This window comes from Dendrobates tinctorius, unplaced genomic scaffold, assembly GCF_039654945.1.
Source record: "Dendrobates tinctorius isolate UK_male_01 unplaced genomic scaffold, ASM3965494v1 ptg000025l, whole genome shotgun sequence".
Lineage (NCBI taxonomy): Eukaryota > Metazoa > Chordata > Amphibia > Anura > Dendrobatidae > Dendrobates > Dendrobates tinctorius.
The window spans coordinates 5842755-5986933 of record NW_027361693.1 but is presented as its reverse complement, the minus strand read 5'-3'; the positions used below and the strand labels follow the sequence as shown (position 1 = coordinate 5986933).

Below are 144179 nucleotides of genomic sequence, written 5' to 3'. Positions count from 1 at the left end.
CTAGCTGATGGGATGATGTGGGATATTAGGGGTAGTAGTCCGGTGGCTCTGACGGGATGATGTGGGATATTAGTGGTAGTAGTCTGGTGGCTCTGGCTGACGGGATGATGTGGGATATTAGGGGTTGTGGTCCGGTGGCCCTGATGGGATGATGTGGGATATGAGTGAATGTGGCTATGTTGAGTGGGCGGGCTATACACTCAGCTTTATATATATATATACAGTATATATATAATCATTATAATTTGTTATAACTAGAGTTGAGCGACTTTTGGTTTTTTAGGGTCGCGTTTCGTTTCGTGAAACCCGACTTTTCCAAAAGTCGGGTCGAGCAAGATCGTCCGATTATAGGGAAAAGTCGGGGTCGTCCCGAAACACGAAACCCAATGTAAGTCAATGGGGAATAAAAGTCGGCAGTGAGAGGAGGACAGGAAACACACCAACAGTGCCCATTTGAATGCCAAAAGCATCAATTCTTCTTACTTAAGCTTGTCAACCTTAATTAACTTCATAATATAAGTTACGCACTGAAAAATGGGTGTTATTTGGCTAAAGTTGTGGGGGGGGAGGGCTGGCTGCAGGTTTTCAGGTGCCCTGGGCGAAAGAGCGCCCCTTTAACACATACCACAACTCATCATGCTCCGATACGGCAGATAAATAAATACCTCACTTTTTACATCTCATGACGAGGCCCATCTATTTCTCCATACAGAATCATTGGTCCCATATAATGTTTGAAACAGTATATGATGAGCTCCACATAATGCTACAGTATATGTTGGTCCCCATGGATGAAGCTCCACTGTCTTATGGGCCCAAATAATGCTCCAAACATAATGGGCCCCATTTCTAATGCTCTAGTGTATAATGGGCCCTGTAAATGCTGCTCCAGTGTCTGATGTCCACCTTTGGAATGTTCCAGTGTATGGTGGGCCCCATCTATCATTCTCCAGAGTATAGTGCTCCCCAAAAATTGCTGTCCCAACATTGAAAACAATTAAATAAGTCTCCTCGCTAGGGAATCCCTGTACTTGTCTGGACAGGTGCTGTAGCTTGCTTAACAGCTCGCCAGCTGTTCTCACGCCCAGTATGGATTGCACGTGATTGCACAAAGGTTAGAAAGGGTACCGTATCCCTGGATAACATGTATGGATAGCGTACACATTCAAAATATATGTCTATACAGCATGAGGCAGGCTCAGACGGTGTTAGGCCCAGTATGGATTGCACGTGATTGCACAAAGGTTAGAAAGGGTACCGTATCCCCGGATAACATGTATGGATAGCATACACATTCAAAATATATGTCTATACAGCATGAGGCAGGCTCAGACGGTGTTAGGCCCAGTATGGATTGCACGTCATTGCACAAAGGTTAGAAAGGGTACCGTATCCCCGGATAACATGTATGGATAGCGTACACATTCAAAATATATGTCTATACAGCATGAGGCAGGCTCAGATGGTGTTAGGCCCAGTATGGATTTCACGTCATTGCACCAAGGTTAGAAAGGGTACCGTATCCCCGGATAACATGTATGGATAGCGTACACATTCAAAATATATGTCTATACAGCATGAGGCAGGCTCAGACGGTGTTAGGCCCAGTATGGATTGCACGTCATTGCACAAAGGTTAGAAAGGGTACCGTATCCCCGGATAACATGTATGGATAGCGTACACATTCAAAATATATGTCTATACAGCATGAGGCAGGCTCAGACTGTGTTAGGCCCAGTATGGATTGCACGTCATTGCACAAAGGTTAGAAAGGGTACCGTATCCCCGGATAACATGTATGGATAGCGTACACATTCAAAATATATGTCTATACAGCATGAGGCAGGCTCAGACGGTGTTAGGGCCAGTATGGATTGCACGTCATTGCACAAAGGTTAGAAAGGGTACCCTATCCCCGGATAACATGTATGGATAGCGTACACATTCAAAATATATGTCTATACAGCATGAGGCAGGCTCAGACGGTGTCAGGCACAGTATGGATTTGACGGCCCAGATTACACAGCGGAGGAGCAGGGAGAGGTAAAGATTGCAAATGCTGGGGCCCTGCCCAAGCAAGGGGGGCCCACTCGTGGGCGTCGGTACTGGCACTGGGCCCCTCATAGTACAGCGGTGTGTCTGACGGCGGGTGTGCACCACCGCCGTCAGAGACACTTGATTGCACTATGAGGGACCCTGTGCCAGTGCCCGCGCCCAAGAGTCGGCCTACCCACCTGTCCAGGGCAACGGCACTCGCACGGTGTCGTGCGGTAGGTGGTGACCCCGGCCATGGGGGGGGAGGCAGCACAGTTAGGGAGTTTTAGAAAGTGGCATATGTTGATGTTGGACATTCAGCTGATGCAAAAGGCGAAATAGGTGAAGTACCAGGAAGAGGTGGACCAAAGCAAGCCATTTTTCTGTCACCCTATGTGTCATCAGGGGAAGGTGGGACAAAATCCTTGGAAACCCATGCGTGGTTCATTTTAATGAAGGTTAGATCATCCACATTTTGGGTTGACAGACGGGTCCTTTTTTCTGTAAGGATTGATCCAGCTGCACTGAAGACTCTTTCCGATAGCACACTTGCAGCTGGGCAAGCGAGCTCCTGTAAGGCATATTGGGCCAATTCAGGCCAGGTGTCCAGTTTAGCGGCCCAATAGTCAAAGGGGAATGACCTGTGTGGGAGAACATCGATATGGGAGGAAAAGTAGTTTGTAACCATAGTTGACAACTGCTGTCTCCTGTCACTTTCCATCGATGCAGTATTACCAGTTGTGTGAGCGGTATTTGAAAAATCAGTCCACAACATTGTCATGAAACCCCTGTCTCCAACGCCACTTCTGCTGTGTGCACCACGAACACCTCTGCCAAGCTGCCCCCGGCCCGTACGGCTCGTGTGAGAACCATCACCGCTGCTGTGTGCTGGGAATGCCTCAAGCAACCGATTTACCAGAGTTGCTTGTTTATTAGCCAATATTAGGTCAAGGTTCTCCTGTGGCATGATGTTTTGTAATTTGCCTTTATAGCGTGGATCCAGGATGCTGGCCAACCAGTAGTCGTCATCGTTCATCATTTTGGCAATGCGGGGGGTCCCTTTTTAGGATCCGCAAGGCATAATCTGACATGTGGGCCAATGTTCCCGGTGTCAATGATGCACTGCGAGTGCTGGGTGGAGGAGCACTTTCTGGCAAATCCATATCCCTCCAGTCACGCACAAACCCTGTACCAGACCTTGCCACGCCAACATTTTCACTTGCCCCACGAGATGCATCCTCCTCCCCTAAGTAATCATCCCCATCATCCTCCTCCTCCTCCTCCTCTTCTTCCTCCACTTCGTCCAGGAGAGGTCCCTGAGCAGACAATGGCTGAATCAAGGATTCCCTCCTCCTCTTCCTCCTCATCAACATTGGCTGCAGACGCCTGCTCCTTAAGGTGCGTCAAAGTTTGCATGAGCAGACGCATAAGTGGGATGCTCATGCTTAGGATGGCGTCGTCTGCGCTTACCAGCCGTGTGCATTCCTCAAAACACTGAAGGACTTTACAAAGGTCTTTCAGCTTCGACCACTGCACGCCTGTCAACTCCATGTCTGCTCTCAAAGTGCCTGGCCGTGTATCCTCCCACAAATGCATTATGGCCTGCCTCTGCTCGCACAGCCGCTCCACCATGTGCAGGGTGGAGTTCCACCTTGTTGCAATGTCGATAATGAGGCGGTGGTTGGGAAGGTGGAGCAATCGCTGCAGCTTCTGCATACGAACGGAGTGTACAGGCGACCGGCGGATGTGCGCGCACAGTCTTCGCACCTTCTGGAGCAGGGCTGTTAACTCCGGATAATTTTTGAGGAAGCACTGCACCACCAGGTTCAAGGTGTGAGCCAAGCAAGGTATGTGGCTGAGTTTTGAAAGGGCTATGGCTGCCACAAAATTACGGCCGTTATCACTAACGACCTTGCCTGCCTCAAGATGTACACTGCCCAGCCATGACTCAGTTTGTCGCTTCAAGTACTCGGCCAGCACCTCGGCGGTGTGTCTGTCGCCAAAACACATCATCTGCAACACAGCCTGCTGACGCTTTCCACTAGCTGCTCGATAGGGGGACACATCGTGTGCAACAGTGGCAGCTGCAGATGGAGTGCTCGTACGACTGCGCTCTGTGGACGAGCTTTTGCTTATGGAGGAGGAGGAGGGTCGAACGCCTACAGCCAACTGTTTCCTATACCGTGGGCTAGGCAGCACTGTCCCACCACCGCTGTCCCCTGTGGACCCTGCATCCACCACATTAACCCAGTGCGCAGTGATGGACACGTAACGGCCCTGGCCATGCCGACTGGACCATGCATCAGTTGTGAGGTGCACCTTTCCGCTCACTGACTGCTTGAGTGCATGGACAATGCGGTCTTTCACATGATGGTGGAGGGCTGGGATGGCTTTGCGAGAGAAGAAGTGGTGACTGGGTAGGTCATAGCGTGGTACTGCATAGGCCATGAGTTCGCGGAAAGCTGCGCTTTCCACCAACCGAAAGGGCATCATCTCAAACGAGATTAGTTTGGCAATGTGGGCGTTCAAACCCAGTGTACGCGGATGAGAGACTGAGTACTTTCTTGACCTACTCATAGTGTCTGGGAGGGTGAGCTGGACTTGAGAGCTGCATATGGTGGAAGCAGCGGTGGACAGGGCGGACTGAGAGAGGGTTGATGATGGTGATGGAGTTGGTGTTCTTTCTGATGGCCTAGAATCAGTCTTTCGTTGATATAACAGTGGGATTCCCTGACTGCTGTGGCCTTGCAACGACACCTCAACATTTGCTGCTGTGCTAACCGGTGGGCTTACAGTGGGGGAAACAATGTAGCGTTGCTGACTACCTTCGTTGTGATCAGTTGCACATGTGGCACTTGAGGTTTGGTGTTGTGTCCACGCTTGCAAGTGCATGCTGGTTAAATGCCTAAGCATGCAACTGGTATTCAAATTTTTCAGATTTTTCCCTTGGCTAAAGGTCTTTGCGCACTTCTTACAGATAACCTTGGCCTGATCATGAGGATTTTGTTCAAAAAAGTGCCACACTGCACTCTTCCTACTTTGGCAGACATTTTGCGGCCTAGCACGCTGTGATCTTTTGACCCTCTGGACAAGCTGTCCAGCAACTCTTTTGATGTTTGGAACCTGTCTTTGGAGTGCTCCGGGCCTGCCAGATAACAGCTGTTGCGATGTCGAGGTCTGCTGTGGATGCTCCTCATCTGAGCTATTGGAAGCAGCACCCTCTTCCCCCAATGGATGCCAATCTGGGTCAACAACTGGGTCATCCATCACCTCCTTTTCATGTCATGTGCACCTTTCTCTGTGTCACCGTGTATGGTGGTATAGTGTGCGGGAAGGGGCACCTGAGTCTCATCAGGGTCAAAATCTGGCTCTGTACACTGCGAGGACAATGTAGTGCTCTGAGTGAATGTACCAGCAGAATCATCCATCAGCGGCTGTGCATCAGTGCACTCCATGTCAGATTCATCTTGGCCTGGGTAATTCACCATTTGACTTGATAATCCAGGCATGGTATGTGAAAACAGCTCCATGGAGTAATCAGTAGTATGGCCTGCGTCTTCCTTCAATCTTGGTTGGGGTGAAGGACACAAGGAAAGGTGTGGTTCATGAACATGAGCCTCCAATGACGACTCAGTGCTTTTACTTTTTACAACTGAAGAAGAGGAGGCGATAGAGCTGGAGGCTGAGTCAGCAATGTAAGACAAAACTTTTTCCTGATGCTCTGCCTTTAAAAGCGGTTTGCCAACTCCTAGAAAACTAAGCGTTCGAGGCCTTATGTAGCCAGACGATGACTCAGGGTCAGCACCTCCTGCATTCGGTCCTATTTTGCTCTTGCCACTACCATCAGATCCACCACCAACACCATCATTACCAGCTGCCAACCCCCGCCCAATTCCACGGCCTCTTCCACCAGCCTTCCTCATTTTTGGTAGAAATGTAGACAAAATCCAACAAACTATATAGTAATGTAAAACAAGGTAAAAGGTGTCTATAGGACAGGGGAGATTTAGAATTTCTGCACACACTTGTGGACAGTGGACACTTTTGGATTGTGTGAGGCCCACTGATATCTGAGCGCTATGTGACACGCTCGATGGCACAGCTGCCTGTGACCAAAGTGACGAGAGGATAATGGAGATTTTGATTCTCTGCGTACACTTTTGGACACTGGACACTTGTAGATTGTGTGAGGCCCACTGATATCTGAGCGCTATGTGACACGCTCGATGGCACAGCTGCCTGTGATCAAAGTGACGAGAGGATAATGGAGATTTTGATTCTCTGCGTACACTTTTGGACACTGGACACTTGTAGATTGTGTGAGGCCCGCTGATATCTGAGCGCTATGTCACACGCTCGATGGCACAGCTGCCTGTGACCAAAGTGACGAGAGGATAATGGAGATTTTGATTCTCTGCGTACACTTTTGGACACTGGACACTTGTAGATTGTGTGAGGCCCACTGATATCTGAGCGCTATGTGACACGCTCGATGGCACAGCTGCCTGTGACCAAAGTGACGAGAGGATAATGGAGATTTTGATTCTCTGCGTACACTTTTGGACACTGGACACTTGTAGATTGTGTGAGGCCCACTGATATCTGAGCGCTATGTGACACGCTCGATGGCACAGCTGCCTGTGACCAAAGTGACGAGAGGATAATGGAGATTTTGATTCTCTGCGTACACTTTTGGACACTGGACACTTGTAGATTGTGTGAGGCCCACTGATATCTGAGCGCTATGTGACACGCTCGATGGCACAGCTGCCTGTGAACAAAGTGACGAGAGGATAATGGAGATTTTGATTCTCTGCGTACACTTTTGGACACTGGACACTTGTAGATTGTGTGAGGCCCACTGATATCTGAGCGCTATGTGACACGCTCGATGGCACAGCTGCCTGTGACCAAAGTGACGAGAGGATAATGGAGATTTTGAATCTCTGCGTACACTTTTGGACACTGGACACTTGTAGATTGTGTGAGGCCCACTGATATCTGAGCGCTATGTGACACGCTCGATGGCACAGCTGCCTGTGACCAAAGTGACGAGAGGATAATGGAGATTTTGAATCTCTGCGTACACTTTTGGACACTGGACACTTGTGGATTGTGTGAGGCCCACTGATATATGAGCGCTATGTGACACGCTCGATGGCACAGCTGTGACAAAAGTGACTAGAGGATAAGGGAGATTGGATTGCTTTTAAAAAAGCAGTTTGCGGAGCAGTGGATAAACAGCAATGCCAGCGTGTCAGGAAGCCTTAGAAGGCAGCCCAACAACCAACACCACTGATACACCACAATATAGCCTCCCCTTGCACTGCACACACAGTGACTTGTGTGTTGTGCAGGCCAAATCGCTAGCAGCAGAAGCAGTTCTTTTGTCTTCTTCCCTGCCTAACGCTCTCCCTACAGAATCAGCAGCAACCTCTCCCTATACTAAGATCGGCAGAAGTAAGATGGCGGTCGGCGTGCACGCCCTTTTATACCCCCTGTGACGCCCACCAAAGCAAGCCAATCACTTGCATGCCCTTCTGAAAGATGGTGGTGACCCGTGCCTAGGTCATCACGTTGCCCACAGTGTCCGTGGATCCTGATTGGCTGAAAAAGAGCGCAAAACAAACTTTTGAAACGCGACTTTGGCGCGTAAGTCGCCGACCTCGTGGCCGACCTCATCCTAGGGTCGGGTTTCGTTTCATGAAACCCGACTTTGCCAAAAGTCGGCGACTTTTGAATTTTTTCGACCCGTTTCGCTCAACTCTAGTTATAACTATTAGTTACTATGTGGGATAAGTTAATTCATTTTCAGAGAAATACCGACATATCGATTTTTTTCATTTAGACCCAGTGCTCCTGTCGCATTTGTCCATAATAACCATCTAGCTTCTCTTTTCTAGTCTATATTGTATATTGCCCGTGTGGCTTCTTCTATATCGGAAAAACAATCCAGCCCCTACATGTCAGGTTCAGGGAACACTTCGACTCAATTACAACGGGCAAGGGAGTACCCCGTCTTATTAATTACATAAGGGAATACCATGGCGGTAATGCAGAGACTCTTCGATTTGCATGTTTTGAAAGAGTTAATCTCCCCAGACAGGGAGGAAATTGCCGCAGGCTCCTATTGAAAAGAGAAGTTAGATGGATATTACGGACAAATGCGACAGGAGCGCTGGGTCTAAATGAAAAAATCTATATGTTGGTATTTCTCAGAAATTGAATTAACTTCTACTCTCATCTTGTTATGTTTTTATTTTAATATGATGTGTTTTTATACTAGTAACTTGCTCACTCTGTTAGGTGGGTGTGTATTGGTGACAGATGTCAGAGGGCGGTACTTCACCTACGTGTGTTCATAGGCGCCTGCTCTCTGTCATCCAGTATCAGAACCCGCAGAAGCGCGAAACAGCCGTAGTCCGCACCTAGCGCATTGCTCCCGTGCCGATGATTTTTATCATTTAATAAAGTCTTCAATATTTGAACGGTGAGTGCCATCCTTTTGATCTTAGGCTTCCAAGCTTCTCCCTTTTTCATCCAAACGTAACAATGGTCATTATGCCAAAAAAGTGTAATTTTGGTTTTATCAGACCACAGGACATGTCTCCAAAACTTAACGTAATTGTTCCTGTGTGCATTTGCAAACATTAATCTGGCTTTTTTATGTTTCTTTTGGAGTAATAGCTTCTTCCTCGCAGAGTGGCCTTTCAGGTCATGTTGATACAGTACTTGTTTTACTGTGGATATTGAGACAATCTTACCACCTTCCACTATCATCTTCATGAGGTCATTTGCTTTTGTCCTTTGGTTGATATGCAAATGTCGGACCATAGCGTGTTCACCTCTGGGACGCAGAACCCATCTACTTCCTGAGCAGTATGATGACTGGACAGTCCTATCTTGTTTGTACTTGCGTATAATTGTTTGTTCAGATGAACGAGGCATCTGCAGATCTCTTTAAATTGTACCCGAGGATGAGCCAGACTTGTGGAAGTCCAGAATTCTCTTCCAGATATCTTGACTGATTTCTTGAGCCTTTCCCTTGATGTTACACAAAGAAGCAGTGTGTTTCAGGTGTGTATGAAAATACATCAGAAGCTTCCAAACACATGACATCATCATATGGGCAGTCCATAATTGTTTAACAGCATAGTAATCTTAGTGCATGTAAACTTTTGACTTTGTAATAAGTAATAAAAATGCCTTAAAACAGTCTCTCTCTCATTATTCTGGCATTTGGCAAGTATTAATTATAATGGTAATCCTAATTGACCTAAAATGGGAAAGGATTATTCTGATTTCATGTCAGATTTTGAGAAAAACATGTATATGTGTCTTTTATATAGTGTATGTAAACTTCTAGTTTCAACTGTATGTAACATTTAGGCATAGGTTACAGATCTGGAGCACTAAAAGGAACAAATAGGGGTGGCCCTAACAAAAGAACCCTCTTAACACCAGTGGGCTGGTGGCCATTAAAATATATGTCCATGTGCCCCAATATGAAAAATAAGGGTGAGCCCAGGAATTTATATGCCATAAGTGCATAAAGGTGTGGGACCTAGAGAACAGGGGTCCCATTACCATTATTTTTCGAATTCTGTGAAAAATCCAGAGGAATCAGAGTCCTTGACTTCAGTGCGGACGCATACAAGCATTAGTATATGATCTATAGAGACAGCGGCCATACAGGACAGTCACATGTGGGTTTTGGGCTCCCCTATACTCCAATCTTACATGACTCCAATCTTAGTAGGACATTGACAAATGGTTATTTTAGCCTATGGTCACATACTTTTCTGTTTCCTGCTGATGATGTGATATACTGTGCTGGAATATTTCATGTTGGCGTTGTGTATAACTATTGACTAGATTGTGATAGATTGTGATAGATTGTGATAGTAAATGTATTTTTACAGACTGAACCAAGAGCTTGAATGGTCCAATGTAAAACAATGTGGATCCCAAATAAACATTGTAAGGTATAAGGAATCATGGGCTGCTTATGCTCCATCTGCATTCACTTGTTCTGCCATAAACGCACTGGAAAAAGGCTAAAAAGGACTGGAGTTTTATCTTGTTGTGGAAGAAGAAAAAATACACCTGCTGACGGGATGGTGTGTGATGCATTTCAATTGGGACCGCCATTAGAAGAGGCTAACTGCGGGAGGTATGTAGTTTTTCTATTAATGATGTGATTTTTGCACATAATTACTTATTCACCCTTGGACTTGTAACCAAGCCCAACATAAAAACCTTATAGCTCTGTTTGGTATTTTCTGGGACATTATTACGATGCAACACTACATCTCATGGGGACAAATGTATGGCAACTTCCGCACATTTACTCTATTACGTACACATGGGAGTAATAATGACATGATAAGAAATCCGGCACTCCCAAGTGCAGAGAAAATAGTTTTGTTTTATTCACAGCATAATAATCCACACGGTGTACATTCTATTTGTTACGTTTCGGTCACTATCTTGGACCTTCTTCAGACTGTATACAGTGTAAAAGAAAAACACAAAATAAATTGACATAAACATACATTATAACATACAACTGGTTTCAAAATGACATTTCATAATCCAGTAGAGTCATACTTGAGCTAGAGCTACACAGAAGCACACGATACACATGAATGAATCTTTATGTAAAATGGAATTTACTCCCAAAAATCGGATTAACTCCATCATATAGAGAAAAAAAAAACACATAAAATCCCTATCAAGACAGCAGACATGTTGTATCTTACAGATCAAACAGAAATATATTCAAAAAAATACCAAGAAGACTTGGATCAACCAATAGATGGGTTTGTGAAGAGAATATCATGAGTTTTATTATATATAATCATTCAATTTGCCTCAAAAAAGAGACAGTAGATTGTATACAAAATAAACCCTAAAGACCTGCAGCATTCGTTAGCAGGATAGTAAGGCCTCTTTCACACTTCAGTTTTTTACAATCAGTCACAATCCGCCAGGTTTTGAAAAAAACGGATCCGCAATTTTCTTTTGAGGATCCGTTTTTTTCCCCATTAACTTCCATTATTGGCGGATTGTGACGGATTGCCGTCCGTTGCATCCGTTTTTTTTGCGGATCCGCCGAAAGTTGCTGTCCGTCACCATCCTCAAAGATTTGAAAACGGAGCTTGCAACGTTTTTTTCTCTGGCGGATCCTCCAGACACTGATTTAACTCGAAATTCTTTCTGGGTGCCGGACAAAAAAAAATTCTCTCTCTCTCTCTCTCTCTCTCTCTCTCCTTTTGTCGGATCCGTCAAAAAAACGGACGGGTGACATCCGTTGTCATCAGTACTAAAACGGATCCGCCATCCGTCCTTTTGGCGGATTTTGACTGATGCAAAAAACTGAAGTGTGAAAGAGGCCTAAGGAAGGGGGAAATGAAAGGTAGGGAGCAGGGGTATGGAAATACTCAATTAGAAGTGGTTATGGATGCAATTTGAAAAAATGGAAAAAGAAAAAAGAGAAAATTATAATATAAAGGCATAAACCTTACCAATAACAAAATTTGTTAATGTTCAAAACTGACCCTGTGGGTTCAGAATGACATGGAGCAATGCATGCAAGCTGCTCTGTAGAAAAACAACGGACAAGAGAGCCCCATATGAGACATTCAGTGTAAATGAAGCTGCTAACTATCATAGACCATAATCAGTAATGCTTACCATGTGGAGCTGTGAGGAGAGCAGGAGGAGGAACAAAGCGCTATCAGAGATGTGCTATACCGCTATGGTGAAGTGCGCTAGTTGCGGCTGTGTCTGGTCGGGGTTAAATACGGTACCCTACATGAGTGCACGCTAAATCGAAAGTGGCCGGAAGTGAGGAATGGAACGCTCTCTGAAGCGCAAACCGGAAGTGCTTCTAGCAAGATGGCCGCGACCGGAAGTAGTCAGTGGAACGCAGAGTGAAGCACAGTTCAGCTGTGTTAGTAAAATCCACACTGTCTGAGCAGTTCAATGCGGTGTGACATAATATACTGTGGGAAGAGGGGAAGAGGGGCGTATACTGGGCTCTTTATTGGAGGTTATATATACAATACTTTGCCTAATACGAAAAACCCTCTTTTTCTGCTCATAGTTGGTACTATATGTACTTATAGGGGGTCTATAGCACGTCCTTTGTTATAGGTAGTCAACAATGGTTATGGGTCACCCCTCACACCCAGGGCTGTGGGGTACTCGGTACTGGGCCGGTGTCAGGGGGAATGTGTCACAGCAGCGGTGACCCGGTCCATGGCCCTGGGCGCCCAATATCAATGGCGGTGATGTTAATGGTGTTAAAGTTTATTAGAATAGTTCGAGACGCCACCCGTGGTGTTTGGCAAGTAAGATGTTGAGCCAACGCTGCATGCAGATCCGCTGGGACTGATGGTGTGGTGCAGCAAAGATGGTGTAGCTCCCCACAGGTGGAGCTGTAGTCCCAGGGCAGTGTAGGTGCAATGGATGAGGAGAGGCGCAGAATGGTATAGAGGCTGGTACCCAGGTGTAGCGGTGCTGGAATAACTGGAGGACACCAGAGTATGCGGTTCCAAAGCTTTACTTACAGTGTTGCAGTTCACACAAATGCCTGCCTCCGCACTGTGTTCTTCAGGTCAGGGCCCCAGCCAACCTCCAGGCAGAATAGGATTCTCCCCTCCACACTCCGCCAATATGTACCTTACTGAACGACTCCTCCAATGCGCCTTTAGGTGTGAAGCACTCCAGTACTGAGTTACCCTGGAATGCCTCTCTCTAGGTGTTCCTAGTCTCTACTTGTATGACAGACAGCTGTAGCCTGCTTCGGGGACTCCTCTCTGCATCCCGGCTCACTATCCAGTTGCTGTTGTGTCCCAAGTCTATGATGGGAGCAAGGCGTTAGTGGCTCACTACTCCTCCAGTGTCTGTTGCCGGACATAAAGATCCAATCAACCTCGGGGACCGGGCCCCGGCCTTTGCGCTCTGGACTGGAAGGGTGCTCTCTCTTTCTCAACCTGCTTCCCACCATCCTTCTATTCTCCTTCGTTCCAATCTGTTCTATCTCTCTTATGGAATCTGTAGTCTACCGTCTACATCTCTTTCTCCTTCTCTTCCTTCCCGTGCCAGCTGGCTCAGGTCACTGAGGCAGCTGCAGCACTCCTTCCTCCATCCCTCTTCCAGGGATCCCCACTGCTCACCGAGTGGCTCACTGACTGACTGACCTCCTTCTCTGGGACTCACCCCAGACTGACTGACTTGAAATCCTACACCTTCTCTCTCTTTATAGCTAACTCCACCCGCCTTCCCAGCACCTCCCGTGTTACGAAGCCAGTGACCACAAAAGGAACGCTATGACCTTTCCAGCATAAAGCATGGATGGGTCCCTGCTGAACTATCCTGTGTGTGGGTGCAGGTGTTGGAATGTGAAAGGGAGTTCCCACCCTACCTGGATGGTGGGGTACCACACCTTAGGAGAAGGTGCAGTACCTCTGTGGCGACTGAAGCCTCAGGGGCACCACATACCCCCCCGTTAAACAAAGCACATCCGTGGGCTGCAAGACAGCAAAAGTACAATACAGGAACACACAAAAATTTTAAATGCTGTTTAACAATACTTATCTAATCTTCCTAATGTAGGAGGCACATTTCTTAAACGTTACAAACAGGCTAACTTCCTATCTTAGTATCAAAAATTTTCTTTAAGTGCAATTCCTAGTTGAAAGTGCAATTATTCTTTCTCTCTCTACTGGATGCAAGACACTGACCATCTGTACTTGGCCTGTCACCTGTCACTTTCAATTCTTTACTCTTTATTCAATTCTGACATTCTATCTCAAAACTTTTCTAATTTTCTGTATCAAACATGCTATAAAAGGCATTTACTTTTCACAAGACACAACATTATCAAATACGTCATCATAAAACATTCAAAGATTCTTGCAAAGTGTTGAACACTGCTCCCAGCCGGGATTTCTTGCAGTGTCCCTTGAGGTAGACATCATTCTTCGAAAAGTGTCCATTCAAAAACACCATCTTCGTAAAGTGTCTCTATGTAACCATTATCTTCACAAAAGGGTCCTATATGTAAAACCAAGAAAGGGCACCTAAAGAGGTGCAACTATTTACAATAAAAGTTTTTGGATCACTCCAAGTTCATGATCGCTAGTTCAAATTGTGAAAACGCTGCCATTGCAAAAACTAGGCAGCAAAAGTGCTACCAGAAAAACAAAACATGATAGCAAAAAAAACAGAAAAAGGCACAACTGGTGCAAACAAACCCTCCTGGGTAACGAGATTTGAAAAGTGTAATTCTTAGTGCTGATCCCCTCCTGGGGTTCAGGAAACTGAACTGGAACTGTTCTCAGAGGTGGTATCTTCGTGATTCTGGCTTCTTGCCAAAGGGTCTTGAAGCCGTGGCAAATGGAACCCATGATGTATCTCAATGCCCGTCAACTGTTCTTCCTCAATAGGTGGTTCCACTGTTCTGGTGCGAGGTCTAGCTCCTTGGGCCTCTGCAGCTTGCCGGCTCTGACAGGCCACTACCTGGGGACTCGGCAGTGAAGGAATCCCGAAATCACCGTCCCAAAATGATCCAAACCCCCTTCTGGCCTGTAGACGTCGAATCGGGCATGCCGGCTCCAACCGTACCCCCACCAGCATGGTCCTCCTCATCAACCCATTAGGAAGGCCGGTGTATATACCTGGGAGTTCCCGGTGGTGTGGTCTCTGCTCCGGTGCAGGCGTGGTGGTAGCGGGTGCGGCCCGGTGAGATGTCGGGGATGGCGGTGGAGCCAATAGCAGCTCCGGTTCTGCGGGAGCGGCTGACGGAACCCGCGCAGCCGTGCCAGGTCCAAGCAGGAGCTCCTCTTCCTCCGCTTCAGCTCCCTGGGCTGTGTTCAACTCCTCCGGTATCAGCGGCAAAGAAGGGACAGAGTATGCTGCTGGTGGCATGGCAGCAGCTCCAAGCTCCGTGGGGTCTGCCAGGAAAAGATCCGGTGCAGCAGCAGCGTATACCAGTGTTGCGAGTACCGCAGGTGTAGGCCCCTCCTGGGCGCGCTGCCGGCTCAGTCTCCCCAAGGCCTCCTGCCTCAGCCGCAGCCGGGTGGTCAGCATGACTATTTCTTCCAAATGCCGGCAGTTCATCTCGCGGATCGGGTTGGAGCCGTCAGCCATAGCGCCAGGGAGATCCGTTTCCCTGTGCTCCGCAGGCCTCTTTCCCTCACTCTCCAAAATGGCGTTCTGGCGTTCTTCCTGCCTTGTCCCCTTTCCCGCCACTGGCTTCTTCTGCCCCTCCTTCCGGGGGCGGCGCTTCTTCCAGCGCCTCCATACCAAGCCAGGATGCGTACCCCTCGGGGGGGTGGGCCATGTATCTGTCACATAGTAATTCAGGCAGGGAAGGCCCAATACTCTTCGCGGTCTTTTCTTAGGACCTCCCATCTCTTCACGCCCTTCTTCTCCGCGCCAGCGGCCATCTTTGAGATTCATGTCACAGTCTATTAAATTTGGTCTTTTGCACATTTTCAAAAGTTGTAAATCCAAGGCACACAGAACCCGATGGTATCGGGTCTCGTCATCCTGTTTGTGACGTCAAAATTGGGTCGCCCCTCACACCCAGTGCTGTGGGGTACTCGGTACCGGGCCGGTGTCAGGGGGAATGTGTCACAGTAGCGGTGACCCGGCCCGTGGCCCTGGGTGCCCAATATCAATGGCGGTGATGTTAATGGTGTAATAGTTTATTTGGAAAGTTCGTGACGCCACCCGTGGTGTTTGGCAAGTAAGATGTTGAGCCAACGCTGCATGCAGATCCGCTGGGACTGATGGTGTGGTGCAGCAAAGATGGTGTAGCTCCCCACAGGTGGAGCTGTAGTCCCAGGGCAGTGTAGGTGCAATGGATGAGGAGAGGCGCAGAATGGTATAGAGGCTGGTACCCAGGTGTAGCGGTGCTGGAATAACTGGAGGACACCAGAGTATGCGGTTCCAAAGCTTTACTCACTGTTTGCAGTTCACACAAATGCCTGGCTCCGCACTGTGTTCTTCAGGTCAGGGCCCCAGCCAACCTCCAGGCAGGATAGGATTCTCCCCTCCACACTCCGCCAATATGTATCTTACTGAACGACTCCTCCAATGTGCCTATAGGTGCGAAGCACTCCAGTACTTAGTTACCCTGGGTTGCCTCTCTCTAGGTGTTCCTAGTCTCTACTTGTATGACAGACAGCTGTAGCCTGCTTCGGGGACTCCTCTCTTCGTCCCGGCTCACTATCCAGTTGCTGTTGTGTCCCAAGTCTATGATGGGAGCAAGGCGTTAGTGGCTCACTACTCCTCCGGTGTCTGTTGCCAGACATAAAGATCCAATCAACCTCGGGGACCGGGCCCCGGCCTTTGCGCTCTGGACTGGAAGGGTTCTCTCTCTTTTTCAACCTGCTTCCCACCGTCCTTCTATTCTCCTTCGTTCCGATCTGTTCTATCTCTCTTATGAAATCTGTAGTCTACCGTCTACGTCTCTCCTTCTCTTCCTTCCCGTGCCAGCTGGCTCAGGTCACTGAGGCAGCTGCAGCACTCCTTCCTCCATCCCTCTTCCAGGGATCCCCACTCCTCACCGAGTGGCTCACTGACTGACTGACCTCCTTCTCTGGGACTCACCCCTGACTGACTGACTTGAAATCCTACACCTTCTCTCTCTTTTATAGCTAATTCCACCCGCCTCCCCAGCACCTCCCGTGTTACGAAGCCAGTGACCACAAAAGGCACCCTATGACCTTTCCAGTATAAAGCATGGATGGGTCCCTGCTGAACTATCCTGTGTGTGTGTGGGGTGCAGGTGTTGGAATGTGAAAGGGAGTTCCCACCCTACCTGGATGGTGGGGTACCACACCTTAGGAGAAGGTGCAGTACCTCTGTGGCGACTGAAGCCTCAGGGGCACCACAATTACATTATTTTTTTCTATTCTGAGGTTCTTTTTCGCTCCATCTTCAGGTGCCAAAAAATTGCCATATACATGTATGACATCATTTGTATTCAGGTCTGAGGGGTGGTAACTCATCCCCCTTTGTTCCAACTGGGCATTATGGTTTAGATTGTTTTTAAATATTGTGTGTTTTGCATATTCCAATAAAATTTGCACTTTTGTATTAGATATAACTACTCTTTTTTGGTGATCGCCGTTGCAGCATGTTCTTTTCTTTTTTGGTACATCTCGTATCTTCACAGCATAGACAATTGCCTTCAGATGACCCCAAACATAAAAGTCTAAAGGGGTCAGATCGGGAGACCTTGGTGGCCATTCAACTGGCCCACGATGACAATCCACTTTCCAGGAAACTGTTCATGTAGGAATGCTCGGACCTGACACCTATAATTGATGGTATGGTGTGGTATATGGGGTACATAGATTGTGGGGCCATTCTTCATCAATGGTAACCTCAATGCCACTGGATATCTGAAATTGCTACATGGTGATGTCTTGCCCTCTTTAGGCACTGAAGATGGCACATTCCCTGAGTTTTTCTAGCAAGATGGTGCACCACCACATTATGGGGGTCAGGTCCAAGCATTCCTACAAGGAATCTGACCCCCTAAGAATAGCATTTCTTCTGCGGTGTTGCTATCAGTGTGTAAAGAGTGGGAGAAGAGGGTTTCATTGACAATCCAACACAATAGGCAGCACTTTGAACACATTTTATAGGTGGTGTGGCAGGGCTAAGGGTCGTGTAATCGATGGGAGATATGTGTCTCATAAATGGCTTGTCTTCATGATGTAAGGCATAACAATTATTGCCGTATTATTATTGTTTTGAAGGCGCTGTGGTGAGGTCACAGTCATGTGACCAGTCAGCTGCTGGGTTCGTGGATGTGGCTACACCCTTATAATGTGGCCTGCTCTTGAACCAGGCAGCTGTGTGTGAGGGGGTATACACCTCCTGTGTGCGCTGAGGCTCGCGGACTGAGTCTGAAACAACGGACATTTCTGTTTTTTTGGTGCCTAAGCTAAACGCTATTTCTTTGTGATGTGCTATTGTGGTTTGTGATGCAAATAAACCGCATGAACATTAAAGGAGCCTGCATCTTGACTGTCACCCGCTGCACCTGAGCGAGTCAAATCCCTACAATTGGTGCTAGACGTGCGGGCAGAGTTCCAGAGTTCCCAGCAGAGACGTGAGACCATTGCTGCATGTCCTGGGTAAAGTTTTCAGCGAGGCAGCAAGCTCTACCCGGAATAATGGAGGACCTGCTGAAACACCTGGTCCAGACCCAGACACAGCAACAGGAGGCCAACAGGCTGTTCTTACAGCAGCTCCAGCAGAGCCAGCAGGAGCAACGGCAGCTGATGCAGCTTCTGGCAACCTCCATCCAGGAGAGCAGGAAGAGCGCCCCAACCCCAGGTCCGGCTGATGCCACCCACGTCACGAAGGCGGTAAGACGCGCATTGCAAAACATGACCACTGAGGATGATGTGGAGGCCTTTCTGACGGTGTTTGAGAGGGTGGCTGAGAGGGAAAAACTTCAGCCAGAGCGGTGGGCAGAGGTACTGGCCCCATACCTAACGGGGGAGCCCCAGAAGGCGTACTTTGACCCGACTGTACAAGACGCCAGAGAGTATCCCAAATTAAAAGCGGAAATTCTCGTACGCTTGGGGGTAACAATGACTACCAGGGCACAGCGAGTTCATCGCTGGGCCTATCACCGGGACAAACCACCGCGCTCCCAAATGTTCGACCTGTTGCACCTGGTCCAGAGTCGTCTTCCCCGGCACAGATGGTAGAGCAAGTGGTCATGGATCGGTTTGTGCATTCTCTGCCGAGACCCCCACAGACTTGGGTGGCCCAGGGTGATCCCCAAAATGCAGATGAACTGGTTGGACTGGTCAAGAGATACCAGGGGATGGAAGGTTCCTTGGGGAAGCAGCCCATTCCGTATTGGGGGACCCAGCAGGGGGCGGAGTCCCAAAAAGGGGTGGTGTGTCCAAGGTCAAAAGGGGCCGGGGAGGCGGTGCCCAAGGTTCCCTCGGGTGATAATATTTGCTGGAAGTGTCACAGGCCAGGACATATAGCTGCCCATTGTTCCCAGACCACCTAGCAGATGGATTGCAGCATGGGACGCCGTAGTTCATACTACGTATATCCAGCTTGCAGTGTGAATTCGCCACCTAACGAGGGGCCACAAGTGTGTCCCGTGAAGGTGAACGGGCGAGCAGCAATGGCGCTTCTAGACTCCGGGAGCTTGGTGACCCTTGTGAGGGCCAGTTTTCCTCTCAACATACTCCCGGGTAAAAAGATTGGCATTCGGTGCATACATGGTGATGCAAAGGACTACCCTATGGCCAGAGTGAACATTGAAACGGCGCATGGCACCGAGTCCCATGAAGTTGGCGTTGTTCGAGATTTGTTGCATCCTATAATTATTGGCCGGGATTTCTGTCTGTTTTGGGATCTGTGGGGGAAGGGTTCTGCGTGTGCTAGCAAGAGCAGGGAACCAATCCACCCCAATGAGGTATCGCCACCACCAGAGGCAGACAGGTTTCCTTTATGTGTCCTTGTTGGGGATGAAGAGGAAGGGTCCCCTGTACCTGACATCCTGGAGTTAGGGGTGGCCGGGGAGAATTTTGGGACTGCCCAACATAGGGACCCCATGCTCAGTGTGACGTTTTAGGTAAGAGCTACGTCGGAGAGTGGACCCTCTGGATCGCGGATCCGGAGCCCCTGGGCCGAGCACTCCAGGTGAAGACCGACCCCTATACAGGGATCTTTGGGGCAGGACCACAGGGGACGGAAGCGCAACAGCCGGAACCAAGAGGGACGGCTCCACGGACAAATAAGGACTAGGGAGAAGGATGGCTTAGATACGGACCCGGGACTGACGGACAGAGGAATGAGACACAGGGCAAGGCAGTGAGACAGAGCATGGACAAGAGGAACTACAGAGGCATGTAACACAGGGCACGGCAGGGAGGCAGAGCATGGACAATAGGAACTGCAAAGGACTGTAACACAGGGCATGGCAGGGAGGCAGGGCATGGACAATAGGAACTGCAAAGGACTGTAACATAGGGCACGGCAGGGAGGCAGTGAGACAGAGCGAGGACAAGAGGAACTACAGAGGACTGTAGCGGCCAGAGGGTGCAGGAGACTACACGATCATCAGGCGTCCTCCTCACAGCGAGGACGCCTGAAGTATCCTAGCACCCGGAAGTGCGTCCCCCTGTCCTGCCCCTCAGCGCCGCCCACCGCTGGAGGGAGAGAGCGGGAGGGGGCGCGCGCGCGACAGGGAGCGGGTGCCAGGAGCAGCTGTGAGGAGGAACGCAGGACGGGCGCGCGCCTGGACGGGGGTGCGCAGGTAAGGGGACGCTGCGGCGTGCGCTGCTGCTGGAGGGGCATCAGCGGGCATAGCCGCCAATGTCACAGTACCCCCCTCCTTACGTCCTCCCCTACTGAGATTGGCCAAAAACTTTTTCAGAATCCGGGGGGCATTGATATTTTCTCAGGGCTCCCAGGACCTTTCCTTGGGGCCGAAACCCCTCCAATCGATAAGAAAAAGGGTCTTTCCCTTGACTCTTTTCATAGCCAAGATGTCTTTGACCTCAAAGATGTTGTCCGAGGCAACTGGTGAAGGAGGGGCGATGGAAACTGGTTGGAACCGATTCAGGACTACGGGTTTCAAGAGCGAGACATGGAAGGTGTTGGGAACCCGGAGCGAAGCAGGCAACCTCAGCTTATAAGCCACTTCATTAATGCGTCCGATCACTTCAAACGGCCCAATGTACCGAGGGCTCAACTTGTAAGAGGGAACTCTCTGACGGATATGTCGAGTTGAAAGCCAGACTTTGTCACCCGGATTGGTACGGAGGCACGTCCTTTCGTCTTTTGTCCGCATGTTTCTTGATTCAGCTATTGGCACTCTTGAGCGCTTCCCTGGTCTCCCTCCAAATTTGCGAGAATTCCATTGCGAGTGAATCTGCTGCGGGCACTCCCGTAGACGTGGAAAAGGGTAGCAGAATACCTGGATTTTGACCGGTTACCACAAAGAATGGTGACTTGGCGGTAGATTCGCTGGGATGGTTATTGTGCGAGAATTCAGCCCAAGGTAGGAGCGCGACCCAATTGTCCTGATGGGCGTTGGAGAAGTGACGTAAGTAGGTAGTTAACACCTGATTAATTCGCTCCACTTGCCCGTTGGTCTGAGGATGGTATGCAGAAGAGAAGTTGAGAGATGTACCCATAAGCCGGCAGAGAGCCCTCCAGAAGCGAGAGGTGAACTGGACCCCCCGATCCGACACAATCCGCTGAGGAAGACCATGCAGCCTGAAGATCTGGTGGATGAAGATCTCGGCCAACTTCGGGGCGGACGGCAGTCCCGGTAAGGGAACAAAGTGGGCCATCTTGGAAAAACGATCTGCTACGACTAAGATGGTGGTACATCCAGCTGAGCGGGGTAAATCAGTCACAAAATCCATAGCGATTTGCTGCCAGGGAGCCTCTGGAACTGGTAATGGGTGAAGAAGACCGGGGGGCAAAGCCCTAGCCACCTTGTTCTGGGCACAGGTTGTGCACGAGGCTACATAGTCCATCACATCCTGGCGAAGCGTGGGCCACCAGTAATACCGGGAAAGCAGCAAGAGATTCTTCTTAGTCCCAACGTGCCCAGCAACTTTGGAGGAATGCCCCCAGCGCAGCACCTCTGAGCGTCTGCCTTGAGGGACGAAAGGTTTACCTGGCGGAGGAGTGGAAAAATTCACAGGAGCCACGGTGATCATCTTAGTAGGCTCGATAATGTAGGATGGGTCTTCATCCCTCTCCGGTGACTGTAACGACCTGGAAAGAGCATCGGCCTTGATGTTCCTATTACCAGGTCGAAAGTGAAGTTGATAGTCAAAGTGGGAGAAATACAGGGCCCACCTGGCTTGCCGGGCATTGAGTCTTTGGGCAGACTGCAGGTAAGCCAGATTCTTGTGGTCCGTAAGGATGGTGAAGGGATGTACAGCCCCCTCGAGTAAATATCGCCATTCAGCCAAGGCCATCTTAATGGCAAGTAATTCCCGGTCTCCAATGAAGTAGTTGCACTCCGCAGGCGAAAAGGTTTTAGAAAAGAAACCGCAAGGGACCAGGCACCCGGATGAAGCCTGCTGGGACAGGACCGCCCCCGCTCCAGTGGAGGAGGCGTCCACCTCTAGGACGAAGGGCCTGCTGGTCACTGGCCGATGCAAGATGGGTGCAGATGCAAAAGAACGTTTCAGAGCCAGGAAGACGTCTTCAGCTTCGGGGGACCAGCTGTTGGGTTTTGTTCCCTTATGGGTCAAGGCCGTGATGGGTTTGGTAACCGTAGAAAAATGAGGCACGAATTGACGGTAATAGTTTGCGAACCCAAGGAACCGCTGGATGGCCTTTATCCCCACTGGACGGGGCCACTTGAGTACCGCACTGAGTTTTTCGGGATCCATCTTCAGACCGGAATCGGTGACGAATCCGATATATCCCAAGAAGGGCAATGACGTCTGCTCAAAAAGGCATTTCTCAATCTTGGCGTAGAGTCGATTCTCTCGAAGGTGATGCAAGACCAAGCGTACGCTCTTGCGATGGGAGGACAGATCGGGCGAGAAAACGAGAATGTCGTCTAAATACACCACCACACAGGAATAGAGCAGATCCCGGAACACCTCGTTGATAAATTCTTGAAATACAGCTGGTGCGTTGCAAAGACCAAATGGCATGACTAAGTATTCATAATGCCCGTCACGGGTATTGAAGGCCGTTTTCCACTCATCCCCTGCGCGGATCCGGATCAAATTATAAGCTCCCCGCAGATCTAACTTCGTGAAGATCCGAGCTCCTCTCAGCCAGTCAAAGAGCTCAGGAATCAACGGAAGGGGATATCGGTTTTTAACGGTGATATTGTTTAGGCCCCGGTAATCTATACAAGGCCGCAGTGATCCGTCCTTCTTCCGGACGAAGAAAAAACCCGCGCCCGCAGGAGAAGAGGACTTCCGGATAAAACCCTTGGTCAGGTTTTCCTGAATGTATTCCGTCATGGCAGAGGTCTCGGCTGGAGAAAGAGGGTACGTTCTTCCTCTGGGAGGGACAGCTCAGGGAATCAGGTCGATAGGGCAGTCATAGGACCGATATGGAGGCAGGGAATCCGCTTCCTTCTTGCAGAAAACATCAGCGTAGGCATGGTATGGAACAGGAAGGCCCGGGAGATCGGTTGGCCTAGGCAGAGAATGGGGACGAACAAGGGTCCGCAAACAGCATGCAAGGCAGGCGTGCCCCCAGCGCAAGATCTCCCCGAAGCGCCAGTCGACAACTGGCTCATGCCGCCTGAGCCAAGGTAACCCTAAGAGAATGGCGTGGAATAGTTGAGGCAGGACATAAAAGGCAATCTTCTCGAAGTGAAGTGCACCAATTTGTAGCTCAACTTCGGTGGTAACCGTGGTGATGAGTCCAGGCAGAGGTTTGCCATCGACGGAGGTGATTGCTCGCGGGTTTCTTAGGATGACCACGGGAATCTGGAGTTTGTCCACCTCTTCCTGGCGGATGAAGTTGCCCGCTGCGCCCGAGTCCACATACGCCTCCACGGAGCCACGCCCCCGACCTGTAATAAGCAGAGCTGAAAGAGTAAGTGGAAGAGAGGGGGTCTGATCACCTAGGGGGCCCTCTCCTACCTGGCCTAGGTGGATGCGTTTCCCGGTCTCTCAGGACAAGTGCGTACGAAGTGATTGGCCCCTCCACAATATAAACAGAGTCCATTAGTCATCCTCTCCTTGCGCTGTCGTTCGAACAGCTTGACGCGATCCACCTGCATAGGCTCAGGAGCAGAGTTACTAGAGGGAGCAACAGCGCACGGAATGGAGGCTTGGTATAACCTAAAGGGCCTTCTCTCCCTGGCTGACTCTCTGGCGCGTTCCTGAAAACGCAGATCAATACGAGTAGCCAGAGAGATGAGATCTTCCAGGGTGGTTGGAGAGTCACGCCCGGCCAGCTCATCCTTGATTTTACTAGAAAGACCTCTCCAAAAGGCACCTACAAGAGCTTCATTATTCTACCCCAGCTCCGAGGACAGGGTCCGGAAACGGATGGCGTATTGCCCTACCGTCAGGGATCCCTGGCGAAGGTTAAAGAGGGCCTCCGTAGTGGAAGCAAGGCGCCTGGGTTCATCAAATACCTTGCGAAATGTTTCCAAAAAACTCTGCATACTGGTGACCACCGGGTCATCCCTCTCCCATAAGGGATTCACCCAAGCCAGCGCCTCTCCCTCAAGATGGGACACTATAAAGGCCACCTTAGCGCGGTCCGTGGGATATTGTTGGGGCAGGAGCTCAAAGTGCAGTCTGCACTGGTTTAAAAATCCCCTACACAACTTCGGGTCCCCACTATACCAGGGCGGTTTTCCAAGGCGGGGAGGAGGAGCTGGGACAGCGTCCCGTGGTTGGGTAGAGGCGGCCGCGGAGGACTGTAGAGCAAGCAGTCGATCATCCACGGATGCCATGTACCCCAGAATGTGAGATTGAGCGTCGCGCTGCTGCGCGAGCTCCTGCTGGAGACTGACTAAGAGGGGGGCGTGCCCAGGGTCAGCAGCTTGCAGGGAGGAAAGTCGGGTGTCCATGGATTTCATGAAGGACATAATCTGGGTCTGATTTTCCCTTAAGAACAGCAGTTCCTTTTGAGTGGCAGCCACGGCACCGGCGGGGTCCATGGCCTGATGATACTGTGACGTTTTAGGTAAGAGCTATGTCGGAGAGTGGACCCTCTGGATCGCGGATCCGGAGCCCCTGGGCCGAGCACTCCAGGTGAAGACCGACCCCTATACAGGGATCGTTTGGGGCAGGACCACAGGGGACGGAAGCGCAACAGCCGGAACCAAGAGGGACGGCTCCACGGACAAATAAGGACTAGGGAGAAGGATGGCTTAGATACGGACCCAGGACTGACGGACAGAGGAATGAGACACAGGGCAAGGCAGTGAGACAGAACGTGGACAAGAGGAACTACAGAGGCATGTAACACAGGGCACGGCAGGGAGGCAGAGCATGGACAATAGGAACTGCAAAGGACTGTAACACAGGGCACGGCAGGGAGGCAGGGCATGGACAATAGGAACTGCAAAGGACTGTAACACAGGGCACGGCAGGGAGGCAGTGAGACAGAGCGAGGACAAGAGGAACTACAGAGGACTGTAGCGGCCAGAGGGTGCAGGAGACTACACGATCATCAGGCGTCCTCCTCACAGCGAGGACGCCTGAAGTATCCTAGCACCCGGAAGTGCGTCCCCCTGTCCTGCCCCTCAGCGACGCCCACCGCTGGAGGGAGAGAGCGGGAGGGGGCGCGCGCGCGACAGGGAGCGGGTGCCAGGAGCAGCTGTGAGGAGGAACGCAGGACGGGCGCGCGCCTGGACGGGGGCGCGCAGGTAAGGGGACGCTGCGGCGTGCGCTGCTGCTGGAGGGGCATCGGAGGGCATAGCTGCCGATGTCACACTGAGGGAAGCCTTTAACAATGTCACCATCATTAATAAGGGTTGCACAAGAGCCGGGAGCAGACACAAGGTTTCCCTATTTTATGTTGAGTGGGGAATTGTTGTACCGGGTCACAAAAATAAGGGAGGAGGTGGTAGAGCAGTTAATAGTACCAGGCCCCTATAGACGGAAAGTGTTGGACATGGCCCATTCACACATCTTGGGGGACACCTGGGGGTGGAAAAAACGCAGGAATGGATTGTACAGAGGTTCTATTGGCCTGGGTGTCACCGGGAAATAGCAAACTATTGCAGGTCCTGCCCGACATGTCAGTTAACTGCCCCCACATCTCATTTTCGGAACCCTCTTGTGCCCATTATTGAGGTGCCATTTGAGAGAATTGCCGTGGACTTCGTCGGTCCCTTAGTTAAATCAGCTCAGGGCCATCAGTATATATTAGTCATCCTGGACTATGCCACACGCTATCCTGAGGCCATTCCCCTGAGAAACTCCTCCGTGAAGAGTATAGCCTGCGAGCTGGTCCATGTGTTTTCCTGGACGGGTTTGCCGAAGGAGATCCTGACCGACCAGGGGACACCTTTTATGAGCAAGGTGATGAGGGAATTGTGCAGAGACTTGCAAATCTCCCAGTTGAGGACTTCAGTGTACCATCTGCAGTCAGATGGCCTTGTTGAGAGGTTTAACAAGACACTGAAGAGCATGCTGAGAAAAGTCATAGAGAAAGATGGTAGAGATTGGGATGGTCTCTAACCGTATTTACTGTTTTCTATCCATTTCCCCAGGCCTCCACAGGGTTCTCACCCTTCGAGCTTCTGTACAGCCGGCATCCGCGAGGTCTCCTAGATATAGCCAAGTAATCCTGGGAAGCCGAAGTCACGCCCCACAGAAGCGCCATTGAGCATGTGGCACTGATGCAGCAGAGGGTTGCGAAGGTGATGCCCTTTGTTAAAGAACATCTCCGCCAGGCACAAGAGGCTCAGGCCAGGGTCTACAACCGGTTAGTCAGAGTGAGGCAGTTCAATCCGGGAGACCGAGTTCTCGTGCTAATCCCGACGGTGGAGAGTAAGTTCTTGGCCAAGTGGCAAGGGCCATATGAGGTGGTGGAGAAGCTGGGAGACGTAAACTACAAGGTCCACCAACCCAGAAGACGGAAGCCATAACAGGTTTACCATGTCAACCTCATCAAGCCGTGGCAAGATAGAGAGCCAGCGGTAACTCCATGCTTGCTGGGCAACCTAGAAGGGGAGGTTGGAGCGGTTACCATAGCGGAGACGCTATCAAAGGCCCAGAAACAGCAGTGCCGGGAGTTACTCCAAAAAAACAGGGACCTGTTCTCAGAGTTGCCGGGGTGCATGAAGGTGGTGGAGCATGAAGTTTTGACCGAGCCACATGTGCGAGTGAACATGAAACCGTATCGTATTCCTGAGGCCCCGCGAGAGGTAATCTCCAAGGAGGTGCAGCGTATGTTGAAACTCGGGGTCATTGAGGAATCCAAGAGCGGCTGGACGAGCCCGATTGTCCCGGTCCCAAAACCTGATGGTGAATGGAGGTTCTGCAACGATTACCGGAAGCTGAATGAGGTCTCCAAGTTCGACGCTTATCCCATGCCACGCGTTGATGAGCTCATCGAGAGACTTGGACCTGCCAGGTACATAACCACTTTGGATCTGACCAAGGGATACTGGCAGATCCCCATGGCACAGGAAGTCAAGGAGAAGACGGCATTCTCCACACCAGAAGGGTGCTTCCAGTATGTCCGGATGCCGTTTGGCCTGCAGAGAGCTCCAGCAACCTTCCAGAGGGCTATGGATAGAATCCTTGCACCTCATAAGCTATACGCTGCCGCGTACCTGGATGATATCGTCATCTTTACCCCGGACTGGGAGTCTCACCTGGAAAAGGTCCAAGCAGTGTTTGACGCTCTAAGGGAGGCGAGGTTTACAATAAACCCGAAAAAGTGTGCCTTGGGTAAAGAAGAAGCCAAGTACCTCGGATATGTAGTGGGGCGTGGCGAGATCAAACCCCAAATCAATATATTGGAGGCAATTCAAACATGGCCGAGACCTCTGTCAAAGAAGCAAGTTAAAGCCTTCCTGGGGATTGTGGGATATTACAGGAGGTTCATCCCAAACTTCGCCACAATGGCTGCACCTCTAACTGATCTGCTTAAGGGGACAAAGTCAGTGATGGTCAGCTGGTCCAAAGAAGCAGAGTCAGCCTTCCAAGAAATGAAGGGAGCTCTTTGTAAGCAACCCGTTTTGGTGGCCCCAGACTTTAAACGTGAATTTGTCCTCCAGACAGATGCCTCAGATGTCGGGGTAGGAGCAGTCGTTTCCCAAGAGATATGTGGGGAGGAGCATCCTGTTCTCTACTTGAGTAGGAAGTTGACTTCTTGTGAAATTACTCAGTTGTAGAGGAGTGTTTGGCCATAAAATGGGCAGTGGATACATTACGGTACTACCTGGTGGGACGGAAGTTTAGATTAATATCCGACCATGCGCCACTCAGGGGGATGAGGGAAACAAAGGGTAAGAATGCTAGGGTCACCCGCTACAAGACTTCACCTTCCATGTAGAGCATAGGGCCGGGAAGCTACATGGGAATGCCAATGCCCTCTCCAGAATCCCTTGCCTGGTAGGTGAAAGTGCCAAGCCCCACGGCTTTAGGCAGAGGGGGAGGTATGTGGCAGGGCTAAGGGTCGTGTAATCGATGGGAGAGATGTGTCTCATAAATGGCTTGTCTCCATGATGTAAGGCATAACAAATATTGCCGTATTATTATTGTTTTGAAGGAGCTGTGGTGAGGTCACAGTCATGTGACCAGTCAGCTACTGGGTTCGTGGGTGTGGCCACACCCTTATAATGTGGCCTGCTCTTGAACCAGGCAGCTGTGTGGGAGGGGGTATACACTTCCTGTGTGCGCTGAGGCTCGCAGACAGAGTCTGAAGCAACGGCATTTCTGTTTTTTTGGTGCCTAAGCTAAAGGCTATTTCTTTGTGGCGTGCTATTGTGGTTTATGATGCAAATAAACCACATGAACTTTAAAGGAACCTGCCTCTTGACTGTCTCCCGCTGCACCTGAGTGAGTCGAATCCCTACAGTGGTCATAAACTTGTAAATAACTAATGAAAAAATAAAGTTATGTTAAAACCAAGCACACCATTGTTTTTCTTGTGAAATTCTCAAAAAGTTTGATGTGTCACATGACCCTTTTCCCATTGGAAAAAATAAAGTTGGATCCGAAATGGCCAACTTCAAAATGGCCGCCATGGTCACCACCCATCTTGAAAAGTTTCCCCCCTCCCATATACTAATGTGCCACAAACAGGAAGTTGGTATCACCAACCATTCCCATTTTATTTAGGTGTATCCATATAAATCGCTCACCCTGTATATGCTCGCCACTGAGATTTGGGAGTTGCCTGTGATAGTGGTTCTTATTACTGGTTTGGAGTTGAAGGAGAAGTCCAGAGTTTAGAGAAGGCGGTAGAAGAGATTTTCTGGAGATTGCTGTGCAGAGTAGGTTTGCAAGTTTATCCTTATGCTCTCCCATTTGGTTTGTGCTTCCTATTCCTCCAGTTTCTGTTGTTTTGTGAGTGCATTTGTATGACTGTAGTTTTCTTTTATCCCTGTCTTGTTGGTCTTTTCCAATATACTTTGGCCTCATACCTTCTTGGGTGTGGGAGGTAAAAAAAAATATGGTTTAAGATAGAAGCATAGCAAGGTACGAGACCCCAGGTTAATCTGGGAACAGGGATAGGCTAGGGTGCCCCTAGTTCAATCGGGTAGATGCCCAGTTGCCCACACACCCTTGTTGCTAAATGACAATTTGTTCCTGCCTGAATTAGTGCTCTTACTTTTTGTACTTTTAAAAATGGTTAAACTTATGTTTTAACACCTTTCTGACATCTGACGTACTATCCCGTCCACGGTACCCGGGCCCCTATGACCGGGGATGGGATAGTACGTCATCGCGATCAGCGGCGCTCCCGGGAGGGGAAGGCGTTGCTGATCGCGGCCCGGTGTCAGCTGATTATCACAGCTGACACCCGGCACTATGTGTCAGGGGCAGTCACGGACCGCCCCCGGCACGTTAACCCCTGGCACACTGCGATCAAACATGATTTTAGAGAAGCATCGGCAGGGATGTAATAAAGTTAAAAAAAATAAAAAAATATTCTCTAATAAATTCATTTTTTGGAAATAAAAAAAAAACACCAATAAAAGTACACATATTTAGTATCGCCGCGTCCGTAACGACCCGCCCTATAAAACTGTCCCATTAGTTAACCCCTTTAGCAAACCCATTAAAAATGAAAAATAAAAAGCAAAGCAAAAAGCAATGTGTCATGGTCCAGTCCGGAGTTTATCTTCTGCTGTCTTCACTCCGGACTGGTCATGCGGGGGTTAATCTCCCCAGCCTCGTTCTGGAGCTAGCTGGGCTATTTCAATCCCTCACAGCCTGCTGACCAGTGTTAGTGATAGCTCAAGCTTCCAGTTTAGAGCCGCTGACCCTTGTACCCTGGTGATCCTCCTGCCTTTGACTGATATTCTCATGTATGACCCGGACTGATTTCTGACCCCGTCTCTTGGTATTTGTCTCTGCTGTTACGTTCCCTCTCTGGCATCTGGCTTGCACCCCGACCACGTATTTTGTCTCACGTTTTGGACCCCTTGCTCATGTTCTGGCTTTGACTCTCGGCTTTGGTATTTTGACTACGTGTATTGCTGCTCCTTCTGGTACGTCTGCTCCTGTTAGTTTCTGACTCGGTTCGTCTGACTATTCTCTCTCGTTACCTGTGCTGTTGCTCAGGGTTGCTGCTCTTAGTGTATAACCTCTCTTCCCTCACCAGCTCCCCCTGGTGGAGGTTTCACTACATTATCACTAACCACACATTTAAACGGGATTTTGCATTTTTTTTTCTTTGGCCATGGATCTGCTGCATAACTTGGCAGATCAAGTGTCCAGTTTGACGCAGATGGCGCAGGACTTTTCTGTGAAACATCAGTCCCTTGTCATGTCTCAGACCCACTTACAGAAAGAACTGACTGAGACTATTAAGACCATGCAGGGAAACACCTCTCATATTGTTTGTCCACCAGGTGACTCTGTAGATGTTATTTTGCACTCTCCTGAACCCTCAGTTAAACTTCCTGACACATTTTCTGGAGAAAAAGATAAATTTCATATATTCAAGGAGAGTTGTAAATTATGGTTTTCTCTTAGACCCCGATCGTCTGGGGATGAGACTCAGCGGGTGGGGATTGTTATCTCCTTACTTAGGGAGGGTCCCCAATCCTGGGCTTTTTCGTTGCCCCCTACTGCCCCTGAACGGATGTCGGTAGATAGGTTCTTTGAGGCCCTAGGACTTATCTATGATGAACCGGACCGTGTTAGGGTGGCAGAGGACACTATTTTGGGTCTGGGGCAAGGGAAGCACTCAGCCGAATGGTACAGCTCCGAATTCCGTCGATGGTCCACTGAGGTGTCCTGGGACGACTCTGCACTGAGATGTCTGTTCAGGAAGGGACTGTCGGATTGCTTGAAGGACGCTCTGGCTCTCCATCCACCTCCCAGTTCGTTGGAGGAGGCTATGAGTCAGGCTATCCGTATGGATCGGAGACTGCGAGAGATAGGTGTTACTCAGAGAGGGGTTCCGTTTTTTCCCTGCTAACCCTGATGTTTTGCTTCCATCTGAACCTATGGAGGTGGGAGCCACCAACCCCCAGGAGAAAGAGAGGAGACGGCGACGTGATGGAAAATTGTGTTTTTACTGCGGAGATCCCGGACATTGGAGAAAAGACTGCCCCTCCTGTCCTCCGACTAACAAGCAGCTGAGTCTGGGTGATAATCGTGGAGGTCACCCAGACTCTCAGGTACCTTTTTCTTCCTTTTCAAGAGTACTGCTAAAGGTGGAACTTGGTGTTGAGAACGGCTTTTTCCATACTTCGGCTTTTGTAGACTGTGGGTCATCCCTGAACCTGTTTGACTCTAAGCTGGTGGCTCGCTGTAGATTAGGGACAGTTAGGTTGGGGACTCCCTTAAAAATTGTGGCTATTGATTCTACACCTCTCACTAAGGATGGTCTCCATTTCAGTTCTAAAGAATTTACCCTCAGGGTGGGGGCCCTACACCAGGAGCGCATGTCATGCTTTGTTTTGGATAACCTCCCTGCTGGCCTGGTGTTAGGGTTTCCCTGGTTGCAACGGCATAACCCAGTTATTGACTGGAGGTCCCGGGATATTGTTAAATGGGAACCTGGGTGTTCTGAAAATTGTCTTGCTACTGTGTCTATGTCATCCGTCAACCTGGATGGTATTCCGGAGTACCTAAAGGGTTTTAAGGATGTGTTCTCCGAAAAGAAGGCTGAGGTTCTACCACCACACCGCCCATTCGATTGTGCCGTGGATCTTGTTCCCGGTGCCAAATTGCCCAAAGCCCGGCTGTACAATCTCTCCGGTCCTGAGCGGGCTGCTATGAAGGAGTATATCTCTGAGAGCCTCCGTAAAGGGCATATACGGCCATCTGTCTCTCCCGTGGCAGCGGGGTTCTTTTTTGTAAAAAAAAAAGGATGGTGGTTTACGCCCATGCCTCGATTTTCGAGAGCTGAATAAAATAACCATAAGAAACGTCTACCCTCTCCCACTGATACCTGATTTGTACAATCAATTGTCGGGGGCCAGGTGGTTCTCTAAGTTGGACCTCAGGGGAGCATACAATCTCATCCGTATGCGGGAGGGGGATGAATGGAAAACTGCGTTTCTCACCTCTGAGGGTCTGTTTGAAAATTTGGTTATGCCCTTCGGTTTGACTACCGCACCAGCGGTATTCCAGAATTTCATTAACCATGTTTTTTCTGATTTTATTGGACGTTTTGTAGTTGTTTATCTTGACGATATACTTATATATTCTTCTGATAGACAAGGTCATATGGGTCATCTTCATGCGGTTCTCCAGAGGCTCAGGGAGAACTCACTCTTTGCCAAATTGGAGAAGTGTTCATTTTTAACTCAAGAAGTGTCCTTTCTAGGCGTCATCCTGTCCGCTGAGGGGTTTCGTATGGACCCTAGGAAGGTACAGGCCATTGTGGATTGGGTGCAACCCAGAGATCTCAAGGGTCTCCTGCGATTTCTGGGTTTCGCCAATTATTACAGAAAATTCATCAAGGGGTTCTCTCAAGTGGTCAAACCCCTCACTGATCTCACCCAAAAGGGAGCGGATCTTAAAAACTGGTCAGCTCCAGCTGTGGCTGCGTTTTCTTTGTTAAAAGAATGTTTCATGACTGCTCCGATACTGGTGCAACCTGACTTGTCTAAACCATTCATCGTAGAAGTGGATGCCTCTGAGGTGGGAGTGGGGGCTGTGTTGTCCCAGGGGCCCACCACATTAACTAACTTAAGACCCTGTGCCTTCTTTTCTAAAAATTTTTCCTCTGCTGAAAGAAATTATGATGTGGGTAACCGAGAGTTGTTGGCCATTAAATTGGCTTTTGAAGAATGGAGGCATTTTTTGGAGGGGGCTGTCCATCGTATCACTGTCATTACAGATCATAAGAATCTGTCTTACATCGAATCTGCCAAACGTCTGACTCCGAGACAGGCAAGGTGGTCACTTTTTTTTTCCCGATTTCAGTTTTCCATCACTTTCAGACCAGGTTCCAAGAATGTGAAGGCGGATGCCTTGTCTCGCAGCCTAGATCCGGTATCGCCTCTGGAGCCTCCTTCCTCCATTCTTCAGCGCGGGGTGGTGGTGGCTTTGGTGTCCCAGAGATTGGAGCAGGAGATTCGTGAGGCCCAATCTCTTGCTCCCCCGTCCATACCTGAAAATAAGCTCTTTGTGCCTGTCCAGTATCGGTTAAGGGTGCTTCGGGAGTTCCACGACTCAGCTCTGAGTGGACATCCTGGAATCTCGGCCACTCGTAAAGCCATCACTAGGCTGTTCTGGTGGCCCTCGTTGACTTCTGACATCACTGGTTTTGTGTCCTCCTGTGAAACTTGTGCCCGCACTAAAGCCTCCCACAACCAGCCGGCCGGGGAATTGATGCCACTGCCAATTCCGGATAGACCATGGACTCACCTGTCCATGGATTTTATCACCGATCTCCCACCCTCTAATGGTAAAACCGTGATCTGGGTAGTTGTGGATAGGTTCAGTAAACAAGCACATTTTGTACCCTTAACGGGCCTTCCTAATGCTGAGACTCTATCTAAGCTATTCATTGAGCATGTGATTCGGTTGCATGGTGTGCCTGTCAGTGTGGTGTCTGATAGAGGGGTGCAATTCGTGTCAAAATTCTGGAGAGCTTTTTGTAAAAGGCTGGGCATCAGTCTGACCTTTTCATCGGCCTACCATCCCGAGACCAATGGTCAGACTGAAAGGACCAATCAGTCTTTAGAGCAGATCCTGCGGTGTCTTGTCACATCCAGACAGGATGATTGGTGCTCCATGATACCTTTGGCGGAATTCGCCTTCAATAATCGTGTCAATCAGTCTACTGGTACTTCTCCTTTCTTCTGCAACTATGGGTTTCACCCTCATTTTGGTGAATTCTCCAGATTAGATTCGGAGTGTCCAGGGGCTGATTCAGCCTTTTTGCGGTTGGAGGAGGTTTGGAGGGAAGTTCAGAGAAACATTGGGGAGGCTCAGGGCAAATATAAGTTTTTTGCAGATAAACGATGCTCGGTGGGGCCGACTTATCAGGTGGGGGATAAGGTATGGTTATCCACCAAAAACATAAGGCTGAGAATTCCCTCTGCTAAGTTGGGTCCCAAGTTTATTGGTCCGTATGAGATTTTAGAGGTGATTAATCCTGTGGTCTTTCGCCTGCTGTTGCCTCCGTCATTACGGATTCCTAATGTGTTCCATAAAGCGCTTCTGAAGCCGTCGGTGCCTTCCTCTGACGAGTCTCCCTCGCACCCGCCACCTGTTATGGTAGATGGGCAGACCGAGTACGAGGTGGAACAGGTGGTGGATTCTCGTATGCTCCGTCGTTCACTTCAGTACTTGGTCCATTGGAAAGGATACGGTCCTGAGGATCGGTCATGGGTGCCGGCGCGTTCGGTCCATGCCGATCGGTTGGTCCGGGCCTTTCACGCTCTTCATCCAGGGAAGTCTGGGGGTCCAGTGGCCCCCCATTGAGAGGGGGGTACTGTCATGGTCCAGTCCGGAGTTTATCTTCTGCTGTCTTCACTCCGGACTGGTCATGCGGGGGTTAATCTCCCCAGCCTCGTTCTGGAGCTAGCTGGGCTATTTCAATCCCTCACAGCCTGCTGACCAGTGTTAGTGATAGCTCAAGCTTCCAGTTTAGAGCCGCTGACCCTTGTACCCTGGTGATCCTCCTGCCTTTGACTGATATTCTCGTGTATGACCCGGACTGATTTCTGACCCCGTCTCTTGGTATTCGTCTCTGCTGTTACGTTCCCTCTCTGGCATCTGACTCCCTGGCTTGTACCCCGACCACATATTTTGTCTCACGTTTTGGACCCCTTGCTCATGTTCTGGCTTTGACTCTCGGCTTTGGTATTTTGACTACGTGTATTGCTGCTCCTTCTGGTACGTCTGCTCCTGTTAGTTTCTGACTCGGTTCGTCTGACTATTCTCTCTCGTTACCTGTGGCACCTGTGCTGTTGCTCAGGGTTGCTGCTCTTAGTGTATAACCTCTCTTCCCTCACCAGCTCCCCCTGGTGGAGGTTTCACTACACAATGCTTTATTATCATACCGCCGAACAAAAAGTGCAATAACGCGCAATCAAAAAGATGGATATAAATAACCATGGTACCGCTGAAAACGTCATCTTGTCCCGCAAGAAATGAGCCACCATACAGTATCATCAGTGAAAAAATAAAAAAGTTATAGCTTGCAGAATAAAGCGATGCAAAAATAATTATTTTTTATATAAAATTGTTTTCATTGCATAAAAGTGCCAAAACATAAAAAAACATAAATGAGGTATCACTGTAATCGTACTGAACCGAAGAATAAAACTGCTTTATCAATTTTACCACACGCGGAACGGTGTAAACACACCCCCAAAAGAAATTCATGAAATGCTGGTTTTTGTTCATTCTGCGTCCCAAAAATCGGAATAAAAAGCGATCAAAAAATGTCACGTGCCCGAAAATGGTACCAATAAAAACGTCAACTCGTCCCGCAAAAAATAAGACCTCACATGACTCGGTGGGTCAAAATATGGAAAAATTATAGCTCTCAAAATGTGGTGATGCAAAAACTATTTTTATAATAAAAAGCGTCTTTTAGTGTATGACAGCTGCCAAACATAAAAACCCGCTATAATAGGAAATCAAACCCCCCGTTATCACCCCCTTAGTTAGGGAAAAATAATAAAATAAAAATATTTTTATTTCCATTTTCCCCATTAGGCTTAGGGCTAGGGTTAGAATTAGGGCTAGGGTTAAGGCTGAGATTAGGGTTAGGGGTGTGTTGGGGTTAGGATTGGAGTTAGAATTGGGGGTTTCCACTGTTTGGGCACATCAGGTGCTCTGCAAATGCAACATGGCATCTGATCTCAATTCCAGCCAATTCTGCGTTGAAAAAGTCAAATGGTGCTCCTTCCCTTCCAAGCTCTGCATTGTGCCCAAACAGTGTTTTACCCCCACATATGGGGTATCAGCCCACTCAGGACAAATTGCAAAACAACTTTTGGGATCCAATTTCTCCTATTACCATTAGGAAAATAAAAAATTGGGGGCAAAAATATCATTTTTTTGGGAAAAAAAATATGATTTTTTTATTTTCACGTCCGGGCGTTATAAACTTCTGTGAAGCACTTGGGGGTTCAAAGTGCTCACCACACATCTAGATAAGTTCCTTGGGGGGGTCTAGTTTCCAAAATAGGGTCACTTCTGGGGAGTTTCAACAGTTTAGGCACATCAGAGGCTCTCCAAACGCGACATGACACCCGCAGACCATTCCATCAAAATCTGCATTCCAAAACGTCACTACTTCCCTTCCGAGCCCCGACGTGTGTCCATACAGTAGCTTTCTCCCACATATGGGGTATCAGTGTACCCAGGACAAATTGGACAACAACTTTTGGGGTCCAATTTCTCCTGTTACCCTTGGCAAAATAAAAAAATTGGGGACTAAAAGATCATGTTTGTAGAAAAAATATGATTTTTTTTATTTTCACGCCCAGGCGTTATAAACTTCTGTGAAGCCCTGGGAGGTTCAAAGTTCTCACCACACATCTAGATAAGTTCCTTGGGGAGTCTAGTTTCCAAAATGGTGTCATTTGTCGGGGGTTTCCACTGTTTTGGCACATCAGGGGCTTTCCAAACGAGACATGGCGTCGGATCTCAATTCCAGCCATAAATCAAATGGCACTGCTTCCCTTCCCTAAAAAGCGCGCATGGCCGTTCCGCCATGCGCTAGTATAGACTATACTTGCTATGTGTGAATGGTGATGGATGTATGATTCTGGTGACTGACTCATTTGAAACCCCTTCCCTCTGATATTATGCATGGTGATAAGGAATTAGTTTAGCAGTCAGTGCCAGTCAGTGGCAAGCCTTAAGCCACTGTGCACACCGCACCGCTACGCTAGCGGCCGACATTGAGCTTGCTATCTGGCTTTGTCGTCGAGCGGCAGTGTCCTACGCCGTGCTGCAGTTGCAGCCCTTCTTGGCGTTCGCAGCAGCGACGCCGCACACACGGTAGGTCTAGAGGGACGCAGCTCCTCTGTCTTGGGTCCTGCTCCTGTGACCAGATACCGTGTGTGCATTTACCTGAAGTCTGTGTCACTAACAGGTTAAGTGTTTTGTATGTTTTTGTTGCGGCGCCTCTGTGTGTGAACAGAGCCCGCTCTGCAGACTCCGGGTGAAGTTGAACCCATGTGCATCATACCGCCATATTGCTCCTCTGTCATCACTCAGCAGCGGTTGTTACACCTACTGCACGGTGGACCCCAAGCGGCGAACGCACTTTATTATTTATGTTTATTTAGTGCGTTCCGCCGTTCCCAACACCCTTGGTAAAATAAAAAAAATGGACCTGAAATAATGTTTTGTGAAAAAAAGTTAAATGTTCATTTTTATTTTTTAACATTCAAAAAATTCCTGTGAAGCACCTGAAGGATTAATAAACTTCTTGAATGTGGTTTTGAGCACCTTGTTTTTAGAATGGTGTCACTTTGGGGTATTTTCTATCCTATAGACCCCTCAAAGTGACTTCAAATGTGATGTGGTCCGTAAAAATAAAATGGTGTTGTAAAAATGAGAAATCGCTGGTCAAATTTTAACCCTTATAACTTTCTAACAAAAAAAAATTTTGGTTCCAAAATTGTGCTGATGTAAAGTAAACATGTGGGAAATGTTACTTATTAAGCTTTTTGTGTGCCATATCTCTGTGATTTAAGGGCATAAAAATTCAAAGTTGGAAAATTGCGAAATTTTCTAAATTTTCGCCAAATTTCCATTTTTTTCACAAATAAACGCAAGTTATATCAATGAAATTTTACCACTTACATGAAGTACAATATGTCATGAGAAAACATTGTCAGAATCTCCGGGATCCATGGAAGCTTTTCAGAGATATTACCTCATAAAGGGACAGTGATCAGAATTGTAAAAATTGGCCCGGTCATGAACGTGCAAACCACCCTTGGGGGTAAAGGTGTTAAATCAACTAGTTCCCTTTTGATTTTTGGGAAACCCATGATATGACTGTTCAGTATCCTGTACTTGCCCTTCTCCTGGACCATCACGCAGCTGAAGAGACCCAGATTGCAGTTTTATTGTATTTTGCCATATCTCTGTGTGCCAAGTTTCCTACCATACCATACCATATCATACTATGGCTAAGAGCATGTAGTTTGAAACACGTCAGTCTGGTGCATTCCCAGGGATATGCAATTTTTACTAACTAACATGATAAAAAAATGAAAAAAATGTTTCTGTAAGTAAATACTTGTTTTTAACACTTACCTCTCTGGATCTGTCGCTGGACATCTTCGCTACCAAGGTGCCAAGCTTCCTAGTATCTTCAGCAGCCTCTTTGCCCATTTGCTGCTTGCTTTTAGGGATAGGAGATTGCTGGAATATTTTCTTTGGTTTATGGTTTGCCTGCAGCCTGCTCCTGGACCCGAGATCATGGCTAGTATTTCTATTAGTAGCGTAGCTACCGGGGGGGGGCAGAGGGGGCAGTGGCCCCGGGCCCCGCGCTCTCAGGGGGCCCACCCGGCGCTACGCTACAGATGCACATGGCAGAGCAGGGAGAGTCTGGCCGCTATGGGCCCGTGAGCAGGTGGGGGGCCCGGTGCCAGCAGTGGGCCCCCTGCCCATCATCGCAGGGTCAGCGGTGTCGGCTACATGCCAACACAGCTGACCGCATTGATGACAGAAGGAGCGAGCGCCCCTTCTCTCATCGACGCCGACACTGACAGGGGGCGCGATGACGTCAGTGCCCGGCGCCTGCAGTCGGAGATGAGCGGGATCAGCTGAGCGCAGGAACCAGGAGGAAGAGAGGTGAGTATTTAGTTTATGGGGGAGTGGTGCATTATCCTACAGAGGGTGGCTATGGGGGTGCATATGCATAGGGTAGCTATGGGGGTGCATATACAGAGAGGATGGCTATGGTGGTACAATACAGAGGGTGGTTATGGGGGTGCATATACAGAGGATCGCTATGGGGGTGCATATACAGAGGATCGCTATGGGGGGTGCATATACAGAGGATGGCTATGGGGGTGCATATGCATAGGGTAGCAATAGGGGTGCATATACAGAGGGTGGTTATGGGGGTGCATATACAGAGGATGGCTATGGGGGTGCATATACAGAGGATGGCTATGGGGGGTGCATATACAGAGGGTGGCTATGGGGATGCATATACAGAGGGTGGCTATGGGGGTGCATATACAGAGGGTGGCTATGGGGGTGCATATACAGAGGGTGACTATGAGGGTGCATATACAGAGGGTGGCTATAAGGCTGCATATACTACAGAGGATGGCTATGGGGTTGAATATTGTACAGAGGCTGTCTATGGGGAGTGCATTACACAATAGAGGCTGCCTATAGGGGTGCATTACACTACAGAGGCTGCCTATGTGGAATTCATTATACTAGAGTCTGCCTATGGGGAGTGCATTATACAATATAGAGTAAAAAAAAAAAAAAAGCATTATTACGTTCTACGGGACAAAATGTGGGCACTGTTTTCTAGGGCACTTGCACCCGGCCTTAGTATTTTCTAGAGGGTTGCTTTAAAATTTAGAGGTCACACAGGGCCACACAGCATGTGCATTAATAGGGTCACATACGACAGCAGCGGATCAGCATTGGGGCATCAGCAGGATGAGGAGTTTGTGCAGGTTGGGGATAGTCCCGTTTTGGACAGTGCTGAAAATGTGAGAAGTGAAACGTCTTTGTTGTATTCTCTGTAGCCGAGTCCTGGCTGGAGAAGTTGTCATGTCGGTCTGGGCCAGATGGAAAAGACGTGAAAAGTGAACGGTTCCTTCAGAAAGAACGTCAGCGGTAAGTTATTATCTGTAGCTGTGCTGTGATATCTTATACAGTATGTTCCGTAGGACGGGTATCTACCACTGACCATATGGCGGTAATATCAATGTTGGTCTTTATATAGCAATTATTTTCAGTAACAGCGCAGCCATCTGCTGAGGTTCTCCTACACTATTAAGGTGTGTCACACAGTTATAATCAAGGTTACCTGGTTAGGGGCCCACTCAGAAGTTTCACCCCCCCTGAACCAAAACCCTAGCTACGCCTCTAATTTCTATCTTATATATTTTATATACCACCCGTATATCATATCAGTATATCATACAGCTTTGTACAGAAATAGTCATCCATCACATCAGTGCCTTCCCCAATCCAATTTCCCTTGTACACAAGCACATAATAGGTAGCAAACAAAACCCAAACCATCATTCCCCTGTGATGTAGCAATGTTGGTGATACAACTGCTCCCAGTGCCTTTCCAGTTGTGAGTCAATAGGCACCACTCTATTAAATGCCCCGTTATTGCATCTGGTTCACAACTTAGCAGCCCACAGTACTTCTACAGTCAACATCACTGGAATTGTGGGCACAGTCCTAGGGCCCGGCAATCTGGGCATACACAGGGTTAGCAGATGGTTATTTTTTGGCTCTGGGTGCTTGGTACTAGTTTCTGCAGTGTAGGTGTAACATGTATCATTATAGCTGGACCTTCCTGTAGCACAATGGTGCAACACAGCTAAAAAGGCCTGCCACGCATAGTATGGGCAATTCTGGAAAGCAGGTAGTTTCTAAAAGACATCTCAGTGTTTTCTCCTTCACACATGGACTAGTTAGAAAACAAAAAATCACTTTGGAGCCACTAAGAAGTTCTAGTGGCATAAATAGAGTCCCATGGGCCCTGAAGCAAAATTTGGACCTGGCCCCCACCTCCATGTTGGTCAGATGTAAGGACATTTGTAGTGTTTCAAAACTAAAGAGAATAGGGTAGCAAAAAAACACCAAAACATGAATAAATACATTTTATTAAACAGTCACATGTACAATCAAACTTGACACAATACATGTACATATAAGGGAAAAGGAGGACACGACGGTAGGCATGGGAAAGGCTTTGGGTCTGAATAGGACTTGGAAAAATCACAGTGAGAGTGCACACAAAATGGCATAAACTGGCAAATGCTGTGGATGGTTGTAGGATATACCTATGTACCTACATAATGCAAAGTCATAAGGTAAAGTGCCTGCTTACCCATAGTAGGTCCAGACCATAAACAGCCTTCCCTGCAGCCCCTGACGCATGTTTCGCGTGCTTGCTTTAACAAAGGGGAGAAGGTAAGACAGGTGTAAATGTCCTCACCGTGGCACCTGCCTGTCATAATGTCCTGGTGTCTTTCTGTAATGATCTCCTCCCTCCCTGTCCCCTTCCCGTAATAATGACCATCATCCTGGGCCCCTTTCTGTTATACTATCCTTCGCCTTGTACCCTTCCTGTAATAATGTCCTTCATCCAGGGCCCCTTTCTGCATATATCAGGATATAGATTACAGCAAGTAGCGGAGAGTGGTTCTTATCTCTGCTGGCTAGCACATTTTTTAAGCCAAAGCCCTAGGACAACCGTAAGGCTGTGTGCCCACATAAGCGTTTTTTTTTTGCGTTTTTTTAAGCGTTTTTACTGGAAAAAACGCTTAAAAATCACTTAAAAGAAGCATCCCATTTATTTTAATGCATTTTGCACTTTTTGTGCATATTGATGCGTTTTTTCCGCGAAAAAAAACGCATCGTGGTAAACGCAGCATGCTCATTAATTTTGCGTAAAAATATGCGTTTTTACCTATTTTCTAGGAGACTGGGGACGCGTGGAAAAAACGCATGAAAAACGCGCGTTTTATGAGCAAAAAGCACGCGGAAAAAAAAAGTGCGGTTTCTGGGAAGGAGTCCAGTTTTGATGCAGAAATTTTCTGCATACGTGGGCACATAGCCTAAGAGCTATGCATGCTGGCAGGAGGTTCCCACACCTATAGTGCTGGCAGAATGCTGATGACAAATTACACAACATAAGGCATCCGCCTCTAATGGCATAGTGTAAATGTTTGCACTCCCTGGCAGCACATATTCTGGCGCCCATCATGTGACCCACATTTTCCCAAGCGCAGTGCAAAGACAAGCAGCAATACGGCTGCCATGGCCCATTTCCCAGCCATCATGGGGCTAGGCTTCATAGAACAGCATTGTCACCGTATACTGAGCTGCAATAGGTAAGGCTGGTTTCACACTAGCGTTTTATCGCGCAGCGCATCGTGCGCTATCGGTCGCACGCGCAATGGTCCCCTATCTTTAAAATGGAGGGCTCAGTGTCTAGCGATTGCACGCGTGCCTCAGTGTTTTCATGCGCTGCACATTTTCCAGGTGTGCGACCAGATGCACCGGACGCTACATGTTGCATTCTTTGTTCAGCCCAACATCGTTAAAAAATCGCATGCACACGCAATCTGGACACTTGTTTAATCCACCCCCTAAACAAGCAACATTGTTTTGGAGGAGTGTACATAAAAGAAGGGGTCTGTAGTGCCAGACCACTTACTCTACAGACAGTCTGCAAGAGATAAGAAGCCCTGGAAGAGACAATACACCCACCCAGCAAGAGACAAGACACAACTTTGGATAACAGCTTCAGCAGCTAAAATGTGAGTATTCTAAAATCTATCTATCTGTGCCCGTCCTTTAAAATTTATTATGTACTAATTTTTTTTTATTTTTTTTTTTGTTCCAGCGTGTCTTCTGGATCCGAATATTCGCCATCCCAAGAAGAACTGGCCCAAGCAGAGCGTGAGGTGAGGATCTTGCTGCCTTTGGGTAAGTATAGCTGCCTCTACAAATGGGTAATAATTTGTGTTCTTTTACAGACCTCAGCATCGGACCCGGCAAGTGAGGCGGAACAGCGGGAGCAGCCTAGCCAAGTCCTGGTGAGGAGATGCAATGTAAGTATCCAGTCTTTGAATGTCCCTTTTTTTTCACATTTTTTTTTCTCTTCCTTTTTTTCTGTCCTGTTTTTCATCTTCTATATCTATTTCATTCTCCACAATTTCCAAGATTATAATATTTTTTTTCTAGGTTCCACAATGGGATGAAGACATCTATCTCGACAACGAGCACCTGATCCGCCTTGTCCAGGACTGTGTCCCGTTGTGGGACAGCCGTGACCAGTAGTACAAAGACACAGTGGTGACCCGGCAGCTCTGGAATGAGGTGGCCGCAGCGTTGGTGGATGGCTGGGACAGCGCCTCTGCAGCTTCCAAAAAGGCGTTTAGTAAGTATTTCCCTGCTGTGTGATGCCACATTGACTCTTGTTCCTGAGGATACTGTTGTGTTTCCTGATAGATATATTCTATCAGGGAACATAAGTGTCCTCAGGATCACCAGTGACTGCTTTGTGTTTTTTACTGCTGTATTGATCATGCCTTGAATCTTGTTCATGAGGATACTGTTGTGTTTCTTGATAGATATATTCTATCAGGGAACATAAGTGTCCTCAGGATCACCAGTGACTGCTTTGTGTTTTTTACTGCTGTATTGATCATGCCTTGAATCTTGTTCATGAGGATACTGTTGTGTTTCTTGATAGATATATTCTATCAGGAAACATATCAGTGTCCTCAGGAACAACAGTGACTGCATTGTTTTTTTACTGCTGTATTGATCATGGCAAGAATCTTGTTTATGAAGATACTGTTGTGTTTTTTGATAGATATATTCTATCAGGAAACATATCAGAGTCCTCAGGAACAACAGTGACTGCATTGTGTATTGTAGTGCTGCATTGATCATGCTTTAACTCTTGCTGCTGATTATACTGGTGTTTCTTGCAAGATATATTCTTGCAGTAAACACACCAGTATCCTCAGGATCAACAGTGACTGCATTGTGTATTGTAATGCTGTATTGATCATGCTTTTACTCTTGCTGCGGATACTGGTGTGTTTCTTGCAAGATATATTCTTGCAGTAAACACACCAGTGTCCTCAGGATCAACAGTGACTGCATTGTGTATTGTAATGCTGTATTGATCATGCTTTTACTCTTGCTGCTGATGATACTGGTGTGTTTCTTGCAAGATATATTCTTGTAGGAAACACACCAGTGTCTTCAGGATCAACAGTGACTGCATTGTCTATTGAATTCTTTAGTGATGCCGCATTGACTGTTTGCCAAGTTAACTCAGGTGTGTGTGATGATACAGATGTTGCCATCAGTGCATTGTATGTTTTTTCTTTGTTTTTTCAACAGTGGACAAAGTCCGCACACGTTGGTGCTCAATGAAGGACCACTTCAACATTGATGTTCGTGCTGAGGGACAGGTTCGCAGTGGGTCAGCAGCAAGGACCAGAACAAAGTACCACTATCATCGCGAGTTGGCATTCCTAAGACCGGTCCTTGCCACCAGAGTGTAAGTTTTATATATATATTTTTTTTAATAACCTGTGCTTCTTGTAAATGCATGATAGTAATGTTTTACTTTTCTTTCCACAGCACCTGGAGCAGCACCCTGCAACCTGTCCCTGGAGCAGTCCTTCATCGATCGACCTCAGACCCGTCCCAGCCATCTGACAGCCAGGAATCAACTTGCAGGTCAGCAACGGGGACAGCTGGTGACCAGGAAGCTGGTCAATCAGATATTCCCCTGTCCCAGGTCTCTGCCACTGGTTACTCGGGCACTACCTGCCAGCGGCAGAGGGCCTCGGACAGGCCTGTCATGCCCGAGTTCATGCACTTGAGTGAGGCCTTTCATGCCAGCCTCGAGTCGCTGTCAGACAGAATGAAAAGCAGTTTTACCCACATGGAACACCGCTTCCACTCTGTTGACCAGCGCCTTGACCAGCTGGAGGCCGACCTCAAAAGACCAGCGCACCATTTCTTTAGTAAAATTGAACGGGGCATGGCGGAACACCTTAGTCCTGAGCAACAGCTGAATGTGTTACAGGCCTGCAACACTGCTTACTTACAAGCTATGCAGCAGGATCGGTACGTGCAGCAGTCAGTGGTGTCATTTCCAACAGTGCCACCACTGACTCGCTACACCTCACTACCAACTTCTGCTGCATACCACTGCATGGCCACCTGCATTCCTAGCCAAGCCAGACACCACTACACCACACCAATGCCGAGTGCTGCTGGACACTCCACCCCCGCCACCACCATGGCAAGCGCTGCTCCTGTCTGGAGCACCACTACCACCAACGTTCCACCATCTTGGCGCACCGCCACCGCACAACCTGCTTGGGCCACCGCAACCTATTCTCCTGTTCGGAGCACCGACACAACATCTCCGTCTAGGAGCACCGCCACCACTCAGCATCATTATGGGAGCACCGCCACCACTCCTCATCATTCAAGGAGCACCGCCACCACTCCTTATCATAGGAGCACCGCCACCACTTCTCCTCCTAGGAGCAACGCCACCACTCCTCATCATAGGAGCACCGCCACCACTTCTCCTCCTAGGAGCACCGCCACCACTCATCATAGGAGCACCGCCACCACTTCTCCTCCTAGGAGCAACGCCACCACTCCTCATCATAGGAGCACCGCCACCACTTCTCCTCCTAGGAGCACCGCCACCACTCATCATAGGAGCACCGCTACTTCACCTCCTAGAAGCACCGCCACCACTCCTCATCATAGGAGCACCGCCACCACTTCACCTCCCAGTAGCACCGCCACCACTCATCATGGGAGCACCGCCACCACTTCTCCCACAAGAAGCACCAACACTTCTCCTTCTAGGAGCACCAACACCACATATTCTCCTTCAAGGAGCACCGCCACCACCGAGGAACAGAGGGGTGACCCACATTCCCTCTTTTTCTCATCACGGACACGGTCCACCAGCTCCAGGCGATCGAGCAATGTAAAGCGGTCACACGGTGGTAGTCGGTCCAGGCAGGAGTCTCCTGCCCCAAACAAGCAAAAAAAAACAAAAGACTTTGTTTGTCACTCCCCCCTCTCCTTCTGTTTCTCAACCTGCCTCTATTTCCATCCCTGAGCTCCCTCCCCCCACTACTTTAGTCGCCCCTACACCTAGAACCCCTTCCTCAACTTCCAGCCGTTCCTCGTCTCTCCACACCCCCAAAGTATCCCACTCATCCCCCAAACGTCCTTCAAAATTTTTTTTTTTTTTTAAATAAATGTGCAATTCTGCTTTCACAAAATATGGTTTGATTAATGTGTCTTTCGCCACCTACACACACTGCGCTGTACGCACACTGTGCCGTACACTTTGCGTTTTTGCCACCACATAGCTCCATTACTGACACATGTTTCTTGTGTCAGTCTTGGAGATATGTGTAGTCCAAAACACAAATCTGTATGTCTTGTTTTTTCCCTCCAGTCTCTTCAGTCAGCTAATATTACAAAGACTGAATAGAGGATGGTGTTAAGTGCAAGGCGTATCTATTGTTACCTTGCCAGGTATCATAAAAAGGTAATTGACTATGGTGTTTTTACCATCATCATTTAACTTTTTGTGATACAAGGCAAGGTGATTCTAGATATACCTTGTAATTAACCACTTCCTCTATTAAGTGTGTGTTGATAAACTGAGGAGATGATGGGGAAAATACACGCCATATGTACAATACCCTGGCCTTGTATCATAACTATTACACCTGGGCAGGTGAATACACGAGTTTTAAACTGCAGCGTTCGCTTCAGTCTGCATATATTTCTATCAGACTGTGGCAATGCTGTAGTTTACCTCTTATGTGTATTCTCCTGCCCATGTGTGATAACCTTCTGAAGTCAGGATGCGTTACTTTTGGCGTCCTCACTTCAGCATGACACCAGGCCTGGGTATTGTAAAAGTTGTATAAACTTTATTATGTCTACAGTCTGCGTTCAAACTGAAGCCACAGTGATGATACTACAAATAATATTTATAGTCACAGCGTTAGGGGTCATAAAGAGTGAGTGATGCTACTGAATTCCCAAGTCACTATTTTTAACATCAGGCCAGGTGACACAAAAATTTGTTGTATTATCTCCACCGTCGCTGCAAATTGAACTCAGAGTGTAGAGATGATAAAGATCATACAACTTGTGTGTATGTATAGTCACCTGGTCAGGAGTACTAGTAAATTCATGATGCACAAAACACAGCATCGCGAATTCACTGGTTCACCTGGCCAGTTGATTATTGTATTGAAGTGTAAAAAGACAGAGTGCACTCGGTACAGGTATTAACACAGGTTTTTTATTAACATACACACAAGAAAACTTTTTTACACCATTTGATCTTGCCATTCCACCCATCCTACATCTGAGTTGAAGTAGGCCGCAAATTGGTCCCTCATTTGGCCAACTTCAACGGATGACCTGAGAGGGTGCTGAGTAAATTCAGGCAATGGGTTAGGAGCTGCATCATCGAGTTCAAAGTTCGGGTGCTTTCGAACCATCACAAAATTATGTAGAACCACACAGGCCTTTACCACCTCATCCACTGTTTCCAGTTTCAGATTAATGGCTGTGCTGAGAATGCGTCATCTAGAGACAAGTATACCAAAGGCACACTCAACAGTTCTTCTGGCCCTGGTCAGCCTGTAATTAAAAATTCTTTTGGTGTGGTTCAAGTCCCAGCTGGAGTAGGGTTTGAGCAGGTTTTGGCACATCTGGAATGCCTCATCCCCAACCATTACAAAGGGTTGTGGTGGACCTTCGGTGTTGGGAAGAGGCCGTGGCATGGGGAAATTGAACTGGTTGCCATACAACCTACGGCCCATGTCAGAGTCCTTAAAAGCCTGGGAGTCATTCCCACGGCCAAATGACCCAATGTCCACAGCAACAAACATACATCTGCATCCGAAATGGCCATGAGTACTGTCGAAAAGTACTTTTTATAGTTATAGTACTCTGAGCCTCTTTTTTTTGGTTTTATAATACGGATGTGTTTCCCATCAACCGTATCCATACAGTTTTGGAAATTGCAGACTGTCCAGAATCTTTCAGCAATTTCCATCCACTTTTCCGCGGTGGGCAGGGGCATAAATTCTGGACAGAGAACGTCCCACAAAGCCCGGCAGGTGTCCGCAACAATTCCAGACAAGGTTGATATTCCTATCCGGTACTGGAAGTGCAGTGAAGAGAGGCTCTCTCCAGTAGCCAGGAATCTGGGAAACCAAGAAAATACAAAAATTAATATTTGTGTATATGGATTTTTACAACACCAAAAAATACAATTTAAGAAAAAAAAAATGGCATAAAAATAATTCTGCAGCCTTTTCTTTACTACATGGCATAAAAATAATACTGCAGCCTTTGCTTAACTACATGGCAGAACAATAATTCTGCCAGCTTTGGAGTAGTACATGTGAGAACAAAGAAAATTATGCAGGCATTGGTTTTGCAATACTACGCACCGTAATGTGACCAGGAGCCGTTCCTCAGGAGGAATCGCATGACGGAGCTGTGTGTCCTGTCTCCGAATGGCATCTTGGACACAACCAAGGAAATCACTGAAGCTTTGTTGGGACATCTGGGTATAATCAGTAAATTTCTTCGGGTTTGCCTGGAGCTCGCTGTAGAGGGTGTGGTACGCTCCACGGCTCTCCCGGAGTTCAATAATTGGATGTATCCACACACGCCGCCGCTGCCGTCTTCACTGTCTCTCTCCCTTTGTTGATGGCAAGCAACTGCATAAGCCTGAGCCATCCTGATGTCCAGATCCAAGTTGAAGTGAAAACTCTTTCAGCGCAGATCCATGTTTTGCAAAGGCAAATGCAAGCAAATGTGAAGAATTCAGCTGTAAACTGGGTCTATATAAAGAATTCTCATAACACACGCCCACTGATGTCCCATTGGTGGAGTCTGTTGCAAGAATTTTTCACGGATTTTCCTCGTGTGATTGTGACACCATGCGCATAAAAACCGCAAATGCATGGAAAAACGCAAACGCTGCGTTTTGTCATAATGCGCACGATGGTGCGATGAAAAATCGCGTTTACAAGCGTTTGTAAGCGTTTTGTACATGCATATCATGTGCGCTCGAAACGCTGCGCAAAAAGGCGCAAGTGTGAAACTAGCCTAAGTACTAGGCCGGAGTCACACTGGCGAGGAATACGGGAGAGTGAGAGGCGCAAAAAGCACACATTAGACACGGACAAATGATTCTCTATGGGGTCACTCGCACCAGGCGTATATTTCTCCTCCGTATCCTCCGCTCCATGCCACTCGCAGCATGCTGCGATTGTCAGCGTACTACGCCCGTAGTACGCCAATGCAAGTCTATGGGTGCGCAAAAAATACGGATTACACACTGAACAAACGTGTGACCTGCGAGCAATACGCAGGTCTTTTGGCTGGTGACAGGAAATGGGCCAATCCATCATCAGGAAGCCTAGACATGCAAATGAGCTAAAAAAGCGCTCCAGACATCCAGGAAGTACGCCTCCACGGAGTACAGCAGCAGCATGGCGTCCACATATATTAATGTAGAGATGCTAATTGTGCTGGTGCAGGAGCGTCCAGAAATATGGGACCCACGCGACGCAAACTATGCGAACCGCACAAGAAAGGAGGCGTCATGGAGGCGCATCTGTCGCCAGATGTACCATGACTTTGGTGACAGACCACGTGATGAGCAGCAGAAAATTCGTAAGTGCAACCATAAAAATATAATTAACATTAGCGCGCGCTATAAAATGACTCTACAATCAGCCCCCCCCCCCTTCCTGTGCATGTACTTTTATTAGCCTCATGAGGCCGTTACATTAGGATGTGACACGTGGCTTCACACAGCCATAATTAGGGGTTAGGCCACAAGCTCCTCATCCTCCTAGCCACTAAAATTAGTTTCAGGGGAGCTAATGAGACCCTGGGTATCGGCCCAATTACATATGCCACCATGGGTAGAACGCACACCCCCATAAGGCCCCATGCCTAGACTACTGTTTGAAAATGTGACCTCTCAAATATGTTATTTTGACAATCTTTCCTGTCACATTGCAGTGGAAGATGTGATGAAACGGTGGAGAAGCATCCGGGACCAGTACCGCCGGGAACGCCAGCAGCGGTCCAGGAGTGGGGATGCTGGACATGTCAAGCGCAAATACATCTACTATGACCGGCTGAACTTCCTCGCCCCAATTCTGGCTCTGAGACCATAAGTACATACCTCACACCACATGACACAAAAACATTACACAAATACTTTACAGGGACAAAAATATTGATGTATTTTTGCCTCTGTTCTATTTCATAACAGAACTCAATCCAACCTTACGGATCGAGGAACGGCCTCAGAGGCAGAGCCCATTATTGATCCTGTAGGGGATGAGGTGGCTGGCCCATCTTCTCCCCCTACAAGAAGGATGGCTGAAGAGGAGGCATCACCAGAACACACAATGGCTGCCCGACACAACACACCACCAGGACGGTCTGCAGCTGCAACCTCACCCATCCTGGAAGAGATGGGCAACTTGAGCAGCAGCCCAACTGCCCAGATCAGGCCCTCCCCACAGGCTGCTCTTGCATCACGGCGAATAAGAAGAAGGCGCCAGGTTGCCATTCAAGAGAGCCGGACCCATGTGGACACTGGGGTGCTGAATTACTTGTCCAGAGTCACTACAGATGATGGTGAGGAGGCCTATGCACGTAGCCTCACCCTTTATCTCCGTGCCCTTACCCGTGAGGTCAGGCTCCGTATTAGGGGGTGTATTCAGATCCTGCTTGATGCAAGCACCCCCCCCAATAGCCCATATGAGGTGTTTGAATTTCTGGAGAGGTGGCAGCTCTCACCAAGAAATTTAATGCGCATGAGACCATCCACACAGATGCTTGCTCAAGCAGGGTCTGAACAGCCCCTAATACGTGGGCCAACACCTCAACCCCTTCCTCCCCCTACCCATCCTTCTGTTCCGCAGCCCCAAATGTCTTCATCAAGCCAACCCCACCAATATGGCCACTTGCATCCACCCAGTGTTGGAGGCTGGTCCCAACCTGGTTGGGGACGATCTGGCTATCTTGGTGGGTATGATCCACGGGCCTACCAGAGCCAACAAGAAGCCCCTCACCATCATCATTATTACTCTGGCCAGTATCACCAACAGGCCCAGGAGGCTGGACAACAACAGCATCATGGGCAACAGTATTGCCCCACACAGGGCGATGTTGCCCACAATGTCCAGCAGCACCCACAGGCTGTTCCTCCCCGTTCCCCTTCCCCTACATATGAGGATTTATGACTCTAAAATTTGGAGATGTCCAGTTACATGGAACTGGTGCTTCTAATCTAGACAAAAAAACAGGTGTTCTCCTTCACCAACATTTATAACATAATTTCACACTCACATTTTTAAACAATGTTTTCCAAACATATGAAACAATCCATCATGACAGGCAACGCTACCTCACGCCTTTCACACAGATATTACATGTGTGTATAAAAGAGAATATTTAAATGCGCTATACTGTGACATGAAAGGATGAAAATACACTAATCACTTGCTAATGCATAGGAAAGGCGTGCTTGACTTTAGTTAAGTAGTCAACTTTGTTATTAGCATTCTCTAGTAAAACAATTTGAGGCGACCAGCATACAGAATATAACGCTCTCTCTATGTCTTAACAAGTGAGTTTTGTATTTTCATCCTTTCCAGTATAGCATGCTTAAATATTGTCTGTTCTACAGACAGGTAATATCTGTGTGAAAGATGTGAGGTAGCCTTGCCTGTCATGGTGGAATCATTCTATGATTGGAAAACATTATGAGGAAATGTGAGTGTTATCTTATTGACTTTATTTTGGTGATGGAGCTCACCCTTTGTTGCCTAATCCAGGTTAATGTAGGCATGCAGCAATGTTGTTATTGCATAATGTTTGGTGCATTTTTTTCCCGTAATGTTAATGTTACACCAAGTTAAAGAAGGCCCAAAGGGTCATTTTGGCCATTGCCAAATTTGTGTTCTGGCAAAATTATGTTTGCCTTTAAGCAAAACAAAAAAAAAAAAGGCAAAACTAAAAATTTGTCTACTCTAGTTAACGTCTCTGTGTGATTTCTCAATATCCATCACAACATACTTACAGACACCAACCAATGCAAAGAAACACTCATAGAATCATAAAAAGGCTTGAGTAATATATATTTAGACACACTTTGAAAAAAAAAAATTATAACATAGACACAGCATTCTCTTGCCAAGAAGTTGCCCCCTCAGGTGAGATAAAGTAATTTGTGAATATATCACGCACTTTGAGGCCAGAGAGCGGTCTACGTTGAGGGATGATAGGTGGTCTCACCCTGCGCACATTGTCCGGCCTACGCACAACACCATCAGAGGAGGAACAATCATGTATCCTGGTGAAGTTATGCAGAACAACACAGGCTTTGACAACTTCATTCACATTTTGCTCACTCAACTGAATGGCAGACTGGAGTACCCACCATTTGGCAGAAAGAATCCCAAAGGAACACTCCACCAGTCGCCTAGCACGTGATAGGCGCAAGTTAAAAATTCTGTGCCTGTGGTCAAGGTTGCGCCGGGGATATGGCCTCATGACATTACGTGATAACTGAAAGGCCTCATCTGCCACAAGGACATAAGGGACTGATTGTTCGGGGGAGCCTGGTAGCTGGCGTGGTGGTGGTAGATCCAAATGGTTGGTGAGTAGCCGCCGACCCATTATGGAAGTATTGAAGACTCTAGAGTCTCCCGTTCTTCCATAGGCCCCAATGTCAACAATTATAAACTTGTATTGAGGGTCTACCAGAGCCAACAATACAACAGAAAAGTATTGCTTATAATTGAAGAATTGGGACCCTGAGTTCGGCGGCTTACGCACCCTGATATGTTTGCCATCCAGGGCCCCAATACAATTTGGAAACTGGCAGTCCTCCTCAAAGTCCCTTGAAATCCTTAACCAGTCTTCCATCCTGGGCTCGGGTAGGACCACCTGATGGAGTCTTGTCCAGATTTCTGCACATGTAGACCTCACTATGCCTGAAATGGTGGACTTTCCAATGAGAAACTCATGGTGGAGGGCGGCATAAGACAGGCCAGTGGACAGGAAGCTGTAGAACAACAGAAAGAGTACAGGTTAGAATGGCTAAAGTAAAAAAAAATCAGTTACATGCCGACCAAACTTGGTAGGAATTGAGAGAGAACAACACACACATATTTGGTGGCACAATGACTAAGTGATATGCAGTACATATTAGATCTAACATTCTGCTGTGTCAGGTGAAACATATTTTGAGTAAGATGAGGGTATTAAACATTGTCCAAGAAGGCCAAAAAACATAAATTAACACACACATTATGAACATAGAGAATGTGGTTGTGGAGTACATACCGTATTGTGAGTAGAAGTCGCTCCTCTGCAGATATAGCTTTGCGCATCCTAGTGTCCTGAAAGGTTATCTCAGGGCGCACTGTCTCCAAGAGGCGATCAAATGTGGAAATGCTCATGCGACAGTACTGGTAAAATTTCTCTGGATGCTCCCGCAGAGAATAGAGGCGGTGAAAATGACCTCTTGTGAGTCGTTGCCTCAAAAGTGGATGGACCCACATGCGTCTCCTCCTCCGCGGATCCACTATCACAGGATATGGTTGCCCAAAGCGCCGTGACAAAAGCCAGGTAAAGAGAACCTGCTCAGTTGTATTGAATGTCAGACCCTCTGCCATGCTGCACAAAGAACACCAACACACCTCGTGAAAGCAAGGTGAGAAATGTACAGAATGTAGGCAGCCACCTGTTTCTGAGTGTCTAAATAGGGTGCAGGCTAATGATTTAAGTTGTTTGCAGGCCTCAAAACCGTTAAATGTCCATTTTGCAAGGCTGCGAGAAAATCTCGCCATACGGATAGCATACGGATTACATACGGAGACACACATGCGCAAAATACGTGACCTCACCTTGCTTACGGATGACCTACGGACCACTATTTAGTGGTCATTGATCCGTATTACGCATGTAAAATACTGACTGTATTTTGCGCAGGTTAGTGTGACTCCAGCCTTAGGCTACGTTCACACGTACCGGAACTCCTGCGGAAGTTACAGCGAGAATTCTGGAATTCCATTCCGCGGGAAAATCGCATTTTAAATTCCTGCGATTTTCCCACCGAAAAACTAGCGATTTGCAAGTGTAATTAGCTTGCAGAATGCTAGCGTTTTCCAAGCCATCTGCAGCATCGCTTGGAAAACTGATTGACAGGTTGGTCACACTCGTCAAACATAGTGTTTGACGAGTGTGACCAACTTTTTACTACTGATGCTGCCTATGCAGCATCAGTAGTAAAAGATAGGATGTAAAAAATAATATAAAAAAACAAAAACTATTGTTAGGCTAAGTGCACACGTAGCAGAAAACTTCTGCTGGAAAACCTGACTCCCTTCCTAGAAACCGCGCGTTTTTTTCTGCTCGTTTTCCGAGCAAAAAATGTGCGTTTTTTATGCGAAATTAATGAGCATGCTGCGTTTTTTGCCGCAAAGCGTTTTTTCGCGGTAAAAAACGCATCAACATGCAAAAAAAGTGCAAAATGCATAGAAATGAATGGGAAGCTTATTTTTAGCGGTTTTATTGGGAAAACCAATAAAAAAAAAAACGCTAAAAAAATGCTGTGTGAACACAGCCTTATTCTCACCTTCCAGCGTCCCGCGCAGCCTTCCCGCCTCTCTCCACGCTCCCGGCATCTTCCGGTCCCAGTAATCCTTTGCGCAAATGACCGCGAGACGTCGTGCTCCCGCGAGACCGAGACGTCATCGCCATCGCGGTCATTCTCGCAAAGGATTACTGGGACCGGAAGATGCCGGAAGCGTGGAGAGAGGCGGGAAGGCTGCACGGGACGTCGGAGGGTGAGAATAACAATATTTTTTATTTTAATTCTATTTTTTACAGGGATATGGTACCCAAAGCCCGGAGGACAGTCTCCTCTCCTCCGGACCGTCCGCAAATGTTCTGCTTACTTTTCACATGGTGTGCACAGCCACATGCGGAAAGTAAGCAGAACAATGCCTTCCTATAGGTGCGGGATCGCCGCGATTCCGCTAAATTAATGAGCATGCTGCGTTTTTTTCCGAGAAGCGATTCCGCTGCGGAAAAAACGCAGCATTAGCACAGCACTGCGGAATCCGATAGGAATGCACGGGATGCTTATTTTTTGCTGCAAAACCGCGCGTTTAAAACCGCCATGAAAAAAACGCAACGTGTGAACGCAGCCGTAGGCTATGTGCACAGGTTGTGGATTAGTCTGCGGATTTGTATCAGCGGAACCGCAGGTAAAATGCCCTGCAGTTTATCACCTCTACAATGGAGGAGATGGTAACCCGCAGCAGAATCCGCAGAAAAGAATTGACATGTCATTTCTTTCTGCGGATTCAAAACCGCAGCTTTTCCGCAGTTAAAAATCCACAGCATGTGCACAGCAGATAACATGCTACTGTACACTGTCTGCAGAACTGCTGCGGCCAAAACCGCAGCGTGTGCACATAGCCTAATAGTGTACAGCACACAATCAGTTACCAGGGAGTCCTCTAGGGACAGATGTGTGCACGGAGCATGCGCAGTGAGAGTCTAGGCTCTGCCCGCAGTAGTGCGCCTGCGCGAGCGGGCTGTGTCCCCGGCGTGCACACTGCACAAACGGGAGATGTTGCAGGAAGCGTCATCCACATCAATCACTGCGGGAGGACGGCGCTTAGTAAGAGAGAGGAGGGAAAGACAGCGGCGGCCGGTGGACCGGACCCTCCGAATTTCCGTCTCTAGATCAGTTCAAAAGTTTTTTGGGGGGGCTATACAGGGGTGTCAGGACGTAATCCCCAACTCTGTGGCATGGTGCACATGAGGAAGGTGGAAGTGTGGGCTAACACAGGTCTATAGATGGGGAGGAAGCTGGACTGTCAGGATGGGGTTCAGGTGTGGCGTCGCCGGCCACCTGGGCGAAGGTCCTGCAGGTGGTGACTACCTGAGCCCTGTGCAGAGTCTGCGGACACTAGCGACGCGTCGCTGGAGAAGGATCGGGATCCTGTTGCCAGGCCCTCCTGTTATGTGCCGCACATGCGCGGTGGCCACTGTGGCAGGTGATGAGCTGTCCTCAGCAGGGTTATTTACACACATTCGTTTTACCTGGCACCGAGCTGTAACATAGTGTATTCCTAAAGAGGCGCCTGACGTATCCCTGTGCCCCAGCAGTGCACACAGCGTACACTCTGCTATACAGAGCCAGGCCAATCAGCTATCGCCTCTCACTCATGACGTCTGCCGTGCCTTGAGAGGAGAACCATACGTCAGACGTTCTCTAATTGGTGGATTAAACGTAGCACGCTGAGTGGACATCTGCTCGCAGCGCGGTGATTGGCTTACTGTGACAGAGTGGGCGGGGTGGATAAGGCAGGAAAGTGCAGCGCTGATGGACACGGTTTCCGGTAGTTCTCACGGTGATCGCTGCGCGGAGCTGTACGGCAGGTAGGTGTCAGTGTGTACGGGTGTGTCACTCCGCGGTGCCTGGCGGCAGGTGACAGCAGCAGGCGGCCCTCTGTAGCAGGGTGCTGTACACCGCCAGTGACCCTGGGCTGCCGGTGACCACAGGTCACGTGATGGTGTGTGACCACCCCTGTGGTTATAGATCCTGTGTGGGCTGGGAAACCTGTCTGTGTGTGGTGGGCGTAATAACCCCAAGAAGGAAGTGGTTGGTAGTTATGGTAACCGTGTAACACGTCCACCGCTGGTCGCCATGTACAGGCTGCTGTGCCTTCTCTACCGTTACTGGCTCAGAAAGGAAAAAGTGGACCTCAAATGCTGTATATACCACCAACCGCAGCAGGTGCTCGCCCTCCAGGGACGGTCTCTTCTACTGCATCGGTCTCTTTAACATCACGTCAACGGCTCACATCACCACTGCAGCCAATCACTGAGCTCAGCGGCTTACCTGTGGTGGCACAAGCCGCAGAGGTCAGTGATTGGCTTCAGCGGTGATGTCACTGAGACCGGAGCAGTGGCAGAGAGCCGGACCTGGGGAGGGTGAGTTACCTGCTCTTTCCTGAGTGTAGAGAGCACCCTTGGGTGCACAACTCCCAGAAATGCTGTAGATTTGCCTTCTCTCGCTGTGTGACAGGCCCTCATTATTAATGGTGGGGATGGTCTCATTACACTGCACTTCCTCTTTGGGTGGCTCTGCCGTCTGGGCTGCCGGTGAGTCACAGCCCTGTCATTGAGAGTACAATAATCCGTGCCGCATCCTCGGACCCTCCCTACAGCTGCCATCACTGGGCCCATTCTTCATCAGTCACATAACCCTACCTGCGAGAGGGTTCCCCCCCCCGCCCCTGCGAGAGGTCCCTTGCCGGAGGTCCCCTGCCCCTGTCCCTGTGAGAGGTCCCCTGCCCCTACAGTCTCACTTTTACTGATGTTTCCAGTGAACTGTACAGAACTGAGTAATGCGACAACTGTGTACATATTTCCATAACAGCAAACCGGAGGCTGATGTACCTGTGACAGTAGACGTGGCCGATCCTCCTGAGAGCTCTCAGCAGCTGGAGCCTGAAATCCTGAACTGTGCTGTCCTGCCGTCCTTCTATACAAGAGGAGACACATCACTTACTGAGGCCAGCGATACAACAGACAATGGGTGAGATCTATTCTACTTCACTTATACAGCACCATCGTATTCCTCAGCACTTTACAGTTTGCACACATCATCATCACTGCCCCCGATGGGGCTCACAATCTAAATTCCCTATCAGTATGTCTTTGAAATGTGGGAGGAAAACGGAGTACCCGGAGGAAACCCACGCAAATACGGGGAGAACATACAAAAAAATCCTTGCAGATGCTGTCCTTGGTGGGATTTGAACCCAGGACCCCAGTGCTGCAAAGTGACAGTGCTAACCACTAGTGCTCTGCCTTCTCCGCTTCTGTGTATTTGTTTCTGATCTCAGCGGCATGCTTAAAAAAATAATCTCTTTGGTGATTTTTGCCCCTGAGGATAAAAAATTTCAAAACTTTTTTGACAACTTTAAATCTTCCACATAATACATGTAAGTTAACAAAAGCGTATACACTAGACACCAGACTGGACTGACCAGGTGCAACGTTTATGCCGGACAGTGGCCCAGCCTCCCCCCCCCCCCCCCCCGCGGCATTTACGCTGGACAGTGGCTCAGCCTGCCAGCCCCCCCCCCCCCCCCCCGCGGCATTTACGCCGGACAGTGGCCCAGCCTGCCCCCCGCGGCATTTACGCCGGACAGTGGCCCAGCCTGCCCCCCCCCCCCGCGGCATTTACGCCGGAAAGTGGCTCAGCCTGCCAGCCTAAGCCCCCCCCCCCCCCCCCCGCGGCATTTACGCCGGACAGTGGCCCAGCCTGCCCCCCCCCCCCCCTGCGGCATTTACGCCGGACAGTGGCCCAGCCTGACCCCCCCCCCCCCCCCCGCGGCATTATTTACGCCGGACAGTGGACATGTAACAGTCCTCCCTGCTGCTTACACTAGGTGTTAAATATTCCTCACTATTACAGAATCTTGTAATTTGTGATTTTAGTCTGAATACTCCGCCTCCTACTGATCACATGAGGGAAGCGCACCCACTGCCCTCCACCTGTGTGTGGATTTTGTATTCTAGTGATAGATGGCGTCACTGCATGTATTACAGTAACAGAGGCTCTGTGGCCGTCCATGGCTTCTCCATTCTCATGATCATTGTGGGTACCAGGAGATGGAGGAAATACTAAATATAATGCTTACACATGCAGTACTAGGCAGAATTTTAGGCAGAAAAATTGCTGCAAAATAATAATGCTATCAAACATAGAAGTGTTGTTTATCAAGTGACAAAATGCAAAGTAAAGGAACAAAAGATCGTGACCATCTTTAGCCTTCAAAGCAGCATCTACTCTGCTAGGTACGCTTGTAACCAGTTATACCGAACAGTTGATGCTGTACAGTAGATAAGCCCCTGATCCGACCTGCAAGATAAGAAAAATTAACTTTTATTATACTCATCCGGGAGGGCGGATCGGTCTGATGGGTGTCGTAGGTCCAGGTCCAGCACCTCCCATCTTCTTGTGACAACGCCCTGCTTCTTCATGGCGCTCCGGCATCGCACTCCTGTGCAGGCGTACTTCTCTGCCAGAGCAAATTCCTGCAGTGCGCCGGGAAAGATCAGAGAGGCCCAGCACCTGAGCACTGCAGTACTTTGCTCTGCCCTCAACAGATGTGATGCCGGGGAGCCATGAAGAAGCAGGAGGGCGTTGTCGCAAGAAGATGGGAGACACCGGACCTGTAACACTGACCGGACCGGACTGACCCAAGGGTGAGTATAATAAAACGTATTTTTCTCATCCTTCAGGTCGGATCAGGGGTTTATTTATAGCATTATAGAATGCTGTAGATATGCCCCAAAAGGCGGTGGCCGCATCTTATAGCGGCCAAAACAGGGACTGGTTCCCTTTAATGCAGCAGGTGAAGGACACATCGTGCATACTTTCCATCGTAGTGAATGTCCAGCTGTGCCATCAGCTCAAAACTGGCAGCAACCAGTGGGACCCATCTACACCTCACAGAAATCTGGACACAAGTAGTTTTCATGCCTTTCACCTTGAAATGCCGGCAGTTACCATCAAGGAAGCATCTATTTGGCTCCAAACGTATTCTATACTAGAGCAACAACTCCAAACATACAGCCAATGTCATTAAGTAATATCTTCAATGGAAAGAACAACAAGGCAGTCTGAAAGTGATAAGACTTCCACAGAGCCTTGATCTCAACATCATCATGTGTGTCTGAGATTAATGAGACTGAAGTTCTGCATCCACAGATCTGGGGTTAGTTCTCCAAAATGTTTGAAACAACTTCCCTGCTGAGTTCCTTTTAAACACTATGTACAAGTGTTCCTAGGAGAATTGGTGCTCTGAAGACAAAGGGCAGTCACACCAAATATTGGATTTAGATTTCTTCTTATCGCCTAAACTCTGGGTCCCGTTACACAGAGCAACGCTCCAGCGATCCCAACAACGATACGACCTGGTAAGGATCGCTGGTGCGTCGCTGCATGGTCGCTAGTAAGCTGTCAAACAGGCAGATCTCTTCAGCGACGCAGCAATGATCCGGCGATCCGTATAACGACCTCGGCGGCCGTTGGTACCTTGTCACACAGCAGCTATTCTGAACGACTCCCGCCTGCGTCCCTGAGTTCTGCGTTGCCGAGGTCGCTCGTCGGTGTCAATCACAGTGATGCATGCTGGCCAGCGGGACGACAACAAACAGAAAATTGCCCAGGACATTCGAGCACGATCAGTGATATCAAGCGGGGGGGTCGGTCACCGCTATGTGTCACACGTAGCGAGATCGCTGGCGAGGTCGCGTCACAAAATCTGTGACTTTTCAGCAATCTTGCTAACAATCTCGTTATGTGAGACAGGGCCTTATCCTTTCTGCTTTTTAGAAGATTCTTACTTTGCAGCTTGTCATGCACACATGTCTATTAGATTATATGTTATAAATGTCGTCTTTTATGTAACATTTTAGAGAAAAGCCTTCTGATTTTCTGGATGTGGGAGAAATCGGCACTAACCAGAATCAGGGAATGATGGCACTGGACCCTGTTGATCAGAACACAAAACAATCATCTGGAGAGTGGCGCAACATAAAGGATGGTAAAGCTGCTGTTGGATGCCAGTCTGAGTGCAGTAAGAGGTCCAGGCTGCTCCAGGATCCCAAGCCCGAGGAGACTGATGGGTATACCAAGATACAGCTCCATTTCACTTTATGGCTTTTTTAAATCTCTTCATGGGGCTCCTCATGTTAAGCAGATTATAGATTTAATGTAAAAGAGAGACTGTTCTATCCTGTGTATATTTCTTGGCTGCCTAGAGTAGCAAAACCCTGCGGAGAGTTGATCCACTTCATTAAAATGGTGATATTTACTATTGAGTGCTACAATAGTCAATTCCATCACTGGGTGTACTTATAAATTGTTCTAATTATGTTTTAAACTTTTTTTTTTTTTCTACTAATGATGTGTTAAAAGAGAAAAGTAGGTTAATGGATTACCTAATTAAAATTGATCATCTATCCAAAGGAAAGGTGGTAACTTGCAGATTGGTGGGAATTTGACTTTTAGGACCCTCACTGATTCTAGGGACAAAGCTCTTTCTCTATGGGACTAATAAAGGTAGCAAAGTATTACTCCTAGGTGTCTCCAGCAGTCCCATAGAGAATGAATGGAGTGGGGGAGCGCTTGTACAGCCTCCTCTCTATTAAAGCAAGACATTTCAGAGCCCTGTTCTCGAGACCAGTGGGGGTCCCGAACCACAAGTTGTCACCCAGCTTTTACGATCTTTTTTGCCGAATGTGGTTTTTTTTTGTTTTTTTTTTTGGTGTTTAAAACGGAGTGGGAAATGAATGATAGAGCAAACGTAACCTTTTTTTCTAAATGTATAGTCTTTCTGACCATGTCTTTGGTGGCATTTTTAACTGTACTCCTTTTGTACACCAATTTTTCCTTTATTTTTTTTAAATCCCATAAAGCTTCCATATCTAGATCACATTACCACAGGCCATATTTTTTGGTGTAGTTTGTATTTCAGGATAGACCTTAATGTAAGATCTGGCCACAGCATTTTGGGCAAAAAACACTTGAAAAGAATATAAGAGAAAATGTTGTGTGTGAAAGCAGCCATCGTATACTGTATATTGAAGAAGATGCCTGACGTCACAGACAGTCTAAGTTTGGACACTCAGTCCTCTAAGTCACACAGCTCATTAGCCTTGGTGTCTTTAGGATTTGTATGTACATTTATCTTAGAATATATTGCTGTATACGACTTATTAGACATCTGTTATAGTGTAAAGGTGTTTGCTAGTGATGTGGAATGACTGTTAGACGGTAGTGATGGGTCCTAACAAGCCACTGACGTCCCTGAAGTGGTAATGCCTGGAGATATGAGGCATAGTAAGCAGTGTAGACTTACTAACAGATTTATATGGTGAGGTATGCATGAAATCTGTTTTTAGGATGAGCAAGAGGAGCACACGTCTATCTGGTCTTTGCAGAAAGACCTTTGTTTTCATCCAGCACTTGTGGAGGGAAAGTCCACCATAAATTAATTTGATGTTTGGCATAAATGTATATCTTATTGTTAAAATGGGACATAATCTAAGTACAAACTATATGGTTGTCTATTTGGGTGAATCTTTCGCGCATTATGAGGTTATTATATGAACGTTTTATTAAACCGGGTCCATACTAATTTTTTTTTTTTGTCCCTAGGGGTGAATCTGTGAGGGACAGGTCTTCAGTTCCTGAGCGAGAGCAACCAGAAGATGTCCCACAACCTTTACATATCTTTAAGCACTCCAGGGAAATGGGAGACTGCATAAAAAACAAACCTGAAAAGCCACCAAGTGATGGGTCTCGGGAAGAACCGCCTGACGTTGTAGAGCTGTTACACAAAGACGAAGTTGTGACTGATGGGATCTGTAGTTCAACAGCTAATAAGACATTAGAGGCCATGAAGACTAAGAGACAAGAGGGTGTGGTGCAAAAGGGATTGTCTCTGGATGTGTGAGTATTGGACTGTTCCTTCCACACTGTTAAAACAGGGATGCACAACCTGTGGCCCAAGGGTCACGTGGGGCTCATAGTCCCATTCTGTGTGGCCCCTAACCACATGGACAGCCAGGATTACTATATGTCAGCAGCCACACACAGAAGAGTAGAGGCAGGGACTGGTGGCTACTAGTGGTGCCTGTGTTGGCATCTGTGGATGCCTCGTACATCAGGACAATGGGGTCTCACTCCAGAAAGTCTAGTGTGAATTACACAGGTGGCCTTCTGTGTCTGGGGCTCGCTCTACTGTAGTTTATGGGATTTCTGAAACATGAGGAAGTAAGCAAACGTTCCATGACCAAGAGCCGTGTGCCTGCTTCACCTCTTCCTCTTTAGGGCATATTCACACAGTTTATGTTACAAGGATTTAGTAGAGGATTTTACTGCAAATCCACTTAAAAAATCCATAAAATACTATCTGAATAAGCGTTTTATTAGTTTAACTGGGAAATGTTCAAAGTAATGTAAAAAAAAAAACAGCACTGTGTGGAAAAGAGATTTTAAGATTTTCCCTATTTGCATTTTTGTCTTTTGCTCCCCTTCTTCAAAGAGCCATAACTTTATTCTCCCTTCAATATGGCCATGGGATGATTGGTTTTGCCATATAGTGTACTGGAAAACAAATTCCAAGTGCGATGAGCTTTCGAAGAACAAAGTGCAATTCCACAATTGTTTCCCCAAACCCCCCCCCCCCATGGTCACAAAATGCTTAAACTGACCTGCCACTATGATTCTCCAGGTCATTGTGAGACCCGTAGCATCTCCAATTTTTGGGGGTCTGGGGCTAGGTGAGGGCTTATTTTTTGCATGCCGAGCTGACGTTTTTTATTATTATTTTGTGGTAGATATAATATTTTGATCTCCTGTCAATTGCATTTGATTGAAATGTTGTGGGGGCCAAAAGAATCATAATTTCATAATTCTGTTTTAATTTTTTTTTTTTTTTTTCTTTTTTTTCTCGTTACACCGTTAACCCTATTGGATTAACTTAGTTTGTTGTGATCAGGCTTTTCTGAATGCAGCAATACCAAATTTGTATGTGTGTTTTTTTTTTTTTGTTTTTTTTTTTTTTTGTTTTGTTGTTTGTTTGTTTTTTTTTTATTATTTTAGTTTTGAATGGTGCAGAATATAATAATTTTTAATATATTTTATCACTCTTTTTTTCTACTTTTTACTGGCTTCAATAGTCTCCTTAGGAGTGCTACAAATCAGCTGTCATGTGCCTGAAAAGATGCAGGTTCAGCGCCTGAGCCCGCATGAAATGCTGGGACACAACCTAGGAGGTACCTACATGTCGTAGGTCGTGAAGGGGTTAAATCAGTCAGAAACTTAGTCAACGAGCATTTGATGTGTTTTTATGTGGATCTAGAAGCAGAATCTTGTTGTAAATCATCAAAAAGTTCTGTCTGAACATATCATAGAATCGTAGAGTTGGAAGGGACCTCCTGGGCCATCTGGTCCAACCCCCTGCTCAAAGCAGGATTCGCTAAATCATCCCAGTCAGATGTCTGTCCAGCCTCTGTTTGAAGACTTCCATTGAAGGAGAACTCACCACTTCTCGTGGCAGCCTGTTCCACTCATTGATCACTCTAACTGTCAAAAAGTTTTTTCTAATATCTAATCTGTGTCTCCTCCCATTCAGTTTCATCCCATTGCTTCTAGTCTTTCCTTGTGCAAATGAGAATAAAGTTGATCCTTCTACAATGTGACAGCCCTTTAGATATTTGTAGACAGCTATTAAGTCTCCTCTCAGTCTTCTCTTTTGCAAACTAAACAATCCCATGAGACTCATTGCCACGATGAGCATTTGGAGAGTTTTTGATGTTGCAATTCTGCATCTAGAAGGTATATTAGGTTACTTGCATTTTTTCCATTGCACTTCTGAGTTCTTCTTTTTTTTTTTTTTTTTTTTTTTTCCTTGCATTTTTTTTCCTTATTTCTATCTCGATTTTTGACAGTGCGTCCTTTTTGATATGTCACGCTTTAAATAAAGCTACTTTGTTTCTCATACTTCCTGGTACTTGACTTTGTTGCTGTCATGATCGGATTGCTTGTGTTTTATACATAAGAATTTTCCTTTTCGAATGAAAATGGGGAACATCTGCACATGTAAGGCTCCATATTTGAAAGAGAAATGAACGTGTTACAGATTTGAAACACGTACCGCAGATTAGACCACACTACAAAAAAATTACAGCGGCCATGAGATTTCTATAAATCCCATCCCCTTTGCTGCAACCATAAGGCTATGTGCACACCTTGCGTATTTGATGCGTTTTTTTTCTTCGCGTAAATGGCTCAAAAACGCAATGGAATACTTATGCAAGGTAATTCAATGACAATCTTGAGTTGTTGTACACAAGATCGGTAAGTTTCAAGTCCGTATTTGCAACTTTTTATTTTCTGCAGCATGTCAATTCTTATTGCATTTTTGCCTGAGTTTTGACCCATTGACTGGACAGGGAAAAACGCATCTAAAACGTGTGTATTTTCCGCTGCGTTTTTCTGCCAAGAAATGCAGAAACCGCAACGTGCGCACCTAGACGTTGCATTTTAGATGCAGCTTCAAAAACTCATTGTGGGAACACAGCCTTATAGTGCTGATTCGTGGAGTCCTGTAAATAGGCATAAATTTAGACTTTCATGGTATGTACTTCTAATATGCCATAAATTAAGATAATACCCCTTTAACTTTTAGTTCAGCCCTCAGATTGGCTTAGCATGACAATGTGGCCCTTGGACCGGAATAGATTTTTGATGTTGCAGGTTTTCCACAGTATTTTTGTACTTATTAACTAAATTTAGCTTTCTTACTTTTTTTTTTCATTATTGCATTTTTTTTTTCACTGCTGTTTTTGTCTCTTCTTGCTATGTCATGTTTGAAGTAAAGCTACTTGATTTTTGATACTTCCTGGTAATTGGCTCTGACAAATGATTATGTGCGGATTACAAATGTTTTTCGTGCATTTCCGTAGCTGAAACTCACTGACACGTGTGCGCTTTTTTTTTTTTTTTTTCCTGCAAATCTTCAGCATCTAATGCAATTCTATGCAAACAAATAAGCATAACTCCGAGTACCCACAAGAGAAATTGACATGTTGTGAGTTTGAAACTCACCCCAGGTTAGTTTTAGGTAGCGTAAAAAAAAAAAAATAAGACAGCGAGCAGTAGATTTCTACAAATCCCATCCACTCGCAGGAGCTGTAAGACGCTGAGTCTGATGCAATAGAAGTATGCAGCATAAAAAACTCACCAAAACCTCATCGTGAGAACAAAGCCTTAGGATTAAACTCCATTTTGGTTTCGGACCGTCTCCAACTATATGTAATCCCATTACTTTTGCTGAATTGGTTCTAGTTTTTGATATAATTCATCCATTAATGCATTCTCCCAATGTGACTTGTGTGTGATTAATGCATTAGCTTTTGGTCTTTCTTTTAACAGTCTTAGGTAATGAGATATGCCATGTAATTATTTTATATTCCAATTTTTATTCTTCCAATGCTATAAAAGCGACTTTTCCAGGACGTCCCTCCTGACTGCAAAATCAGGACATAGACCTTCATATCATTGATAGGGTCAAAAGACCCCTCCCTCCACTGCCTACCATTGTTTGTCCTGTCCCTGTCGGGAACAGACGCATAGGTGGAGCGCTTGTGGTGCAGAAGAAGTTTTCTCTCAGTTGATCAGGAACGCCAGACTGCTGGACTCAGGGGGATCGCTTCCCTCTCCTTCCTCCTGCAGCATGGTCCGGAAGAAGACGCCTCACTGATCAAGAGGTCCCTCAGCCTTCCAGTATAGCTGGAGCTCCTGGTTTAAGCTGCTTCCTCCTCAGGGGGGCTCTTGGCAGGTGCTTACAGCCAGAGACTTCTCCAAGCAGAGAGCATTTCTTGTTACAGTCGAATGACACATAAGCCTTTGGTGCCCGAGGTGCCTTCCAGAGTTGATCGCACTTCTAAGATTTAGAAAAGTGTTCCAAGATTCACTTAATGGGGAAGGTGCGCCTAATGATGCAAATGCAAGGCAGGTGAGATTGGGTACTATTTATTGTATTACTGGAGCGGGGGGATGTTAAGTTACCAATGCAGTGAGACAGCCAGCAATGGATGGACAAAACACTGATCCGTCTGATACACATACTGAATTCCTGGAACAAGTGAATGATGATAAATCACACCATTGTCTTTTCCACCTGGCATTTGCACTATATTATATATGACCTTTAGGATAAATATGTTCCTAAAAGATCTATGGTCCCTTTCTGTTTCTAAGAAGAAAGGGAAAAAATGTGCCACATGCAGCATGAATCTGACAAATAAGGAATTCAATTCTATTCAGAGTCCATTGCTGAGGTGGCAAAGGAAGAACACCCCTCCTTCATGACCGATATGAGGGCCATGATCAGAGAAGTTCAAAATTCCGTATCAGAGGTAGTTTCCCTTCAATCTTCCCAGGAGAACGAATTATCATATCACTCTGACCAGGGCCGCCATCAGGGTGTTACTGCCCTTACTACAGTATGGGCCCAGTGATTAGGAGGAAAAAAGGGGGGCCCGGCCGAGGGCCCCGAGCACGATGGCAGCCCGGTCTGTGCTTGGGCCCCCAGACATTTTGTTCAGGGCAGGCTGCAGCTTCCGAATGCCCCCGATGCATAACAACACTGTGGTGTTTTAAAGAACGGAAATGGCCACTGCAGCTTTCAGCTGGGTGCATCATGGTCCTGATGTGACATCACACACTGCTCCACTTCCTCATTCTGGAGCAGAGCAGCGTGCGGTGTGCCACGTGGAAGCTGTCGGCGGATGGCGAGGCGGCGGAACAGACCAGAGGAGGCGGACCGGACGAGGCGACGGGCATGCAACAGACCCAGATGACCAGGTGGATGCGGCAGGCGAGCAGGGTGAGTCTCCCTCCGGTCTCCAGAGCCCAGGTGCCGCGGGCGGTGAGAAGAGGCTTGGCTGCAGACAGTGCTCAGTGGTGACTTGGGACCCGCTGGGCCGCATCCATCCAACAGCTAACAGGGCCAGGGGGGCCCCCAGTCACCACTAGCCTCTCCCTGGGCCCTGTTGGATGTGGGCCACCAGTCCCCTGTAGCCTCCGCCTGAGCCCTTTTGGGCGTAGGCCCTCAGTCACCACTAGCCTCCCCCTGGCCCATTGTAAGGCTAGTGGGACTGGGGGTCGCATCCAACAGAGCCCAGGGCAAAGTTGAAATTTCCCTTCCTGTTATGCCTCACCTCTAAAGTACACCACTTTTTTTTACTTTTGCTGATATATTTTGGTGAAAAAGGTAACAGTTAATGGAAGTGATCATCAGAGATTGTTATTGGACTGATTGAAGGGGAGAACCGCAGCATTAGAAGTCCTGTTATTATAGCTTCTAACCAATTCCTTTTCTCGGGGGGGAACCATTGGTTTCATCTGCCTAAGCACCAAAATACCTCATCCAGGTCTTGATGATGATATCCATAAAAATAAAAAAGCAGGTCTGTATATGAGAAGAATCTAACCAAAAAACAGCATAGATGTTTTATAAATGTATTTGTGCAATAAAGTTGTTATTAATTTGCAATGATGATAAAAAAGTGTATAAATACTGTCACTTTCTGTAGAAAAGAGCAGATGATGATGATTCCGCTCCTCGGGCCTTGGTTTGCACTTGTGCTGATTTTGGACATCCAGGTCTGGATCACACATGAGAGGAGAAGAGCAGGAATGTGTGACATGTGATCTGTGTAGTTGGAGTTCTCCTGGATTCCAACAGCATCGCAATTAACCATATGGCCTTCTGTCTGACCATGGGCAGGAAGGTGAAGGAGCAGCCGCTTCCTTCCATCTGTCCATGGCCTTGTAGGTGAAGGAGCAGCCGCTTCCTTCTGTCTGTACATGGCCAAGTAGGTAAAGGAGCAGCCGCTGCCTTCTGTCTGTACATGGCCAATTAAGATAAGGAGCAGCCGCTTCCTTTTGTCTGTACATTTTCTATAAGTGAAGGAGCAGCGGCTTCCTTCTTTCTGTCCATATCCGGTATGTGGAGGAGCAGCCGCTTCCTTCTTTCAGTGCATAACCGGTAGGTGAAGGAGCAGCCGCTGCCTTCTGTCTGTCCATATTCGGTAGTCTTCTCCTTACCACCACATTGTAGATGAGTCGTCCAGATGGTGACATAGCAAGTATAGCTGAAAGAATTCCTTCAATTTCAGCCTTTAATTACTTGCTATGTTGATCCAGAGGAAGGCAAAAAATAACCCTGAGGACTCGTTGCTGGATTATCCTCATATCAAGGGAAAAAAATTCCTTCCTGACCCCAAGTATGGCGATCGGAATAAATCCCTGGATGTTTGGTGCTCAAATCTACGTGGATGTTATGTGGTGGAAGCTCGGTAGGTTTGTCACAGTTCGGTAAATGAGAAAGTCCAGTTTTGTTGTCTCATCCAATTAATATAAATCTTCATTCCTGGATGTTACTGGAATGGGGCTGATTGTTATCAGCCTAATAGTCCTGCTGTGAGAAGAGAAATATACACATCTGAGAATCAGCTCCTCACATTCAGTATATACAGTGTACTGGGGGATATAACAATAAGAGGTATAGTGGGTAAGTGCGTTACTGGGTAGTGATAACAATATGGATGTCTGTATGTGTTGTACTTACATAGTAATATGGGAATGGTGGGTCGGATCTGCCGCACTCCACATCGCTCCAGTCTATGGAGTGGAAGAACGGATGGGACCTGATAGATGATGTAATGGCAAACCGGGCAGATGGAGTTTTGCAAAGAAGCTAGAAAATGAAAGAGACCATTAGTCATTAGATTATGTATTATTACTGATAAGTTATTACACAATGTCTATGAACTGTCCACATCTTATCTTCTATCTCTTCTTGTAATCCCCCGTCATCCTTATCCATCTGATCTTACCCCTTTTATGATGTCAATGGTATTAGTGCACATCCCTGGTGGAAAATAAGGGGTGTGCTCACGCAGAGACTGGTGGTACTCCTCCATTGAGCCTTCGCTATAGAATGGCCGGTTACCTACACTCATCATATATAAGATGACGCCAAATGAAAATGAGTCTGCCAGATGGTTGTAGCCTTCACGGTCCATTATCTGTGGAAACATGAGATTGGAGAGAAGCTGAATATACCGGGAACAGGATTTACACAAAGGGACAATGAGAATCGGTCTGTGATTAGATGTGAGCAGGATAAATTGTGATCAGATTATCCCTCAATCCTACTATCGGCATCAATCACACAGAGATGTTCCTTACCTCAGGCGCTATGTAACCCTGAGTGCCAACAAATTTATTCACTATGCCATTCTCAAACACATTCATGGCTGATAAGCCAAAGTCGGAGATTTTGATGTGTCCGGTGTCTTGGAGGAGGATGTTCTCTGGCTTCAGGTCACTGCAGGGAGAAGGAGCAGACACTGATTGTGAGGATTATTCATGAAAATAACTTTCTACAATAGATATGTAAGGAGACAACAGAGCGTCACAGGTGACAGATTTATGGAGGTGAAATGATTACCTATGTATGACGCCGTGTTCATGCAGGAATTGGAGTCCGCACACCATCTCTGCCGCAAAGAGTCTGTGGAGTAAAAATGGAAGGGTGAATCAGTGGTTACATACACAATCATACAGAGAACATGAGGAGATCACACACACGTCCTTTTCATGTCATTATGTTTTCTTGTTGTCATTGTCCATTGCTCTAGGACTACAGCGGATTATTAACATTTAGTACAAGACATTTACCTTGTTGTCTCTGTGTTAAACGACATCGATTCTGCCATGTGGTAAAACAGGTCTCCTCCAGCCATATAGTCCATGGATATAGCATAATTGGTTTGTGTCTCCGTATACGCCCGCATGGACATTAGGTAGGGGCATCCAGCAGCCATTCTCATGATTTCTACCTCTGTAGAGAAAATGTCCTCCCTACAAGACCTTTTGTCCATGATCTTAATGGCCAGCAGTCCTTCATTGACCAGATCTGATGTCAAGATGACCTGGAGAAAAATCACAACAGGTCAGACCAAAAGCTCATCTATTACTGTGTAATATGTCACTAGTTTATCCCAATTATCCTTACATATGAGCATCCTGTAATGAATATGTACATCCCTCCTGGGTATCTGTGCAGGATACATTGGTTGAATACGGAGGAGGATAAATTCACACTTACTTTTCCGAAGCGTCCGTGTATAAGAACTTTCTGGAATTCAAGGCTGGCAAGGTCAATAGTATTTGGAGTGTTGACCATTTCTTTAATGGGTGAAATACAGATTTTAGCTTCACCAAGGTCTTCTGCTGGCATGGCTGCTATGTCATAAGGTATCATAAGGCTTCTATCTGCTAAGATGATACAAGATTATTAACCCCTTTGTAAACGCATAATGGAAATGTTTGTCATGATGTGCAGCAAATGTATGGAGCGGGCACAGTAGCTGAGCATGCACCGTACCAGGCAGATGCTCACTGTGTTACATAGCTGCCACCTGACTTTTTTTTTTTTTTTTTTTTTTTGCATTTTTTGGAGGCATTGTGTCCACCTAACAAATTGCAATAAAAAGATATCACAATGTTCTGTCTACCCAGGAAAGGCATCAAGAAAAAAAAAAAAATCGCACAGCTCCATCGAGTTATCAAAATCAAAAAGTTACAATGTCTTAGAATAATGGGGACACAAACCAGATTATAAATATAATTCCTTATTATCTGTTATAAACCCCTATGCGTGTTCAGCATTATCATAGATGTAACTGATGTGGAGAAACATCTTGTGAGGTCATTTTCACCACAAATGACTGAACACAGTTAAAAAAATGGAAGAATCATTTTTTCCACAGTTTTACCACATTTTAAACCTTTTTTCCTGTTTTCCAGAACATTGAGTGATAAAATGAATAGTGGCCTGCAAAACTACAGCTTGGTCCAGTAAAAAAACAAGTCCACATACAGCTACATTGGCAGAAAAATTAAAAAAAAAGTTGTGTTTTCGAAGCAGGGAGGCAAAAAACGGAATATTACTCCGTCAACAAGAGGTTAACAAATATAGTGCCAGAGCATATATTATAATTTTAAACAGAATTATGTAAATGAGCAGGGAATGTCTAATATTTGGGCTTTCATTAATCAAAACTGTCCAATAGCAAAAAAAGTTCCTGTTCCCATAGCAACGAATCACAGCACAGATTCCATTTCTTAACATTCTATAGAACAATGAAAGCTACATTGTGATTGGTTGCTATGGACAACAAGGGCAGTTTTTCGGCACTTTGGATAATTGTGACCAGTACATAATATTAGGAGTATAATCCCCTTCACCCCAGTCTCATTATACAGAGAAATTTCCATCTTACCTGGCTCCTCTTTATCCGGTGAGGTGTTTGGTGGAGAATCACACAGCTGTTTGTTCTCTGGGATGGAGATGTTCTCAGCTGATGTCCTGGACCTCCGTAATGCACCATTCCCATTTACAGTGGGTTTGGCATAGATGAGACGTCTCCTACATTGGACAACCCAGTCTCTGCTGTTCCTGATCCTCTTCTGGGCTGCCACTCTTTGTAGGTTCTGTGTCTCCAGACTTTCAGATCTGGATAGTGTGACATGTCTCTGTGTTTCCTGGAGAACCTCTTCCAGCTCTAACTCTGCGCTGATGTTTCTCCGCTTATTGAGGATGTCATCTTTGTTCCTCCTCCGTATTTCAGGGACCAGATCTCCGATTTTTTTCAAGGAGATTATAATGGCCCTCTGAAGCTCAGTGGAGGCTGCAGAGTGAGACTCCATGAGGGTCTCCATTTTCCTTTTCTCTGTAAGGATCTCATGTCTTTTGGTCTTTCTCATTTTCTCCAGAGTTTGATGTTTGGGCGCCATTTCTGAGGCGCCAGTGTCCATGTCCGGTAGAGTAAAGTCTTTTCGCCCTAAAGCGAACAATGGTACCTGCTCTTCATTAATTCCTCTCTTCTTGCTCAGAACCCAATCTCTTTGGGCTCTTCTTCTGTCTTTATCCATTTTGTAATCAATTTTTGCTTCGTTTGTCACGAAAAACAAAAGGGGTTGCCTCATCCTTGGGAGTCTGTAAGGCAATGATTTCCCTTAGGCCGCAACAATGGAATATAGAATGTGATGTCATCACATGACTTGTGACATCGGTTTTATTGTGATGTCACCATGAGAGAGATGATAGACAGATTTTTTTCTTTATAGATTGATAATATATAAAGTGTATATATTTTATATATAAAATTTGGAGTATGCAAGCCAAACTTTTGCTTGTGGGTGTGTATGTGTGTATATATATGTGTGTGTGTGTATGTATATATATATATATATATATATATATATATATATATATATATATATATATATACACTGTGTGTTCAAGTTGTACTTTTGATGAAACCTTTAATTATTGAACAACTACAGCGCTGTCGGTTAGTTCAAAAGGTTAATAAATGTGAACCCTGAATATTTAGGAAAATGTAAGTGAGGCTTGGTCTTTCTTATGAGAATATCTATGTGCAAAATTATTATTGTTACAATCGTTGGTAAATATCCATTTTAAAACAATGTTACAGGTATTGTATCGCACAATTAACAATAGATAACTGCAATACAGTAAAATATATTAATATATAGGACATTGCCCTCATCTGCAGTATCAGAATTATGAGAATGTAGCAGAGATCAAAGTATACATTAATTCTAGAAAACAGTATACTCTTCTTGATCCATTTTTTAATTCGGAATCTCATCCCATGAATTTAGGTATCTGGAGCACATCAGGCTTTTCCTATTTATTATTATTATTATTATTATTATTATTATTATTATTATTTATTATTATTTCTTTCTTAGCAATGTTTTTTATTTTTTATTACTTATTGTCTATTTTTCATTTTTTCTTTGTTTTTCCCCTTTTTTCTTTTTATTAATTTTATTCTTTTTTTTTCATGTTTATTTCTCTTTTCATTTATTCAGTGTTTTCTTGGTTTTTTTTTTGTTTTTTTTTGTTTTTTTTTGTTTTTTTTCCTCTTCCCTTACAATTTTTATCTGCTCCTAGCATGGTTATATTTTCCACCTCTTTCTCTTTTCCTTACATTACATTAAAGGCCCCGTCACACACACACAGCGAGATCGCTAGCAAGATCGCTGATTTTGTGACGCAACAGCGATCTCTCCAGCGATCTCGCTGTGTGTGACATGTATCAGCGACCGGCCCCCCCGCCGGGTATTGCTCCTGGGCCATTTTTTGATCATTGGTCTCCCGCTGGCCAGCACGCATCGCTGCGTGTGGCAGCGGGAGACCAACGATCAGTGACGCTGGTAGCTGGTATCTAGGGTAAACCGCGGGTATCCAAGAGCCGCGCGGCTCTTGGATACCCACTGTTTGCTCTAGATATGTTCGCTGGTCCTGATCGCTGGTGAGTCTGTCTAACTATATCCCAGCGATCCCATCCATGTCGGATCGTTGGTGGGACCGCTGGCACATAGTTGTGTGTAACGGGGCCTTAAGACTGCGTTCACACTAGGCGTTTTGCTGTGTTGTTTTTCACACAGATAGTAAATACACCACCAACATCCAGTGAATACACCCTCACAGGCGGTAAATACTCCCCCAGGCTGCAAATCCCCACCACACAGTAAACACCACCCACACCCAGTAAATATTCCCCCACACACAGTAGATACTCACCCAGGAAGCAAATACCCTGCACACACATAAAGCACAGCAATGCACACAGTAATAATAATAAATTTGATTTCTATAGCGCCGACATATTCCACAGCACTTTACATTTCAGAGGGGACTTGTGCAGACGATAGACATTACAGCATAACAATAATCACATAGATCATAACAGATACCAAGAGGAATGAGGGCCCTGCTCGCAAGCTTACAATCTGAGGAAAAAAAGGGAGACACCGTAAACACCACCCACACCCAGCATATACCCCCTCCACACTGTAAATACACCCTCACACGCACTAAATTCTCCCCCAAGTAGTAAATACCCGCTACACGCAGTAAATACTCCCCCACAAGCAATAAATGCCCCCCAAGCAGTAAATACCCCTCCTCCATCTTCGGTGTGTTCAGCTCCACCAATAATCCTGGTGTTTAGCGCTTCAATTGTACTTGTGTCTGTAAGACATGAATACAATTGATTAGCATGAATTGGCTAATTTATGCGCTAAACTTTCTCAATTTTTCATATTCCTAGTGCAGTAATGCAATTCAATTTTTATATTTGCATGCTATGGCGCTACAGAGTGCTGCTTTATTTGTTTGATTGTATATGAGTTGGTGACTCTAGGTAAGCACCTGTTCACACCTAGTTAATATTTGGATGTGACGGTCAGTTTCTTGTTTTGTATTCATTAGCCTTCTCACTGAGGACTCCGCCTATTAGCCTCAGGCGTTTTTAATCACATCAGGACCCTAACCCCTCCACAGAGATATAGATTTTAGTCCAAGAGAGGATTCACATTAGGTTCACATACAGATGAAGACTTTGGTCTAAGAGAGGATTGGCATTAAGTTAGGTCCTGGAAATGAGTATCCCCTTAACGTGGCTTCCAGATACACATGAATTGGCCAATTTATGCGCTAAGCATCCTCAATTTATCATATTTCTAGTGCAGTAATGCAATTCAATGTTTATATTTCATATTTGCATGCTATGGCGCTACAGAGTGCTGCTTTATTTGATTGTGACCTAGTGGACTCTCCCATGACTACCACCCCCTGCCACCTTGTTACAACTGCATATGAACAGAAAGGGACTGCACATGAAGTGAGGGGAGGGGAACTGCATATCAACAGAAGGGGACTGCACATGATGAAGTGGGGGGGGGGGGAGAATGGGGGACTGTAAATGATGAAGTGAGGGGGAGTGAGGCTGCAAATTATGAAGTGAGGGAGGAAGGGGGACTGCAAATGATGAAGTGAGAGGGAGGACAGTAAATGATGAAGTGAGGGGGACTGCAAATGATGAAGTGAAGGACGGGGTACAGCAATTGAATTAAACGTGGGGGATGGGGAGAGTAAATGAGGACCTGGGGAGAGCAAATAATGATGCATTTTGAGGGTGATGGGAGTTAATGATGTATTGAATGTGGGGGGAGCAGTTGATAATGAATAGAGGGTGGGAGAAAGAAGACATGACAATTAATTGTGGCGGAAGGTGCATGTAAATATAATGAATCGGGGGAGCGGAAGGCACATCGTGGAGGCGTTGAGGATGCAGTGACTGGTCATGAATTGGTGGAAAGAGTACAGGGGCTAATTAATGTATATATTAGGTGGGGCAAATGGCTATTTGTAGTTGGTGGAGGCGCAGTGGTGAATTATAATTTATATTTGGAATGGCGGATTCCATAATAACTAATTATATATTAATGGTGGGTGCACGTCTATATTCAGATGTGTAGTGTAGAAGAAAGGGAAAAAGTGGGGAATGTGCTCTGGAAGCCAGGCTCTAGGTAACTTATTTTATGCAGAGACAAGTCCTGGCTGGAAGAAATTATGGCAGTCTGTGCTGCATGAAAAAGACAAGCAAAGATGACGGACTACAGGTAGTGACGTCACTGGTGAGTCAGTGTGTTAGCTGTACAGTGACACTATACACTCTATTACCTGTTCACTGTACACTATATACAGAGCTCCTGTGTATAATGTCAGTGGTGATCACTGTATTACCTGTACACCAACATTATATACAGAGCTCCTGTGTATAATGGCATTAGTGTTGTGTTTTTAAAATGATCAGTATTGTAGTATTTGGTCACTATGTGGTGGTAGTATGTTATCTGGTTATGGTGTGGCAGTATTTCTCCCTGTATGTGGCATTATTTGGTCACTACGTGATGGTAGCATGTGATCTGGTCATGGAATGGAGGTCTTTGTTCCTTGTATGTGGTATTATTTCGTCACTATGTGGTGGTAATATATGGTCAGTAGGGTCCCGCCAAAAGAGTCTACCTTGTCGAGGTGGCGGCGTAAAAATTATTTTGGCCAAAACAAAAGTTGCTGGCTATGTATGTGATCTGTTGTCTGCTGGGAACTGTTAATATCAGATTAGTGAGAACGTGGTGCAGAAGATGAGTTTTTGCAAGAGCAAGCGGTAGGACTGTGGAAGGTTTTGTTGTGTGGAGGCGGAGCTGCGGTGGAGCCTGGGTGGGATCTTAAGGGGACATGAAAATTTTGCCAGTATGGGGCCCTGAAATTCCTAGTGGCAGCCCTGACTCTGACCCTGAACAGGAGGAAGGTGAAGGATTAACCCCTACCTTACCCGAGGAGAAAAATAAATACCTTTTTCTCTTAGGGAAGGTACTGATACTCTCCTGCAGGCAGTAAAGAATACGATGAAAGTCGAGGAGACCCATCAACCCTCCATACAGGATGAGATGTTTGGGGGGGGAGGTTAAGGTCCTGGAAGTATTCCCAGTTAATAAATATATAAAGGCTATGATCTTGGAGGAGTGGAATCACGTAGAGAGGAGACTAATTATACCAAGGAGTTTCAGATCTCGTCTCCCGTTCAAACCAAAAGAGATGAAATTATGGGAAGTAGTCCGTAAGATCGACATCCCCATTGCCAGAGTGACCAAAAAGACATCTATTCCTTTCAAGGATTCATCAGGTTTGAGGGATCCTATGGACATTATGACAGATGAGCTACACAAGAGAACATGGGAGACACTGGCAGCAATTATTAAAGCTAGAACTAATATAGCTGCTACCTCAGTAGCAAGATCCATGAACCTATGGATAGTTGAGCTAGAAAGTCACCTTAGAAAAAAAGATATCCAGAGATGATAACCTGGAATCTATTCCCTTACTTAAAAATGGCAACAGGTTTTATGGCCGACGCCTTCACAGAATCGATCCAATTCGCAGCAAGGAATCTGGCACTCTAATACCGTAAGACTGGCTATATAGCTTTAAAACATGACCCAGGGAAAGCCACTCTAAAAACAAGCTGTGTTCCATTCCCTTTTACGGTCTCTGGGTATTTGGCCCAGTATTAGACGACATATTGGAAAAGGCCTCAGACGAGAAAAAAGGATTACCAGAGCAGGAATCGAAAAGAGTATCGTCCTTTCGGAGAACCCAGTCCCTTCACAGAAACTGGATTATAGAGGTTAAGTTAAAACGGGTGGATTGAGCTACCTCCAAAGTAGGCAGAGAAAGGATTATCTTTTTTCAGTCTGACAACTAAAACAGCAAGACAGTGATGCCAACAAGGGTGGGGTGGGGGAACTCCAATCCTTTAAAAATGGCTGGGCAGAAGTATCTCCGACTCCATGGCTACTTCAGACAATATCAGAAGTGTACAGGATAGAGTTTGCTCAGAACCCTCAAGGAAGACTCCATCTCACAACTTCCCAGTCCCCGCTAGTCTACAAAGGCTGCTAAGGCTAAGTTCACATCGCGTTAGGGCAATCCGTTTAACGGATTCGTTTCTATGCGGCACTAACGCAGTGTAACGGATCCGTTAATGCACCCATTGACTTAAATTAGCGTTACGCATCCTAACGCATGTCAAAATTGGCATATGATAGTGATGGTCCCTTATTTTGTGACGCACCTTCGAACACGGATTACCGCGTTTTCGGGTATGTTACGGCGAACGGAAGCTTTCACTCTGCATAGAACTCCATTGCTAACGCATGCCAACGCAATGCAACCATGCGTTAATGCAATCGCAAAAAAACAGACAATTTGGGGCTCATCGTTGGCGCATCCGTTTAACGGATCCGTTAAACGGATTGCCCTAACATGACGTAGTAATACCAGAAGCAGAATGGTTCCTCTCAGCTCATACTCTACTCTATTTTTCAGTAAAAAAAAAAAAACCCAGGGAGACTTGCGCACAATTATAAATCTAAAGTCCCTAAACAAGTGGGTTGTATACAAAGAATTCATAATGTTACCGTTTATCTTCTAATCACAAAGAATATGGTAATGAGTACGCTAGATATCAAAGAAACAAACGACCTGTATCAATTCATCCTCCCAGTCAAAGATATCTGAGATTTGTGGTAAAAGAAGGGGAGGTGATTCAGCACTTTTTTAATTCCATTGTCTTCCGTTTGGTCTTTCCTCCGACCCACGCATTTCCATCAACTTTTTTTTTTTTTTTAGGGGAAAAGGAATAATCATTGTTCAATATCTGGACGACTTTCTCCTAGTAGCAGAATCACCCCGACAGCTAAGAATCAATCTAACATCAACCATCTTGGTTCTAAAGAACCTGGGATGGGTTATAAAGTGGGAAAAGTCTGATCTCATCCCAGGGAAACAAGATTTTTCTAGGAGTCCTCTTGGAATTGGATCAACAGACATTTCCTACTGGAGAAGAAGCAGCACAAACTCGAAACCAGAGTTCTTGCTGTCAAAAAGAACTCTGGTATCTATCAGGGAAAGTGTGAAAATCCTAGGAGTGATGACGGCATCTATACCATGCATACAGTGGAGCCAATTCCACTCAAGGCAGTTACAGCTGCAGATCCTAACATCCTGGAACAGACAAGATGATGGATTAGACAAGAAAATAAGGCCATCTCACATCATACAACCTCAGAGAATGCCGAGCAAGACGTTAAAGAAATGCCAGTTAAATTTAAAATATCAACACTTCAGAATACTATCAGACAATATCACAACAGTGATTTTCCTGTTATCAGGGTGGTCCGAGACATCACAATCGTCAGGCTTTGGCCGCAAATATCTTTTGGGCAGAAAAACAGTCCTTTCAGTTTCGGCAACACACCTAAAGGGATCTCAAAATCTAATTGCAGATTTTCTCAGCAGGAAGGAAGTTCAACAATCAGAACTAGAACCCAATGCTGGGGTATAACTGAACTAGTTATTTGCCACAAAGAGAAGCCATAAGTTTTCATTTTTCCCCTAAGAGAAGCTGGTTTCTTCTGTTAAAAAAGATGGCTCTGAAGGACCTAATCTGCCTGCCGGTAAGGCACGATCTTTTCCAAGGACCAATCTATAATCCCAATGTGAAGTTCCTGCAGTTATCTGCCTGGATCCTGAAAGGCAGATCTTGAGATCGAGGACTTTCAGACTTTGATGTCGGCGATATATACAAAGATCTGGAAGATGTTTTGCTCACAATACCAAAAAACAATGGTGGATAACTCAACCCTAATATTCCAAAGATACTAGATTTTCCTCCAATCCGGGTTTGGTAAAGGCCTAATACTCAACACTTTGAAGGTACAAATTTCAGTTCTGCTTGTTTTCTTGATTATCCGTTAGCAAGCCATCCCTGGATTGACAGATTTATTGAGACCACAGGTAGGATTAGACCTACAATCAAGGACTTTTTCCCTCCATGGTACCTGAATTTAGTGATGAATGGCCTATGTAGACCATTATATGAGCCTCTAGAAGACTTAGACTTTAATATCTCGCTCCTTTTTAAAAACCGCTTTCCTTGATGCCATAACTACTGCAAGACGGATAGGAGCGATACAGGCCTTCTCCATCAAAGATCCATATCTAAAGATCCTAGCGGACTGCATCATATTAAGGTTAGATCCAACATTTTTACCTAAAGTGGTAACTGCTTTTCATATGACCCCAGAGATCCTCTTGCCTTCTTTTGTTGTCAGAACCATAAAGATAGTCTGGAACTGACATTCCATTATTTAAATGTAAAAAGAATGTTAGAATTGGAAGGGACTTCGAGGGTCATCGTGTCCAACCACCTGCTCAATGCAGAATTCACTAAACCATCTCATAGATGTCTGTCCAGCCTCTGAAGACTTCCATTGAACGAGAACTGGCCACCTCTTGTGGCAGTCTGTTCCACTCATAGATCACGCTCACTATCACAAAATTTTTTTTTTTTATAATATCTAATCTGTATCTTCTCCCTTTCAGTTTCATTCCACTTCTTCTCATGTTTCTATGTGCAAATGAGGTTAAGAATGATCCCTCGACACTGACATCCTTTCAGATATTTGTAGGCCACAAAAAGTTTAGATTCCAATCTTTTTCATTCATTTTGCGGGGAAGAATAAAGGGGAATAAAACGTCAAAAGCGACCTTAGCAAGATTGTCGGTTATCGGTCTGACCTATTCTGCAAAAGGAAAAGCACCCTCGGACAACATTGGGACTCATTCAGCCAGAGCATTATCTATGGGCAAAACGAGCAAGGGCCTCAGTAGAGCAAATCTGCAGAGCAGCAACGTGGACAACTCTTAACACCTTTTGCAGACATTATAAGGCTGGTTTCACATTCGCGCTTTTTAAGCGCACGCACGGCCGGGGGTAGCTCCGCCCCCGAGCCGGCTCTCTGCCCGGCGTGCCCGCCCCTTCCTTGTAGCGCCGCCTCCTAGCGCACAGCGGCGCCTGCGATCGGCGCACCCTATCTTTAGCATAGGGTGCGCAGATCGTGCGCTAGTTGCGCTTTGACCTGCGCTGCGCACTTTTGACGGTGCGCCGTGCGCGCCAAAATCAAACTTTTCGGATTTTGGCGCGCACGGCGCACCGTCAAAAGTGCGCAGCGCAGGTCAAAGCGCAACTAGCGCACGGCCTGCGCACGATCTGCGCACCCTATGCTAAAGATAGGGTGCGCCGATCGCAGGCGCCGCTGTGTGCTAGGAGGCGGCGCTACAAGGAAGGGGCGGGCACGCCGGGCAGAGAGCCGGCTCGGGGGCGGAGCTTCCCCCGGCCGTGCGTGCGCTTAAAAAGCGCGAATGTGAAACCAGCCTAAGTTAGACATTCTATCAGCCAAAAGACGTAAGTTCTCCAATCAGTAGTCCCATTCTGAATGTATTCTCCTGATGATGCTGTCAGGAGGTGACGTCCTGGAAAGTAGGAATTGATCCTACTGGTAACTGGGTTTCCAGGAGTTCATCATGACAGCACCCATTACATTCCCTCCGTTTAAATTCCTGTCTGCTATGTGAAGGTAACGTATGTAGAAGGAACCTCGATAAAATAGAGTTGCATCCATCCTGGTGTAGTACTTGAAAAATGACCGGTGGGTGGTAGACGGAGGGGTCTTTTAACCTCTTGTGTGTTCCTGTCTGTATCAAGGATATGAAGGACTATCTCCTGATGGTGCTGTCATGGTGGACTCCTGGAAACCCAGCTACCGGTAGGACTTTCTCCTAGCTTTTGAAACCAGAATTCTACTGTAATTAACTATTATCTAAGACATTAGAGCCAATCCGGCAAAACTGAAGTCATATTCTTAATCGGCACCATAAACGTACCTTAATATAAAACTGTTCAACATTGTTGACACTAAAATCACTATATCCTAGTGTAATTGTTAATTATTTGTATAATTAGTGATGAAGATCTTTATCGAGATGAAGAAGAAATTGAAAAAGAAAAAATCGAGAAAGGTATTGCAGCAATTGACAAAGGCACAACAGGTACGCTTTCTGAGCTTTTTCTTCCTTTTTCCTTTGAATTCTGATTACTCAGTATTGCACTTAAAGATCCTCTTGTGATGAGCGAGCGCTCAGTCCTCTATACACTGACGAGGAAGTCGTAGGCTTAGACAGAAAGCGAGTTACTTCTTTATTAACATGAAAAACACTGAAAATATACAGGGAGGAAACAAATCTTCCCCTTTTATAGAGTTGTATACTTAACTTAGGGGTTGGTAAGTAGAATGTAGCAGTAGTAAGGTCTTTTATTAAAGTCTTCATTTAATCACTGTCATAACTACAGAATTATTAAAGGGATAGTCCCATCTCCAAGATTGTTTCCCAGTATGTAGTAGGTAATTATAATATAAGCAAATACCTCCAATTATAAATGTAGTATAGTTCTTCTGATTTTTTTATGTCGCCTTTTCCATGTGAAGGGCATTGCAGTAGCTTGGGCATCCATGGTTACAGCTAGTAAAAAGTACAGAGAAGTAGGGCACTCCAGAATCTGGAGGGTGCACAGAATGGGGTCCAACCCCGTAATATACGAGTGTAGAAAATAATCTGGCACTCCAAAAGCAAAGGAAATCTTGAATTTTATGTAACCAATCCAGAGAATCCCACGCTAGGCATAATGAATGTCACGCTTCGGTTAATCAGACCTTTTCTCAAATGTTCGCTACGCAAAAAAAGGAATGACAAACTGACAAATAGACATGATTAGGTACATATAAGGTGACACCATGTAAAAATGATAATTATGCAAATTGTCTCTTCAGAGAGGAAGAGGACTAGAACTCTAGTGCCACCTATTGGAAGTAGCAAAAGTGCTAGACGAAAACGTAAAGTTATGGAACAAAATTCTATAAGAGTGTTAATTGGCAAAGTCCGAAGATTGTGGTGCAGACTATAACATAAGGATTGTGAATCCATATTTGTTAGAGTATTGCTCTCAAATTGACAGGGTATAACGTATAACAAGAGAAGAGAGAATACAGAATGCATCGAAAAATCTACCATAAACAGATACATGCCGTACACTATACCATATGTATAAGGCCAGAGCAAAGAGGACGTTGTGGGTACTATGGTACGGGGTGTGACCACTGCCAATAATGGTGAAGGGGTGCAGTGGTGAGTCCTGCTAGTCATATTGCAGTGTAGAAATCTGAGTGATGGCCGCTGTATGACAACCTAAGCTCTGTAAGAGAAAACTAAACCAGCTTACCAAAGTGGCCGGAGGGAGAGGAGTTGCAATTGGCATATAGGGCCATGGTAATGTACTAAGTCGCTGCAAGAATGGCGCCAATGTGGAGTATAACATTTTGGTTTAAATCTCTTTATGACGTCATTATCTGTCGATGCATCGGAAATGACGCAAGTGGGAGGCGTTGGTAGGTTTGTCGGCAGGCCGTGATTTGTTACACTTAGGGCGCCATTCTTGCAGTGACTTAGTTCATTACCATGGCGCTTTACGCCAATTGCACATTTTCCCGCTCCGGCCACTTTGTGCTTGTTTGAGAAAGGTCAGATTGACCGAAATGTCTCCTTTACAGTATATGCACAGCATCTCATTTACGGTATGCCTATGAAATAGGCGCACGACACGTAACAGTAAATCTAACCAATGAGTGGGTGCAATGAAAGTAGCACTGGAAACCAAAAAAAGGGGGGACATCACTGAAAGGTATGCGCACCACGATACTTATGTGTAAAAGGGAAAAACTTTATTAACAGTTGGAAGTTAAAACATAAATTAAAACCAGACCATTTTCCCCCACATGCAGTTTATAAGAATAATAATCATAAGGACCATGGTATAGGTCCTAGAAAAAAAAAAAACCACAAGCCCCTATATCATGAAATGCAGCATGCAAAAAATTAAAGATCTGCAAATAAACCCTGGGTGTAAGTGACCCACAACAATGTATGGTACAAATACAAACACACAGCATGCACATAAAACTATACCTGAGGAAACCCTGAGTACCTGGGTAATGCTGGTACAAAAAGGGATGCTGTCCCCTTAATAATGTGACGTGAATGATGCAGAAACAATAAAAGGAAATGTTCCCAAAACATAATATGGGACAACATCCTGGCCTTGATGGTTGATTCAATGAGCAAAAGAGACCTAAATAATAAAAATATACAACAGACAATACTGTCCCTTAAGAGTCTGTCTCCATAGACTGATACAGAAAAAGTCATGAGTCTGACACACCAAACAGAGGGCACCACTGATTATGTACCAAATGAAGTGCTGCAATACCAAACCCTCCAGAACTGAGACCTGTAGAGGGAGAAGGCAATCAGTTGCCTGGACTGTGGGTGTCCCAGGGCAAGAGGGCGGCAGAGCAATGCCCCACAAGTATCGTTGACGTCAGATGTCTTCATCAGGGGTAGTGGTGTCCATAGTTAATGTAAGTCTTAAACACCTTATTTAATTGGTGGTCGGTGTGCAACAGCACGCCAGAGAAGGAATCGGAAGTCAGCTGCTGAGGCCGAGAATGCAGTATGGGCAGACGTCTCTGGCCATACTTAACCTAGTGCGCCTGCGCCAGTATACAGACCCCCGCGACGACCAGGGAAAAAAGAGACAATGAGCGCATGCGCAGCTCCCGGGAGCATGGGATGAAGATTGCCATAGATGTGCACAGAAAGAAGACATGGCATAGGTGGACAAATCATGGGCTAAGGATGTAAAAGGGGGGACAAGGGTCTCTTATTCAGGGCCAGGGGGTATAAAGTATAAATATAAAATAAACTTATATTGCCCAATGAGAATTGATATGAGCGGTTTGCGGAATGTACCGTATTTTTCGCTTTATAAGACGCACTTTTGTTCCCCAAAATTTTGGGGGAAAGTGGGGGGTGCGTCTTATAAAGCAAATCTGTGTGCTGCTGTGCTATAGAGTGGGGGGGGGCCTCTGGTGTGAAGTCAGGGGGCTGGGGTGGGCTGGATGGGGGCTGCAGAGACAGTGGGAGGTCCTTTGCTCCCGCTCATTAGGCTCATGTAATATTCACTGCACCTGCTGTCCATCACCTCGGTGCTGAAACAGCCCTGAGTTGGTGGACAGGGAAGTGGTGCATATTATATGTGCCTGCACTCTCCCCCCGTCACTATAGACACTTACTGATGATCGCTCCTGCTCCAAGCTCCCCCATGGCTTTCCTATGTCGAGTCTGCTGTCATCCTCCTGCAGGGCGAGCGGCAGCAGCAGCTCATTCAGGCAGCTCATCGCTTCAGGACTTTGCATGATGGGACCATATGACCTGCGGTCACATGACTCCCAGTGTGCTCTGCGAGTCACATGACCGCAGCTGAGCAGCTCCTATTGGTCACATCATGGAAGGTCCTGTAGCTACAATGAGCTGCCTGAATGAGCAGCAGTTTCGTGCGCCCTGCAGGAGGAGGATGACAGCAGACTCGGCACAGACACAGGTAAGCCACGGGGGAGCTGGGAGCAGGAGCGATCATCAGTAGGTGAGTTAACTGTTTATTATTTTAGCATGTGCTTGCCAGCAGGGGGGAAATATAGGGACGGGGGCCATGTGTGCTAGCAGGGGGAAATATAGGGATGGGGGGGGACAATGTGTGCCAGCATGGGGGAATATAGGGATGGGAGGGGCCATGTGTGCCAGCAGGGGAGAATATAAGGATGGGAGGGGCCATGTGCCAGCAGGGGAGAATGTATGGAGGGGGGGGACAATGTGTGCCAGCAGGGGGGAATATATGGAGGGGAGGACAATGTGTGCCGACCGGGGGGACAATGTGTGCCAGCAGGGGGGAACATAGGGACGGGGGTCTGTGTGAATGCCAGCAGGGGGGAATATAGGGACGGGGGGCCGTGTGCGTACCAGCAGGGAGGCATATAGAGAGAGAGGGGCATATAGTGACCGGGGGGGGCCATATCCAGGATAGGATGGGGGGCCATGTGCCAGGATGGGGGTTATATAGATACCAGGATGAGGGACATATATATGATATGTAAGACTAACACTGGCATTATAAGACACACCTCCATTTAACATAAAAAAACAAACATTTTTTTTCTTTTTCTTCACCAGATTTGGGGGTGCGTCTTATAAAGCGAAAAACATGGATATTAATGTATAGTAGTATATGTAATGTAGAACGTAAATAAAAAGTATATAAATGTCTAAGGCGAGAGAAAATAAAGAAAAAATGAGAAAAGAAAAATGGGAAAATCAGTGTTAGTAAAAAAAAAATAAAAAATAATAAGCAATAAAAATAAAATTGAAAAAATAGGAAAATAAATCATCAAAAATAAATACACTACCGTTCAAAAGTTTGGGGTTACCCAGACAATTTTGTGTTTTCCATGAAAATAGAATTAGACTTACCGGTAATTCGGTTTCTAGAAACCTTCCACAACAGCATAGGAGGTTGTCTCCACGCCCTAATGGGGGACAGGGAGCACAAGAGGTTAAAAGGTCCCTCCCACCTCCCTCTCACCAGTGACTTATAACTGATTACCATAGCACCGGTTACTTTAAGATTCTCAGAATTTGTCCAAGAATGCAGGGAGGGAAATAGTGGTGTCGTGGAAAGTTTCTAGAAACCGTGAATTACAGGTAAGTCTAATTCTATTTTCTCTAGCAACCTTCCACGACAGCATAGGAGGCCTAACAACCTATACTGCACTAGGGGGGGACAACTGCCTGAAGAACTTTTCGGCCAAAGACTAAATCCCTGTTGGACATAAGGTCAAACCTGTAGAGTTTAGAAAAAGTATGTAAGGAGGACCAGGTTGCTGCCTTACAAATCTGCTCTGAAAATGCGCCTGCCCTCTCTGCCCATGAAGTAGAGGTAGATCGTGTTGAATGCGCTTTGATCCCTGTAGGGGGAGTGATGTTTTGCGCCAGGTATGCTTCAGAGATAGCCTTTTTAATCCAATTGGCAATGGTGTTTTTTGCCATCTTCTTTCCTCTGTTTGGACCACAGGTATGGATGAATAGGTTGTGGTCGATTCTATAAGGCTTGGTACACTCTAAGTAGTGGAGAATTATTCGCCTTACGTCCAGCGTATGAAACACCTCTTCTTTAGGGTTTGCTGGGTTTTGACAAATTGAGGGGAGAATTATATTCTGTGATCTATGAAAGTCCGACACAACCTTTGGTAGAAAAGACGGATCAAGGGAGAGAACTATGGAGTCATCTCTGACTGTTAGATAGGGTTCTCTGATTGAGAGAGCCTGTAGCTCTCCTATTCGCCTTGCTGAGGCTATTGCTATAAGGACGGCCACCTTACAGGAGAGCAGCTGAGAAGTACAGGATGGCAGGGGCTCAAAGGGTGATTGAGTGAGTCCCGTAAGAACCACGTTCAAGTCCCGTGGTGGAACCGCAACTAGCTTTTTTGGATGTAGCCTAGTGGCTGATGTAATGAATCTTCTTATCCACCTGTGGTTGGCCAAGTCACAGTCAAACATGGAGCTTAATGCTGATATCTGTACTTTCAGTGTGCTAGGCTTTAGACCTAGCTCAAGCTTCCAGGATATGGGAGATGTTAGGGTTTCCTGGGTCAGGCAAATCTGGCAGACGCCATGAGGAAAACTTTTTCCATATTTTGTTATATATAGCAATGGTGACCAACTTCTGGGATTTCTGGAGGGTGTTTATTACTGCCTCTGATAGACCCTTGGGTCTCAGTAACCAGGCCGCTAACCTCATTCCTCGGAGGTTTGGGTGATGTAGCGGGCCCTGTAAGAGAAAGTCATTTTCCAGGGGTAGGAGAACTGGCCCCTCTACCTGTAGCTCTGTAATTGGAGAATACCAGCTCCTTTTTGGCCATAGCGGAGCTACTAGGATGGTCTGGGTTCGATCCTCCCGGATCTTCCTCAGGGTTGCGGCAAGGATTGGAACTGGCGGGAAGGCATATGCCAGACGAAACCTCCACTTGTGGGCGAAGGTATCTACCCCCCAGGGATCTGTCCCTGGGGTTCAGAGAAAAATAGTTTCTCACCCGAGCATTTTCTCTTGAGGCCAGTAGATCCACCTCCGGGAGGCCCCACCTGTTGACCAGCTTCTGAAAGACTTTTTCGTTTAGGCTCCACTCGCCAGGCTGGATGCATTTTCGGCTCAGGAAAGCTGCCTGAAGATTGGAGGTACCCTTTAGGTGGACTTCTGTTAGAGACCGGAGGTGTCTTTCGGCCCAGCAAAATATTCGGCCCGACAGGCCCTCTAGACTGCTGGATCTTGTACCACCTTGGTGTCTGAGATGGGCCACTGTTGTTACATTGTCCGAGTAGACTCTGATATGATGGCCCTGAACTAGGTGTCTTGCCGCCAGGAGAGCTTCCTCCACAGCCTTCAGTTCCCTGAAGTTTGAAGACTTTGTACTCACTCTCTGGCTCCACAACCCCTGGAATGGTTGTTGGGACACTACGGCTCTCCAGCCTTTTTTGCTGGCATCCGATGTTACCATGACCAAGGGGATTTGGGACCAGTTGATTCCCCTGCACAGATTTTTGTGGTCCATCCACCATGCTAGCGAAGCTTTCACTCTTCCAGGGGTCTGTACTCTTTTGTTCAGGCAGGTGTGATCTCTGTTCCAGTTTCCCAAGATATGGGACTGGAGTATTCTGAAGTGAGCCTGCGCCCAAGGTACCGACTGGATGCAGGAGGTCATTGACCCTAGTATGGACATAGCTGACCTGAGGGTCGGGGACCTCTGTTTCCTGAAGCTCGAGATTCTTGAAATTATGGACCTCTGTTGTTCCTCCGGGAGGAAGGACATTTGTTTCCTTGAATCTAGGAGGATTCCCAAGAATTTTATCTGCTGGGAGGGTTGGATCTGCAACTTTTTTATATTCGGGATCCACCCCAGCGATTGGAGAATACCCAGAGTTTGGGTCACCTGGTTTACCAGAGTCTGGTATGAGGCTCCTATTATCAGCAGGTCGTCCAGGTAGTGTACAATGCATATACCTTGGCTTCTGATGTGGGACACAGCTTCCGCCATAATTTTGGAAAATACTCGAGGGGCAGAGGATATTCCAAAGGGAAGTACGTTGTTCTGATAGTGCCGGATGTCTGTACCCTGACGGATCGCAAACCTTAGGTACTTCCTGTGAGAAGGATGTATAGGAATGTGAAAATAGGCATCCTTTAGATCTATGGTTGCCATGAAGTAAGACGGCCCTATCAGAGGAATGGCGGTCTTTACGGACTCCATCTTGAATCTGCGATATGCGATGTGTCGGTTGAGGCCCTTGAGATTTATTATTATTCTTGCCTCTCCTGTGGGTTTCTTCACTAGGAACAGCATGGAATAATGTCCCCTTGTTCCTCCACAGGGACCTGAGAAATGGCGTTTGATTGTAGAAGGAGCTGGATGCTGGATTTTAGTGCTGTAGTATCCCGAGGTGGTAGGGAGGTAACTCTTATACCCCGCGGGGTGGGAGAATTCAAATTCTAGTAGTAGGCCCTCTTTGATCACACTGAGGACCCAGGGGCTGTTGGAAATCAACTGCCAAGAGTGAAAGAACCTCGAAAGCCTGCAACCCGCCCCCCCCCCCACTGGGGTCGAGTCATTGCTTTTCTTGTGGCTATTGCTGCTGCTGCTGGGGGACCAGGATATTCCTGCCTCTCCCCTTAGCATAACTCCATCTTCCCGACTTTCCCTTCTCTCTCGGCTGCAATGGCTGATTCTGGGGGGGCTCGAAAAAGCCGCCTTTTTGGAGTCCTCTGCTTAGGAAGTACCTTCTTTTTGTCTGGCCTTTTCAAGAATTTCATCTAAGGCCGGGCCGAAGACATGTTCGCCCTTGAAGGGCAAAGAGCAGAGCTTCACCTTGGAGGTAACATCCCCGCTCCACGTTTTAAGCCACAGGGCACGTCTGGCAGAATTGGACTGTACCATAGCCATGGCAGAGGTGCGGATCATCTCCATCGATGCATCCGCCAAGAAGTCTGTAGCTCTTTGTAGTATAGGAAGGGAGTTCAGGAGGTCACCTCTTGAGGTTCCCAGAAAAATATGACTCTCTAGTTCCTCTATCCATTGGAAGAGAGACCTAGACACGCATGTGGACGCAATCCCTGACTTTATGGAAAAAGCAGAGGTTTCCCAGGCTTTCCTTAGGAGGCTCTCTGCTTTGCGGTCCATCGGGTCTCTAAGCTGGGACGCATCATCAAAAGGAAGGACCGTTTTCTTCACAACCCTCGCCACCTGGACATCAACTTTCGGGATGTCCCATTTAAACTCCCCTCCCTCCAGGGGGAATCTATGCCTGAGTTCCGAAGGGGCTGAGTAGTGCTTCTCTGGGTACTCCCATTCCTGGGAGATCATATCTACTATGCTCCTATGTACTGGGAAACCTGTTCGGATCCCCCGAACATGCGGTCTTGTGCTGACTGAGTAACAGGCTTATCCTCTAGGCCCATGGTAGCCCGTACTGCGCCGACCAGCTCCTCCACATATTCCGTGGAAAGGAGGTATTTCCTAGATTCGGCTGAATTGGAGGTTCCCGGTGGTTCCCAATTTTCGGAGCCTGAATTATATGATTTTTCTGATTCAGACTGAGTCTTTCATCTGAATTTTCCGTTTTTTTGGGGGTGGTGAGCCCGCAATCGGAGGGAGTGTTGGTGGTTGAGGGGGGGACAGTGCGGCCAGGGAAGTCTGAACGTGGTGAGTAACCAGGCTGCAGATTTCATCTATTAGTGATGGGTGATCAGCCCTGACCACCCTGTCTATGCAAGCTTGACACAATTTTTTCGCCCAATTTGAGGGGAGTTTTGCACTGCATATGGCACATTTGGCCGACTTGCTGGTGGTATTGGTACTTTTGTGGGCTGACTTATCTCCCTATAAAAAAAGGGGGAGAAGTATTTTGAGGACCTGTATTCCAAGATCTCACCACTAGGACCCACCCCAGTTACACTTACTGTGACTGGGGCAGCGCTGGGCTCTGCAGACGCAGGGCAGGAAGAACCGTCCATACTGACAGGGGATTTGCCTTACCTGTCGGCGTCTTCCGGTGGGTTAATAAAGGGTTAACCCCTCCCTCAGCGCAGTATTTTCATTTCCCCCCCCCCCTCCTCCTCCCTGGGTCCCGGGGCAGGCACAGCGAGTGCTGGCGAGCTCTGCACGCTGGCAGCTGAATGGGGGCCGCCATGACAGGAAGTTGTCATACATACCCCGGAAGTGACCGCACGTGACGTCACTTCCGTGTCACCGCACGGCGTGCAGCAGGAGGAGGAGAGACCGGAGAGCTGCGGGAGGCCTCTGGTTGGGGATCACTGGCCCGCTTTACTCCCCATATGGGAGCGCGGGTGGGCCAGGAAGGTCCCGTGTTCTTATGAAGACGGGAGCAGTACGGAGGAGGGGAGGCAGCGCCGCCGACCACCACTGCCCGGCTTAAGAATTACAGGTACGCTGCAGCAGCCGGCCACACAGCATACCGCACCTCTCCATGCCCCATGGGGGACAGGAAAGACACTGGTGAGAGGGAGGTGGGAGGGACTTTTTAACCTCTCGTGCTTCCTGTGCCCCATTAGGGCGTGGAGACAACCTCCTATGCTGTCGTGGAAGGTTGCTAGAGAAAACACATACTTTGATTAATCAAATGAGTTGCCAAATGATTTTAAAATCTAGTCCAGACATTGACAAGGTTCGAAAAAAAGATTTTTATTTGAAATAATTTTCTCCTTCAAACTTTGCTTTAGTCAAAGAATGCTCCCTTTGCAGAAATTACAGCATTGCAGACCTTCGGCATTCTAGCAGTTAATTTGCTGAGGTAATCTGGAGAAATTTCACCCCATGCTTCCAGGAGCCCCTCCCACAAGTTGGTTTGGCTTGATGGACATGCATACTATACGGTCAAGCTGCTCCCACAACAGCTCAATGGGGTTGAGATCTGGTGACTGCGCTGGCCACTCCATTACAGATAGAATACCAGCTGCCTGCTTCTTCCCTAAATAGTTCTTGCACAATTTGGAGGTGTGCTTTGGGTCATTGTCCGCTTGTAGGATGAAAGTGGCTCCATTCAAGCGCTGTCCACAGGGTATGACAATGCATTGCAAAATGGAGTGATAGCCTTCCTTATTCAAAATCCCTTTTACAAATCTCCCACTTTACCAGCACCAAAGCAACCTCAGACCATCACGTTACCTCCACCATGCTTGACAGATGGCATGAGGCACTCTTCCAGCATCTTTTCAGTTGTCCTGCGTCTCACAGATGTTCTGTGTGATCTAAACACCTCAAACTTGGATTTATCTGTCTATAACACATTTTTCCAATCGTCATCTGTCCAATGATTGTGGTGTTTTGCCCATATTAATCTTTTCCTTTTATTAGCCAGTCTCAGATATGGCTTTTTCTCGGAGTCGCCTCTTCACTGTAGACGACGTCACTGGCATTTTGCGTGTACTATTTAATGAAGTTGCCAGTTGAGGACCTGTGAGGCGTCGATTTATCAAACTACAGACTCTAATGTTCTTGTCTTGTTGCTCAGTTGTGCAGCGGGGTCTCCCACTTCTCTTTCTACTCTGGTTAGAGCCTGTTTGTACTCTCCTCTGAAGGGAGTAGTACACACTGGTGTAGGAAATCTTCAGTTTCTTGGCAATTTCTCGGATGGAATAGCCTTCATTTCTAGTAACAAGAATAGACTGTCGAATTTCACATGAAAGTTCTTTTTTTCTGGCCATTTTGAGAGTTTACTGGAACCAGCAAATGTAATGCTCCAGATTCTCAACTATCTCAAAGGAAGGTCAGGTTTATAGCTTCTCTAACCAGTCAAACTGTTTTCAGCTGTGCTAACATACTTGCACAAGGGTTTTCAAGGGTATTTAAACCATCTATTGGCCTTCTTACACAGTTAGCAAACACAAAGTACCATAAGAACACTGGAGTGATGGTTGTTGGAAATGGGCCTCTATGCACCTATGAAGATATTGCATTACAAACCAGACGTTTGCAGCTAGAATAGTCATTTACCACATTAACACTGTATAGAATGTATTTCTGAATCATTTAATGTTGGCTTCATTGGAAAAAAACTTCTTTTCTTTCAAAAATAAGGAAATTTCTAAGTGACCCTAAACTTTTGAACGGTAGTGTAAGTATGCACAGATAAGTATTGTGGTGTGCATACCTTTCAGCGGTGTCCCCCCTTTTTTTGCTTTCATTTATGGTGTATGCACAGCATTAGATTTTCTGGATTGTTGAAAATAAAATTTTCAACAAAGCACGGACTGTCTGGTCACACAGTTGTAGGGCTTCCTGGGAGTATAGCAAATGTGTGCCCTTTCCCAATTCGTTTCTACTGGCCACGTAGGTTAGATGGCTGATTCAGCTGACAGGTTTTCCTCCTGACCCATGATGTATGCACTCATTTTGATAAGGTGAGGTCACAAAGCTGCTACCAGACACCTGAAGGTGAAAACCCACTATGAAACCTGCATATGATGTGGGATAGTGTAGACACCCATATACGTTCATCTGCTGTTACTGGCCCCTTGTGGCGCTGGGGATTTGCATAGTGAGATCACATCTAAATAGGAGGCCTTGTTTCCAGCTGTATTATAACCATTACATATTCTAATCCTTTCTTAGAGGATCTCAAATTAGGAGTGGGACCGGAAGTTGACATCCTGGAATATTGCCAAAGAGAATGGAGAGGGAAAACGTCTGTAGCAAAGATAATGAAGGAGGTAAGAGGCTATTAGCCTGGGGGTTTTTGTTTTATGCATAATTCTTTTATTATTAGGCTTGCTGCATCTAACTGATTGCCCTATGAATCCCCACACCTGACCTCTCCTGAATTGGACGATTGGTTATCATGACAGCTGTGGGGTCTGCTGAAGGCCTCAGTTACTGCCATGTTGGCTCAGCCTAAGGCCGGCGTCACACTGCTATATAACGTGGCCAAGTGCTGTGCCTTAAGACATCCGATAGCACTCAGCCCAGTGTTATACTATGGGGCAGCTCACATCCGCCATTATTTTCTTATGCCGATCCAGCATGAGAGAACGATCGCAGCTTACTACGATTGGCAGCGAGACCTGACTCACTCGCTGCCATACAAGTCTGTGGGTAAGTGTGAAACAGCAGACTGCACTCGGATATCACCAGAGTGCAGTGCGTTTCCCGCCCAACAACAGCAGCAGAGGAGATGGAGATATTACTTTCTCCGTCTCCTCCACACCTGTGCTCCGATCCGGTCATGTGAGAGGATCGGCCCACGCTCACAGCAGAGGGGGAGCCGAGTGTCATTAGTATAGCACATCGGATGCTATATGCGTGTGTGACTCTAGCCATAGGCTGAGTTTCAGAGGAGATTTTCACTGTAGTGCATTATGTTCATAGTGATGTATAATAAGGGATTAGACAATCACAGGTTCAAGTCTTTAACAAAATTGAATCATAATCAATTAAAAATAAACATATTTGATATCGCCACTTCCATATGTGTGATCTACCAAAATATGGCAAAATTAAAGTTTATTTAGTCACCGCACCCTTTTTTTTTTTTTTTTTTTTTTATCTCCGTATCATAACGGACTCTCCAGGTCTGTACAATCATAATTACCATGGAATGAAAGCCGTAAAACAACCCGTAGAGGAATTGCTTTTTCGTTTTGTGGTTTTTGGTTTTTTTCACAATTTTATCACAGTTTTTTTTTTTTTTTTTTTTCTAATTTTTCAGTATATTGAATGTTAAAGCACTCTCAAATTTGTATTTGTTTTTTATTAGCTAAATCCGTGTAAATGTAGTATATGTGTGGTGGCTTATACTCTCTAATCACTGTCCTTGCTGGTTTCCAGCGCCACTCCAGTCCTCCTCACATGACTTGTATTCCGACTTGCTGGCTCGCTCTATGCGTGAGCGGAAGTTACTTTTACAATGTAAGCTTATGATGCCTCGTTCTGACACCATATGCTTACATTGTAAAAGTGACTCCGATTGACACACACACAGCGCAGTGTGGAATTTATGCAAGGGAGAAGAGGAACCGAGCGGCCCTAGAAACCGGAAAAGACGGTACAGTGACACACTTACACCACATTACACACACATTCATACAGGTATAGTTAGCAAAAAAATTATTGGGGGAGGTACTTTTAACCCCTTAATGACCGAAGATGCGCTTTAAAACTGTGGCCGCTAGGGCTACTTTCACACATCAGGTTTTCGGCGTCAGGCGCGTTCCGGCGTCGTGCCGGAGCGCCGGATCCGGCAAATGTTTTGTAAAACCGGATGTGACGGATCCGGTTTTCTGCCGGATCCGTCTTGCGCATGACAGCCAAAACCGGATCCGTCTCATCCGGTTCATCCGGTTTTCGACGGATTACGCCGGATCCGGTTTTTAAAAACGCCCCTTGTGGCCTTCCGAACGGGATTGGCTACTGAAAAACTATATATAGCGTGTTCCTACAGCCCTTCTTTGACAGGTTGTAGAGGAGAAAGTGCAGGTTGGAGAGAAGAGCAAGTGACTGGCGAAGATGGATGTTGTGATTGGAAATATTTTGAAGAATTTGGCGGATTTTACAGCGGAGGCGAATCGTTTGAGGGTGATTGTTCTGGAGAAGGAGAGAGCGAGACAGCAGCGCATCAGGCATCGTAGACGACGTTTGTGGATCCACCCCATCACAGCCAAGAGAATGACGCGTGGGGTCTATTCTACACTCTGCATGGACCTTAGACGAAACCCGGAGAAATTTTTTTGGATATGTTTGGATGAAAATGGAGAATTTTGATTACTTGGTGGAGCGCATTGCACACCTCATAAGAAAAGCGGACACCTATTGCCGCTTCTCTGTTTCACCCGCAGAGCGTCTGATGGTGACTTTAAGGTAAGCCACATTTATTGGATGTGATCGCATCAGAGCACACTTTCACTGCAATCTTGTTGGTGGTAGTTTGCATCTCGTGTTATAGCTGAGTTTTGGTATGTAATGCTGTGATTTAAAACTAATTGATTGTTTTTTAATTCCCCACAGATTTCTTGCAACTGGAGAATCCCTTTCGTCACTGCATTTCCAGTACAGACTCGGGATTTCCACCATATCTGGAATAGTGAAGTACACATGCCGTGCACTGTGGGACTCCTTAGCTGAAGAGTTTTTACCAGAGCCCACAACAGAGAGGTGGATTGAAATTTCAGAAAAGCTTCAACAGATATGTCAGTTTCCGAACTGCTTGGGCGCTGTGGACGGGAAACATATCCGCATTGTAAAGCCAGCCGGATCGGGATCGGAATATTTTAATTACAAGAAATATTTTTCAATTGTCCTCATGGCCATCGCTGACGCGGAATACAAATTTATTGCGGTTGATATTGGGGCCTATGGCCGCTCCAATGACTCTCAAGTTTTTAAACTGTCTGCCATGGGGCGTAAACTGTATGGAAACACCTTCCAGTTCCCATCCCCTAGACCGCTGCCGCAAACATCTGGTCCACCTATGCCATTTGTCTGTGTAGGGGATGAAGCCTTCCAGCTGTCAGAACACCTTTTGAAACCGTACGGTAGCAGAGGATTGTCAAGAACAAAACGCATTTTTAATTACCGCCTCACAAGAGCAAGAAGAATGGTTGAATGTACCTTTGGTATTCTGACAGCCAAATGGCGTGTCCTATTGACTGCGATCAACCTCAAGACAGAAACTGTGGACGAGGTGATCAAAGCTTGCGTGGTACTCCACAATTTTGTTATCTGCAAGGAACCCATTACCATTGAGGACACCTCTGAAGAAACCACCTTGCAAGATTACCAGGACATTACCACTAGAAGTTCTGTGACGGTTTCAGTAATGAGGGACAATTTTGCACTATACTTTGTCACCTCAAGGCAGAGTACACTGGCAGGATGACAGTGTGAAAGATTTGTGCCCTAACCAAACTTGTGTACCTTCTGTACCAACAGTATATACCTTTGCCAACCAAAGTTGGCTATCTTGTCATGGTCTTACTATTTTTACCTTTGGGCCACAGGTGTGTACCTGGTTGTGTTTTATGCAAAGTATTTCACCTTTTAACAAAAGTTGTGTACATTGTTAGGAAATCACCAACAATAAACACAACTTTTTAGGTGAAATACTTTGCTTCAAACACAACCAGGAACACAACTGTGGCAAAAAGCTAAAATTTACCCACAGTTATATACCTGGTTTTGAATACCTTTTTTACCTTTCAAATACCCTGTATTTAACCTTTTTTTTTTTTTTTTAAACATATTTCGCCGCAGAAAGAAATGACAGACAACCATTGTAAAACGATAATTTAACTTTTATTTAAAAAATTTTTTTTTTGTAAAATGTTTTTAAAGTTAAAAAAAACTTTTTTTAATAAAGGTTTGAAACCAACTGGGCATTTTTATTACAAAACACACATTATAAATCGGTGTAGTGAGGGGTGGAAATACTGCTGGAAGGGCTGTGGGACACTTTGACACTGGGAGTGTGGAGAGAGGACTGGGATCGTGGTGGGGAAGGAACAGTTAGAGGTGAAGGTGTGGAAAAAGCTACAGAATGGGTGGACATGTGGGAGGCAGAAGAGGTGGTGGGTGGTGGAGTGGAGGGTTGGGCAGGGACTGTAGGAGCAGATGATATTGATGGAAAGTTGTATGGGGAAGGAGTTTGGTACGGGGCAGGTTGCTGGAAGTGGGGAGATGTCTGGTACTGGGGAGGTTGCTGGTACTGGGGAGGTGGCTGGTATGTAATAGGAGGGGGAGGATGGAAAGTGGCTGGAGGGGGTGCAGGTGGAGGAACTACTGGGGTGGGAGGAGGAGGTTGGGAGGTAACGTGCTGTAGAGCACCGTGGCATGAATGCATTACATGCATCTGCTGGCTAGGAGAGAGCGTTTCCATGCGCTCCACAACAGACCTGAAAAAGGTGTGGTTTGGCGAAGATCTTGCTTCTGAATGCATGGTTTGCAGAAGTGTCTTCACCTCCAGAATGCTGTAGTTGATCTGCTGAAAGCCTGCGGAGATTTGCTCTGACAAGACTTTTAGACAGTTCTGGAAAGATGTATTCAGATGCAAGAACTCTGGCGCATAAGTCTTTTCCTGACCCCTCTGCTGCTGCCGCCCAGTACCCGCAGGTGTACTAGAGGTGGCAGGGGCAGAAGGGTGGGGTAAAGGGAAAGCGATCTCCTCACCAGCAGCTTCATGTAATGTAGGCGGCCACTATGCTCCTGTGCTGGTGGATGGGACAGATGGGTCGAATGTGTGGGAAGGCTGGGAAGGTGCAGATGTACCGGGGCGGTCGAAGTGTCCCTCGGTGCCGGTCTCCTCAGGGATTGCCTCAGAAGGGTCCAATCATGCAGGCTTCCGAGTGCTGCTCACAGTGCTGTGGAATAAAGAGAAAAAAAAACAATTAAAATAGTGACATGGCATGGCCCTGGCTGAAAAAAAATTGTTACATCTAAACATTTTTTTTTCACATGTGTGTAATATTTACCTTCTGGTGACCATTGTATCCCGGAGGAACGACAGGGCTCGTGCGTACTTGTACTTGCTCCTGCGTCCTCCAGATCCACTCGGGGCCCGCATCTCTTTATTGAACTCCTTCTTGAAACGATCCCTCACAGACCGCCACCGCTTCACAATTCTGTCCCCTGAAACGAGAAAGGACAAAGTGGTTAGTATACAACATCAGTGTTTCCCAAACTCCAGTCCTCATGGTCCCCAGGGGTCATGTTTTCAGGATTTCCATAGTAAATAGAAATCCTGAACACATGATCCGTGGGGACCACGAGGACTGGAGTTCGGGAAACACTGGTTTACATCAAGCAACCGGTACTGTATATACTTACGCTCTTTAATCTGGGCCCGAACATCGAGGTCCTCCCAGTGGCCCACAAGGAGCGAACAGATTTCCTCCCAGAGTCGTCGGGTAACGATCAGGTCAGCATGGCGGCGGTCAGCCATATTCCATAGCGGCTCCCTTTCTCTGACGAGATCGATGAGGTGGTCCACATCAATTCCTCCATCCTCACCGTCTGAGTCGGGAGCACGCTGTGAAGGCTGTTAAAGTAAAATAGAAAAATAGCAAAATTAGTCACCACACTTAAGACATGAAATAAAAAGTGTACCAAAATTTAACTTAAATATTATACTTACACGCTGGTGACCGCCGCGTTGCTGTCGCCGACGACCCTGGGAGGCACTGCGAGGACCTCTTGGCCGAGCACCAGATTGGGAAGACTAGAGAAGAAAAGAAAAAAATTTGTGTGTGGATGTTGGCATATTTGTTTGCTGTGTGAGGTCTGCAGAACATTGTTTTCTATGTGTTGTGTGTAGTGTGATGTTGTGTTAATGCGTTTGATGCAAAAAACTTACCAATTGTGAGCCCACTCCAGGTGCGGCTGTTGAATAAAGAGAAACAAAGGGCCAATGAATATCTTGATATTCCTTGGCCCTAGTTTTGAGGAATGGGGGATTTGATAGTTACAGTCTCTCATCTGCTGCTGGACTCCCCTCCCGTTGTTCAGCATGTTCCCTTTGCTGCTCCATTTGGGGTGGTGGTGGTGCTGCAGTGGTCTCCTCCGCCTGGTTCCTGTCTTGGGTGGCATGTTGGGTGTGGCTGAGGGTCCCACTGTCATGCTTTTATATATGTGTGCTGTGGGCAGAGCTACTGAGCATGCTCAGACCCAAAAAAACGGATCCGGCTTTCGCCGGTTTTGGCGCATTGCGGCGCTCATAGACTTTCATTGTGTGAAAAAGCCAGACGCGCCGGATCCGGGGGGTCCGGCTTTTTCGCCGGAGACAAAAAAAACGTTACAGTAGCCATCTTTTCCAGACGCCGGATTGCGACACATTACCGGATCCGGCGAAAACCGGATGAAACGCATGGCCATCCGTCGCGATCCTGTGCAAATGCAAGTCAATGGGGGGGGGAAACCGGATCAGGCATTGCATTTCGCCGGATCCGGTTTTTGTCAAAAGAGCCGGATCGCGCCTGACGGCGAAAACCTGATGTGTGAAAGAGGCCTAAGGGACCTTATTCCCTCATCGCCAATCAGGAATAAGTCTACAGCGCCCCCCCCCCCCCAGAATCCAAAAATCTCCGGAGTCTCAGCTGACACTCGGTGCACGAACGGTGCCTGCACTGCTCCTGGCACTTTAACCCCCTAAAGACTGTGATTATATCATTTAGCAGGCGTGCAGAGGGAGGGAACTCTACACTCTGATCAGCGCCTCCGTGACAAAACGAGGGCTTGATCCTTGCCATAGTCACCCAATGTGATCCAATATCTGGCTACTGAAGCGCTCAGAATATGCACAGAGCATTCTTCCTCTGAGGAAGAAGTGTTATGGACTTCGAGACGCGTTGGGAAATAAAAGGTCAATTTATCTACATGATCTGGATTTGATATTCTGTCTAGCAGCGCACGCAAGTCCAAGAATTTTATTCCATAAAGAGATTTACGTAGCGGTCACTGAGTGGACCGTTGGACGTGCAGCAGGCTGACAAATTGATTCTATATGCTCAGCTCTCTCCTGGAAAGGGTGAGTTTATCTCTATATTGTCTTTTTATAAATCACCCGGATAAGACCCTATTGCGCTCTTTTCTACCTATAGTTTGAAATATTTGGTATCGTGTGATGGCTCGCCCCATAGAATTGCCCCACTAGTTAACCCAGTGACCACCATGACTAAAAGAAAACAAAAAAAAAAAACAGGAAAACAATGCTTTATCATCATACCGCTGAACAAAAAGTAGAATAAAACACCATCAAAAAGAAGAATGTGAATACAAATGGTATCTCTGAAAACATCATCTTGTCCCACCTAAAAAAAACAAGCGGCTCCATCAGCAGAAAAATTTAAGTTAGAGCTCTCAGCATAAAGCGATGCAAAAATAATTTTTTTTCTAAAAAAAAAAAAATTTTTACTGTCTAAAAGTGCCAAAGCATAAAAAAAATATAAATGTGGTATTGTTGTACTCATACTGACCCAAAGAAGAAAGCTGCCTTATTTTACCACTTGCGGAGCTGCAGTAAAAAAAAAATAATCCTGAATTGCTGGTTTTTGTTCATCGGTCTCCCAAAAATCAAAATACAAAGCGATCTGAAAATGTTGTGACTGAATGCGGTAACAAAGAAAGCGTCAACTCATCACCCAAAAAACAAGCCATCAAATGACTGACAAAATATGGAAAAATTAGAGCTTTTAAAATATGGCGATGCAAAAGCTAGATTTTGCAATAAAAAGCGTCTTTCAGTGTGTGACAGCAGCGAAACATAAACTATATAAATTTTGTATAGCTGTAATCGCACCGACCCAAAGAATAAAGTTGCCTAATCACTTACACAGCACAAAGAGCTGCATAAAAAATAAAACCAATTCTTCACCTGCTGTTTATTTGTTCATTATGCCTCCCAAAAATCACAGTAAGGATCAGCACACATTTATCCTGCACTCTATGCTGAAAGATTACACCGGGTTTCCGTGTAAATCTCTGAACTACGTGATTCAGACAGAACCCCCGGCGGAAGATTCCCTATAATGAGGCACCGTGGACGCCGTCTGACCGCAAGTGATCGGCACTGTCCGTCTTTTTAGGCGTGCATAAAAATGCAGTGTGCCACAGTTTTGCCCACTTCTGAAACCAAGTAAACCGCTGGATAGAAGCCAGACGAAGTGCAGAGTAACTCTGCTGCCTCATTATAGTGAGTGGATCCCTCGGGGTCCCCTCAAACCATACCAGCAAAATTTGAACTCCAATATGACGCTTCATCCCTTCTGAGCTTTGCACTGTGCCTCAAAAGTAGTTTTCAATCACACATGGAGTATCTGTGTACTCAGGAGAAATTGTAAAACAACTTTTGGCATCTGTTTTCTCCTGCTATCCTTGTGAAAATGAAAAAACTTGGTGCTACAACTAAAGTTTTGTAGCTTATTATATTTTTTTTTTTTTTTGTTCATAGATCAAATTCTGTGACGCACTTGGGGGTTCAAAGTGCTCATCACACGTCTAGATAAATTTCTTGAGGGGTCTAGGTTCGAAAAATACAGTCTCTTGTGGGGGTTTTCCACTGTTTAGGCACACCAAGGGCTCTCCAAAAATGACATGCCACCTGCAAATAATTCCATCAGTCTGTGTTCCAAAAAGTCACTCCTTCCTTTCTGAGTACTGCAGTGCGCTCAAACAGTAGTTTTTCCCCATATATGGGGTATCTGCATACTCAGGAGAAATTTCACAGCAAATTGTATTGTGCAATTTCTCCTGTTGCTCTCATTAAAATGCTAAATTTGCGGCTGAAAAAAAAAACATTTTTGTGGGAAAAATTTGGACTTAGGATTATTTTGTAAAGTTGCTTCACTATATATTTACTGTGACGGTGGTCATTGCTTTTATTGCTTTTGTGTTATATATGTTTAGAGTAGTGATGAGCGAACATGCTCAGATAATGTGCTAACCGAGTGTCTTCAGTGTGTTCTAATATTATGTTCGAGTCCCCTCGGCTGCATGTCTCATGAATGTTGGACATCTTCAACACATGCATGGATTACCTATTCGTTAGGCAATCCCCGCATGTGTTGCAACTGCCCAACAGCCGCTGGACTTGGAACATAATATTCAAGCAAGATGAAGACACTTGGTTAGCACGTTATCTGAGCACGTTCTTTCATCACTAGTTTAAGGCTGTGTGCCCACAATTGCGTTTTTAGGGGTCAAACCGCTGCAAAAACACTTAAAAGAAGCTTCCCAATCATTCTAATGCTTTTTGGCATTTTTGTGCCAATGGAAGTGTTTTTTACCGCTAAGGAAACGCTTAGCGGCTAAAAACGCAGCATTTCATTAATTTTGCGGTTTAGTCCACGTTTTTAGCTATTTCCTATGGTCCAGAAGACGCGCGGTAAAAAAAGCGTGTTTTCTGGGAAGGAGTCCGTTTTTTTTTTTTTTTGTTTGTTTTTTTGTCAGGTTTAAAACGCTACTGTGGGCACATAGCCTAAAGGTTGCTCATGCTCCAGATAGGTTCAATATATAATATTTTTTTTTTTATGCTGGCTGTTTAATCCTCTGTATACATTACTTCACCAGGGGTATGAACAAGTGTCTCGTTGTTTCAATTCCATAAGGCGCGTAAGAGGAGATAACTATTGTGCCTTAAGAGCTACCTTGTTCCAGTGCCTTAGTCAGATGACCACACTTCCACAGTGGATGGCCGATGATGACCTTACACAAGTATGTATCCTAACTTTTACAGTTTGGTAATAAAGAATGAATGGCTAATGTTTCATCAAGTGAGCAGCAATAAAATGGTTTCTCTGTTCAGCTGTAGACATGTATGCTGGCTGTGCAGGACCTGTTAACGCAGTTGCATAGCTGTCCCCAGATTTCTTAATACAGACTGCATTCAAACCTTTTTCTGGTCGCTATGCTTTTCTTGTACAGAACGGACACATGGACATCACCCACAATGTTATTCAATGCGAAAATACAAAAAAATATTTAAAAAAACCTTCTCTTGCCTTATGCGCTTAATATAGTGCTTATTTAAATGGCAGGCGGCTCCTGTACCCGTCTGTTATGCAGAGGAATGCTCAGAGCGGCACATTGACCCAGTCACATCCGCAGGTTGACTGCTCCAAGAATGGCAACGTTCCTCTTAATTTGGTCTTAGGCTGCCTGAGATGCCCTTCTGGATAGAAATCTCTGTGGCAGCCTGGGAGGAAAATGAGGTCCAGTATTATCATTTAAGAAAATTCTTGCTCTTGTTGTGCAGAAGATCCCACCACACAGGTACACTCGGAGTAAAGTTAATGACCCCCATCCTAACATTTTCAAGATCACTATTCCTTATCCGCCTCGAAATGAGACAACCACAATGCACGGACCACTGCTTCACCATTCATTAGAAGATCATATTCTCACTAATTATGTAAAGATGGCAGGTATAGGTAGGCAAGGTGAGTATTATGTAGAAACATGGGTTTACTGAACTAACGTCAAGGGGACTGCATTGTATGAATATAGAATTCAATCTGAAATTCAGAACTAAACAAAGTCCATAAAAGAGAAGAATAATGCTTGGAATTGTTGGGATGAATGGACAAAAGAAATGGTCGCTGCTCCAGGACATTCAAGTTTTTCAAAAGGATTACAAACACTAAAGGAGACAAAAATGCTCAAGTTTATCAAATTTCACTTTATTTTTGGTGTAAAAAGTTTAATTTGTATGTTATATAACATGGGGTGGTCTGGTCAGGATCTTCATTTCTGGATGGTAGCGTGACCTGTCCTGCATTACAAATGCAGCCCATTGTTTTAATTAGGAACTATGTAATGTTTACTTTCTCCTGTGGAGGCGCTGCAAGGAAGTTACTTAGGGTCCCGTTTCACTTAGCGACGCACCAGCGATCCCGACAACGATACGACCTGGTAGGGATCGCTGGTGCGTCGCTAAATGATTGCTAGTAAGCTGCCAAACAGGCAGATCGCTTCAGCGACACAGCAAAGATCCAGCGATCAAACACAGCGATGCATGCTGGCCAACGGGACACCGATGACGAAAAAATGGCCCAGGACATTCCTGCATGATCAGTGATATCCAGCGGAGGGGCCGGTCGCTGCTGCGTGTCAAATGTAGCGAGATCGCTGTTGCGTCACGAAATCGGTGACGCATTAGTGATCTCGCTAGTGATCTCGCTAGCAATCTCGCTATGTGAGACGAGGCCTTTACTCCCAGTTTTCCTCACAGTTGATCAATGGGAGAGGACACTTTATGATCCTTGTTAAGCAAGCCTTCTAATAAGTTGGAAATGTCTAGCCTATGTAACCCGCTTAATGTGAATCTGTATTTATTTTTTATCTCATTACTATGTGGCCAGATGATAACACAGAGACTCATCTTTAGACCTATTCTTCATTAATAATAATTTAAAGGAAACATGCAGACAGTGTTAGGTTGGCGTCGTTATACTGATTACAATGATACCGTGGTTGATGAAATCCGTCTTGTGGTTGTTGTTTAATCTTTACTTTCAGCTTTGAGTTAATGATATGCTCATGCTTCGGGGCGGCCTGTGGGGGGTGTTCATCTTTATTTTCAGTTTTGAGTTAATGATATGCTCGTGCTCCGGGGCAGCCTGTGGGGGGTGTTTGAGTTAATGATATGCTCGTGCTCCGGGGCAGCCTGTGGGGGGTGTTTGAGTTAATGATATGCTCGTGCTTCGGGGCGGCCTGTGGGGGGTGTTCATCTTTATTTTCAGTTTTGAGTTAATGATATGCTCGTGCTCCGGGGCAGCCTGTGGGGGGTGTTCATCTTTACTTTCAGCTTTGAATTAATGATATGCTCGTGCTCCGGGGTGGCCTGTGGGGGGTGTTCATCTTTATTTTCAGTTTTGAGTTAATGATATGCTCGTGCTCCGGGGCAGCCTGTGGGGGGTGTTCATCTTTACTTTCAGTTTTGAGTTAATGATATGCTCGTGCTCCGGGGCGGCCTGTGGGGGATGTTCATCTTTATTTTCAGTTTTGAGTTAATGATATGTTCGTGCTCCGGGGCAGCCTGTGGGGGGTGTTCATCTTTACTTTCAGCTTTGAGTTAATGATATGCTCGTGCTCCGGGGCAGCCTGTGGGGGGTGTTCATCTTTACTTTCAGCTTTGAGTTAATGATATCGGCCTGTGGGGGGTGTTCATCTTTATTTTCAGCTTTGAGTTAATGATATGCTCGTGCTCCGGGGCGGCCTGTGGGGGGTGTTCATCTTTATTTTTCAGTTTTGAGTTAATGATATGCTCGTGCTCCGGGGCGGCCTGTGGGGGGTGTTCATCTTTACTTTCAGCTTTGAATTAATGATATGCTCGTGCTCCGGGGCGGCCTGTGGGGGGTGTTCATCTTTATTTTCAGTTTTGAGTTAATGATATGCTCGTGCTCCGGGGCAGCCTGTGGGGGGTGTTCATCTTTATTTTCAGTTTTGAGTTAATGATATGCTCGTGCTCCGGGGCAGCCTGTGGGGGGTGTTCATCTTTATTTTCAGTTTTGAGTTAATGATATGCTCGTGCTCCGGGGCAGCCTGTGGGGGGTGTTCATCTTTATTTTCAGTTTTGAGTTAATGATATGCTCGTGCTCCGGGGCAGCCTGTGGGGGGTGTTTGAGTTAATGATATGCTCGTGCTCCGGGGCAGCCTGTGGGGGGTGTTCATCTTTTATTTTCAGTTTTGAGTTAATGATATGCTCGTGCTCCGGGGCAGCCTGTGGGGGGTGTTTGAGTTAATGATATGCTCGTGCTCCGGGGCGGCCTGTGGGGGGTGTTCATCTTTATTTTCAGTTTTGAGTTAACGATATGCTCGTGCTCCGGGGCAGCCTGTGGGGGGTGTTCATCTTTACTTTCAGCTTTGAGTTAATGATATGCTCGTGCTCCGGGGCGGCCTGTGGGGGGTGTTTGAGTTAATGATATGCTCGTGCTCCGGGGCAGCCTGTGGGGGGTGTTCATCTTTACTTTCAGCTTTGAGTTAATGATATGCTCGTGCTCCGGGGCGGCCTGTGGGGGGTGTTTGAGTTAATGATATGCTCGTGCTCCGGGGCAGCCTGTGGGGGGTGTTTGAGTTAATGATATGCTCGTGCTCCGGGGCGGCCTGTGGGGGGTGTTCATCTTTATTTTCAGCTTTGAGTTAATGATATGCTCATGCTCCGGGGCGGCCTGTGGGGGGTGTTCATCTTTATTTTCAGTTTTGAGTTAATGATATGCTCGTGCTTCGGGGCGGCCTGTGGGGGGTGGTCATCTTTATTTTCAGTTTTGAGTTAATGATATGCTCGTGCTCCGGGGCGGCCTGTGGGGGGTGTTCATCTTTACTTTCAGCTTTGAATTAATGATATGCTCGTGCTCCGGGGCGGCCTGTGGGGGGTGTTCATCTTTATTTTCAGTTTTGAGTTAATGATATGCTCGTGCTCCGGGGCAGCCTGTGGGGGGTGTTCATCTTTACTTTCAGTTTTGAGTTAATGATATGTTCGTGCTCCGGGGCAGCCTGTGGGGGGTGTTCATCTTTACTTTCAGCTTTGAGTTAATGATATGCTCGTGCTCCGGGGCAGCCTGTGGGGGGTGTTCATCTTTACTTTCAGCTTTGAGTTAATGATATCGGCCTGTGGGGGGTGTTCATCTTTATTTTCAGCTTTGAGTTAATGATATGCTCGTGCTCCGGGGCGGCCTGTGGGGGGTGTTCATCTTTATTTTCAGTTTTGAGTTAATGATATGCTCGTGCTCCGGGGCGGCCTGTGGGGGGTGTTCATCTTTACTTTCAGCTTTGAATTAATGATATGCTCGTGCTCCGGGGCGGCCTGTGGGGGGTGTTCATCTTTATTTTCAGTTTTGAGTTAATGATATGCTCGTGCTCCGGGGCAGCCTGTGGGGGGTGTTCATCTTTATTTTCAGTTTTGAGTTAATGATATGCTCGTGCTCCGGGGCAGCCTGTGGGGGGTGTTCATCTTTATTTTCAGTTTTGAGTTAATGATATGCTCGTGCTCCGGGGCAGCCTGTGGGGGGTGTTCATCTTTATTTTCAGTTTTGAGTTAATGATATGCTTGTGCTCCGGGGCAGCCTGTGGGGGGTGTTCATCTTTATTTTCAGTTTTGAGTTAATGATATGCTCGTGCTCCGGGGCAGCCTGTGGGGGGTGTTCATCTTTATTTTCAGTTTTGAGTTAATGATATGCTCGTGCTCCGGGGCAGCCTGTGGGGGGTGTTTGAGTTAATGATATGCTCGTGCTCCGGGGCAGCCTGTGGGGGGTGTTCATCTTTATTTTCAGTTTTGAGTTAATGATATGCTCGTGCTCCTGGGCAGCCTGTGGGGGGTGTTCATCTTTATTTTCAGTTTTGAGTTAATGATATGCTCGTGCTCCGGGGCAGCCTGTGGGGGGTGTTCATCTTTATTTTCAGTTTTGAGTTAATGATATGCTCGTGCTCCGGGGCAGCCTGTGGGGGGTGTTTGAGTTAATGATATGCTCGTGCTCCGGGGCAGCCTGTGGGGGGTGTTCATCTTTATTTTCAGTTTTGAGTTAATGATATGCTCGTGCTCCGGGGCAGCCTGTGGGGGGTGTTCATCTTTATTTTCAGTTTTGAGTTAATGATATGCTCGTGCTCCGGGGCAGCCTGTGGGGGGTGTTTGAGTTAATGATATGCTCGTGCTCCGGGGCGGCCTGTGGGGGGTGTTCATCTTTATTTTCAGTTTTGAGTTAACGATATGCTCGTGCTCCGGGGCAGCCTGTGGGGGGTGTTCATCTTTACTTTCAGCTTTGAGTTAATGATATGCTCGTGCTCCGGGGCGGCCTGTGGGGGGTGTTTGAGTTAATGATATGCTCGTGCTCCGGGGCAGCCTGTGGGGGGTGTTCATCTTTACTTTCAGCTTTGAGTTAATGATATGCTCGTGCTCCGGGGCGGCCTGTGGGGGGTGTTCATCTTTATTTTCAGCTTTGAGTTAATGATATGCTCGTGCTCCAGGGCAGCCTGTGGGGGGTGTTCATCTTTATTTTCAGCTTTGAGTTAATGATATGCTCGTGCTTCGGGGCGGCCTGTGGGGGGTGGTCATCTTTATTTTCAGTTTTGAGTTAATGATATGCTCGTGCCCGGGGCGGCCTGTGGGGGGTGTTCATCTTTATTTTCAGCTTTGAGTTAATGATATGCTCGTGCTTCGGGGCGGCCTGTGGGGGGTGTTCATCTTTATTTTCAGCTTTGAGTTAATGATATGCTCGTGCTTCGGGGCGGCCTGTGGGGGGTGGTCATCTTTATTTTCAGCTTTGAGTTAATAATATGCTCGTGCTTCGGGGCGGCCTGTGGGGGGTGGTCATCTTTATTTTCAGCTTTGAGTTAATGATATGCTCGTGCTTCGGGGCGGCCTGTGGGGGGTGTTCATCTTTATTTTCAGCTTTGAGTTAATAATATGCTCGTGCTTCGGGGCGGCCTGTGGGGGGTGTTCATCTTTATTTTCAGCTTTGAGTTAATAATATGCTCGTGCTTCGGGGCGGCCTGTGGGGGGTGGTCATCTTTATTTTCAGCTTTGAGTTAATGATATGCTCGTGCTTCGGGGCGGCCTGCCGATAGATGCTACTGTGCAAGTGCCTTCAGTGGTGCCATTTTGTGGAAGACAAAAAATACTTGGCGGCGGCGCTTGCTCAGTAGCATCTATTGGCAAGTGATAGATGCTACTGTGCATGCAACAGCACCATTTTGCTGCAGTCCAATTTATTTCAACTTCAACACAATGGCGGCGCTTGCGCAGTAGCGTCTATCAGTAAAAGAGAGATGCTACTGCGCAGGCGTTGGTGCTATCTTTCTGGATGTGTCTGTGTCTGGGGTTTTTTTTTTTTTTTTATACGAAAAATGCCGGAAAAATTCATGGCAATGTTTTTGGTTGCCTTTTTGCTCTTACTCATTGCTTTCTATGGGTAAAAAATGCTGTAAAGCTGCTGAAAGAAGTGACATGCTGCAGTTTAAAAAAAAAAAAAAAGCAGCTATTTTCCAAATATGTCAGGATATAAAAACTGTGTGTGTGTGCGCATGAGATTTCTGCAATCTCTGAGCTGGTACTGTAAAAAGCAGCTTTTAATTTGCATAAAAATCTCAGCAAAACTCCACATGGCCTAATGGTACACATGATTACTTTGTAAGATTGATCTTTCACTTTCAATCATGGCTAAAATCTGTATTTCATGAAGACAGATCTTCCCTTTAGGATGAGGAGTTGGGGGCAGACACAGACCTTCTGCTGCAAGCTCTTCTGAAACGTCAGTGAGTTCTGGTATGATTGCAGTTACATTTCTCTTAAATGGTCATTTTAAAGGGTTTTCCTCTTTTTAGGAATACATATGTATTTGGCGAGAGAGAGAAACCTACAGATACGTCCATCTGACCCTTGCCTTTAAGTTTCATTGTGGATCTCAGTTTTTCATGAAATGCTATATTTTTCGGATTATAAGACACACTTTTTTCCCCAGATTTGGGGGGAGAATAGGGGGTGCGTCTCATAGTCTGAATGTAACTTACTGGGGGGGGTGGCTGCAGTGGAACAGGGTCCCAGGATGCAGGGTTGCTGCTGCAGGAAGCTGGCAGGCATGGAACGATGCTGCGAGACCCGGGCTGGAAGGAGGGGATTGTTGACACTGCTAGGTAGCGGTGGGCCCCAGTCTTTAACAAAAAAGTTGGTGGAGTCTCTTCAGGCTTCCCATCATTTTCATGGAGGCGGCCATTTTTACGAACTCAACAGCCATGACAATGATAAATTCTGGGGACTCCACTGATGTTTTCTGAAAGGCTGGAGCCCGCTGCAGTACCTGCTGAACACCCCCTCCTCACAGACTGGAGCTGGCAGCATTGCCCCACTCCTGCCTGCCCAGCCAGCTTCCGGCAGCAGCGACCCTGCGTCCTGTAACCCCACTCCACCGTTCACCCCCCCATTCCTGGTAAGCTACCATAAAATGCACCACCATTTTATTGAGAACATTTTTTTCCCATTTTCCTCCTGAAAATTTGGGATGCATCTTATAGTCCACAAAATACAGTACATTGAATATTATGCCTGCACAATTCTTAACGGGCTGAAGGTTCCACGACAATCACTAAATGGCCGCACATAGACATGGAAAGCATAGATACGTATATCGTAGGGAAAAAAAATCTATAGACTTCATCTATGTATTTTAAAGGTGTTGTTCCGGTTTGGGATGAAAGTTTTCATCAACTATGTGACAGTGAACTTTTGAATCCTCAGAGCACATTCACACTGTCGGTGTTCTCTGGTGCTGTTGGTCTCATGACCACAGGTAGGCAGTTTGCGTAAATGCAGTCATGTGCCGACTAGACGTGTTCGGCTTCTGTTACATCCATCTAGTTGGAATGTGTCCGGAAGTATGTATTTCACATACTTGTGGTCATGTCCTTGCCAGCTCTTGGACTCCACATTGGAGGATCCTGACATTGTGCAGTGCACTATGAGGATTCAGAAGTCTGCAGTCACAATAAGTGGCTGTATACTTTCAACCCAAACCTGGACAATCCCTTTAAAAAGTTTTAATTCCTCACTTATTTTTTATGAAGGGTGAACATTTATTCAAAGTGTTAGTCACACGTGACGAATGTGTAATTTTTTTTTTTCTGTGTTGCCAATTACGAAACGAGAATTTGCTGCCAAAAAAATGCAAGTTTACGCTAAGAACGGACAAGGGAGGATTTTAGAAATTCAAAAAAAAAAAACCCTCAAATCCTATTCCAGTCTGGGACACTGTAATTTCTGGCATACATTATAGTAAATCTGTTTGGCCTCTATGTACCATGCAAAAATGTGCAATGTGAGATGGAAGAAGAAAAAAAAAAAATACAAAATTAAGTCCCAATTTGTGCAAATATGACATGCGCCCGCAGCTGTTTACTGCACTGCCTTTTTTGAATGCGCATTAAGCCATTTACTCTAAAATAGTGTAGTGCGCGAGGAGCTCCCATTGGTGTGTTTGGAGAGCGATCACATCATTGCCATGTTTTCACATGATTTTTCCCCTTTAATAATATTATCCAGAGACCTTCTGAAACGTGTCATACGTGTAGAGGACACTAGGAGGCAGTATTACTATTCAGTGCCAAGAAACATGCACTATTCTGGCTCTTACTAAATGTTCCAAGCTTGGAGTAATAGTTTAATTGCTCTGCTTAATGGGGGTTTCACTACTATAATAATTGACATCCTTATTTAGGTCATCAGTATCAGATCGGTGGAGCTGAACTGCAGTACCTGGGAATGGCCACTGAACAGTTAATGGAGCTTTGCTGCTCAGTTTAATAACTATTGGCTGCCTGAGTTGACCTGATCAGTGGTGGTATAGGGGCGTCTGCTTTAAAACCTGATTTCTGCTATATGAATCAGTAAAATAAAATATATTATAACTTTATTAAAAAATTTAAATATGAAAAAATGAGATTCAACTCACTTTTTTTTTTTCCTCCATTCGAAAAGGAAATGATATAAAATATATATTTATTTATATTAGTATCACAGCGTTCAGAAAAATCCGATCTATCAAAATATAAAAACAGTTAACCCAGTCGGTAAACAGGGTTCCCCAACTCCAGTCCTCAAGGCCCACCAACAGATCAGGTTTTCAGGATTTCCTTTGTATTGCACAGGTGAAGCAATTATCACCTGATCTGTTGGGGAACACTGACCCAAAGAATGCTGTAACAAGTGATCAAAAAGTCACATCTATCCCAAAATAGTATTAATAAAAACGTTGTCTTGCCCTGCAAAAAAATAAATGATCATGCAGCTTCATCTGATGAAAAATTAAAAATGTTACGGGTCTCGGAAACTGGCGACACAACTCCAAAAATTCTTTTTGCAAACATCAGATTTTTATTTTTTCACCATTAAAATAATAAAAAAAAAACTGGACGTGTTTGGTTGTCGCCGTAATCCTATTGATGAGGAGAATCGTATTTGTACACCATAAAAACAATTCTCCCCCCCCCCCCCCCAAAAAAAAAAAAAAAAAAAAAGATCATAATTTTTTTTTTTCATAATTTCACCGCACTTGGATTTTTTTCTTCTTATTCTTGTTTTTGAGTACACTAGTAAAATGAATGGTTTCATTAAAAAGTACAATTTGTTTCATAAAAAAAAACAAGCTCTCGTATGTTTATGTGGAGACAGAAATGAAAGCGTTATGGCTCTGGGAAGAAAGGAGGAAAAAAAAGAAAATGGAAGTGGGCTGTGGGGTGAAGGGGTTGAAGATCTGTCACCAGTTCAGAAAAGGCCAGCTTTTTGCACTGTTGCAGGTTTTTTTGTTTTTCTAATCTGCCGTATGGTTCCAGAGATATGGGCCTTTATATTTGGTTGTGTTTTTTATGGCCGTTACTAAATCAGCGTGGCTCACAGGCTAATCCAGAGCATCTAAACTTCCTTTCACTAAGCGTGCGACTTATGGAGGGAGTTGCTTACGCCAGAATTTGGAGTGGCTTTATAGCAAAAGGGGTGAGTACATATGCACATGCCAATTTTCAGTTATTTGATCCCATAAATTTAGACTCTTTGGTGCTGGTGCATCACACACAAATTGGCCTACAAAAAAAATATTTAAACACAGGTTGTAATGTAACAAAATGGGTAAAAAGCCAAAGGGATGAATACTCTTACAAGCCACTGTAAGTAAGAGCACAAACGAGTCACTTTTGACCTGCTGACAGATCATACGTAGATTGTAGCTGGTCAGAGGTTAGTTGATTGCCGAGGAACTAGCTTTGTAAACCCTCGGGGATAGCATGTAACATTATATGCTTCTCATTCAGATGAATGAGTACACAAACAAGCCTGTTATGCACGAGTGCGAGCCGCTTATACGAGGTCTGTATACACTTGTGAAGAATATTGGCGATGGGATACAAATGAATGTCATGAAATTATATCTGGTATGGGATTATAAAACTCCCTTCAGTGTGCAACTGGCTCAGCCTTGGGAGCCAAGCCTCAAAGGGCTATGAGTGACAAGAGGCTTGCTGCAATGTGGATACCATACTGTCTAAACTGCTTTGAGTCAGCTATAAGGCATTATGGTGATAGTCGTATATCCTAGCCATACATCGTGTATATTTTCAAAATCCCCAAAACATGGCAAGCGCCCGGCTGGGACTCAGGCTGTTATAGCGCACAGGGGTATGGAGATACATGGAGCAGCCAGTAGAAACCAGATGGCAAAGCTGTGTTTGGTCTTAACGTGTAGCAGCGGCCCGGCTGGATCTGATGGCGCCAGAACCGCTGCCATAGGACCATCTAGAAAGGAGTTATGATCTTTCATAGGTTTTGGATTTTGCAGAGGCAAGGGGAGGGGATTTAGGTTCAACCCATAGGGCAGGAGGGGAGTGACCCAAGAGGATAAAGGCTAGTGTATGGCCATGTGGTCCCTGTCTCTGTTATTCATGCGGTCCACTTTGGAAGAGGGGGCGTGTCGAGTAACGTGCTGAGAAGAGACCAATGGGACAGCTGGCAGCCCATGCCTTCTGTGGCCGAGGGCAGCCATGATCTAACATCACCCTGTAATTGACACACATTTTGCTTTTGTCTTTGGTCCTACCACTATCTGTATTTGCATGGTGATGTCAGACTAGGTGGCGAGGTGCGGGTTCATCACATGTAGTGGCAGCGGAGTGATTCTGCGTGATCTCTCTGGTGTCATCCTTTACACTAATATTGTTTATGCAATGGTGTCGTCTTTCAATATGACCAGACTTCAGTATGTTGGTATCTACAAGTGAGATGTGGCAACGTTCTTTCAGGTACTCGTATGTGACGTTATCTGAAGGGGACCAGGTAGAGACCACTGAATGCATGCATGAAATGTTACAAGAAGTCTCTCCATATCGCCCACTTTTCTATAAAGAAACTGGTGCCCAGGACCAACTTCTCTCATTAGGCGGTCAGCAGTTATCGCTGGAATACCAGGGCTCACTTATGTGAGGCCCCTAAGGCTTAACGGGACATATGGAAAGTTGTCTGTGTGGCGATGAAAAGGCGTTGAGTTTTCTTGTATTGCTTCCTGCAAATCTCTGCTCATTAATCACTTTTAGCGATACCACAATATTTCATTACTCTATGTAACCTTTCACACAAAATATATTTTCTGCCATCGTTTTCACGCTGTAGATTTAATAAGGGGTTCTTATAGTTAAACAGCCACAAAATTGCTAAAATAGTGATTATAACCTCAACTTCCATATAATTAACGTACTTGCCATTTTACCTTCCACGACTGCTGCAGTCAATCACTGGCCTCGCTAATGTCTAGCTATATACCTCTGAGGCTGGTGATCTAGTGATTGGCTTCAGATGTCATAGCCCATATACCGCTGCAGCTAATGTAATTCCTTCACGCCATCACTGTCCAAAGCCCACAAGGTACATGTATCTCTTCTGTCATAGAGATGGAAAACCTGTGTAGAACTCGTCCTTCCTGGTAGGAACTAATGTTTTGTGAAGTTACAATAGGTTTATTTTCTTTAGTTGGATTATAGTAATAACCTTCTATTACAATTTCTTGATAGTTACCTGAAAAACTTGTAAAAAAATATGAATGGATAAAACTGTGGAGATTCTGGCATTCGTATGGAAGCACAAAGACATGGGTTCGGCTGAAGGAGTCCTTGGAGATGCTAAAGAAAAAGGTACATTCCTTGTTCATTCACTTATTGCTAAAGTCTAAATGCACAAGAGCTCATCATTATGTCATGTTCCTTCACTGCATGGATACAGTCTAGGTATAGTGAATAAATCTTCATCAAATGATAATGTCACTTGTTTTTTCCATAAAATCTCCCAAACCGGTATTTTGACCTAAATTAATGGAAATGGGTCTACATACTGAGGACTCGTGATTTTCTATTTTTCTTAACATTGCACGTATCTGTGTAGCACAGTGTTCATGCCACGAGAGCTTATTGTAGACTAGATAACTAATGCTAAGGATCTGCTGCGAGCGTGTATGTAATCCATTCTGTAGAGGCAGAGAGAGGAGATCCTGGAGAGAGAAGTCAGAGAAGAGGACTCTATGGGTGGGGATCTGTCCGACACAGGGGTGATAGGGGAGATAGCATAAAAGAACACAATGTCTCACAGGCAGGACATAAACAGCGGGGCATGGCGGTGGGATGCATGTAAGATTGATGTATTTCAGTTACAGACCATGCACTAGTAGTTGACCAACCATACTGCAGTTGAACTATTTTTCCAAGATCACAAAATCTGATTATATGCCTCCAAACCACTTTTATTGTTAAACTAGCTGACCTAATAGTATTATTTATCTATGGTGACCTTTTTTTTTTCTTTCTGTGCGCAATTTAACCCCTTCACCCCCAAGGGTGGTTTGCACGTTCATGACGGGCCAATTTTTACAATTCTGACCACTGTACCTTTATGAGGTCATAACTCTGGAACGCTTCCATGGATCCCGGTGATTCTGACATTGTTTTCTCGTGACATATTGTACTTCATGTTAGTGGTAAAATTTCATTCAAATAACTTGCGTTTATTTGTGAGAAAAACGGAAATTTGGCGAAAATTTTGAAAATTTCGCAATTTTCCAACTTTGAATTTTTATGCCCTTAAATCACAGCGATATGGCACCCAAAAAACTTGATAACTAACATTTCCCACATGTTTACTTTACATCAGCACAATTTTGGAACCAAAATTTTTTTTTTGTTAGGAAGTTATAAGGGTTAAAAGTTGACCAACGATTTCTCATTTTTACAACACCATTTTATTTTTACGGACCACATCACATTTGAAGCCACTTTGAGGGGTCTATATGGTAGAAAATGCCCAAAAGTGACACCATTCTAAAAACTGCATCCCTTAAGGTGTTCAAAACCACATTCAAGAAGTTTAAGTTTATTAACCCTTCAGGTGCTTCACAGGAATTTTTTTGAATATTTAAAAAAAAAAAATGAACATCTTACTTTTTTCACAAAAAAAGTACTTCAGGTTCAATTTTTTTTATTTTACCAAGGGTAACAGGAGAAATTTGACTGCAAAAGTTATTGTGCAATTTGTCCTGAGTACGCTGATACCTGATATGTGGGAGGGAACGACTGTTTCGGCGCATGGCAGAGCTCAGAATGGAAGGAGCGCCGTTTGACTTTTTCAATGCAAAATTGTCTGGAATTCAGATCGGACGCCATGTCACGTTTGGAGTGTACCTGATGTACCTAAACAGTGGAAACCCCCTACAAGTGATCCCATTTTGGAAACTAGACCCCCCCAAGGAACTTATCTAGATATGTGGTGAGAACTTTGAACCCACAAGGGCTTTACAGAAGTTTATAACGTACAGCAGTACAATTAAAAAATCATATTTTTTCCACAAAAATGATCTTTTCACCCCAATTTTTATTTTCCCAAGGGTAACAGGACCCTAAAAGTTATTGTGCAATTTGTCCTGAGTACGCTGATACCCCACATGTGGGGGTAAACCACTATTTGGGCGCATGGCAGAGCTCGGAAGGGAAGCAGCGCCATTTGACGTTTTTGGCTGGAATTGAGATCGGACATCATGTCGCGATTGGAAAACACCTGATGTACCAAATCAGTGGAAACCCCCCACAGATGACACCATTTTGGAAACTAGACCCCCTAAGGAACTTATCTAGATGTGTGGTGAGAACTTTGAACCCCCAAGGGCTTCACAGAAGTTTATAACATAAAGCCGTACAATTAAAAATCATATTTTTTCCACAAAAATGATCTTTTCACCCTCAATTCTTATTTTTCCAAGGGTAACAGGACCCTAAAAGTTATTGTGCAATTTGTCCTGAGCACTTTGAACCCCCAAGGGCTTCACAGAAGTTTATAATGCCCGGGCATGAAAATAAAAAAATCGTATTTTTTCCACAAACATGATCAATTAGTCCCCAATTTTTTTATTTTCCCAAGGGTAACAGGAGAAATTGAACCCCAAAAGTTGTTGTCCAATTTGTCCTGAGTACGCTGACGCCCCATATGTGGGAGAAAACTACTGTATGGACACACGTCGGGGCTCGGAAGGGAAGTAGTGACGTTTTGGAATGCAGACTTTGATGGAATGATCTGCGGGTGTCATGTTGCCTTTGGAGAGCCCCTAATTTACCTAAACAGTGGAAACCCCCCACAAATGACCCCATTTTGAAAAGTAGACCCCCTAAGGAACTTATCTAGATGTGAGGTGAGCACTTTGAACCCCCAAGTGCTTCACAGAAATTTATAATGCCCGGGCATGAAAATAGAAAAATCTTTTTTTTTTCCACAAACATGATCAATTAGTCCCCAATTTTTTCATTTTCCCAAGGGTAACAGGAGAAATTGGACCCCAAAAGTTGTTGTCCAATTTGTCATGAGTACGCTGACACCCCATATGTGGGAGAAAACTACTGTATGGACACACGTCGGGGCTCGGAAGGGAAGCAGTGACGTTTTGGAATGCAGACTTTGATGGAATGGTCTGCGGGTGTCATGTGCGTTTGGAGAGCCCCTGATGTACCTAAACTATTGAAACTCCCCACAAGTGACCCCATTTTGGACACTAGGCCCCCCACGGAACTTATCTAGATGTGTGGTGAGCACTTTGAACCCCCAAGTGCTTCACAGAATTTTATAACGCTCGGACGTGAAAATAAAAAAATCATTTTTTTCCACAAAAATGATATTTTTGCCCCCAATTTTTTATCTTCCTAAGGGTAACAGGAGAAATTGAACCCCAAAAATTGTTTTGCAATTTGTCCTGAGTAGGCTGATACCCTACATGTTGGGGGTAAAACACTGTTTGGGCTCATGTCAGAGCTTGGAAGGGAAGGAGCACCATTTGACTTTTTCAACTCAGAATTGGCTGGAATTGAGATCAGACGCCATGTTGCATTTGGAGAGCCCCTGATGTGCCCAAACAGTGGAAACCCCCAATTCTAACTCCAACCCGAACCCCAACACACCCCTAACCCTAGCCCTAACCCTAACCGTAATGGAAAAATGGAAATAAATACATTTTTTTTTATGTTATTATTTTTTCCCTAACTAAGGGGGTGATAACGGGGGGTTTGATTTACTATTTATGGCGGTTTTTATGTTTGGCAGCTGTTGCACGCTAAAAGACGCTTTTTATTGTAAAAATAGTTTTTGCATCACCACATATTGAGAGCTATAATTTTTCCGTATTTTGATCCACCGAGTCATGTGAGGTCTTATTTTTTGCGGGACGAGTTGATGTTTTTATTGGTACCATTTTCGGGCACGTGACATTTTTTGATCGCTTTTTATTCCGATTTTTGGGACGCAGAATGAACAAAAACCAGCGTTTTATGAATTTCTTTTAAGGGGTGGTGCGTTTACACCGTTCCGCATGCGGTAAAATTGATAGAGGTTTTATTCTTCGGGTCAGTACGGTTACAGCGATACCTCATTTAGGTAGTTTTTTTATGTTTTGTCGGTTTTATGCAATGAAAACTATTTTATATAAAAAATAATTATTTTTGCATCGCTTTATTCTGCGAGCTATAACTTTTTTATTTTTTCGCTGATGATGCTGTGTGGTGGCTCGTTTTTTGCGGGACAAGATGACGTTTTCAGCGGTACCATGGATATTTATATGCGTCTTTTTGATTGCGCGTTATTACACTTTTTGTTTGGCGGTATGATAATAAATCATTATTTTTTGCTTTGTTTTTTTTTTTTTTTTAAGGGGTTCGCTACAGGGGTTAACTAATGGGACAGTTTTATAGGGCGGGTCGTTATGGACGCGGCGATACCTAATATGTGTACTTTTATTGTTTTTTTTTTTTGTTTTTTTATTTTCAAAAAATGGATTTATTTGGGGGAATATTTTTTTTTTTTTTTTTGTAATTTAGCGATTTTTTTTTTTTTTTTTTTTTTTTTTTTTTTTTTTTTAAATTATTTTAACTCTTTATTTTTATTTTTTTTTTTACTTTATTAAATAGTCCCAGGTGGGACGACATTGTTCTGTGACAGATTGCTGATCTGTCACATCACAGGCAGTGCACAAGGCTTCCTCATGCCTGCGCTTTGGATTCGGGGGCCTGCAGGAAAGGAGCCCCCGGCAGCAGCGCTGCACATTGCGCTGCCGTGGGGGGCTCAGGGAAGCACGGAGGGAGCCCCCTCCCTGCCGATGCTTCCCTTTAACCCTCGGTACACCGCGATCATGGGGTTAACGTGGGGTTACATTGTGCCGGGTGTCAGCTGTGATAATCAGCTGACACCCGGCCGCGATCAGCGGCGCTCACCACGTGGGAGCCGCTGATCGCGGTAGACGTACTATCCCGTCCATGGGCATAGGGGCCCGGGTCCCATGGACGGGATAGTACGTCGGATGTCAGGAAGGGGTTAAGCATCATATGAATGTCCAAATGTTATGAGATATAATATATGTGTGTGTATGTGTGTGTGTATATGTATATTAGTGTAATGACAAAAAAAATTTTTTTATGAAACCATGTGCAATGGAGGAACTTTTATGGGTTATTTAAGAATAAGTATTGCTTTTTCTTGTTTTTTAAAAAAAGTTCCCCCTTTCATTCAAATGAAATAAGTCAAAAATTGTTTTTTCCCCCCAAAAAAGGACATGCAATTTTGCATTATTGAAACGATAATAGTAATAACTAAGCAACTTTTATTATTCGTTTTTTAACAAATACGGTGTAAAACAGTTAATTATAAGTACAATATGTACAAAAAAAGTGTTTTAAATTTATTTTTTCCTATGAATTTTAGATTCAAAAATTCAATTTGTTTCGATTTCGCATGTAGTTCCTCCATCAGTTTTACAGCACGTTCAGCATTTTGGTTAGATCTGGGAAATGTCAATTAATGACTCCTCAACCAACCAGTGCGCCTTCAAACACTTAATTGCCTTCTTCTGCCTTCGCCGTTTCTCGTTGTTGAACAGAAAACTGAAGTTTCCAAGAATTTGGCAGTTCGTTGGCATCCGTGTGAGATTGGAGAGCTTTTCATCATATGGAATACTTGGATCCCTTTTATGTTGAGAATAGGAGGGCAGATTCCTCGTCCAGATAGACCTGTTTGCCTTTACACTGTTGCTGGAATTTCTAGAAGACATTTTCTGAATGACCTGTCCTGCACTTCTTGATCGTAAAACTTGAAGCTATATATATATATCAGTATATATGTATGTATGTGTATATATAATTAGTTATTTTATAATTTTCTTTTTTTAAGATTATCAAATATACTCGTGTATAATCCAAGATTCTCAGCCCATTTTTTTGGGCTGAAATTCCCCCTCTCGGCTTAAACGCGGAGTCATATACCGGGGGGGGGGGGGGCAGAGACCATACTCTCCTCTCCTGGCACTTCTCTGCAGCCCCTGCATCTCCCTCTGCTGTCTGCTTCCTGCATTCAGCTGGTCACGTGGTACCGCTCATTAAACTCATGAATATGCGCATATTCATGAGTTTAATGAGCGGTACCATGTGACCAGCTGAATGCAGGAAGCAGACAGCAGAGGGAGATGCAGGGGCTGCAGAGAAGTGCCAGGAGAGGAGAGTATGACGGGGGCAGAGTGATATTCACCTGTCCCGTTCCAAGCCGTGCACAGCTCTGTCTCCGGGTCCTCCTGCTGTGCCGGGAGGCACAGCGGTGCACGGCTTGGAACCGGGACAAATGAATATCGCCACTGCCAGGGGCTCAGGACACCGGCACCTGGCCCCCGGCAACGGAAAGGTGAGTGTCGTCTCTTTTTTTTTTTTTTTTTTTTTTTTTTATTGCAGCAGCAGCAAATAAGGAATATTTATGGAGCATCTTCTTGGGCCAGCATTAACCCTTGTGCAGCAGCATATGGGGGGGGTTTATCTATGGAGCATACTCATCTGAGAGTCAATACGTTTCCCCAGTTTTTTGTGGCAAAATTAGGGGGGTCTGCTTATACAAGGGTCAGCTTATACACGAGTATATACGGTAGCTAGTTTACTGGTTGCTCAATGGCACATCATATTGCAGTTTTAAATGTTGTTTAGTATTTATCGTCATGCATATCCCGCTTTATGTATGGTATGTTATGCCGTTTACTGGTCAGATTAATTGATTTTATATTTTGATCGGACGATTCTGAACGCGGCGATACCAAATGTGTGTGTATATATGTGTGTGTGTGTGTGTGTGTGTGTGTGTGTGTATATGTATGTGTGTATTATAGTACAGACCAAAAGTTTGGACACACCTTCTCATTCAAAGAGAAGAGAGAGAGAGGATTCAAAAAGATTTAAATAAACTGGAGAAGTGGGCAGTAACTAACAGAATGGTTTTTAACAGGGAGAAATGCAAAGTACTACATCTGGGCAATAAAAATGAAAAAAGCATATATAGAATGGGAGGAATAGGGCTAAGTGACAGCATATGTGAAAAAGACTTGGGTATACTAATAGATCACAGACTGAATATGAGTCAACAGTGTGATGCAGCAGCAAAAAAGGCAAATGCAGTTCTAGGATGTATTAACAGAAGCATACAGTCTAGATCACGTGAAGTCATTATTTCCCTCTACTCCTCTTTGGTCAGACCTCATCTGGAATATTGTGTCCAGTTTTGGGCACCACATTTTAAAAAAGACATCAACAAACTGGAGCAAGTTCAGAAAAGAGCGACCAGAATGGTGACCGGTCTGCAAACCCTGTCTTATGAGGAAAGGTTGCAGGATTTGGTAATGTTTAGTTTGCAAAAGAGAAGACTGAGAGGAGACTTAATTGCTGTCTACAAATATCTAAAGGGCTGTCACATTGTAGAAGGCTCAACTTTATTCTCATTTGCACAAGGAAAGACTAGAAGCAATGGGATGAAACTGAATGGGAGGAGACACAGATTAGATATTAGAAAAAACTTTTTGACAGTTAGAGTGATCAATGAGTGGAACAGGCTGCCACGAGAAGTGGTGAGTTCTCCTTCAATGGAAGTCTTCAAACAGAGGCTGGACAGACATCTGACTGGGATGATTTAGCGAATCCTGCTTTGAGCAGGGGGCTGGACCAGATGGCCCAGGAGGTCCCTTCCAACTCTACGATTCTATGAGCGCCATAAAGTGTTTTCTTTATTTCCATGACTATGAAAATTGTAGATTCACTCTGAAGGCATCAAAACTATGAATTAACACATGTGGAATTATATAATTAACAAAAAAGTGTGAAACAACTGAAAATAATGAAAGTAGCCACCTTTTGCTTTGATTACTGCGTTGCACACTCTTGGCATTCTCTGAATAAGCTTCAAGAGGTAGTCACCGGAAATGGTCTTCAAATAGTCTTGAAGGAGTTTCCAGAGATGCTTAGCACTTGTTGATCCTTTTGCCTTCACTCTGTGGTCCAGCTCACCCCAAACCATCTCGATTGGGTTCAGGTCTGGTGACTGTGGAGGCCAGGTCATCTGGCGTAGCACCCCATCACTCTCCTTCTCGGTCAAATAGCCCTTACACAGCCTGGAGGTGTGTTTGGGGTCATTGTCCTGTTGAAAAATAAATGATGGTCCAACTAAACGCATACCAGATGAATAGCATGTCGCTGCAAGATGCTGTGGTAGCCATGCTGGTTCAGTATGCCTTCAATTTTGAATAAATCCCCAACAGTGTCACCAGCAAAGCACCATCACACCTCCTCCTCCATGCTTCACAGTGGGAACCAGGCATGTCGAGTCCATCCGTTCACCTTTTCTGCGTTGCACAATGACACGGTGGTTGGAACCAAAGATCTCAAATTTGGACTCATCAGACCAAAGCAGATTTCCACCGGTCTAATGTCCATTCCTTGTGTTCTTTAGCGCAAACAAGTTTCTTCTGTTTGTCACCTGTCCTTAGCAGTGGTTTCCTAGCAGCTATTTTACCATGAAGGCCTGCTGCACAAAGTCTCCTCTTAACAGTTGTTGTAGAGATGTCTGCTGCTAGAACTCTGTGTGGCATTGACCTGGTCTCTAATCTGAGCTGCTGTTAACCTGCGATTTCTGAGGCTGGTGACTCGGATGAACTTATCCTCCGCAGCAGAGGTGACTCTTGATCTTCCTTTCCTGGGGTGGTCCTCATGCGAGCCAGTTTCTTTGTAGTGCTTGATGGTTTTTGCCACTGCACTTGGGGACACTTTCAAAGTTTTCCCAATTTTTCGGACTAACTGACCTTCATTTCTTAATGTAATGATGGCCACTCATTTTTCTTTACTTAGCTGCTTTTTTCTTGCCATAATACAAATTCTAACAGTCTATTCAGTAGGACTATCTCCTGTGTATCCACCAGACTTCTGCACAACATAACTGATGGTCCCAACCCCATTTATAAGGCAAGAAATCCCACTTATTAAACCTGACAGGGCACACCTGTGAAGTGAAAACCATTTCCGGTGACTACCTCTTGAAGCTCATCAAGAGAATGCCAAGAGTGTGCAAAGCAGTAATCAAAGCAAAAGGTGGCTACTTTGAAGAACCTAGAATATAAGACATATTTTCAGTTGTTTCACACTTTTTTGTTAATTGTATAATTCCACATGTGTTAATTCATAGTTTTGATGCCTTCAGAGTGAATTTACAATTTTCATAGTCATGAAAAAGAAAACTCTTTGAATGAGGTTTGTCCAAACTTTTGGTCTGTACTGTATTTTTGTACATTTTGAGTTGCTCGGTGGTGGTTCTCTTTTTAACAGATGAAAATAATCAATTGAGATTGAAAACTTTGTTTTAATTCAGTTGAATAATATTCTGCACACTGCTAGTTGCCAAATAATTCCGAGATTCTCCTTTTACTTTCTTTAATGTTCAGGTTTTAGGTTTATTATCCTTTTGGATGGAGCGACAGCACTGTACTTGTTCAATAATAAAATTAATCATCCAGTATACAAATTGCCTAATAATTATGCACATAGTTTGGGGTGACATCCTGCTGACAATTTCCCTTTTAACTGAGATTTGCTGATCACACAGAATGATGGAGGTCTGCCGATCTCCCCTGATTATTATCTATGCAGGTACTATGCAACGACCATTGAAAGTGTTCCTTTCTCTTACCTGTTTTTCCAAAAGTCAAAAGCACATTCAAAATGAATAAACTTTGTAGTGTACTTTAGCTGATCAATGCCTTCCTTTAGATTAGATGACTCCTTCCCTGCATTCAATGGAAGAAGAACACAACGGCCAACCATACACAATAGACTGTCGGCCGAACCCACTGATGTCAACAGGTTCATCCAACATTCTAATGTGTATTGGGGCCCCAGGCAATTGATTGGGGGATTTAAGGATCTGACATGACCCATTTTGTTCTCCCAGAGATAAGACTTGTCTGGTGACTGTTTTCATAACATAGTATCACTTGTTCGGTAGGCTGGGAGAGCCAGATTAAATCTTTTTTTAAATAATTTTGGTGATTTTAATTTTTCTCCCCTCCGCTTGTTGTTCCACAACACCAGTCGTGCCATACATGCTCTAATTTTATATTTATTTGTTGTCTATTTTTACCCAGTGGTCCGAACTGAGTGAGATCCAGGTATCGGACCAGAAACAAGCTGCTTGTGATGAGATCTTTCAGAAAGAAGAGGAGTATTGCTTGTATGAGGCAGTGAAGTTTCTGATGCTGAAAACAGCTATTGACTTATTTAGTGCAAGTGAAAATGGCACAGAGGTTCCTGTGTTCTCATGGCTGTTATTTGCTCGGAACACCTCCAACAATCCTTGTGAGTTTCTGAAGAATCACTTAAATCACGTGGGGCACTCTGGAGGACTTGAGCAGGTATGTTTATCAAGGAGGCATGTAATGTTCTAAAAGAAAAATCTGCTTTTCATGGGTTTGAAGAAAAGTTTGCAGTTCCTACATGTGACTACTGAAATGTTACTCCGGAGTAATAAGTACAACATGTAGAATATCTTCTGAAATAGTGTTTAAAAAAACACTCTGTGTACATATTCTAGCACAGAAGAGCACAAGACCTAAAAAAATACCAAAAGAAAAAAGTTGTCAGTTTGACACAAAGGACAAAAACTGACAGTTAAAGGGATTACTCTACAAGTCTGCAGTCACTCTGTCTTCACTGCACGCACTGTTGGGATTCACCGGGGGCAGCGGTCATGTGACAGCAAGTCAATACACTATGCATACTTCCTGCCACTTTCCAACTAGATGGGCAGGGCCTCACTCTGTGCAAGAGTATTGAGCGAGGCCAAGCAAGGTCAAGTCTGTATTGTGGCCAGGAGTATGCAAAGCGCATACTTCCCGTTATATGACCACCACTGACTGCGTCGGGACCAGAAAATACTCAGATTTGCTCCCAAGTGTAAGAGAAGAATGTCTGAGCTGAACAAAATGAGTCCTACAGTAGGATAATGACACAAAACACACACATCCGAAAGTACAGAAGAATGTTGCAGATGAACACCTGGCCTGCTTGTCATCTGCCTAAAAAAAAAAGTCCTGAACTCTGTGTGATTGAAAATCTTTGAGGGAGGTGAAATCTGATTTGGGAAAGGAGCCCTACAAAGATGCAAGAGAAACTACCAACAGACCAGTGCAAGAAACAAACGGCTACAAAAGCTAACAATGACAGTCTCCAAACGTTACCATAGTTTGGGCCACCTAGTATTGGGGAGGAATCCTTTATCCCTTCCCAACCTGTGACACAGCGTATTCGTCATGAAAGTCGGTGCCAATCCGACCCATGACGCATATGGTGTGTCATGACTTTAAAGCCGCCCTGCGGGTTGGGTGACCGGGATCAATGAAAGGTCACCCGACCCGCAGATACAGGGGGCTTCACCACAGGGGGGGTGGCTTCGCCCCCACATGGCTACGATCGCTCTGATTGGCTGTTAAAAGTGAAATAGCCTCTCAGAGCGATAGTAATATTTCATCAATGAAAATTGATGAAATATTACAAACCATCCATTGCCGATGCTGAAATGGCATCGTCCATGGCTGGAGACTGGGATTTGCATTCAAAAAGTCAAACGGTGCTCCCTCCCATCCAAGCCCCGACATGTGCCCAAACAGTGGTTAACCCCAACATATGGGGTATCGGCGTACTCAGGAAAAATAGCACAACAACTTTTGGGGTCTAATTTCTCCTGTTACCCTTGGGAAAATAAAAAATTGGGGGCTAAAAAGTTATTTTTGTGGGAAAAATGATTTTTATTTTCACGTCTCTGCGTTATAAACTTCTGTGAAGCACTTGGGGGTTCAAAGTGCTCACCAGACATCTAGATAACTTCCTTGGAAGGTCTACTTTCCAAAATGGGGTCACTTGTGGGGGGGGTTTCCACTGTTTATGCACATCAAGGGCTCTGCAAACGTAACGACCGCAGACCATTCCATCAAAGTCTGCATTTCGAAACGTCACTACTTCCATTCCGAGCCCTGACGTGTGCCCAAACAATGGTTCCCCCCACGTATGGGATATCGGTGTACTCAGGACAAACTGGACAACAAGTTTTGGGGTCCAATTTCTCCTGTTACCCTTGTGAAAATAAAAAATTGCCAGCTAAAAAATCATTTTTTGAGGGGAAAAAAAATAATTTTTTATTTTTACAGCTTTGCGTTATAAACTTTTGTGAAGTACTTGTGGGTTCAAAGTGCTCACTACACATCTAGATAAGTTCCTTGGGGGGTCTAGTTTCCAAAATGGGGTCACTTGTGGGGGGTTTCCACAGTTTAGACGCATCAGGGGCTCTGCAAACGTAACATGACGCACGCAGACCATTCCATCACGTCGGCATTTCAAAACGTCACTACTTCCCTTCCCAGCCCGGACGTGTGCCCAAACAGTGCCCCCCCACATATGGGGTACCAGCGTACTCCGGACAAACTGGACAACAACTTTTGGGGTCCAATTTCTCCTGTTACCCTTGTCAAAGTAAAAAATTGCGGTCTAAAAAATAATTTTTTGAGGGAAAAAAATATTTTTTATTTTCACGGCTCTGCGTTATAAACTTCTGTGACGCACCTGGGGGTTCAAAGTGCTCACTATGCATCTAGATAAGTTCCTTACGGGGTCTAGTTTCCGAAATGGGGTCATTTGTGGGGGAGCTCCAAAGTTTAGGCACATTGGGCTCTCCAAACACGACATGGTGTCCTTTAACGATTGGAGCTAATTTTCATTTCAAAAAGTCAAATGGCGCTCCTTCCCTTCTGAGCCCTGCCGTGCGCCCAAACAGTGGTTCCCCCCCCCCAAATATGGGGTACCAGCGTACTCAGGACAAACTGGACAACTTTTGTGGTCCAATTTCTCCTGTTAGCCATGTGAAAATAAAAAATAGCGTGCTAAAAAATCATTTTTGAGGGAAAAAAAATGATTTTTTATTTTCACTGCTCTGCGTTATAAACTTTTGTGAAGCACTTGGGGGTTCAAAGTGCTCACTACACATCTAGATAAGTTCCATAAGGGGTCTAGTTTCCAAAATGGTGTCATTTGTGAGGGGGGGTTTCACTGTTCAGGCACACAGGGGCTCTCCAAACACGACATGGTGTCCGATAATGACGAGCTAATTTTCCATTCAAAAAGTCAAATGGCGCTCCTTCCTTTTGGGACCCTGCCATGCGTCCAAACAGTTGTTTATGACCATATATGAGGTATCTGTGTACTCAGGAGAAATTGCCCAACAAATGTAAGGATCCATTTTATCCTGATGCCCATGTGAAAATGAAAAAAACTGAGGCTAAAAGAAAATTTTTGTAAAGTGTTTTTTTTTTTTGTTTGTTTGTTTTTTAACGGATCAATTTGTGAAGCACCTGGGGGTTCAAAGTGATCACTATGTATCTAGATAAGTTCCTTGGAGGGTCTAGTTTCCAAAATGGGGTCACTTGTGGGGGAGCTCCAATGTTTAGGCACACAGGGACTCTCCAAACGCGACATGGCAACCGCTAAATATTCCAGCATATTTTCCATTCAAAAAGTCAAATGGCCCTCCTTCCATTCTGAGCCCTGCCGTGCGCCCAAACAGTGGTTTATGACAACATATGAGGTATCTGTGTACTCAGGAGAAATTGCCCAACAAATTTTAGGATCCATTTATCCTGTTGCCCACGTGAAAATGAAAAAATTGAGGCTAAAAGAAAATTTTTGTTGGAAAAATAAATTAAAATGTCCATTTTTTCCTTCCACGTTGCTTTAGATCCTGTGAAGCACCTGAATGGTTAATAATTTTCTTGAATGTAGTTTTGAGTAGCTTGAGGGGTGCAGTTTTTAGAATGGTGTCACTTTTGGGTAGTTTCTGCCATATAGGCCCCTCAAAGTGACTTCAAATGTGAGGTGGTCCCTAAAAAATGATGGTTTTGTAAATTTTGTTGTAAAAATGAGAGATCACTGGTCAACTTTTAACCCTTTTAACGCACTAACATAAAAACAATTTGTTTACAAAATTGTGCTGATGTAAAGTAGACATGTGGGAAATGTTTTTTATTAACTATTTTGTGTCACATAACTCTCTGGTTTAACAGAGTAAAAATTCAAAATTTGAAAATTGCAAAATTTTCGCCAAATTTCTGATTTTTTTTCACAACTAAACGCAAAAATTATCAACCTAAATTTACCACTAACATGAAGCCCAATATGTCACGAAAAAACATTCTCAGAATCGCTAGGATCCGTTGAAGCGTTCCAGAGTTATTACCTCATAAAGGGACACTGGTCAGAATTGCAAAAAATGGCCTGGTCATGAAGGGGATAATCTTGCCCATGTCATATAAAATGTTTCTTGGATGTATTTGGACCTGTTCTTATGATGTACATTAGTACATAGCCACTTATTGCTGAGATTGGCTTTTTCCTAACAGTGAAGGGAGCCATTAATGCTGACCACAGCTGTACATACTCCTGGGCGAGGGTTATGTTTCAGGTCCTGCGTTTAAGTGCCTACTGCAACTATTCATGCAATCGCCAATATGCCATTAACTGTGTTATCACTAAACCTAATTTTCCTCACTCGTTACTCCAACTTTTTGGTTCAAGGCCTTTTGGATAATGTGCTATTTTTAATCATCCTTTTATTATCTATATCCCTGTAGTGTGTGTAAAACCTATCGCCACGATTCATCAAAGCTCTTTTTTTTTTTTTTTGGCCAGAAAAGTGTCTTTAAAAACTTTGAAAAGTTAGAAAGTTTTTGTGTAACGTGAGGCTGTGCAAACATGTTGCAACTTTTGGAGTTTTACACCATTTTCATCCAGCTTTGAAAAAGCGTGTGGAGCTGGGCTGGAGTGTAGCGCGCCTGCTCATCAAATTCATAACAACCTGTGGCATTCTTTTTGTTGCAAATCTTGCTCCAGTCAAACTAAGATGTGTGGCTAGGTGTACAGCACTTTGCACCTTGCCTGAACAATGAATTGAGCGTCTCGCACGCCTATCTTGATGAATACGGGCTAACGTTAAGTGCTGGTACCGGGACTAGACCTAGAAAGCTGGCAATCATTCCAACAGCACACCCTTAGTGATATCATTGACATCCCAGTGTGTGGAGAGAAGAGGGATGACTACTCCTCCTCCATTTCTTCCTCCCCTGACCCTCTTGGCTTGTCTTAAGGTGGTTTTACACATAGCGATATCGCTGTGTGTGATACTTACCTCCGACCGGCTCCCCCGCTGTCTGTCGCTGATCGCGCAGCTCCATTTCTCGTCGGGCGCTTCCTGCTTGCGCAGATGAGCGACGCGTGGACGAGGACGGGAGGACGTCAGGATCGCCGCGTCTGAAAGGTAAGTAACGACCGCTGTATCGCTGCTGCATCGCTGTGAGATCTGCCTGTGTGACAGCTCACTAGCGACCATTTAGCAATGCACCAGCGATCCTGACCGGGTCGTATCGTGGTTGGGATCGCTGGTGCATCGCTAAATGTAAAGGGGCCTTTACTCTCCTCCCTTTATTACCAGTACCAGGTGTGATATCGATCATGCCACTGTATGCGTGATTCCGTATGCCAGCAATAGAAATAATTTGTTAATATCCTTCAGAGATCTAACAATCCTTTGACCCAATATATATTTTTTTCCTTAGGTTGAAATGTTTCTCCTTGGATACGCGTTGCAGCACACCATCAAAGTGTATAGACTGTACAAATACGGAACAGATGAGTTTATTACCCACTATCCTAATGACCAGGCTGGTTGGCCAGTGGTGACTCTCATTACGGAGGATGATCGACATTACAATGTTCCTGTAAGAGTGTGTGAAGAGACCAGTGTATGAACATTAATACTGCTGGGATTAATATTTGTACTTTAGCTCCATAGCTCGTGTTATCCCATATGTGGGAACATTGCAGACATTTTTCTCTGTTCTTAGTAACAGCTGGACATTATAAACCTGAGGCGCTCGCACTGCCTTCTCAGAAACCCAAATGTGTAACCGAATAACACTGGTGGAGGTTGTTACAAGGTCGTGGGTGAATGCTTTGCATCACAGAGGCTTTTCATGTTTAGCAGAGAGATCCGAGGCTAGAGCAAGCTTTGTGAATGTTCTGTATGTAGCGTGAATACGGTGCTTTTTTTTTTTTTATTATTATTATAAAGGACTAGTAAATGTAAAACGAAGCTTGCTTCCTAAAAATTGGCTTGCCCTTGACAGTGTGTTAGTGCATGGTATGACCTGGTTTAAAAGTAACAAAATAGAAGTGGATACAATTTTTTATAAATTGTATAGCACAGTGCGTAAACAGCAGCAATATGTAACAAAAGTCATTTCCTAAAGTGAAATACTAAACAATTTTTTTTTTATATTAATATTTAACGATACAGCAGAAAGTCTGTCACTATATTTCATGTCGTCCATCACAGGCAGGCAGGACTTTACAGCAGAAGCTGCAGCCTTCCTAGGAGAAAGCAACTGTAACTTATGAACTAGACTGAAAGTAAATAAAGTACCGTAATAGAAATGCCTTCATGACACTGACCTGAAGATGGATGTTGTTTTTTGTTTTTTACATGCAAACCAATCTACTGTGTCATCTCATCAGAGTACCCCTTTAAGGCTCGTTTCACACTAGCATTTCCTGGAGCTGCGGAGGGATGCGCACGGCCGCCGTGAAGCTCCGTCCACGACCGAACCTCCTCCGGTCAGCTTTGCCTATGGGCGTATGACGCTGCATGCGACCTGCGTACCCTATCTTTAGCATTGGGCACGCAGGCCATGCGCAGGTATGCGTTTGCCGGCGCATGCGTCCTTTTGACGGTGCGCCGACCTGCGCCAAACAGTGTTGAATTTTGGTGCGATTGGTGCACCGGCAAAAGCATGCCTGCACAGGTTTTCATCGATGAGTCCTAGTGACGCAACCAAGGAATCTGCTCCACGTGTCTGTGAAATAAAGTTCACATTCTTAAAAAGTACATGGTTTATTGGTCTGTTTTGAATCCCAACAAAGATGTGGATGTGTAATCCTTAGTCCAGCACCCAGCCTGAATGTGACCCATTTCTACCCGGACGTTCTACACTCACTAATCCAATGAACCTTCTAGTGATGAAAGTTCAGTTTTGTAGACCACAGAGCTCAATGTTTTGAGCTATAATACACCCGATAAAAATAGAAAAAAAATCCTTCCTCTAATGTATCCTACAAGTGACTGCTGCGTTACCCCTCTATGTCAGGTGTAGGATCATAGGATATGGTGATAATTGTCTCAGCAGTAAATGCATCAATGTACATGGACATTTTGGACAGTTTCCTCCATTAGTAAAATCTTAGGCTTGGGGATAATGTCGTTGGCTCTGTAGCAAGGTGCATTAATGGTTTTCTTTAGAAAGGCTTAATAATTATGTCACTTTACCAGCAAACAAGGGAAGCAGGATAACCCAATTGCAGGGGAGCGCAAAGAAAAGGGAGACACTTGAAAGGTTTTCTTCTTTATTAAATTCCATTACGTGTTTCGACGGATAACCTCTGTCTTCATCCGGTGGCAGGTCCTTTGCGCTCCCCTGCGATCGGGTTACCCTGCTTCCCATGTTTTTATCCTCTCTAGAGGCACCCCACAGGAGCAGCATCGGATTACATCTAACAGCGCCCTGAGACCTGTCAGTCTGGCGCTCCATATATCTGTCTCACTCGATTTCATTTACCAGCAGACAAATGAGATTTCAATCCTATATATATATGTGGTCAGTGACGAGGCTCCGTCTGGTAACGCTGATCTGATCACCGCTCTCTAAGGCTGTGTCCCTGGCGGTGATATTTCTTAATTTTCTCAAAGGCACTTATACAAATTACCAGTACTCCCAAATCTGATTAACTGCTTCATGTTTAAGCGATCTTCGCACCCACCTCTTACAAGAGCCATCACTTATATTTTTCCATTGACTCAGCAGTACAAGAATGTTATCATTTTAATACCATCATTCATTTTACCATAAGATGTACTTTCCACTATTGTTTTGGACTTTTCTTTTCACGGCATTAATTGTGTGGTAAAAATGACCTGGCAGCATGCTTCTGTAGTAACAAACTTGTAATTTTTTTTTTTTTTTGTTTGTAAAAAAAAAAAAAAAAATTGAGATCCATAACATATTTCATTTATCCATTGATGAAGCTTTGGGAACCTTATTTTGTGTTGAGAGCTGACCTTTTTATTGGTATCATTTTTGAGTCCATATTTTTTGGTTTTTTTTTTATTGCATTTTTTGGGGAGTTTTTTCTTTTCATGTGTTTAAAGAAGAGCTTTCAGCAAATTTTTCGTGTTGAACTGGACACAGATTGTACTAGTAGCTGCAGAGCAAAATAAAAGATTTTTATGAGATGGTTTTAAACTTTTTGTTTTAACTAGTCTCTTTATGTCATAGCAGCCTAAGAACATCCCATGATCACATTGCAGTGGGAGAGGGAAAATGAACACTCTGAAACGACTCAAGATTTCATGCCTTAAATGCTGCTGTCAGAAATTGATTACTGCTGTTAGAGGTGGTGCTGACTGCAAAAGAGACCACTTATACACCGGCACCTGACCTAGGACATTTATATAACTTAGAGTGATTATATAACATACACCGGTCAGGCATAACAATAAACTTTCCTGCACTACACTTATTTATGGTCTGCATTATTTAGACTTTATTAAAATCCAACTCACTTATATTGTAATCTGCTTTTGTTTCAGCGTAAACTACATTCACTGACAGCATAAAAAAAAAATCTACAATGACTTCTAGATATGCTTCAGATTTTGATTCGCAGTGTCTTATCTGCTATTTAAGTGTTCTTGATTTTTGTCACAGAGATCATTTATTACTATGCAGATATTGAAATAAAACAGTCATGACTGAAAGTGTTTGCACCCTTGAAATTGTTCCAGAAAATGAAGTATTTCTTCCTGAAAATTAATGCAATTACACAAGCTTTATTATACACATGTTTATTTCCTTTGTGTGTATTGGAAAAACACAGAGGGGGAAAAAAAAGGCAAACTGGACACACAACCCCAAAAATGCGCTGGACAAAACTGTTGGTAAAAAAAATTTCAAGCATGTGATGCCCTTTCAAACTCATCTGTGGCAAGTAACAGGCGTGGGCAATATGAAAATCATTCCTGAAACCAGATAAAAAGCGAAGGTGACTCAGTCTGCATTGTGTGTCTACAGTGAACATCATAATCAAGAAGTTTATAACACATGGCACTGCAGTTAGCCTCGCTGGATGTGGATGGCAAAGAAAAATTGATGAAATGTTGCAACACAGGATAGTCCGGATGGTGGATAAGCAGCCCCAATAAAGTTCCAAAGCACTTTCAAGCTATCTTGTAGGCTCTGCGTGCATCATTGTCAGTGAAAACAATCGGTTGACATTTAAATTAAATGAAACTCTATGGCAGGAGATCCAGGAGGAACCCACTGCTGACACAGAGGCATAAAAAAATCAAGAATGCAGTTTGCCAAAACGTACATGGGTAAGCCAAAATCCTTCTAGGAAAGCATCTGGTGGATAGATGAGACCAAGATACAGCATTTTGGTAAAGCACATCATTCTACTGTTTACTGTAAATGGAATGAGACCTACAAAGGAAAAAACACAGTACCTACAGTCAAATATGGTGGAGGTTAAAAGATTTTTTTGGGGGGGTTGTTCAGCTTCATCTGCCACTGTGTGCAAGGCATCATGAAATATTAAAATTACCAATGGATTTTGGGTCAATTTAGTGCCCAGTATCAGAAAGCTGAGTTTGCGTCCAAGGTCATGGATCTTCCAACAGGACTATGCCCCCAAACATACTTCATGAAGCACCCACAAATAGGTGGAAACAGCTCTGAAGAGTTCTGAAGTGGCCAGCGATGAGTCTGGAGCGAAATCCCTTTGAACACGTGTGAAGGGATCTTCAAATTGCTATTGGGAGAAGGCACCCTTCAAATATGAGAGACCCTGGAGCAGTTTGCCAAAGAAGAGTGGTCCAAAATTCCAGTTGAGATGTAAGAAGCTTGTTCCTAGTTATAGGAAGAGATTAATTGCAGTTACAGTTGTGTGAAAGTGTTTCCCCTTCCTGATTTCCTAGTCTTTTGCATGTTTTTCACACTTAAATGTCTTAAGATCATCAAACAAATGTAAATATTAGACAAAGATAACACAAGTAATAACAAAATGCAGTTTTTAAATGAAGGTCTTTATTAATACGGGAAAAAGAAATCCAAACCAACTGGGCCCTATGTGAAAAAGTGATTGCCCCCTAAACCTAATAACTATCTGGGCTAGTTATTACTGGCCATAAATGAACTGTGGTTTATCAAATCTTTGGGAAGCTCAAATTCCCGAGCCACAGGCAGGCCTAAATACTGCAATACCTGTTCTCACTAAAGAAATCACTTAAATAGGACCTGCCTGACAATGTGAAGTAAACTTAAAAATTCCTCAAAAGATAGACATCATGCCACGATCCAAAGTAAGGTCAGTACTTTCACAAAACAGTATTTATTCCAAAGAGTGTACAACCAAATATTAAGTTGAACCTACCAACAATTTTGTTCTCCCCATTTTTGGAGTGTTGAATGAAATTATGTCTAATTTCTTTTTCATCTTTATTTTTTTTTATGGTGTTCCAATATACACAAAGGAAATGTGTAATTGCAATAAATTTCTGGGAAAAAATACTTAGTCTTCTGGAACAATTTTGAGGGTTCCAATACTTTGACTGTCTATGCATGCCAACTTCTCAGCAGTGATGCTAAAGTGGACAACGCATGAGTAATAGTGATCAGCTAGAGTGCTCGATTGAACATTGGGGTGCTCGGGTACACAGTATCGCTGGTAGTTGAGTGTCAGGCTCGAGTCCCTGCCCCACGCTTCGCGGTTGTTACCCATCCAAATAAACATGCAGGGATTGCCTGCCTTACACGGGCAATCTCAACATGTTTTTGGCTAACCGCTGCAAAACATGCGAGGCGGGAACTTGAGCACCAGTGATACTCGATGTGTACTTGAGTACCCTGATGCGCACGCAAGGGGCGAGCACGCTCGTTCATCGCTAATTATTGCCTGCTGCAGTCACATGTTCATAGGACGTCACTAATGCAGTCGCTTGATGGCACTGGACCAGCAGGAGATTGTAAGGTAAGTTTAATTTTATTTTACAACAATGTGGTTCAATCTTAGCGCTTGGTCTCACATTCACCCCATGTACAGGAGGAGTGCTGTTATCATTCCTGACCTATTGCAAGGGGCGTGACATCTAGATAAAGTAAATGATGAAAAATGCTGACTGGCAATAAAGAGTAATATTGTCAACTAATAAAATCAAATCTGCCAATCAGCCTGTGCCAAGTCAAATAAGACTTGGAATATATCATAAGCACTTGTGCTAATATTATAAAACAAAGTATAAACATATTATGCATAGTTTTGGGAATTATTGTACAAGTAAAAGTTGTTCAGAGACAGGTGACCAAATGAAATGGATTTTCTCAGATTTTGATATTTAAAACCAATCTCTAGGATAAACCATTGAAACTTGTAGCACCCTTAATTTTGGTAGCAACTGTGCCTAGTAAACAGTGAAGAGGGTGCTGGCCCTTCGGGTGCTGAGCGTGAGATCTCCATGGTCTGATCTCAATAACCTATGTGTTTTGGGCTCATGCACATGGCCATATTTTCAGTCCCTGTGCAATCCAGCAAAACATTGGCTCACACTCGGACCAATATTATTCTATGGTGCTGTGCCTATATGTCACATTTTTTCCTCGGACTGAGTTCGTCCAAGGAAAACAAAAAAAAAAAGTTGCTGCATGTTCAAGTTTGATCACGTATTTGCATCGCCCTTGGCCATGCAAGTCACTGAGTCAGTGGAAACCATTGGAATGCAATCAGATGACATCGGAGTGTAGTCCAATTTCTGCTGACTGACAGAATGGAGGAGATGGAGAAATTTTTTTTTCTCCATCTTCTCACTCGAGAAATCACACTCTGAGCAGAGTGTGATTAGCATAATTGACCCGATTCTCAGGTGAGAGAGTACATGCAGCTAGCCGTTGGCTTTTTGCCATCATTGTCAAGCTTCCAAAAATTCTAGGCCTCCTTCACATGTGTGGAAAACCGATACCGATGTCGTCAGTGGTTTTCATCAGTGTGTTCGTTTTTACCATCAGTGTGTCAACAGTGTTTTTCTGTTATGGATGAAGAAAGCAATAAATCTGAGAGCTTTTCTTATACTTTGCCATGTTAAACATGGACGGCACATGGATGCCATCCGTAGATGTTTTTTAGGAATCCATAGAGTTGTATTGGCCTTTGCCGGATGAAAAAACAGACATGTCTCCATGTGTTTTGCATGGACACACAATCCATGTAAAACCACGGACATAATGGACATGTGTGGTATCTGTGGGAAAAAAAACCTGCTACCACACATACTGGAAACACGGTAGTGTGAAGGACTTAAAAGTAGTGGGTAAATTTGGTCATTTAAGACTAATGAGCAATTGCTGGAGTAATGCATCGGGATTTGGTCCTATTTTACCATTAGACTCTTGGTTGTCTAAATTTTTGTCATAACACTGAGCTTTACCGTATCACACAAATGAGTACACCCCTCACATTTTTGTAAATATTTTATATCTTTTCATGGGACATCATTGAAGATATGACACTTTGATACAATGTAAAGTAATCAGTGTCCAGCTTGTGTAACGGTGTAAATTTGGTGTGCCCTCTAAATAACTCAACACACAGTCATTAATGTCTAAACTGCTGGCAACAAATGGCGGTCACTAGAGCCTCACAGGTTGCCTCTGGATTCCTCTTCTCCATGACGACATCACGGAGCTGGTGGATGTTGGAGACCTTGTGCTCCTCCACCTTCCATTTGAGGATGCCTCACAGATGCTCAATACGGTTCCGGTCTGGAGACATGCTGGACCAGATCGGAGAAACCTGAAATAAACGGAGAGCACCACTACACCATAATATGAGGGGTTCTCCAAAAGCATGTCAACAAGCAACACTGGAAATAAGAAGAAAGAACATGCCCACAGAGATGGGAACACCCAAATAATATAAAACTATACTTTGTAAATGTGTGCATTAGGTCTTTTTAATAAAGACAACAATTAAAAACAAGGATACACAATCCAATCATGCTATGAAATAATAGCAATGACACCCCACAACTATTCCCACAGAGCATACAATAGATGCAACAAGGGCTCAAAAATAGTAACAATATGTCATGAAAAGTGACAGGAAAAAAACAGACAATGGCAGCATAATCGAAAATATGTATGCTACACTATTCACAGCACCATATATATATATATAGCAAAAAATGAAGCAGTGCAGATATGGAAAAAATGTTGTCAAGTAGCATATGCTTCATAATACCGGAAATAACCTAAGCCACGATTTGATCACACAGTAATTGAAAAAGATCAAATTCAATAACCTATATGCTGCATGTAGAATCCAACCAATTCCTGAGGGGTGGTAGGAAAAGGAAACCCATAACTCAGACCCAGTAAAGAGCCATTGAAGCTAAGGGGAAAGGAAGGAGGGGGTAGACACCCCACGCATATTGCCACACCAACTGCGGCTTCTTCACCATTTTCCTCTAAAGAAGCCGCAGTTGATGTGGCAATACGCATCTGAGTTCTGGGTTTCCTTTTTCTGTTTCATAGCATGATTGGATTGTGTATCCTTGTTTTTAATTGTTGTCTTTGTAAATGTGTGCATTAGGTCTTTCTAATAAAGTACAGTTTTATATTATTTGGGTGTTCCCATCTTTGTGGGCATGTTCTTTTTTTCTTGTTTATTTCCAATGCTTGACCAGATAAACACCTTTTAGCCCCCAGCTTATTTAACAAGGCAGTGGTCGTCTTGGATGTGTTTGGGGTCGTTATCATGTTGGAATACTGCTCTGTGGCCCAGTTTTCTGAGGGAGGAGATCATGCTCTGCTTCAGTATGTCACAGGAAAAGTTGGCATTCATGATTCCCTCAATGAACTGTAGCTCCTCTGTCGGCAGAACTTATGCAGCCCCAAACCATGACACTCCCACCACTATGCTTGACTGTAGGCAAGACACACTTGCTTTGTACTTCTCACCTGGTTGCAGCCACACACGCTTGACATCTGAACCAAATAATTTTATCCTGGTCTCATCAGACCACAGGACCTGGCTTCAGTAATCCATGTCCTTAGTCTGCTTGTCTTCAGCAAACTGCGGGCTTTCTTGTGCATCATCTTTAGAAGGGACTTCCTTCGAGACAACAGCCATGCAGACCAATTTGATGCGGTGTATGGTCTGGGCATTGAGAGGCTGACCCCCAACCCTTTAACCTCTGCAGCAATGCTGGCAGCACGCATACATCCATTTTAAAAAGACACCCTCTGGATATGATGCTGAGCACGTGTGGTCAACTTCTTTGGTCAACCAGGTTGAGGCCTCTTCTGAGAAGAGCCTGTCTTTTTAAATCACTGTATTGTCTTGGCAACGGTACTGCAGCTCAGTTTCAGGGCATTCTTATAGCCTAGACCATCTTTTTGTAGCGCAACAATTCTTTTTTTCAGATCCTCAGAGAGTGGGGAGGGAAAATGACTAATTGGGCACAATTTTGCCATTTTCACTTAGCGGTGTACTCACTTTTGTTGCCAGCAGTTTAGACAATAATGGCTGTATTTTGAGTTATCTAGAGGGCACACTAAATTTACACGGTTATACAAACTGCACAGCATCTAACTATCCACCTCCTGATGATCCTGTTAGGAGAAACGCGTTGAGGTTTATTTTATCCTGCATCAAAAACTTGAGTACCCCTTTTCTGTTATCAGTATTTTTGAATGGATAAGTCATGCTTTCTATGCTATATCATTATGCTATAATGCCTTCCTTTTTTCCTGTTCACCCCAATGTGGTATTATCAAGCGATATAGGGGCTGATTGAGGGTGAGCCGTCGTGGAGCGGGGGCGCCATTCCGCTGACCAGTAGGGTGCCAACCTCCGCTGACAGGAAGGTATGCAGAATCAGGGAACAGACAGTTAGGTACTCATTTGTTTGCACGTGTCACTTTATTGTCCTGTCTATTGCACCTTTTTGCACTTTTTCTACTGTTGCCTACCTAGCAATTATCAGTGTGGCAACCCCTATCTTCCTTTCCTGGTTGAGTGATAGGTGTGTGTTGCACTCATTCAGGGCCATCTAGGAGTTTTAGGGTACCGCCATCGTGGAGCGGGGGCGCCAATCTCGTATACGTTTAAGGTGCCAACCTCCGCTGTTAGGCAGTTTTGATATCAGTCCCCTCTGTATAGGGTGAAGTAGGTGACACAGTTGTTTGTTTTTGTGTGGTAGTGTTGCCTTTTATGCAGATGTTAATAAAGGTTGTTTTTTTATCATATAATTTAAGGTATGTAAGGCTCCTTGATAAATACTGGTTTTTGACCTACTGGTTCTATTTTTGAATAAGAATTTCAGCAGTGGGATATACGAATATATCCTCCCTGCTAATTCATGACAAATTGGTGGCAGCGGTGGGATATACAAATATATCCCCCCTTTAATTCATGACAATTGGTAGCATGGCAGAGAGGTGGGATAGAATTTAATTCTATTAGAGCATTAGTGCATGGTGTAAGCAATTATTCCCTGTACTAAAGAATTGGTATCCTTGCGAGGAGGGCACCAGTTCTACAAGGTTCAGCTCAGTGCTTACTTAGACATACTTGCAAACAGTTTCCCTTCCCCGTTTTCTTTTCTCTTTTATTTGGCAAAGGCTGTTCATCGATATGGCAGCGCTGTACAAGACGCAGAGCAAAGAGGCTCTGATCGACTTCTGTGAGCAGAGAGGAATAGACAGCTGACAAATCCAAGGAACTTTTGATAACGTGCCTTGGTCGAGCAGGACATAGAGTAAAATGCTGAAGCATCTGGGCAAAGAGAGTCCACCTCAGAGAGACCTAGCAATGCCAGCTCTTGCACTGGAGATACCTTCTGGAAGTGCTGAGGAGCCTATGGACTTTACTTTAAAAATAGACTTACAACAGCTGGGAACAAGTGATCCCAATCTGCGCATACAGCTTATTCTACAGTACCAATAGGCTGCTGCTGCAGGACGCCAGGCTGAGGCCGGTTTCACATTTGCGCTTCAGGGCGCAGCGACGGCCTGCGCACGGCCGCCGCTAAGCCCTGCCGTGCCTCCGCCGGTAGCTCCGCCTCCGGGCGCATGACGCGTCATGCGTCCCCTATGTTTATCACTGAGGACACAGGCCGTGCGCAGTATGCGTTTGGCGGCGCCTGCGTCCTTTTGACGGTGCGCCACCAATTGCAACAGGTTGCGTTTGGCGCTGGTCGGCGCGCTGCCAAACGCATACTGCGCACGGCCTGCGTCCTCAGTGATAAACATAGGGGACGCATGACGCATGCAGCGTCATGCGCCCGGAGGCGGAGCTACAGTCTGAGGCGCGGCAGGGGGTGGGGCTTAGCGGCAGCCTGTGCAGGCCGTCGCTGCGCCCTGAAGCGCAAATGTGAAACTGAGAGAGCTTTCAAGCTTCAGATGGCTCAAATAGAATGGGGTAACAGTCTGCAGCTGACCCCCACTCCAGGACATAAATCCAAGGAAATCATGTCTGTAAAACTTCCCGGTGATAGAAAAGCATACGAACTTACTCTAGATACTTTCCTTCGGGAGATTGAAAAAAACCTGCAGGCAATACCATCTACCCAGTGAGCAGAGGACGCAGTATCTAACCCCAGGTTTGAGAGGCAAGGCCCTGGAAGTTTTTGCTGGCTTCCCGGCAGAGCTAGATGGGAACTATGAGGCAATAAAAAGAGGCCCTGATCAGGAAGTACAACCTAACCACAGAAGTGTATCTGAGAAAGTTCCGGAATCTACAATGTGGATCAACGGACAGCTATGCGGATGTCGTAAGCACCTTGAGGACCATGTTCCACCAATGGATCAGGGGACTTTCTGTTAACAGTTTTGAGGACTTAACGGATCTTATGGTCAAGGATCAATTTTTTCAAATGTGCCCCACGATGTACGACAATTTGTGTGATCAGGAGTCACAAACTGCAGATCAGGCTGCAAGGATTGCTGACTGTTATGTGGCTAACAAGGAAGCCTGAGGTGCAGACGCCATCAGGATTCAGCTGGAAGGGAGGTAAGCCAAACAAGGAACCCTTCTCCCTCTGCCGGCCGATCACCAGTGCTGTCCAAGCTCACCTCCTATGGGGTCCCAGGAAATAGACATTCTCTAGGTCAGGGTTTCCCAACTCCGGTCCTCAAGGCCCACTAACAGGTCATGTTTTCAGGATTTCCCTTGTATTGTACAGGTGATCAGAAAAAATCACTAATTCATGGAGATTGAAAAAGACTTAGTGTACATAAAAATCCCCTAAAAACACAATTTTATTAATGATCATAAAAACACACCTTCCCAGTGACGTTGAAAAAATGTCAAAAAATAAACCTAGTATAAGGTGCTGCAAAGCCCTACATTAAGGCCTAACTGATACCTTCCTATCCGTGGAGGTTGGCACCCTAATAGTACGATATTGGCGCCCCCACTCAACGAGGACTATCCCTCACTTCCCTAGTGATCCCTAGTATCACAGAGGGGAAAACAATTTCCAAGATAGAACAGTAATGAAAAGATCAGAATGCCCTAGGACTTATGCAGACCAAACAGATAATAAAGCAATAAACATTTACCACATCATGATATCATGTGACCCACAAAGATAGCAGCTATTCTCACTTGGAGAGATAAACATCCTCAAATACAATCAGCAATTAATAAAAAGGTCACTTATCATGTCTCATGGGGGACCCTCAACGCGTTTCCCCGCCGTAGCGGTTCATCAGGAGGAATAGTCCTATCAAAGATATTGTTGCTGCTTCATGCCTGATACCTTCAATAATAGTGGCACCAGAAGTCTAGGAAACCGGATTTAAATAACCGGTGTGATTATTTTGCATACCACCCACTATCCGGCAGTCCAATCGGTGTGAAGATGCAAATAACTGAGAGCCAGGTGTGCAGCAAAAAATGTCATATACCTGAGAGCCCGCCGCTGCATTCAAAATTCAAAGCGGAAGAAGGGGTCATTAGCGTGCGTTCCACCGTGGGGCGTATCCAATATGGCGCCCATACTTCCGGTCGCGCAACCCCCTCAGCGGGTTGTAGCCTCCGGAACCATCCTGTGCGGGCAGAGCGGAGGGGAATCAAAGATGGCGCCGGCACTTCCGGTCACATGTTTCCCCTTTGCTCCCGGACACGCCCATAGTAACCAACAATGGGCGCATCACCAATGTGGGCCGGACCTTTCGATCACATGTTTTCTCCCTACTCAATTATGTAAACAGAGCGCATCACATGAAATCGCCAGGAAATAAAGAGTCTGCCCGCAATACAATGTCCCACAGATTTATCACAGTAAGGATGACCCCAATAAATCTAGTAGTACCAATGTCCTCATATTCGGCATAATGCTGCACATCAGAAATTCAAGGAATGTAGAAAAATAAAAATATGCATATTGCTATGCGATAAATCAAGTCAACCATACAATGTGGTCCATGCCATACAGGCATCATCCAATATGCCAGACATATAGAACCCCTTATCATAACCCCCTATAACAGAAAAAAAAGGGCAAGTTCAACCAACCAGAGAATCAAAAGATCATAAAAAACAGGCATATGAGATGCATTCATTCATCCCATTAGGGAAGACCGATTGCAGTCTGAACATCCATTCACACTCCCATCTCAGAATTAAATTGTCCAGATTACCTCCCCTAGCCCTTGGTTTGATTAATTCTATCATATTAAAAGTGATGTCACCCATTCGACCCTGATGTATACCATTGATGTGTCTGGCGACAGGGGTATCACGTTTATTTCTGATATCCCCCAGGTGTTCACCCACCCTCACCCTTAATTCTCTAGTGGTTTTTCCCACATAATCCAATGGGCAGGTACACGTGGCCTTATAGACCAGACCTGTTGATTTACAGTTTCCAAAATCCCTCAGATAAAAGGTCTTACCATTGTGTGAACTCATAAAGGTTTTACATTGAAGCATATATTTGCATTTAGTACAGTCCCCACACTTGAAGAAGCCCAAAGGTTTTCTATCTAACCATGTACCCGTTCCCTTGGGTCTTTGGTAGAGGCTGTGCACAAGCCGATCCCCTATAGATCTCCCTTTTCTATATGTAATAGAGGGTTTAGATGGTACCAGCCCCTTCAAGTTCGGGTCAGCTAAGAGTATCCCCCAGTGCTTTTTAAGAACATGGTACACCCTGTCTGACTGACCATCATACGTGCCAATAAGTCTGACAACAGTGTCCCTGACAGTATCTTCTTTTTTTG

At 45.5% G+C, this 144179-nt stretch overlaps 1 protein-coding gene across 2 annotated transcripts; it reads left to right on the top strand.

Moving 5' to 3' along the window:
* The first annotated feature begins 55616 nt into the window (after positions 1–55616).
* On the top strand, positions 55617–131731 carry OTULIN (OTU deubiquitinase with linear linkage specificity). 2 transcript variants are annotated; one of them, XM_073569447.1, is made up of 10 exons: positions 55617–56020; positions 57409–57567; positions 60462–60671; positions 62206–62499; positions 81879–81964; positions 93541–93638; positions 102979–103122; positions 114949–115068; positions 124893–125159; positions 130404–131731. In XM_073569447.1, exons 1-10 carry the CDS (start codon positions 55998–56000, stop codon positions 130593–130595), a joined length of 1593 nt encoding a protein of 530 aa, XP_073425548.1. In that variant the 5' UTR covers positions 55617–55997; the 3' UTR covers positions 130596–131731. The 2 variants fall into 2 exon arrangements, with proteins under 2 accessions (XP_073425548.1, XP_073425546.1); XM_073569445.1 differs by lacking the exon at positions 55617–56020 and adding an exon at positions 56090–56405.
* Positions 131732–144179: the final 12448 nt, after the last annotated feature.

Excerpts from the sequence above, each read along its gene's own strand:
- OTULIN (XM_073569445.1), top strand. The coding sequence starts at position 56,350 with ATGGACACGGTTTCCGGTAGTTCTCACGGTGATCGCTGCGCGGAGCTG. Across the intron at positions 81,965-93,540 it reads AATTGACAAAGGCACAACAG|AGGATCTCAAATTAGGAGTG; the intron begins GTACGCTTTCTG and ends ATCCTTTCTTAG. Across the intron at positions 103,123-114,948 it reads CCGATGATGACCTTACACAA|TTACCTGAAAAACTTGTAAA; the intron begins GTATGTATCCTA and ends ATTTCTTGATAG.